At 39.8% G+C, this 122,357-nt stretch overlaps 1 protein-coding gene across 1 annotated transcript; it reads left to right on the plus strand.

The window, feature by feature from the left end:
* The first annotated feature begins 1,862 nt into the window (after positions 1-1,862).
* On the plus strand, positions 1,863-118,860 carry LOC132378334 (lysophosphatidylcholine acyltransferase 1-like). The gene is made up of 14 exons (XM_059945149.1): positions 1,863-2,076; positions 25,396-25,538; positions 50,067-50,281; positions 63,300-63,412; positions 66,685-66,745; positions 79,868-79,926; positions 83,094-83,128; positions 86,148-86,202; positions 87,192-87,274; positions 89,941-90,066; positions 95,308-95,461; positions 97,758-97,856; positions 104,349-104,487; positions 114,760-118,860. Exons 1-14 carry the CDS (start codon positions 1,951-1,953, stop codon positions 114,951-114,953), a joined length of 1,602 nt encoding a protein of 533 aa, XP_059801132.1. The 5' UTR covers positions 1,863-1,950; the 3' UTR covers positions 114,954-118,860.
* Positions 118,861-122,357: the final 3,497 nt, after the last annotated feature.

A 122,357-nucleotide genomic window follows, 5' to 3' on the forward strand; every position in this document is an offset into this window, starting at 1 on the left:
AACGAAAGCAAAATTCAAAAGGAAAGACAGATCATCTGTATTAACTGAAGAAGTAGCAGTATTCTTAAACCTAAAGAGAGGTCACAGGATTTGGCCAGATTATTAAAAGACTAGTAAGAGAGAAAAGTGAGACAAGCTGTCGGATGAATGGAACTGGCATTTTTGCATCATCTTTCTCACTAACAATACCCCCAAACTAGCTGTAAATCAGAAATGGGGGGGGGGGGACCAGAATGCTGTCTGTTGGAATATAAAAGTGGGAAGGTTATGTTTTATTTATATGGGAGGATGAGGAGAACTCATCTGGGGCACAATGTATTTAAGGAAAGATGCTGGTGCAATGGAAACAGTTTGGAAAAGGTTCATTAGACTGGAATCAGCAGATGGCTTCTGAAGTAATGTGGGAGAAACTGGATTAGTATCCACTGGAGTTCTGAAGAATGTAGAGACTGAATAGAAACATAAGACCCTGAGGCAGAGGTTCCCAACCTGGGGCACACTAACCCCTCGGCATAAAAAAGGTTGGGAACCCCTGCTCTAAGGGGGTCTTGACAAAATGGACTTAATAATGATCTAGAGCCAGGGCTCATTGTTTAAAAATAAAGTGCTGTGCAAATAAGACAGGGATGATATGATTTTTCTTTTTCTCTCTTCAAGCATCCTGAATCTTCAAAATTCTTCCTCAATGGGTGGGAGAAGCAAATAAAATATTTTAAAATCAAAACAAATTTTATTCATATTATCTATATATAGAATTAACAGTGTAAATCCTTTCTATTACTAGACGATACTTAAAGTCAGTTGTTATCTTACTTTTTTAAAAACCCATAACACCCTTGCCAATCATCTGCCCTCCTGGGCTGATACACAACTACAAAACTGAAACGGCTTGTCCCTGACCAGTATGGTAAGAACACTAAACTGTAAACGCTGAGCCCTTATGTTGGCTGTGTCTATTTTCAGTGTGCTCCTCACCATGTACTCTTGCAGCCTGGAATGCCCCTGCGGGACATCTCACTCTGCTGGAAGACCAACAAGTTTAGGACAGACCAAAGAGCTTCTTTCACCGAGTTGATGATCTTCCAGCAGCAGTTGATGCCCGTCTCTGTCACCCTCCGAACAGCCCGTGGATCAGCGGACCCTCCGTTACTTTGTAGCTCGGGACGAACATTGACAAGGAAACCTGCATCTATCTCCATAACCTCGTTTGCAAACCCACAACGACTCCCAGACACAGACGAGCAACCATCTCATCACCTGAGGGCAGATGTTTTCACCATCCAGTAAGGATGCGACTGGCAGGACCCTTTCTAATTACCAGCCAAGCGAAATACTGGTGCTAGTTAGCAAGTTTGGCGTTGAGGCATTGTACCAAATGGAGAGTCTACCCGGGCAACCACCCAACAAGGAAGAACTAAATGGATTCACGACACTCAAAGGCTGAAACATTACCGCGGGTTGAGGAGAATGCGGAGCCATGTTGGCAATCAGACCGACCGAGATCTTATTACCCAGTAGAGCAGACTCAAGGGGCCGAGTAGCCTCTTTCCCGCTTCCAGTTCGAATACCCCTCTGAATTCAGAGGGTACAGTGTTTCGCACGAAGTGAACGGGACGGCGGAAAACTAATGCCTAACAAAGATAACTCTTAAACCTCTCCTTCTGAAAGCCTGCAGGCAGGCATCCCTCGGGAAAGGTGGGACCGACTCTTGTCGGCACCCCAGAGGGGGCAGCTGCAGGCTTCGGCGCGCGCTCCCGACGCCGACGTGCGGGCGGGCGCGCGCGCGGGGCTCGCCCCCGGAGTCGGGAGGCGTTGCCAGGACAAGCGGCTGCGACGCGGTCGGGGCCCTGAGAGAGAGAGAGAGAGAGAGAGAGAGAGCACACAGGGAGGGAGGGGCTCCCGCATCGCGTTTTCCTGCAACCATCTCGGACCCGCGGCCTGTCGTTCGACATGAGGATGCCGAGGAGAGAGGGCTGCTCGGCGGCAGGAGGCGGCGGCGAGGGCTGCACTCGCCTGCCCCCGGTCAGGAATCCTTTTGTGCACGATATCCGCCTGTCGGCGCCGCAGAAGGCGAAGGTGAGGATAATCCAGACGCAGAACACCCACCACCCCCACCCTGCTTCTCCCCCAACTCATGCTTCTTCCTTCGCCACTCCCACCACCCTGGTATTTTCCCGTTGCTTTCCCCTCCCCAACCTCACTGGGGCTACAACACTTTACTTCCCACGCCCCTTCCTTTGACCCACATACCCTTCTATAACTACCCGAGTGTACCCGCACTTTCTGCCCTACTGCTTCCTCATCTTCCGCCCTACTGCTTCCTCATCTTCCTCTCTCCCCCACCCGTCCCCAGCCTTCCCCCCCGCACCATCCCCAGCCTTCCCCCCCACCATCCCCCCCACTATCCCCAGCCGTTCCTTTCACTCCACCCCCCCACCCGTTCCTTCCTCTCCACCCCCCACCCGTTCCTTCCTCTCCACCCTCCCTTCCCCACCCACCCCCCCACCCGTTCCTTGCACGCCCATCTCTACCCCGCACCACTACCACCAGCAGTGCTTTGCTTCCCCTTCCTGAACTACTGCAATGTAGCTTTTCTGGTCTTTCTTACCTATCCACCCCTTCCTCGCCCCCTGCCGAGTTTGCGGGCAATTTAGGCCCCGATTAACACTGACTCAGATGTAGCCCCTGACTGGAAGTCCGGTATAAATTCGCCTCCCCGGCTGATGCTCCGGTCTAGATACAAGCTGTTGATGTTTATTCGGGTTCTTCAATTGGATCTTCATGTTTCTGGCGTCTTTTTAATTCCCGTTTCATTGCGTCTACTCGAAGCTAGGGTGATAACAAAACGGGATTAACAGCGCTATTATTATGTAAATACTACGATTTGTATTTGCGTTTCTCGTGTTGCTTCGTGGTTATTACTCGTTTCCTGAAGGAAGCTATTAGCAGGGAATGCTGCATCTCTTGGGAAAACAGTGTTTAGTTTCCTCTCCTCTAATACTATATCACAGCGACGCCATTTGCCAATATACTGCAATGAGTTTGAAAACGCCACATTTTAAAATTGTTCCGTATTGGTATTTTATTGTGCATTGAACGCCAATACCAGACCTTGGAATAGAGAGCAAAATGTGTGCCTTTTGAGGTAGATAGGTACTCGACTAAATCGTTTGTAATACAGTATTGTACTTGCAGATTAAAAGTAATAAGATACCTGTAGATTGAGTTTCCTAGCTGCACTTATTAGCTTATGTTCCAGAAAGCTGACCTGGTAAAGGACAACATCATTAATCAAGCAATCAGTTAAGGTGTTTGTGTATGATCAATAGCTGTAAATTTTGATATTCTCAATGAATGCCACTCGATTCCATTTGTATGCCTGTTAATGTGTTTGTTACCCTGGATTTCCAGCACTTGCAGAGTCTCCTTGTGCTTAAGATTCTATTGAGTATGTGGTGGTTTTATAAACTACAATCTGGTGCTTCAGGACATATTTAGTAGAAGTTCAGGATGTCGCCTGAAGTCAAAATATTGCAAATAATATGAAATTAAAAGGAAACAAAAATCCTGTAGTCAGACAACACTGTGGAGAGAAACTTTTAACATTCCGAGTTGATGGTTTTCCAGTATTTTCTGTTGCAGCCGATCTTGGCAATTTGCTGATTCTTAAACTATCTTGCAGTCAGAGAGGCTGCAAGTGACTTCTCACTTGATTTTGTGTCAGTTTGTGATTTTCAGTTGTGAGAATGTTATATAACTTTTGGGGATGCCCTCAAGGGATTTTTTTTTGTCAGGAATTGTTTGCATGCCAAACTGTGAACATGTTTTAAGAATCTGTTCTGGTGATGTGGCCCAGAGTAACACGCATAAAATGCTGGAAGAACTCAGTAGGTCTGCAAATTGGATCAGCTGATGATACAAAGATTGGAGGTGTAGTGGACAGTAAGGAAGGTTTTCAAAGTTTGCAGAGCTAGAAAAAGTTTGGACCAGCTAGAAAAATGGGCTGACAAATGGCAGATGCAGTTTAATACAGACAAGTGTGAGGTATTGCACTTTGGAAGGACAAACCAAAGTAGAACATACAAGGTAAATGGTAGGACACTGAGGAGTGCAGTAGAACAGAGGGATCTGGGAATACAGATACATAATTCCCTAAAAGTGGCGTCACAGGTAGATAAGGTCGTAAAGAGAGCTTTTGGTACAATGGCCTTTATAAATCAAAGTATTGAGTATAAGATTTGGAATGTTCTGGTGAGGTTGTATAAGACATTGGTGAGGCCAAATTTGGAGTATTGTGAGCAGTTTTGGTCACCTAATTACAGGAAGGATATTAATAAGGATAGGTACATGGATAAGAGGGATATGGAGGAATATGGTCTAAGTGCAGGTCAGTGGAACTAGGCAGAAAATTGGTTCAGCACAGCCAAGAAGGGCCAAAGGGCCTGTTTCTGTGCTGTAACGTTCTATGGTCAGTCCTGATGAAGGACCTCACCCTTACACATCGACTGTTTGTTCCTTTCCATAAATGCGACCTGACCTGCTGAATTTCTCCAGCATCACTAATTCTTGTATTCTGTATATATAATGCAATATAATGGAGGGAAATGAAGAGCTCACTCAATGTGTGCCTGAAATGTTCTGCTTTGTAACCAAGTTAATGGTAACGTAGTTTTCTTTGCATAACCTGTTGATATACATTGTCTCTAAAACATTGATATCAGTAAATGTTTCTAAAAATGAAACCTGCTACATGTGTTCATTGTTTCATACATCAATTGCCTGAAAGCAGGTAAATATGTGCCAAGAAGTTTTCTCAACCCAAAATATAATTTATTGTAAAATGCTGTACATCGTAGCTGGTCAAGGACCACAAGGTAATTTTGTACAGAGCCAGCACTTTCCATAGGACTGTAATATATTGCTTTCAATCATGTTTCTGGTGTTTTGAGAGGAGTATAATTTATTCGAAAAGCAGAGAACTCCTCTTGATACAGAGAAACAATAAATTTTCATCAATGTAATGGATGAAAAAACTAAATTGAACTGGTGGCTTCATGCAAAGCAAAGTTAACTTTATGCTATGTCAACAAATGTAATTTAATCCTCCCATGAAGGGTGACAGATGCTGCACAGGCCTCCTATTTTTTTTGCTGGTATGTTTGTCAATCATTGGTGAACTCAAGACAATTTTTTTGCTGGGCGGTGGAAACTACTTTTTCATGTATGTAATCCATTTGAAAATTAGACTTGAATAATGCATTAAGTCTGTCAATAATGTATCCTCGTGCACTGTGGTTTATTCAGAGGCTTTTAAAATTTCTCACTGTAGTACTTCTCATTTTTTCCCAATCTCATTCTGAGAATATGAAACAATGTCCAAGTTCACTGTTATCAATGAATTGTCCCATTCACTCCTCACTGCAAGAAGAAATGCCTGATTCCCAACGAGTTGGTATTTCCATTTACAAGTATGAGTAACTCCTACTAATTTACCACATGTCTTGTTTTATTCTGGAAGGCATCTTGAGCAACCTCTCTAATGCTCTAATAGGCTCTCTGCTTGGAATACTCTCAAGTTATGGTCACCAGAGGACTGGGAATATACTAAATGCAATGAATTGCAAGAGTTATGAGTTATGTAGAAATACTGGAAGAAGCTGGGCTTTTCAACTTTGAAGGGTGTTTGAAAGTTGGTAAAATTAGTGCATGAATTGTGTGTATGTGGGAAGTGGAGAAGAAATTGAGTGCATTAAAGAATTAAAGTTTTATGTTAATACTAGAATAATTTGTATTTATAGTTCTTTAGGTGGGTGTCATGGGGATGAGCTTCTGGATAACATACTGAAAATTCTGTGGAGGAAATATTAGCTGTAGAGGAATTTATAACCTCTTTAGGAGTAGATGCATTGAAACAGTAGTTTAGGGTTATTCAAAGGCAATTAAAGAATACATTTGGATACAATAGGGTCTTTTAAGAGTTTCTTAGGTACAAGGAGCTTAGAAAAATAGAGGACTATGCGGTAGGGAAATTCTAGTCAGTTTCTAGAGTAGGTTACATGATTGGCACAACATTGTGGGCTAAGGGCCTGTAATATGCTCTAAATTTTCTACTTTTCTACATATAAATTATACAACCTCGAGATTTGTTTGCTTACAGGCAGTTGCAAAGCAAGGAGCCTGAAATAACCCAATTTTTAAAAAATAAGACTAACCCCCCCCCCCCCCCCGCACCAGTGCCCACAGAGAAAGAGCAAAAAACCAGAACAAATCATGCAAACAATAGAGGCAAGCAACAATAACAGCATTCCGAACCATATTGAGTCCTTGGATCCAAATCCCTGGAGTAGGCCCAAAGCCTCAACATTCAATTAATCATATTAGCAGGGGAAGTCGCCGTAATGTTTGCAGACACAGAGCACAGCAGCCGGGAGTAGTTTTGCAGCTTTAGTGTCGAGAGAGGAGCCCCCCAGACTACCTGGGCCAGCGATTAAATTATCCAAACCTTGCTCTCGGACCTGCTGCAGCAAATTTTTTTGGCTCTGCATTTTTTGCAGCCAGAGGAGGCATTCTCCACCTCTTCATATCGGCTCGACACCCAGAGCAATCCAACCTTGGTTATAATTTGCATTAGTTTTCTAAAATACAGTATTCTACTGAACTTTCAATGGGTGGACATTTAGGGAACAGTGACCATAAATTCTTTTAGGATAGCTATAGATAAGGGCTTTATCTATATGGACCTCATGGGAGAGTTTTAAATTGGAGTAATTATAAGGGTATTAAGCAGGAACTAAGAAATGTTAATTGGGAACATTTTTCGCTGGCAAGTTCACATCAGACATGTGGAAGGTGCTTAAAGATCGATTGCACAGAGTATAGGAAAACTGTGTTCCTGTTAGAAGGAAGGACGGGGGTGGCAAGATAAGAGAACTTTGGATGTCCAGAGATGATGAATTTAATCAAGAAGGAAAAGGACTAGTATGTAAACTTCAGAAGTTAGGATCAAACAAAGCATGAGGAGTAAAAAGAAACCAGAAAAGAACTAAAGGGAATTCGGAAAGCCAGGAAGGACCATGAGAAGTCCTTGGCAAGTAGGATTAAGGTGAATCCCAATACATTCTATAGCAACATCAAGAGCAAGAGGATAACTAGGGAGAGGGTGGGACCACTCAAGGGTAAAGGAGGGAACATTTGGTTGGATATGGAGAATGTGAGTGAGGTACCTTATGAGTATTTTGATTCAGTATTTACCAAGGAAAAGATGTGGAAGACCAGGAGATCATTGCTGAGTATGTCAATACGTTAGGGCATTTAAAGGTCAAGGAGGAGGAAGTGAGTACTCCTAATGAGTATTAAGATAGATAAGTCCCCAGGGCCTGTTGGGATTTACCCCAGGTTATTGAAAGAGGCAAGATATGTGACTGCTGGTCCCTTGACCAGTATCTTCATGTCCTATAGCCACAGGTGAGGTCCCGGAGGACTGTCAAGTGGCTAGTGTACCTCAGCTTAAGAAAAGGAACAGGGAAAATCCTGTGAACTATAGTCCAGCAAGTCTCACGCCAGTTACAGGGAAATTGCTTGAGAAAACTCTTGGGGATGGGATATACAAGCATTTGGAAACCCATGGTTTAATTAGGGAGAGCCAGCATGGCTTTGTGCATGCAGGCCATGCCTTACCAACTTGACTGAGATTTTTGACAAGGCAACGAGAAGGACTGATGAGGGTAGGGAAGTGGATGTTGTGTACATGGATTTTATTAAAGGGTTTAACAAAGTCCTTCATGGGAGGCTAATCCAAAAGGCTAAGGTGCATGGAATCCACAGTGAATTTGCTGCTTAGATTCAGAACATAGCAGACAGAGGGTAGTGGTTGAAGGGACTTATTCAAGCTGGTGGTCTGTAATTCGTGATGTTCTGCAGTGACCTGTACTGGGACCTCTGCTGTTTGTGATGTATATAAATGACCTGGATGAAAATGTAGATGTGTGGGTTAGTAAATTTGCAGATGATACCAAGATCAGTGGAGTTGTGGATAGTGCCGAAGATTGGCAAAGAATACAGTACAACGTAGGTCAGTTGCGGATATGGGCAGAGAAATGGCAGATGGAGTTTAACCCAGATGAATGTGAGGTGCTGCACCTTGGTAGGGTAAATGCAGGGAGACAATACACGGTTAAGGGCAAGATCCATAACAGTGTTGCTGAGCAGAAAGATCTTGGGATTCAAGTTCACAGCTCCTTGAAAGTGGCTACACAGATCAATAAGATGCTTATGGAATGCTTGCTTTTATTTGTCGAGGCATTGAGTTCAAAAGTCAAGAGGTTATGCTACAACTTTATAAAACTCCGGTTAGACCACATCTGGAGTAATGCATACATTTCAGGTCGCCCCAATCTAGGAAGGATGCTGAAGCTTTGAAGAGGGTGTAGGAGAGGTTTACCAAGATGCTGGATGGTTCCAAGGGCATGTGCTATCACAAGAGGCTAGATAAACTAAAATTGCTTTCTTCAGAGTGCCAGAGGCTAAGGGGAAAATTGGTAGAGGTTTACAAGATTGAGAGGCATAGGTAGAGTAGGCAGAGTATCTTGTTTCCCAGGGTCAAAATGTCTTAATACTAGAGAGCATGTATTCAAGGTGAGCAGGGATAGGTTCAAAGGGGATGCGAGGGGTAAGTTTTTTTTAGTCAGAATCTCGGATACCTGGAATGTGTGGCCTAGTATGGTGGTGCAGGCAAACACATTGGAGGTTTTTAAGAGACATTTGGATAGGCACTTGGATGTAAGGAAGATGGAGGGATATGGACATGGTGTAGGAAGGAGGGATTAGTGTTTTGGTGTTTTTTATTTGCTTTTTAGCTGGTTCGGCACAACATTGTGGGCTGAATGGCCTGTTGATGTACTGCACTGCTTTGTGTTCTATACCTGTGTTTGCAGTAGACTGGCATTAAGGAAAATACTTGTCACTTACTATTTAAGAATGACATTATTTCATATTCCCTATCCAATCTGAATAGTAGGTTGGATAAGGCTGACAGTTAGCTAGTAGATCTGTAGAGAATTAAGTGCAGTGCAAGTTGAGGAATGATAATTGGGTACTTGGCCAGTTGCTCTGCCTCTGAGCTCGCAGTGTGTCCAAGACCGTTGTGAAATCTAAAGCAAGGCACTGGAAGCATTTTTCAATCTGGCCCCTGAGTCTTATGCTAGCCATAGTTGGCATATTTCCATACAGTTAATTGAAGTCACTGACCATTAAAAGGCTAAGTGGGTTTTCTTTTAACTTTTTAAACTAATGTTAAATTAATATTAATTGGGTCAGGGGATTATTCTAACGTTTTAATTTTCATGCATTTGGTTTTGTTTCCAACTTGAATATATTGGATTGCAATTATTTCCCAAGCAGTAGAAAACAATGCAAGGAACACGAGGAGGGTGAGTCGTCAGGAAAGCCATCAAACAAGTCCATTGGCCGGTCCATACTTGGTTCAATCTCGGGCCTGGTTTTGCCTTCTGAACCATGTATTTTTGTAGAATAGCAGCTGTGGCTAGGCTTCAGTCATGGGAGCCATGCATCCTAGAACCAAGTGTGTCTGTGGTGGCCAGAAGATGTGCAGCTGGTTCAGCATGATCTTTCTTGCCCATTGTGTCTGATGTGGATACCTGGGTCAAACTTGTGTTGGCTATAAATGGCATTGCTGTGCTATTTCATTTTGAATTGCACACTCCACGATTAACTCCAGAGCAACTTACTGCCACGCAGATGTATTTGGAGTTTTTCCACAATTACTAATTCAGATGCAAGTAGCAGGTATATTGTGGAAACTCAAGGGTTAGTTCTTAAGACTTATGTTTTAGAAATTATTTTGCTTTAAATTTGCAGAAAATAGCACTTAGATTAATTGACCTAAAATGAATCAATTTTGATTACTGTTAGATAAATTAATCCCTTCACCTAATTGATGTTGTTTGATAGCAGAATCTTCTATTCAAAATGTAAAATTTTGATCTAGAAATGACATGTTGACAGAATCATTAATTTTTGATGTATTTTTAAATGAAATGATTTACATTTGTAAACTTGGATTTAATTTTTCAAGACCATTTTCTGAAGCATACTTTTTCTGAAAGCTGAGATTACTGATCATCACATCATTCACAGAATCTGGGCTTTGGTGTCATTTAAGGTTGACACTGTTCCATAAGACAGGAGCAGAATTAGGCCATTCAGCCCATTGAATCTGTTCCAGCATTCCACGAGGGGTGATTGATAAGTTCATGGCCTAAGGTAGAAGGAGTCAATTTCAGAAAACCTAGCACATCTATTTTTCACTCTCCCCTAGTGTTGCCACCATGTCCTCATGGACCTCCTTGGGTGATGAGACCAAAGTAGCAGATGACTGCACGAAGGCCGATGTTGTCCATTTTCTCAGACAGTGCTTACTTGCAATTTTCAATTATCTAGAATAGATAATAATGTGTACAGCACATTAAAGGCCCTTCAGCCCACAATGTTGTGCTGACCCTCAAACCCTGCCTCCCATATAACCCCCCACTTTAAATTCCTCCATATACCTGTCTAGTAGTCTCTTAAACTTGACTAGTGTATCTGCCTCCACCGCAGACTCAGGCAGTGCATTCCACGCATCAACCACTCTCAGAGTGAAAAACCTTCCTCTAATATCCCCCTTGAACTTCCCTCCCCTTACCTTAAAGCCATGTCCTCTTGTACTGAACAGTGGTGCCCTGGGGAAGAGGCGCTGGCCGTCCACTCTGTCTATTCCAAGTAATATCTTGCTCAACTCTATCATGTCTCCTCTCATCCTCCTTCTCTCCAAAGAGTAAAGCCCTAGCTCCCTTAATCTCTGATCATAATCCATACTCTCTAAACCAGGCAGCATCCTGGTAAATCTCCTCTGTATCCTTTCCAATGCTTCCACATCCTTCCTATAGTGAGGCAACCAGAACTGGACACAGTACTCTAGTGGCCTAACTAGAGTTTGATAGAGCTGCTCTAGTGACCTAACTGGAGTTTTATAGAGCTGCATCATTACATCAAGTCTCTTAAACTGTCCCTCGACTTATGAAAGCTAACACCCCATAAGCTTTCTTAACTACCCTATCTACCTGTGAGGCAACTTGCAGGGATCTATGGACAGGTACCCCCAGATCCCTCTGCTCTTCCACACTACCAAGTATCCTGCCATTTACTTTGTACTCTGCCTTGGAGTTTGTCCTTCCAAAGTGTACCACCTCACACTTCTCCGGGTTGAACTCCATCTGCCACTTCTCAGCCCACTTCTGCATCCTATCAATGTCTCTCTGCAATCTTCGACAATGCTCTACACTATCTACAACACCACCAACCTTTGTGTCATCTGCAAACTTGCCAACCCACCCTTCTACCCCCACATCCAGGTTGTTAATAAAAATCACAAAAAGTAGAGGTCCCAGAACAGATCCTTGTAGGACATCACTAGTCACAACCCTCCAATCTGAATGTACTCCCTCTACCATGACCCTCTGCCTTCTGCAGGCAAGCCAATTCTGAATCCACCTGGCCAAACATCCCTGGATCCCATGCCTTCTGACTTTCTGAATAAGCCTACCATGTGGAACCTTGTCAAATGCCTTACTAAAATCCATGTAGATCACATCCACTGCACTACCCTCATCTATATGCCTGGTCACCTCCTCAAAGAACTCTATCAGGCTTGTTAGGCACGATCTGCCCTTCATAAAGCCATGCTGACTGTCCCTGATCAGACCATGATTCTCGAAATGCCCATAGATCCTATCTCTAAGAATCTTTTCCAACAGCTTTCCCACCACAGATGTAAGGCTCACTGGTCTGTAATTACCTGGACTATCCCTACTAACTTTTTTGAACAAGGGGACAACATTCGCCTCCCTCCAATCCTCTGGTACCATTCCCGTGGACAACGAGGACATAAAGATCCTAGCCAGAGGTTCAGCAATCTCTTCCCTTGCCTCATGGAGCAGCCTGGGGAATATTCCATCAGGCCCTGGGGACTTATCTGTTCTAATGTATTTTAACATCTCCAACACCTCCTCTCCCTTAATATCAACATGCTCCAGAACATCAACCTCACTCATATTGTCTTCACCGTCATCAAGTTCCCCCTCAGTGGTGAATACCAAAGAGAAGTATTCATTGGGGACCTCGCTCACTTCCACAGCCTCCAGGCACATCTTCCCACTTTTATCTCTAATCGGTCCTACCTTCACTCCTGTCATCCTTTTGTTCTTCACATAATTGAAGAATGCCGTGGGGTTTTTCTTTACCCTACTTGCCAAGGCCTTCTCATGCCCCCTTCTTGCTCTTCTCAGCCCCTTCTTAAGTTCCTTTCTTGCTACCCTATATTCCTCAATAGATCCATCTGATCCTAGCTTCCTAAACCTCATGTATGCTGCCTTCTTCCATCTGACTAGATTTTCCAATTCACTTGTCACCCTACCATTCTTTATCTTCCTCACCAGGACAAATTTATCCGTAACATCCTGCATGAGATCCTTAAACATCGAACACGTGTCCATAGTACATTTCCCTGCAAAAACGTCATCCCAGTTCACACCAGCAAGTTCTAGCCTTGTAGCCTCATAATTTGCCCTTCCCCAATTAAAAATTTTCCTGTCCTCTCTGATTCTATCTTTTTCCATGATAATGCTAAAGGTCAGGGAGCGGTGATCACTGTCCCCCAGATGCTCACCCACTGACAGATCTGTGACCTGACCCGGTTCGTTATCTAATACTAGATCTAGTATGGCATTCCCCCTAGTCGGCCTGTCAACATACTGTGACAGGAATACATCCTGGACACACTTAACAAACTCTGCCCCATCTAAACCCTTGGAACTAATCAAGTGCCAATCAATATTAGGGAAGTTAAATTCACCCATGATAACAACCCTGTTATTTTTGCACCTTTCTAAAATCTGCCTCCCAATCTGCTCCTCGGTATCTCTGCTGCTACCAGGGGCCTATGGAATACCCCCAGTAGAGTAACTGCTCCCTTCCTGTTTCTGACTTCCACTCATACTGACTCAAAAGAGGATCCTGCTACATTACCCACCCTTTCTGCAGCTGTAATATCAGCTCTCCTCCCCTCCCCCCCCCCCCCCCCATCCTTTTTAAAGCACTGAAATCCAGGAATATTGAGAATCCATTCCTGCCCTGGTGCCAGCCAAGTCTCCGGCATGGCCACTACATCGTAATTCCATGTATGTATCCAAGCTCTCAGTTCATCACCTTTGTTCCTGATGCTTCTTGCATTGAAGTACACACACTTTAGCCCTTCTACTTTACTACCTTTATACCCTTTATTCTGCTGCTCTTTCCTCAAAGCCTCTCTATATGTTAGATCTGGCTTTACTCCATGCACTTCTTTCACTGCTCTATCGCTCCGGGTCCCATCCCCCTTGCAATCTGAAACAGAAATACCACAAAAGTTATTAACTTCAAACTCTCTGCATAATCACTCAAAGAGTTGAACTGCACATGCATGTAACAAGAGCTGTACAACTCATCTCCTTCTACCTTAGGCCACAAACTTATCAATCACCCCTCATATCATGGCTGATTTATTATCCCTTTCATCCCATTCTCCTGACTTCTCCCTGTAACCTCTGACACCCTGACTGATCAAGAACCTATCAACATCCATTATAGGAAACTTCCTCCTTATAATCAATCTATCCAGACCTTTTAATATTTGATAGGCCTCAATGAGATCTATCTCCCCCCCCCCCCCCCACATTCTTCTAAACTTGATTGAGTACAGGCCTTGAATCATCAAACGCTCCTCACATGCTAATCCTTTCATTCCTGGACTCATTTTTGTGATCCTCTTCTGGACCCTCTTCAATGCGAATAAATCTTTTCTTAGATAATGGGCTCAGAACTGCTCTCAATATTCCCAAGTGTGGTCTGACCAATGTCTTGTAAAGCCTCAGCTTTACATTCTTGCAGTTATATTCTAGTCCTCTCGAAATGAATGCTAACACTGCATTTGTCTTTCTTACTATGGACTCAACTTGCAAGTTAACCTTTAGAAAATGCTGCACAAGGTTTCCAAAGTCCCTTTGCCCCTCTAATTTTCCCCCAATTTAGGAAAGTCTATCACATTACTGTATAGGAGTGCCAGGTCTCCCCACTTCCCTATCCTTAACTACAGAAGTGTCGTAACAACTTAGCACCCACCAGTCCAAAGACAAGATTGTAGCAAAAGTTTTAGAGAACAGGGTGATGTTCCTCTGGATCAGCAGTACTCTTAACACGAGCCAGGAAGACACCAATGGTGAAGAACACCGGTACTCTCCACGGTAAATTCATTGTGTTGACGCTGGCTTGGAAGCAGTCAACACTTGCCATGACCAAGATGAGGATGGCTATCATTTCATGGACCTTTCCAGTTACACTGAGTTTGAACTTCACTAAAATAATTTGATGTTTGAGTGATACTTTGTCTATGAAGGGCACAGAAATTATTATCTTATCAGTATCTCAACAGTATTGTGAAGTGTACACCACAGAAATCTCTTTTGCAGGAAATACTTGCACATTGTGTAGTTTTGACCGAATTAATAATTGTTGGATGATGGAAGTTCTAATGTTGCTAAGAAGTTCCATTGTTGTTGCCGCTGTTCCTTTCTGCGCCTTGTGGCACACTGAGCAGCAACCTTGCTGTTTCTTTAGCATTAGTAGGTTTTTTTTATGAGGCCAAATTTCTAGCTGAATGCTCAACTCAGCATGGATATAAAGTGTGCAAGGAGCCAACTGGATTTAAATCTGGGGCCACTTACCTCAAAGTCTGGGGTGCTGATGCCACCACACCACAGGCTGGCTAAAAGGTTCTATTATTAGCTCGCGATTTATTTTACAGAGAAGGAAATATTCACAGTAAATATACATGTTATTGTGATCTTGTTATAGTTGTTTGCCAAAGTGGCTTTATTTGAATATACAGTAGCTAGTACTCTGCTGTGATGCAGATTTTCAACATGTAGTGAGTGGGTGAGTTCCTCTGCTAAGGATGATATAACACATCCACTGCATCTTATAACACAAGTCTCTTAGTTAAAACATTTTCTATTTGTGCTTTAAATTGAATAACAAGAACTAGTTGACACCACATTTTCTTGAATATATGCTTTGACTAATATTTGCCCATCGACTGCACATTTTTTTCCATTTGTCTGCATTAGGTTTGTATTGTATTCCTTGTCTGTTTTTAATGCATGTCTAAATATTTCCTAAACACATTAACCATATCTGGCACCAAGTTCATTTAAAAACATCCATCTCAAATCCCTTTCAAAGTCCCTGCATATCACTTTAAACATGTGCCTCTTGTAATTTTATATGCCTCTCAGATCGCCTCCGCCCTCTTTGGCAAAGGCGAGTAACTGTTGCCTCAAAACCATTCACTTTGGGCAGATGGGACTCGTCAGCCATGGATGATAGTTCATCTGGGATAAGGAAAACTCTGATCTCAAAGCTCCGCTGCCTTGTGGCTATAACCATTCATTGGGAAAGCTGCGGAACTAAATCCAGAGCTTGAGTCCCTAAGGCAGTCCGATGTTGAGTTCAATGCTGACTGACCACTCCCGCGATGCTGCTGGTGCCAAACTGCATTGGTCTTAGCCGTTCCTTTAGGTTCATCAGATGCGCGGAGAGTGGGAGCTTGCTCTGCCCTGGAATGCATATCTGGACAGCTGGGATGCACAATCTATGGTCAGCACTAAACAACAGGTGCCTCAGGACACCCCACAATCCCCTGCACGCTGGGGAAAACAAGCCCTGTCTTTCCAGTCTTTCCTCATAACTAAATCCTCCAATCCAGGCAACATCCTAAGGAATGTCTTCTGCACACTCTCCAGCTCAACCACATTGTTCCTGTCGTGTGTCAACCAGAATGGCACACATTACTTCCAAGTATGGTTTCATCAGTGTTTTGTGAAGTTGTGACATAATGTCCTGTTAAGACAAGTATGCCATATATTGCTTTCAACGCCCTATCTTTCTGTGTTGCAAATTGCAGGGAATTAAGGATTGAGCATCTGTTCATGAACGTTCATTAGTAAATGGTAGAACACTGTCAATATCCTGCCCCAGTGTAACACTTTATGCTGTTGGGATTAAATTCTATATGCTTCTGCTACACTTAACTTTCCACCTGATCTATATCCTGCCTTGGACAATGTTATCCACAACACCAACTTTTATGTTATCTGCAAGCTTAGTAATCAAACACCTGAATTCGCATCCAAGTACAGGTTTACCAGAACCAAAGTAAATTTATTATCAAATTATGTACATGCCACCATATACTAGCCTGTGATTCATTTTCCTGCGGGCATTTGCTTTAGATAAAAAGAAACACAGTAGAATCAAGGAAAAATCATACACAAAATTGGGCAAGCAACCAATGTGCAAAAGGCAGGAAACTGCACAAATAAAGTAATAAATAATATTGAGAACATGAATTGTAAAGTCCTTGAAAGTGAGTCCATACATTGTGGAATCAGTTCGGTATTGAAGTAAGTGAAGTTATCTTTGCTGGTTCAGCAGCCTGATGGTTGAAGAGGTATAACTGTTACTGAACCTGGTGGTGTTGGAACTAAGGCTCCCTGCAGTATACCACAGGTCACAATTTTCAGTAACAAGGCATTCTTCCACCATCATTTCTTCCTCCTATCACTGTCAATTTTGGGTCTATTGAGTCTCACATTCGGGTAGTCTTATCATACAGGACTTTATCAACTGAGTTTAACAATATGATGGGCCCATTAAGAAAATCAGTCTTTGTACTGGTTTCATTTTTTTGCTTTAAAACTTTGCGAATTTCTCTCACCTTTGCATGTTGCATTGTTGTTGGATCAATTTTGCATAGTTTTGACTATGAACTGCATTGCATAGTTCTCAATTTGTAATAAAAGATCTTTAGGACTCATTTATTGTGTTTGCATCACATGACGGTACAATCATAAAGCCGAGGTCCTGATATCATAGCTAAGTTTGGTTTGTTAGCTTCAAGGATTTTGCTTGGATATGTTTCACATTAGCTGTTAGTTGGCTTGAATGAAAATTTTATTTGCATAGGCTTTATTATTGGACAGCAGAGTCCTAATAACAAATGTTCTTTGCTTTTTTGACTTGATTTGTAGTTTTTATCCCTAAAGTACTTGGCAATTTTGTGAAAACTGAGCTGGTTTTAGATGCATTGAGTATACATACTAGGTAAAGGTGGATCAGTGTACATATTTGCAGCTGGTAATGAATGGAGTATAATCTATATCTGGGGATTGGGCATGTGTGCACATGCTTTGAAGGCTGATAGCCATGCTAAATTTCAGGCAGGTTGGTTCAAGATATTTTGATATTTCTGATGCTCTTTCTGATATTCTGGAATTTGCTGCCCAAGTGAGTTCACTAGCAAACAGAAACTCAAATACACTCTCAGGGCACCTTTATTTTAAAGTAATCTTTTAGTGTTGTCCATCCGCCCTAAATCTGATCATAAGTGATTTCAAGATTTATCAAAAATTACCAGAGACACAAGGATTTGTAAAGGAGTGACCATGTAAGAATACAATTTTGTTGGAGACCAGATATAATAAGGAAGAGACATAATTTCTACACCTTCAGTCTCTCCCTCTGTCATGGAGTTGTTTGATTGCTTCTGTAAGTTTGTACAGTTGGCCCTCCTTATCCACAGGGGATTGGTTCCAGGACCCCCCACGGATACCAAAATTCGCAGGTGCTCAAGTCCCTTATTTAGCATGTATCAGTGCAGTGGACTTTAGGACCCAGCGGAACCCCGGACTTTATTTAACATGTAGACATTAGGACCTGGCGGTGCAGCTCTGGATTTGCAGTGTTTCTGTTCATGAAAATCAGGATCGCGATTGAAAATAAGGTGGAAGTAATCAAGCAATTGGAAAGAGGTGAAACACCATTGGTCATTGGAAAAGCGTTAGGCTACAGTCGGTCAACGATGGGAACAATTTTAATGGAGAATGTGAAAGGCCCTGCCCCGATGAAAGCTACAATTATTACTAAGCAACACAGTGGTTAAGTTATAGAAATACGTATGTTTCTTAAGTGTTTTATATGCATAGAAAGGTAAAATATGTACTATACACTATGAAAAACATTTGACTAACTGATGTTGAATAATACTGGATGTACCTGTTCTGACTTCAAATCCGACTTAAAGATGGACTCAGGAATGGAACTCATTCATAACCCGGGGACTGCCTGTACTTTTAAATCATCTCTAGATTACTTATAATACCTAATACAATGTAAATGCTATGTAAATAGTTGTTATACTCTATTGTTTAGGGAGTAATGACAAAAAAATAGCGTGTACATGCTCAAGCAACGAGTGCTGGAGAGAGAACTTACGGGTTTTCCCGATCTGCAGTTGGTTGAAACCGCGCATACGGAATCCACGGATAAGGAAGGCTGACTGAACATCTAAATGCAAAGGATTTTCCAAGGACCACGTAACTTTCTGCCCATTATGCCACTGGTGGGTAGGGCAGCATTGAAGGTCCACCGTCCTTGGTGGTGGTTAGGGCTTCCTTCATCATGTCAGTAGCTCATCTTGGTTTTCCCTGTTGTCAGTCATGCAAGTCCTGGGTAGAGACTCAGGAATACATCACATTCAGATGTAGAAGAATTCTTCGTTGCTGTTACTGTAACAGTTTTGTTTTACTAGTCAGGGTTCTTAGCCCTAAGCTGAAACCCTTGAGCCTGGGGGGACCAGTGGACCACTCTTAGTCAGGCATCTACCCTTTGACCTGTTTGGCATGCGAGACCCTACCTAGAGCTAAAGCCCTGACCCCAGCCAGCTTAATTTGCTGGGTCATTGAGGAACGCAAGCCTTCAAGTGTATTGGCAAGCTTGTGGTGATTTTGCTGAAAAGATCACATAAACTGGGTGCCAAATGCTTCTGAGAGGTCAGCAAGAGCACAAATGTTTACATTGGAAAGTTGGCATTTTTTTGGTAGTTATCTGATTACCTCATTGAAGCTATTCCTGTTCTTCTTTGAATAACACAGTGATAAATCATTTACGATGCCAAATAAATTTTCAGCTGCTCTCGTCCCATTTTAAGCTGGTGTTCAGTGGAAAAAATTTGATTTTATTATTTGGTTTTAAAATATGTTTAACAGCTTCTCATTCTACAGATAAAGACTGACTTGCATTTTCTGTTACTGCTAAAATTACAGCTTTTGCTGTGTTTAGTTCAGTTTAAAATGTATAAGACACCAGTGTTTATAACAGATGGATGACATCCGTTAGTCTTGCAAGACCATGGATCTGCGCCTGGAAAGTCTTGCTTCAGCCTCTCCAGGGTGCAGGTTGTATGGAAGACCAGCAGTTGCCCAAGCAGCAGGTCTCCCCTCTCCACGCCACCGATGTCATCCAAGGGAAGGGCAAGGGTCGATACAGTTTGGCACCAGTGACGTCACAGGAGTTGCCAGAACGAGGTTGAAAACAACGTCGGAGTGCCTCAGGGTCTTCAGCTCCGGGTTTGTCCTCAGGGTTTACTCCTGAAGCCTTTCCCGTGAGTGGGTATGGCTGCAAGGCAGCGGAGGTTTGAAATCGGAGTTTTGCCTCTGTTGGATGGACTGCCTTCCCAGGCTGACCAGCTCCATCTACCCAACTTTATAACAGAACACTATTATAAAAACAATCTAGTTGAACTAAATCTCTATAAATTACATGTTAGACCTCAGGTCAAGAATTGTTCAATTCTGTATAACAATTTTAGGAAGGAAGGCTGAAACTTGAAGTTGTAAAAGAAATTTACCAAAGTTATATGGGGAGTCTAAAATAATTGGGGAATTCTGTTTTTGAGCAGTTTAAGGGTGTTCATTGTTGGAGTTCAGCTGTTTCTAATGGTAGGATTAGTCACTGTTGTAACTAAGATTTAAGAAAAGTTGTGAAAAAGAGTTGGAAGTATTAAGAGTATTAATGCAAAAAGCTATGGTAGAAGGAGATGAAATAATTTTCAAAAATGAAATAGGTATACACTTTAAAAGCTTTGTACAGTAAACCAAAATCAGAGATTGAGTTTGTTCCTATTATAGAGCCAGCACAAGCTGAATGAAAGAAAAATTCAGAAGCAATTTTTTATTTAAAAAATTGAAATCGTCTGAGTGTAAGGAATCAATTAGAAATATTAAAGGAGCAGATCTGTCTTTTAGAAGGTAAGATAATCACTTCAGATGAGAAAGGGGTTGCATAACAGTCATGTGGGCAATGTGAAAGGAATCACCAGCTCGTAAAGAGCAACATAAAATGAATGTCAGCTAGTAACACTGCCTCAATGGTTGTGATGGAGAATAGTTAGAAAGTGGTTGGTTTGGGGTGGGGAGGGGGTTTGCTGCTGCTTAGGACTAGTAATTAAAGTGGTCTCAGCTGGCCGGTGGAGTAGTGGCATCCGCACTGGACTTCAAGGCAACTTGTCCCAGCTTCAAATCTAGTCAGCAGCTTGCATGCTTTCCATCTGTGCTGGATTGAGCAACGAACAGACAAAAATGCTAAAGGAACGATAAGGTTGCCATCCAATGTGCCACAGGGGTGCGGAAAGGAACTGAAAAAAAGGGTAATCTCAGTTGCCTGGGAGGGAGACTTGAAGGTAGTAGATTGAGGGGTGGAAGCAAAACTGAATGGAGATGGATCGAAAGGAGGGAAGAAGGCTCGAGAAATGATGAGGAAAATACTAAAAATATAATTGAACAACTTAGCATCAAAATATACAGGCACTGTCTGACAGTAATACAACTGTACTGACGAAGGGTCTCGGCCCGAAATGTCGACTGTACTTCTTCCTATAGATGCTGCCCGGCCTGCTGCGTTCCACCAGCATTTTGTGTAGTTTAATATTTAGCTTGCTTTAATGAAACCTGAATTCACTCTCACTTAATAAATGGAAGAATTGACAATTCTATTTAATTATTTAACAGTCCAAATGAAGGATCTTGTCCTGAAATATCCACGGTCCCTTTCCTTCCACAGTTGTTGCCTGACTCAGAGTTTATCCAGCTTTTTATGTGTTGCAGTGTTTCCCTCATTGGCCTCATTAGTAACTTCCAAACTAGAATGAAAATAAATTGTTCTTGATCACAAGGAAGTGTGGATCAAAGCCATTAATGTTTCCTTTTACCTTTAAAAACTTATTTTTACTTTTCTCCCTTTTTTAGAAGTAATTTTATTTCAGATTTTAAAAAGCGGCTCAACTTTTGTCAAGAAGTCAAAGCTTTTTTCTTTTTAAAATGCTTAAGTTTGTAGTTTAAAGAAAAGTAACTTCCCCATCTGCTATGTCATTTTAAAGAACAGAAAGTCTTTTCCATTGCCCATGTGCATAAATAAATAGAACCATGCAGAAAGCAAAAAAAAACAGCAATGGACTCCATTGTAGCAAAATGAGCTAGTTTAATAATGGGAAGATGTGAAACTATTTGTATAATGACTTTGGTTTACTGCATAAATAAAGCTATCAGACTTCAAAATTAATGAATTTAGTAGTTTGGGCATTTTTTTGCCCTTCATTCCATGCATTGACTTTGGTCAGCTACTTGAAAAATCCTAGCAAATTTGGCATGATCTTCAGCTGCAACAGTACTTAGTAGTCTGTTAACAGTGTAACGTCTTGTACTACCTTTTTCTTTTGGTATTAGAGGAGTATGGATTTGGAATTTGCTGCTATTTAAGGTAGCCTCATCCATTGCATACAACAATGACTTTTATTCCCAAGGAAGTAAAATTTCCTGTTGGTGCTGAGTAGGGGAATTCCAATGATCTTGTCAACGCGTGCACGAATATCAAGTCAGAGGGTAATGGCATATTCTCAATTTAAATAATGAAACTCTAATAGTACAGTCGGCCCTCCTTATCCGCGGGTTCCGCATGCGCGGATTCAACCAACCGCGAATCGAGAAAACCCGGAAGTTCTCCAGCATTTGTTGTTTAAGTATGTACAGACTTTTTTCTTGTTATTATTCCTTAAACAATACAGTATAACAACTATTTACATAGCATTTACATTGTATTAGGTATTATAAGTAATCTAGAGATGATTTTAAAGTACAAGGAGTCCCCGGGTTATGAACGAGTACCTTTCCTGAATTCTGAATTCGTCTTTAAGTCGGATTTGAAGTCGTAGCAGGTACACCCGGTATTATTTAGTATCAGTTAGTCAAATGTTTGTCTAATTATATAGTATATATTTACCTTTCTATGCATATAAAACACTGAAGAAATGTATGTATTTCAATAATTAAACCACTGTGTTGCTTAATAATAATTGTAGCTTTCATCGGGGCAGGGCCTTTCACATGCTCCATTAAAATTGCTCCGATCGTTGACCGACTGTAGCTTAACACTTTTCCAATGATCAATGCCGTTTCACCTCTTTCCGATCTCTTTATTACTTCCACTTTATTTTCAATTGTGATCATGATTATTTTCCTGAACAGAAACACTGCAGATACAGAGCTGCGTTGGGTCCTAAAGTCCACCGTACTGAGACAGGTTAAATAAGGTCCGGGCCTGAAGACCTCCACACTGAGACAGGTTTAAATAAGGAACTTGAGCATCCACGTTTTTTTGTATCTGCGGGGGGTCCCGGAACTAATCCACCGCGGATAAGGAGAGCCAACTGTACTCAAGAATTTGAGCATCATTTGGAGTATGGGAATATTGGTACAAATAGGGTTGGGGGCATTGAAATGCTGAAAGTCCAAACTAAAACCATTTAATAGCATAACAAGAACAAGTAAAGATAAATGGGTTTTGAATTTCTAATCATTAGAAACAAGCTTGCAAGAGGACCAAGATTTAGGACTAGATACAGGGAATTGCAGTTAATTGGGACACATTGGGACCAGTATGTTTGGGCCCAATTAAGTGGCTGCCTCAATTAACTGAACTTTCATGAAACTAGTTAAAGTATTAAAAAAAAGATTGCTGTTCAACTGAGAAACAAATTCTGTATTTAAATGAAATTTCAAGATAAATTAGAACACTACCAATACTGTAGTATTATAAAAGTATATTAGTTCCTAATGATCACTGACGAGCAATTCATCCAGTGTACGCTGGCATGTTCTTTTGATTAACTGTAAATGAACAAAATCAGCGCAGGCACTTAGTGTACATAATGAGCTGCCTTCCTGTGTGATGTAGTGTCATAATCCAACAATAAATAAGTGGTGTTAGGCAGATGGCTTTCAATCTGGTCCAGTAGGATCATTTTTTCGGCTCCTGTCAGATCTTTTCATGGCGTCTTAGCAAGGTTCTGAAATTTTTTTATGTTAAAATGTAAAACAATCACAGCTATTATCTTGATTAGTTTTTATGTTTTTTCCAGAGGTGTTCCAATTAAAGCGGCTGCAATAATTAACCGATGCCCAAATGACTAGAATCTACTGTATTTCTGTCTGTGGATTGCTTCTTTAAAAATAGGAAGAACTGGCCTTTATAAGTCAAAGTATTGAGAATACGAGTTGGAATGTTATGGTGAGGTTGTGTAGGGCATTGGTGGAGCCGAATTTGGAGTATTGTGTGCAGTTTTGGTCACCAAATTACAGGAAGGATATTAATAAGGTTGAAAGAGTGCAGAGAAGGTTTACAAGGATATTGCCGGGACTTGAGAAACTGAGTTACAGAGAAAGGTTGAATAAGTTAGGACTTTATTCCCTGGAGCATAGAAGAATGAGGGGAGATTTGATAGAGGTGTATAAAATTATAATGAGTATAGATAAGAGTGAATGCAAGCAGGCTTTTTCCACTGAGGCTAGGGGAGAAAAAAACCAGAGGACATGGGTTAAGGGTGAAGTGGGAAAAGTTTAAAAGGAACATTGGGGAGCTTCTTCACACAGAAAGTGGTGGGAGTGTGGAATGAGCTGTCAGATGAAGTGGTAAATGCAGGCTCACTTTTAACATTTAAGGAAAACTTGGACAGGTACATGGATGAGAGGGGTATAGAGGGATATGGTCCAGGTGCAGGTCAGTGGGACTACGCAGAAAAATGGTTCAGCACAGCCAAGAAGGGCCAAAAGGCCTGCTTCTCTGCTGTAATGTTCTATGGTTCTAATTGAAAGTTGTTAGGCCTAATTTAAAATGTAACCTAAGGTCAGAAGTCTGGAATGATCCAGGATTAGAATAAGACGAGAAACAGTTTATAGGCTTAACAGTCGCATCACCACTGGACAATATATTAATCCAGAAATAATGAGGCTGCAGCAAAGGTACTATAATAATCTTGTGGGGATTTTTTTATTTTCATAAATTCTACAGATCGAGCTGCCTTGAAATCAAGTTACCAAGTTTAGTCTCTGACTAGTTCAGAGTCTGTTTGGTGCAACATTGTGTATTTGAATCAAAAAAGGACCAGGTATTTTTTTTAAATCTTGTCAATGTAAAAGAACAGTCAATTGTCAACCTTAATTACTTCAGGCGAACAGATTTTAATTTGATACTATTTTACATCTAGTTTGATAATGTAATTCTTATAGTTAATTTACGTGCAATGTTGAAATATAAAGAACTGAAGTAGAAATATTCTTAGTAAAATACTTTAAAACATGAATAGATATGTCAAAGCTGGGCTCAAAAAAGATTAAACAAAATGGAGCAGCATTTGAAGAATAAAGCAGTGGTAAACAATACATTCAGATTTGCAGAGTAGCCTGCCTGGATGTTTTTATGAGGTGCTTCAAAATCACGCCTGCAGGTTTGTCTCTGAAACATCAATATTTGTGTTTTCTGCAAAGTCAGCTATCAAGATCTGTTTATTTCATTCTGTTTGCTTTATTTTGCTTCCAAAGAGAATTGAAAGAGCTTTTCATGTTTTTTTTCCTGCTTACTTGCCTGACAGGATTCTTCAAATGTCTTCCTTTGAACCGTTTAAAATGCACAATTTAATGTATGTCTTCTGATGCATTACTGGACCATTAAACTCATTTTATTGAGAATAAAAGTAATCACTCCCAGTACTGCAGTAACGTCTATGCTTTTTCTAGCTACTTGATTCGTCACTAATTCTTTGCTTTTTTTGAACGTTCTATCAGAATTGCAAGATCTGCACTAAGCTTGATGCAGTGATGCAACTTCTGCAACCTTTTTCCTGTGTAGATATTGGCATCAGGTTTCAGCTGTAACACCCAGAATAAAAAATGGCTGATTTCAAAGCAGTATTGATATTTTTGCTCATCTGTGGTTACAAGTGTGTGCTGCAATAATCCCACCCACAAGGTCTTCATACAAAGTAGGTAAAATTGGTTTTAGATTTAATATATAATACAACATGTAAGTAAAGGCTCAGTAATACTCTTCCATCATTCTGTATTTTAAATTCTACAGATAGCTGTTATGACGGTAACACTATTCCCAATTCGTCTCCTGCTGGCTGCTTTCATGATGCTTCTAGCTTGGCCATTTGCATTCCTTGCTGTATGGGGCCGTATTGAAAAGGAACCCGACAAACCAAATACTATGTGGAAAAAGTGAGTAAATGGATTTTTTCTTTTCTACATTTTGACAACTAGCAGAGATTTGTGTGACATTTCAGTTAAGGAATGAAAACATTAAAGTTGGTGTATATATTTTTTCCACGAAGATGCTTGTTTTAATGTAATATGTATTTGGATTTCCTATTTGCGCTTTAATTTTCACTACTAACTATCGTAGTATAGAAGTTAGCACAACACTAATACAGCTCAGGATGTTAAGCAGTTCAGAGTTCGATTCCAGCACTGTTGGTAAGGTGTTTGTACCATCTCATGAACTGCGTGGGTTTCCTCAATGTGCTCTGGTTTCCTCTCACAGTCCAAAAGATGTGCTGGTTAGTGGATAAATTGATAATTATAAGTTGTCCTGTAAATAGGTGGGTTGCTAGGTGGTGCAGCTTATTGGACCAGAAGGGCATTGTTAAAATTAAATAATAAGATCATTGATTTCATGTTTGTGCATTTGCTTACATTGTCACATGATGTACTAATTTAAAGCCACATTTTAATATTATAGCATCCTTTGTTACATACAAGGATATATATACTCAAGGTCAGCAAGCAGAGGCTTGCAGGCTTCTCCTTGTAGGAAAAGCTTCAAAACACTGGACTAGGTATTACTGGAGGCACTAATGGATCAGGCAACATCTGTGGAAGCAACAAGATGGTCAGTTTATACTCTGTACCAGTCCTGAAGCAAAATGTCAACCATCCCTTTGCCTTCACGGGTGCTGCTGAACATGAGTTCGATGAAACCCTTGCTCACAGCTTCCCCTCTGTGATTCTGGCATTCTTCCCTCTTCCAGTCCTGAAGAAGGGCCTCAGCCTGAAATGTCGACCTTTCATTCATTTTCATAGATGCTTCCTGACCTAATTTCCTCAGGCATTTTGTGTGCGTTGCTTTGGGTTTCTGCATCTCCAGACTTTTGTCATGTTTGATTTGCTGCTTGATCTGGTGGGTTCCTCCAGCAATTTGTTATTATTTTTCTCCAGATTCTAGTGACTTCAGTTGCATGACTGGTCTACGTATTGTTGACAGATGCTTACTGTCCCAAATGGAATTGACAGTGGATTCTATTTTAGCAACCAGCCCCATGTACTGTTAAATGCAGGAGTCCTAGACTTACTGTCAGATTTCAAACACTAGGTCCTTCACAATTGTTCTACCACTAGGTTCTCCATTGATTTCCTTGAGCATTTTAGTGGTACAAATTAGGGGGGGGAAGAGTCCCTCTTTTTGAAAATATAATGCTTATAGTTTAAGTGGTTTTAGTTCAATTTAGTTAAATTCAAAGTTTAATGTAAATTTTTTTATGAAATTTCATATACAACCCTGAGATTCATTTTTTATGGGCATACTCAATAAGTCATGCTCTTTAGTAGAAAAAAATGAAGGGATAGACTATTTCTAAATGGAGAGAAAATACAAAAAAATGAGGTGCAAAGGGACTGAGGAGTCCTTGTGCAGGATTCCCTAAAGGTTAATTTGTGAGTGAAGTCTGTGTTGAGGAAGGCAAATGCAATGTTGGCATTCTTTTAGAGGGCTAGTATATAAAAGCAAGGATATAATGTTGAGATTTTATAAAGCACTGTTGAGGGCTGAGGGCTCACAGAGTGTTGTGAGCAGGTTTGGGCTCATTATCTTAGAAAGGACGTGTTGAAACTGGAGAGGGTTCAAAGGAGGTTCTTGAAAATGATTCCAGGATTGAAGGGCTTGACACATGAAGAGCCTTTGACTCTGGGCCTGTATTCACCAGAACTGGGAAGAATGAGGGGTGACCTCATTGAAATCTATCAAATGGCCTTAATAAAGTGGAGATAGAAAGGAGGTTCCCTGTGGTGGTAGATTCTAAGATCAGAATAGAGGGGCATCCTTTTAGAAAGGCAATGAGGTGGAATTTCTTTAGCCAGAGTATGGTACATGTCTGGAATTTTTCACCACAGGCATCTGTGGAGGCCAAGACATTATGTGTATTTAAGGCAGAGGTGGATAGATTCTTGATTGATCAGGGTATGAAGGGATATGGGGAGAAGGCAGGAGATTGGAGTTGCGAGGAAAATTGGATCAGCTATGATGAAGTGGTGGAACACACTTGATGTGCCAAATGACCTAATTCTGCTCCTATATCTTTTAGTCTTGTGGTTTATAAATCTATAGAAATAACCATAACAGTATCAATGAAATACCACCTAACAGGGTGTTCAACGAGAGTGCAGAAGACAGCCAACTGTGTAAATACAAAAAGAAATAATAATAAATAAACACACAGTAAATATCAAGAACATGAGATGAAGATTGCTTGAAAGTGAGTTCATTGGTTGTGGGAACATTTCAATGATGGAACAAGTGAAGTTATTCCCTTTTGTTCAAGAGCCTGTTGTTAAGGGGTAGTAGCTGTTTCTGAACCTGGGGGTGTGAGTTCTGAGGCTGTGCTACCTTTTTCCTGATGGTAGAAATGAGAAAAGAGTATGTACAGTATGTGCGGTGGGAGTCCCTGATGGTGGATGCTGCTTTCCTGCAACGGCATTCCATGTAGATGTGCTCAATGTTTAAGAGCACTTTACCCATGATGGACTGGTCAGTATTAACTACTTTTGTAGGATTTTCCATTCAAGGGTATTGGTGTTTCCATACCAGACTGTGATGTAGTCAGTCAACATAACAAAATTAAAATTCAAATAAATTTAATAGCTATTAAAACAGAGGTAATCTTTCTAGTATCTCAGTGCAAGTACTGTTTTAAGAAATATATATTAACTTATCCTCAGTTGTTGCAGATGGTAAAGCTAGAACTAGACTTTTACCGTATATAATTGCTTTCAGGGATTGAACTTGCTCAGTTTTCAGCAGGTCTGCCATTCACACTGAGTTCCTGGAATTCAGCGTGTCTCAGTCTGATAAGATAACTGAGAACTGGAAAATGGGGAAATCAGGGACAGCAATTCCAGGTAGGTGGGTCAAGTTAGTGAAATTTGGACAAAAATGCTGGTCATGCGTGGGGAGATGGTGTTGAAGGAGTTTGTTGCTTAGCTTAGTTTGGACTTTTCCGTTCTGAACTCGTGACTCTTCACAAAGTACAACTGAATCTATGACATAATGCAAAACTCTTTTGATTAACATCCAACCTGTGTAAATTGGATCTGCTTTATTGCTATTTGAAATTTTAAAGTTTTTCCTGCCTTAATCATCAGTGAATCTATAAAAGGTAAAATGGAGTTTTGAAGATATGAATGATTATATATTGGTGGAAACAAAAATTTCTTATTTGAATTTCTAGTTAACTCTGTTCCTCAAACTCTACTGGGCCTAATCATTTTATCCTGGTTTTCTCAATGAATTTGAAAGCAGAGAAGGCTCCAAACTGCACAATTTGAGATTTTCCAATTTACCACAATTTCGCAGTGTATTTAATATGATGTATTTGTTTTCAACTTTAGAATTTACTTGTAATCCTTATTTTGAGTTGTGGTATCAAAAAAAAGAAAACTACGACTGATTAATTAAACATGCCCTCGTCTTGGATAACCACTTCTTCCACCTACTGTATCCCCTTGCAGTGGTGTGGTTTATTTCTAAAAAAACAAAATGTGCTTTTGGTTGAGCATTAGTTTATAAGAACAGCTATTACATTTAGGAGAAGGAAAAGTCTGACCTTTAATCTCCGCTGGCTTTACCACTCATGGGGAAGGCTTCTAGAGTAAACCCCCGGAGCTAGAGTCCCTAAGGCAGATCTACATTGAATTCCAGTGCTGCCGCTGGTGCTAACCTGTAACAGTTTCTGTCATTCCTTTGGCGTCATCAGCTGCATGCTGCAAGGCCAACAGCCTGCTCTTCATATAGTACTGCCCTGGCTGGCGCATCAACTTCGATGCAAACAGTTAGGACACAATGTCCTTGGTCGGCCCCGACCAACAGGTGATCTTATTAGAATGTTACATTTGAATTTTCAAATAATCTTTTTTACATTAATTCTAAATGAAATGCAACAGCTAAGTACGTCTATGAACCAACATTCAAATTTACACAAATTCAGCTGTTGCAGCCTGTGTCAAAAGAAGAATAGAACAGAAAACCTACAGCACAATACAGGCCCTTCGGCCCACAAAGCTGTGCCAAATGTGTCCTTACCTTAGAAATTACCTAGGGTTACCCATAGCCCTCTATTTTTCTAAGCTCCATGTACCTGTCCAGAAATCTCTTAGAAGACCCTGTCATATTCACCTCCGCCGCCATCGCCAGCAGCCCATTCCACACACTCACCATTCTCTGCATTTTTAAAAAAATACTTGCCCCTGACATCTCCTACTTCCAGACACCTTAAAACTGTGCCATCTCGTGCTACCCATTTCAGCCCTGAGAAAAAGCCTCTGACTATCCACATGATAGTCAGATCCACAAAGATGCTTCTCATCATCTTATACACCTCTATCAGGTCACCTCTCATCCTCCATTGCTTCAAGGAGAAAAGGCTGAGTTCACTCAACCTGTTCTCATAAGGCATGCTCCCCAATCCAGGCAACATCCTTGTCAATCTCCTCTGCACCCTTTCAATGCTTTCCATATCCTTCCTGTAGTGAGGTGACCAGAACTGAGCACAATACTCCAAGTGGGGTCCGACCCCAAGATCCTCTGATCCTACACACAGCTAAGAGTCTTACCATTAATACTATATTCTACCATCATATTTGACCTACCAAAATGAACCACTTCACACTTATCTGGGTTGAACTCCATCTGCCATTTCTCAGATGTCCTGCTGTGACCTCTGACAGCCCTCTACACTATCCACAGCACCCCCAACCATTGTGTCATCAGCAGACTTACTATCCCATCCCTCCACTTCCTCATCCAGGTCATTTATAAAAATCACTAAGAGTAGGGGTCCCAGAACAGATCCCTGAGGCACTCACACCATTGGTCACCGACCTCCATGCAGAATATGACCCATCTACAAACATTCTTTGCCTTCTGTGGGCGCCAGTTATGGATCCAGAAAACAAGGTCCCCTTGGATCCCATGTCTCCTTACTTTCTCAATTAACCTTACCTGGGGTACCTTATCAACTGCCTTGCTGAAATCCATATATACTACATCTGTTGCTCTACTTACATCAATGTGTTGAGTCACATCCTCACAAAATTCAATCAGGCTCATAAGGCATGACCTGCCTTTGACAAAGCCATGCTGACTACTTCTAATCATATTATGCCTCTCCAAATGTTCATAAATCCTGCTTCTCAGGACCTTCTCCATCAGCTTGCCAACTACTGAGGTAAGACTCACTGATCTATAATTTCCTGGGCTATCTCTACTCCTTTTCTTGAATAAAGGAACAACATCTGCAACCCTCCAATCCTCTGGAACCTCTCCCGTCCCCATTGAAGAGGCAAAGATCATCACCAGAGGCTCAGCAATCTCCTCGCTCGCCTCCGACAGTATCCTGGGGTACATCTCGTCCGGTCCGGGTGACTTATCCAACTTGATGCTTTCCATAAGCTCCAGCACATCCTCTTCCTTAATGTCTACATGCTCAAGCTTTTCAGTCCGCTGTAAGTCATCCCTACAATTGCCAAGATCCTTTTCTGTAGTGAATTCTGAAACAAAGTATTCATTAAGTACCTCTGCAATCTCCTCCGGTTGCAAACACGCTTTCCCACTGTCACACTTGATAGGTCCTATTCTTTCACGTCTTATCCTCTTCACATACTTGTAGAATGCCTTGGGATTTTCCTTAATCCTCTCCACCAAAGCCTTCTCACTCTCCTAATTTCATTCTTAATCATCTTCCTGCTATCCTTACAATCTTCTAGATTTCTATCATTACCTAGTTTTTTTGAATCTTTCTTAAGCTTTTCTTTTTGACTAGATTTACAAACCCCTTTGTACACCACGGTTCCTGTACCCTACCATCCTTTCCCTGTCTCATTAGAACACACCTAAGCAGAATGCCACCCAAATATCCCCTGAACATTTGCCACATTTCCCACGATCTTCCATACATTTCCCTGAGAACATCTGTTTCCAATTTATGCTTTCAAGTTTCTGCCTGAGAGCCTCATATTTCCCCTTATTCCAGTTAAACGCTTTCATAACTTGTCTGTTCCTATCCCTCTCCTATGCTATGGTAAAGGAGATAGAATTGTGATCACTAATACTTTATTGTCACCAAGCAATTAATAATAGAGCGTACAATCATCACAGTGATATTTGTTTCTGCGCTTCGCGCTCCCTGAAGTACAAATCAAAGTAAATATAATAAAAATTTAAATTATAAGTCATAATTAGAAAATAGAAAAGGGAAAGTAAGGTAATGCAAGTCAGTTCCAGATATTTGGAAGGTACGGCCCAGATCCAAAATGTTCAAAAACTATCTCCAAAATGTTCTCCCACTGAGAGATCTGACACCTGACCAGGTTCATTTCCCAAAACCAGATCAAGTACAGCCTCTCCTCTTGTAGGCTTATCTAAATATTGTGTCAAGAAACCTTCCTGAACACACCCAACAAACTCCACCCCATCTAAGCCCCTTGCTCTAGGGCAGGCATGGGCAAACTGCAGCCCGTTAAGCTTTTTAATCCAGCCCGCAGAACTTCATGAAATTATATTAATAAACTTTGTTAACGTTTTTTCCCCGCAATTCTGGCATTTTCCCAATAGATGATGCACTCTATATACATTGACCTTTGTTGAGGTGCAGCGTATTACTCCACATTTGCGCTTTACTCTTTGTTCGGCTCGACCTATTTGTGTGAACAGGCGTTCAGCGTCATGAACATCAACAAAGCCTGCCACAGATCCAAGTTAACTGACCAACACCTCAGATCCATCCTGAGAATCGCCACAACAAAACTAAATCCAGACTTTGATGCGCTGGCTAAAAAGGGAGACCAACAACACTGTTCCCACTGAAATTAAAAATAAGTTTCTTCGTTGTGTTATGTAAAAAAATGCATTTGAAAATATTTTTTTCAATAAGCCTTACATGTTACATGTCATTTCTGTTAAGTGATGGACATGAGTAGTGCGCAGGTGCACGTACGTTCTCAAAATAAAAAATGCGCTCCAGATCAAATAACGCGCTCCGCATACTAGCGCGCTGTCACTGTTCTGTCTTTGTACTGGTCATTGTTGAGTTTTGGCACAGGGGACAATTGAATAAGGAGCAGGACAGGTAGACCTGCATCTCCTACCGTTTTTGAAATAAAGACAGTCAGGAGGAGAGTGATTATGATAATATCTTGAAGGATAACAGAATTTTCAGTGCTTTAAAATAATAACTGTTACTATTAAAAAAAGCTGTATTTTATTCATTTAATTTTCAGTGTTTTAAAAGTCATTTCAATAAATAGCTAAATACCATGGGGCTTCAAAGACAGATATTTTGTTGTAATGCATTTGTTCATTTTCAATTGAAATTAAAGCACATGTTTTCTACATATCCCATGATATTTTATTTTCTCTTATGAGGTGTATTACCAAAACACACCTGCTCCTGGTCCAGCCCCCCTATCAAATTTTAGAACCCTTTGTGGCCCACAAGTCAAAAAGTTTACCCACCCCTGCTCTAGGGAATTGCCAGTCGATATTTGGGGAATTAATATCTCCCACCTCGACAATCCTGTTTTTATTACGACAACCTGATACATGCATATTAGTGAAATGTTTAAAGTTTTTTCACTGCATGATTAATTTGGTTCATAACAACAGTAAATTGAAGATCAGCTCAAATTACAATATATTTTCAAGATGAGGGCAACTGAAAATTTTTTAAAACTAAAGGAATATTGCTGGTTTCCAAGTTTTGTTTTGTCTCATCAATGTGAAATGCCTTGCTTTTTAGTTCTCCATTGGTTACTTATTTGCAGTCATAGTCATTGAGCAATAAATCACAGATACAGGCTCTTTGAGCCAATTGACCCATGCCAACCACAGTGCCAAAAAAAACCAGTCATACCTTTTTTAGAATAGGTTCCCAAGTACTATATTGCAGAGTTGCTCAGGATGTAAGCTAGAGAGAGGGAGTCGATTCCGTGCTTAGATTTCTCTGGGTGTAGCACACTTTAGAATTTGTGAAAATTATTAAACACTTCACTGAGCACTATATAAATGTTAATTGACATTAATGCCAAGGTAAAAGCTGCAATTAAGTGTTAGGAAAATAATTCTAAACCTTGTTTCATTTATATCTTGTGTAGTCTTAATCCCATGTTGAATTCTAGTTTCATTGCAATATGTATTCATTGTGTTACTGGAACTTATTCTCGTATTAAATTACACTGTCACAGATTGAATGCCGTTCTGTAATTATTTTGCACATAGCCAAGATATTAAATTTGCTTAAAGATATTTGTTGTTTTCAGTAAATGTAGCCAATGAAAGAAAGCACTGAGCTTATCCGGAAATAACCATCCAAAAGTTCCAGCATTGTTTTAAAGTTTGTCCTTTGTTTTATTCAAAGTTCAAAGTAAATTTATTATAATTGTGTATATTTGTCATTATATGCAATGCTGAGATTCATTTTCTTGCAGGCATACTCAAATCCGATAATCGTAATAGAATCAATGAAAGACTGCATTAAACAGGGCAGACCACCAGTGTACAAAAGACAACAAACATTGCAAAGACAAAAGAAGTAAGAAAGAATAAATAAGCAATAAATTTCGAGCATGAGATGAAGGATCCTTAAAAGTGAGTCCATAGGTTGTGCAAACAGTTCAGTGATTGGATGAGTGAAGTTGAATAATATTACCCTCCAGTGAAGCTATTCTCCAATGCTCACAATCTATAGAGAAGTCCATAGAAATCTGAGAAATGTACAGGCATCAGAACACCTGGCACATGGCTTCCGAACGTATAGGTGAGATTATTGATTATCGAGTGTTGTTGCTTAGAATTTGGCCCCATGGGGGGATGGTGGAATTTACACTGAAGTACTATTCCCATGTATAGACTCAGCATTGACTGAGCTGAATGTTGCTCCATTGTCATGCTTTGAAACTTGGGCACTTTGAAGTTAAAATCAACATGATAACCCTGAATGAATTATAATGCACAAGAGATGGCCAGTTTAAAAAGCTATCCAGCAGGGGTATTTTTTTCTAAAGAAGCAAACCAGAAGAGGAATGACATCTGTATGGACTGTGCTTTACCAACAAAAATGAGCTATTCTAATGTCTAAATGACTGTCCTTCCTAATGACTCTGGTTCATGCTGACCTGGAAACCAGCCTGTTTTAGTCAGTCTATTTGCCCAATCCCTCAAATCCATGGATGAGTTCAAAGAGTTTAATAGAATCCTAGTCTGGTTCAGAGTGGGTGGTACCATGATTGGCATGGACTCAAGCCAAAGGGGCTGTATCAGTGCTATATTGCTCCCTATGACTGAATGCAGAATATAGTGTTACAGTTACATAGCAAATGCTGTGTGTGTAGACTGAGTATTGGGAGAGAGCACCATGATGAATGACCCACTGCTGGACTGCTTAGCTTCCAGCACTTCCACTGATAGATTTTGGGATATTTCTGTATTGGTTTACCCCACCATATCCAAGAACATCTGAAAAGACCCTGTCTGCAACACCCAGAGTAAGATACTATACTTTCATAAGCAGGGATACCACAATACTTAAGACGATGTCACGCTCCTGCCATATGTAGTTGCAGTAAGAGCTGCTGGAATAAATCAGGTTTAAGGTTAATGCCTGAGGGTGAAAGTGTGAGTCCATGTGTAAACAAAAAAGGTGGAGATCACACATAATTTGGGCAGGTTATAGAATGACACTGGTGGCTCCAGTTTCAGAGCTGTGATGGGATGGTGTGATGACAGTCCTGCCACAATCAGTATAAACTGCCTTTACACCATCCCATCACACACTCCCAAGGCCAGACACAGATGAAGATCCCTCTACATCACGGGTTTCCAAACTTTTTTTATGCCATAGAGCAATACCATTAAACAAGAGATCTGTGGACCCAAGGTTGGGAACCCCATCACACATGCTCGGGATCAGACGCAGAGCGAAGCTCTCTCCACTCCGATCCATCAGACACTGCACCCTCTACACTTTAAACCAGAGGGTGATGAATCTGTGGGATTTATTGCCACAGATGACTGTGGTAGCCATGTCATTGGGTATAGTGAAAGCGCAGGGTGATAGGTTCTTGATTAGTAAGGGTGTCATTGTTGAACGGAGGGGGTAATAAATCAGCTATGATGGAATGGTGGAGCAGACTTCATGGGCCAAATGGTCTAATTCTGGTCCTATGTCTTATAGTCTTATGGGAGACGAGCATTAGTTGTATATTAAAGGCAGGGATGGAGAAGATTTAAAAGAACAAACTAACAAAGAGGCACCAAAATGTAAAGTCACCTACTAAGAAACGAAATTGGACTATTTGATTACTTATAATGTTACTGATGTAATGTTGGCACGTAGCCAAGTGGTTAAGGTGTTTGTCTAATGATCTGAAGGTCGTTAGTTCGAGCCTTGCCTGAGGCTGCGTGCGTGTCCTTGAGCAAAGTTCGAGCCTTGGCTAAGGCTGTGTGCGTGTCCTTGAGCAAGGCACTTAACCACATATTGCTCTGTGATGACACCAATGCCAAGCTGTATGGGTCATAATGCCCTTCCCTTGGACAACATCGGTGGTGTGGAGAGGGGAGACTAGCAGCATAGGCAACTGCCAGTATTCCATACAACCTTGCCCAGGCTTGCGCCCTGGAAACTTTCCAAGGCACAAATCCATGGTCTCACGCGACCAACGGAGGCCTACATACAATGATGTAATTAAATGTGTTCAAGCATGAAAATCTATATAATTTATTACAATAGCTATGATGTTTCAAGAGATAAAACCAAGAATACAATTCCATGAAGAATGTCTATCAGAATAAAAACCAGAAAAAGCTAAAGTTCAGAATCCATTTTTTAAAAAATCTAAAAATATTAACAGTACAGTCGGCCCTCCTTATCCACAGATCCTACACACGCAAATTCAACCAACCACGAATCGCAAAAACCTGGAAGTGCTCTTCCAGCACTTGTTGTTTAAGTATGTACAGACTTTTTTTTCTTGTCATTATTCCCTAAACAATGCAGTATAGCAACCATTTTACATAGCATTTACATTGTATTAGGTATTATAAGTAATCTAGAGATGATTTAAAATATACAGGAGGATGTGCGTGGGTTACGGTGCATCAGGATCGAAAAAAATCGGAAGTTCTCTTAGTAAGTTGGAACAAGTACATCCGGTATTATTTAGCGTCAGTTAGTCAAACGTTTGTCTTAATATATAGTATGTATTTTTCCTTTCTATGCATATAAAACACTTAAGAACGTATGTTTCAGCGCCGGGCTCGGGAACGGAATTGTCCGAGTTTGATCCAGAGACAGTATTACAGTTGAACAAAGGGAACTATGGAGCTATGAGGGAGGAGCTGGCCAAAGTTCAATGGACCAATACCCTTGCAGGGAAGACAGTGGAACAACAATGGCAGGTATTTCTGGGGATAATGCAGGAGGTGCAGGATCGGTTCATTCCAAAGAGGAAGAAAGATCCTAAGGGGAGTAAGGGGTAGCCGTGGCTGATGAGGGAAGTAAAGGGCAATATAAAAGTAAAGGAGAAGAAGTATAACATAGCAAAGGTGAGCGGGAAACCAGACGACTGGGAAGCTTTTAAAGAGCAACAGGAGATAACAAAAAAGGCAATGCGCCAAGAAAAAATGAGGTACAAAGGTAAACTAGCCAAGAATATAAAGGAGGATAGTAAAAGCTTCTTTAGGTATGTGAATAGCAAAAAAATAGTTAAGACCAAAATTGGGCCATTGAAGACAGAAACGGGTGAATTTATTATGGGGAACAGTTATTATGGGGAACAATGGCAGACGAGTTGAACAGGTACTTTGGATCTGTCTTCACTAGGATGACACAAACAATCTCCCAGATGTAATAGTGGCCAAAGGAACTAGGGTGAAGGATGAACTGAAGGAAATTTATATTAGGCAAGAAACGGTGTTGGATAGACTGTTGAGTCTGAAGGCTGATAAGTCCCCGGGACCTGATGGTCTGCATCCCAGGGTACTTAAAGAGGTGGCTCTAGAAATCGTGGATGTTCTATAGATTCAGGAACAGTTCCTGCTGATTGGAGGGTGATTGAATGTTGTCCCACTTTTCAAGAAAGGAGGGAGAGAGAAAACAGGGAATTATAGACCAGTTAGCCTGACGTCAGTGGTGGGAAAGATGCTGGAGTCAATTATAAAAGAGGAAATTACGACACATTTGGATAGCAGCAGCAGGATCAGTCCAAGTCAGCATGGATTTATGAAGGGAAGATCATGCTTGACTAATCTTCTGGAGTTTTTGAGGATGTAACTATGAAAATGGACAAGGGAGAGCCAGTGGATGTAGTGTACCTGGACTTCCAGAAAGCTTTTGATAAAGTCCCACATAGGAGATTAGTGGGCAAAATTAGGGCACATGGTATTGCGGGCAAAGTACTGACATGGATTGAAAATTGGCTGGCTGACAGGAAACAAAGAGTAGTGATTAATGGGTCCCTTTCGGAATGGCAGGCTGTGACCAGTGGGGTACCGCAAGGTTCAGTGCTGGGACCGCAGCTGTTTACAATATACATTAATGATTTAGATGAAGGAATTAAAAGTAACATTAGCAAATTTACTAATGACACAAAGCTGGATGGCAGTGCGAAATGTCAGGAGGATGTTATGAGAATGCAGGGTGACTTGGACAGGTTGAGTGAGTGGGCAAATGTATGGCAGATGCAGTTTAATGTGGATAAATGTGAGGTTATCCACTTTGGTGGCAAGAACAGGAAGGCAGATTACTATCTAAATGGAGTCAAGTTACGGAAAGGGGAAGTACAACAAGATCTAGGTGTTCTTGTACATCAGTCAATGAAAGCAAGCATGCAGGGACAGCAGGCAGTGAAAAAAGCTAATGGCATACTGGCCTTTATAACAAGAGGAATTGAGTATAGGAGTAAAGAGGTCCTTCTGCAGCTGTACAGGGCCCTGGTGAGACCCCACCTGGAGTATTGTGTGCTGTTTTGGTCTCCAAATTTGAGGAAGGACATTCTTGCTATTGAGGGAGTGCAGCGTAGGTTCACAAAGTTAATTCCCGGAATGGCGGGACTATCATATGTTGAAATATTGGAGCAACTGGGCTTGTATACACTGAAATTTAGAAGGATGAGAGGAGATCGGATTTAAACATATAAAATTATTAAGGGATTGGGCACGCTGCAGGCAGGAAGCACTTTCCCGCTGATGGGTGAGTCCAGAACTAGAGGACACAGTTTAAGAATAAGGGGTAGGCCATTTAGAACAGAGATGTGGAAAAACTTTTTCACCCAGAGAGTGGTGGATATGTGGAATGCCCTGCCCCAGAAGGCAGTGGAGGCCAAGTCTCTGGATGCATTCGAGAGAGTTAGATAGAGTTCTTATAGATAGTGGGGTCAAGGGATATGGGGAGAGGGCAGGAACGGGGTACTGATTGTGTATGATCAGCCATGATCACAGTGAATGGCGGTGCTGGCTAGAAGGGCCAAATGGCCTACTCCTGCACCTACTGTTTATTGCCTATGCTGAGCACGCTTTTTACTGTACCGGGTTGATGTGGAGGATCCAAAACCCAAAATCCAATAATTAAACCACTGCGTTGCTTAGTAATAATTGTAGCTTTCAACAGGGTAGGGCCTTTCTCACTTTATCCTTTAAAATTGTTCCGATCGTTGACCGACATACCCTAACACTTTTCCAATGACTGATGGAGTTTCACCTCTTTCTGATTGCTTTATCATTTCCACTTTATTTTCAATCATGATTATTTTTGTGTACAGAAACACTGCGGATTCAGAGCTCTGGCGCCGTTTCCTAATATCCACCGCACTGAGACAGGTTAAATAAAGTCTGGGGTTCCGCTAGGTCCTACTGTCCACTGCATTGAGACAAGTTGAATAAGGGACTTGAGCATCCACGAATTTTGGTATCTGCAAGGGGTGAACCAATCCCCTGCGGATAAGAAGGGCGAACTGTACCAAAAAATGTAATTCTGAAACTTGAAATTTGAATCCGTTGGATTCCGGTTAATCGGGGCATATCGTGACCAGTGTATTTGGCCCAATTAAGTGGCTGCCCCAATTAGTCAAAGTTTCTTGGAAATAGTTAAAAAGGTATTTAGAAGAAAACTGCCATTTAACTGAGTAACAAATTATGTATTTAAATGAAATGCAGAATAAATAAGAACACTATCAATGTCACAACAGTACTATCAAACTCTATTCGTTTCTAATAGCTATCAATGGAGGAATTCATACAGTGTTTTTTTGATTATTAATGAACAAAGTCAGCGTAGACATCTATTATTGCACGTTGGACTGGCTTCTAACAATGCTTTTGAAGATTGCTTCCTCCAAATCTTCACTTTATTTGTAACATTGAAGATTACTGTTGATACCTTGAAGTAGTGAAATCGTTTCATTTTCATTTCCAGTCTAACCCTGAATGCTTGAAACCACAGTGAGCAAAACCATTCAGAGTTGCAGCTTATTTCTCACCAACTGTCAATGCCAGTCAGCACTTTTTTGAACACAAACACGCACAATTGATGCTATTTAAAAACTGTCAACTGTAAGCACGATATGGTGTCTAGCAGCCACGTTGAACTGACATTAGTTAAAAACTATTCAGCGATGGTCTCCAGTCACAATTAAGCGGTATAGCATCCCAAATAAATGAAAGGAATCCTGGCTATTTTCCTGACGAAGGGTCTCGGCCCGAAACATTGACAATGCTTCTCCCTATAGATGCTGCCTGGCCTGCTGCGTTCTACCAGAATTTTGTGTGTGTTGTTTGAATTTCCAGCATCTACAGATTTCCTCGAGTTTGCTGGCTATTCTCTTGATTAATTTTTGTTCTTTAAGATTTAACCCGGCTTCCTTGATTAACTGATGGCCCAATTAACTGGAATCCACTGTACTTCAATCTCAAAGATTCTGTCATATGGTCTTTTTCCTGGAGCTATATTCCTCCTTTTACCAATAAGTATAACATAGAACCTCATTCCTGCCCTTCTTAGTTCAAAATGGTAATATTTATTAGATTGCTCCAAATAGGCAGCAAGCACCCATGTGTTGTCTTCAAATTTGGTGGACCCATCAACTACTGCTCATTCACACTGTAGACAAGAGTATCCTTTGCAATTCAGAGCCTTGCCATTGACTCCTTAAAAGCTGTAAAACCTGCTTGGGAAGCTTTTCATAAAATTTCTAAAAGCTGATGGTGATTTGATATGAGACTATTTTACAGATAAGCATCTACATGAGATGTCTAACATTCTTGCAGACCCACATCTCCACGAGATTTATTCACCTTGGTTCTAGTAAGAACAATGTTTATCACAAGATGAATGTTTGATTTTAAGAATAAAGCAATAATATAATCTTATTAAGATGGAGAAGACCTTTAAGCAAACTACTGCATTGATGTCATTCCTATAATTAGGTTCTGTATTGCCCATTTTGGGCTGGCCGGTGGCATCAGGACTTCGGGATGAATGGTCCTGAGTTCAAATCCAGATGGGTCCCAACCTGGGCAGCAGCAGTTTCTGTGCAGAAGAAAGGTCCGGCGATCTACTTCCATTTCTTGCCTTAAAAACCCTATGGACAACCACACTATCCATAGAGTTGCTGTGAGTCGACAATGATTCGCCGGCACTCAACGAGAACCATTCCTCATTTGGGGGAATTGCTAAACCTTTTGTCTGAGAGTATAAAGTTCCATTGTTAGTATAATTGGGGAAGAAAAAGTGTTCTTTAATTTGCATTTTTAACATATTATCTAATTTAAAATATTTTGAGTACTCATTTAAAGAGTAATAAAAATAAGCAATAAAATGTCTCAATGTCCAATTCTCGAGTTGGGTTAAGCAGAACACTGGAGAGGTTTTTATCCTACTCCTTGACCCCAAACTCCTGTTGAGCAACTGCCCTATGGGTCAATGTTCGGTTAAAAATGTTTTCCAAAAGTGTCTTGGCTGATTTTTTAAAACTAGTTCACCTCCATTTTGAACACTTTTTTTTTGGAAATAGTAGAAATGAAATGTTTGTTCTAAAAGGCCACAGGAACTTGTCATTTTATTGTTATTCATTTGTCTTGGACAAGAATTTTTTGACATGCCCTTCTGAGAATCACTCACAAGAGCAGGGTCACATGCAAAGACTAAGCTGGTACAATATGTATTGCCTTTTCCTCGGTAAAAACTGCATCTTTTCATAGGGAGGGTGATTGAAAAATGACAGACTGGACCCAGCCCTATTATGAAGTTGCCCTGCTTAACCCTCCTCATGAAGTGAGTCCAGTCTTAGTCATTTTCAGTAAAAGTCATTTGGAATGTCGAATATATTAAAATATTAAGAATTTTATTTGGAATATAGATCTGAGTTGAGATTGATAAAATAGGTGTCATTCCAAATCCTGCCCAAAGCCTCGAGGAACTCAGCAGGTCAGGCAGCATCTAGGGATGCCAGAATTCTGGCTTCTGCCTCCTTTTTCCAGTCTTAATGAAAGGTCTCCGCCTGAAGCATTGACTGCTGATTCACCCTATACACGCTGCATATCCTGCTGAGCTCCTCCAGCATTTTGTGTGTGTGTTGTTGAAGATCTCCAGCATCTGCAGACTCTCCTGTGTCTATGAAATTAGTAATAAGATCTTTCTGATTCCTTTTGGCCCCTATTATTTAAGATGGCAATATTCTGGTTACAACTATGTTTTTAGTAAAAATGCTTGTCTGTTTTGGACACATCTTGGACATGCGTGAACATATCAGAGTTCTGCACATATGCTTATGTTGTGCTTCAGTGCACTAAAATCAGAAGAGAGATTGTTGACTGATTTTTCTTCTTTCTTTCCCCTGTAGATTTCAAAGGTTTAAATGCATCCATTTGCAGAAGTATCATATGCAAAGAAAACATTTCTTAGAGACTTTCAACTTTAAATTTACTGGAGCATTGCTTCCTTTCTGACAAGAAAGCAGAAAATGTCCTGATTTTCCAAGATTTGTTTTCAACACTTAATACAGAATTCAATGAGTTGTGAGGGTGTATTGTCCAGAAATCTTCTGCATAACAAATCTCGTTCTCAATATAATGTAACTGTAATTTTTCTCCCATTCCCTTCTGGAGTTATTTTGTGTCATCTTTTAAAGTAAGAACTGACTTGGCACTTGCATGCGCAAATCAGATTGTATCTCTGACGTAGTTTCCTTGTCCTGGGGGAATAAGATGAATTTTAATAGGTGTGCTGTTCTTTGTGTATATAAATGATTTGGATGAAAATGTAGTGGGGTTGGTAGTAAATTTGCAGATAACTCAAATATTGGTGCTGTTGTGAATTACATATCCTCCAGGATGGCACTGGCGATTATGCGGCGATGTTTTGTGAGCAGCTCTCAAAATTATTAGATATCCTACTAGCCCTCAACCATCAGGCTCTGGAACCAGAGGGAATAACTTCAGTCATATCATCTTTGAAATGTTCCTGCAACCTATGGTTTCACTTTCAAGGACCCTTCATCTCATGCTCTCTATTTATTGCTCACTTATTATTATTATTTCATTTTTTTCCTTTTTGTTTTTGGACAATTGTCTTTTGCACAATGGTTGCTGATCCATCCTGCTGGCTGCAGTATTTTATTAATTCTATTGGTTTTTTTTGTATTTACTCTAAATGCCAGCACATATGATGTATGTACTTTAAAAAAGGATATTGAGCTTTCCCGGCAGGTATGATAAATAAACTCTTCTTGGGCTTCCAGCTAGGTACAGTTAATTGGTTATAACTTGTTTTGATATCTGCACCTGGCTGGAAGTCCACAAAGAGTTTATTTGATGTATGTACTTTGATAATAAATTTATCTTGAACTTTGGAACTAAGTTGGCAATCCACAGCCTGTAATTTCCCTTTAAGAAATTTGAGCTGTCTATAAACAAATTAGTGATTTTATGATATCCCGAAGGACTCTGTGAACATGACTCTCAAGAATGCAGGTACAACTCCTTGAAGCGTTGAAGGTCAGCCATCGCCAGAAGAGATGGCTGTGGTGGACTTCAAGCCACGTTAGGACATCGAGGCCCAACGTGGCTTATGAACTGGTGTACAGCCCAGAACTCTGTGCAAGTTAAGGTCCCTCACCTGAGCTGTGTTTGATCCATTTCCCTTTCTTCTCACTCCTGCCACCAGACAGGAGATGTAAGAGTCCTGGGACCCTTGCCTATAGGTTCAGGAGCAGTTGTTCTCCTTGTAGTCATTAGGTTCCAATTTTCTCCATATTATTTGTTTACTTTTAAAAAAAATATTTACTCAATTTTTCCTCTTTCTCACATTGGATGTTTATCAGTTTTTGTTATGTGAGTTTTCATGGATTCTGTTGTATTTCTTTGTTTTCCTGTGGGTACAAGAAATTGAATCTTAAGATTGTATATGTTATACTGTACATATTTTGATAACTTATTTTGAAAGGATACAATTGCAGATCTGAGTGGGAAAATAGCAGGGCAAAGTATGAAGTGCCGCACTTTGCAAGATCCAACATAAGGGGAGTGCTCATGGTGAATGGCAGTGTCGATCAACAGCAGGATCTTGGGGTCCAGGTACAAGGCTCCCTAAGGTGGCCCCGCAGGTTGATAGAGTGATTTAAAAAAAGGGCATTGCATGTTTGCCTTTTACTTAGGCATTGAATTCAAGAGCCAGCAAATTGTGTTGCTAATCATAAACATGAGAAATTCTGCAGATGCTGGAAATCCAAAGCAGCACACACAAGATGCTGGAGGAACTGGCCAGGTACATCTATGGAAATTAATAAATGGTCAATGTTTCTGGCCAAGATCCTTCTTCAGGACTGAAAAGAAGGGGAGAAGATACCAGAATAAAATGGTCAGATGAGGGGAAGGAGGATAGTTAGCGATGTAAAACTCTGGTTAGGCTGTATTTAGTGTTGCGTTCAACTCTTGTTGCTTCACTACAAGAAGAATGTGTAAGTTTTGTAGAGGGTGCAAAGAAGGTTTACCTAGGTGCTACTGAGTTTAGAGGACATGTGGTATGACAAAACTTTGAACAGGCTGGGCTGGGGGAGTGTTTCTCTGGAGCACTGAAAAGAGATTTGATACAAGTTTTTAAAACATGAGACACAGATAGACAACCAATATCACTTTCGAAATATGAATGCTAGCGGGCATGTGTTTCAGGTGAAGGGGGAAAGGTACAAAAGGGACTTGTGAAGAAAACTGTTTTATACAGATTGAGTGAGGCTAAGGGTGGTGATAGAGCCCAATTTCATAGGTGTGTTTCTGAGTCTGGGATAAGAACATGAATATGCAGGGAAGGGAGGGATATGGGCATTGTGTGTGGAAGAGTCAGTAGATTAATTAGGAGTCTTGCTTTAATTAGTTCAGAATTGCATTGTGGGCCAAAGGGCCTGTCCTCTGCTGTACTGCTTTACGTATAATCCCCTGAGCAGCCGGTCCGAGGATTCAATCCCCGTGTCAAGATATCTTTCAAAAGTGAATGGTCTAATGAAATCTAGCTCACTTCTGTACAGTTGTGCTCTCTGAAGTATTATTTGGAGGGGGCAGTGGCAGAGAAGGAGGTGTTTTGAGACATGTCCTAGGAACAAATATTGGAGTTTCTTGGACAGGGTCACCAGCTTTCATGGTCACAGCCCATTCTCTCATTGCTTTGCTGACCTGCCATCCATAATATTTCCACTGACGCTGCTCGTCCTGATTCGTACAACAATTCTTCCAACTGCTGGTCTGTTTTACCTTTGGTCTTGATATTCAGGTCACTTTGCAACATTCATTTTGCCTGCCCTAATGCCTGCTAAATCAGCTTGTATACAAGAATCCTTTTGAGCATCAGCATTTCCTAATCTCTCACTCTATTTAACAATAGAATTTGGCCTGTTCATTATACAAATAAAGCACCTATCTTAAAATTTATTGGACATGCAGTCTGGTTAGATTGTTTCATTGTAATTTTCTACTACCCTTCCTCTTATTTCTTGGCCTTATTGAAGAATTAGCCATGTGCATGTATGTGAGATCTGGTTTATCAGCTGCACTTTTGTTTTAGGGATTAATTTGCTTGTTTGAACAATAGAAGATGTGTTTTTGTAGCTTCTACAGAATGTACTATGCTACTCTATGCTTCTTAAAACTAAGAGTTCATGGAATGAGAATAGGATTAAGTCGTTCACTTCTGCAATTCAATGAGTACCCCAGTTGTCACAGATGCTGCCCAATCTGCTGAGTTCCTCCAGCAGCTTGTTTTGTTTTGCTCCAGATTTTAGCATCTGTACACTCTTACATCTGAAGACCACAGCTGATCTGAATGTAACCTCACATCCTACATTCCTATAGATGATATTAAATTTTAGCTCTCTTGTTTATCCAATGTGTACTGTGCTTTAAAAAAATAGCCAGACTTTTCACTGAGATTTATTAAATTTAACAATCTGTGTAAGTTGATGCCATGAAACTCATGCCAATTGTGCAGATCCTTTTATTTTTGTCCTGCCTATGTCATTGATACCTGCATTTGGTACTTGTTTGACATACCATTCACACAGATCTATTCATTACAACAGTACATTGAAGTAGTACAAGGTAAAACAATAACAGTGCAGAATAATGGGTTACTGTTTTATAGAAAGTACAGTGCAGATAGACAATAAGGTGCAAGGTCTTAACAAGGTAGACTGTAAGGTCAAGTGTTCATCTTATTGAGGAAATGGTCAATAGTCTTATTACGGAGGGATAGAAGCTGTCCTTGAGCCTGGTGGAATGTGCTTTCAGACTTCTGTCTCTTCTGCCTGATAGGAGGTGGGAAAAGAGAGATTCTCTCAGTTGGTGGGGTGTTTGATTATGCCAGAACTATACTGACTTCATGGAGAAAGTCTCGTTTCCTGAAGCCCTCAGTTGTGTCGATCACTCTGCAGTTTCTGTGATCACGAGCAGTTGCCATACATACCAAAACCATGATGCATCAGATAAGATCCTTTCTTAGTCTGATTTGGTACATTGATAAAAATTGGTGAGGGTCAAAGTGGACATGCCAAATTTCTTTAACTTCCTGATGAAGTAAAGGTGCTAATGACCTTTTTTGGCCAAAGTGTCAACATGGTTGGACCAAACCATGTTAGTGATGTGCATTCCTGAGAACTTGAAGTTCTCAACACTCTCAAACTCAAACACCATTGATGTAAATAAGGAGCATCTGCACCACCTTCCTCCTTGAAGACAATGTCCAGCTCTTTTTTTTTGCTGACGTTGAGAGAGATGTGTCATGACAACATGTCACTAAACTCAATCTCCTTCCATAACAAATCTTCTCCCTACTATTAAGTTCCACTCTTAAGTATTTTGCTACTCTAAAACTATTATTTTATTTAATCTGCGCACTGCTAAGTGTGATTTATAAATGTTGCTACTGTAACAAAAGAATTTCCCACTCAGGATCAATGAAGTACTTATTATTGTTAAAACTTTATTGCATCAATTCCATTGACTTCAATCTTGCACGGAAAAGCAGCAGTTGTGCTTGTATCTACATTGCACTGTGGGTTGAAGCTTGGGTTGAAGTCTAGCCTGCTGTTTTAGTTGAGTGTGAGACCCAGGATACCTATGCTGAGATTTTGACTGCTGGTGTGCAGTAGAACAGTATTGACTTCCTCAGATTTCCCAGTCCTTTGGCTAAAAAAAATCTCAGTGGAATAGATCAGTGGCCTTAATGAAATCACTGGGAAAGAATGGCAGCTTTTTGTCTATTTTAATTCAGTTCATTTGAAATATAACCATATAACAATTACAGCACGGAAACAGGCCATCTTGGCCCTTCTAGTCTGTGCCGAACGCTTACTCTCACCTAGTCCCACCGACCTGCAGTCAGTCCATAACCCTCCATTCCTGTCCATATACCTATCCAATTTTTTTTTTAAATGACGATATCAAACCTGCCTCTACCACTTCTACTGGAAGCTCATTCCACACAGCCACCACTCTCTGAGTAAAGAAGTTGCCCCTTGTGTTACCCCCAAACTTTTGCCCCCTAACTCTCAGCTCATGTCCTCTTGTTTGAATCTCCCCCACTCTCAATGGAAAAAGCCTATCCACGTCAACCCTATCTATCCCCCTCATAATTTTAAATGCCTCCATCAAGTCCCTCTCAACCTTCTACGCTCCAAAGAATAAAGACCTAACTTATTGAACCTTTCTCTTTAACTTATGTGCTGAAACCTAGAAATGTGTTTAATATTTTTCAAACAAGTTTAAGCATTTTTAATTGGGATAATTTATATTATTTTTATTTCATAAAGCTTGAATATCATTCAAGCTTTAACTCTTATTCAACTCTCATTAACTCTCATTCAATCTCAGTGAGAGCTGCTGGACATTGGGACTGAGCCTCATCAGCATTTTAGGCCATTTTGAAGATGGAACACTGGATCTTGTTGATCACCTGGATGTCTTCCAAAAGGAGATTATGTCCAGGGCCATATTGGAAGAAACAGCATGGTCCAAGGCATGCACACACCTAATGAATTCTAGCACTTTGCTAGTCATTTGAGGATCTAATGTTTGCTCCAGATTTTTTTTACATGATTGTTGTAAACTCCATATTTTATGGGCCAGCTAATTCTGCAGTACAAGTAAATATGTACCTGACTGACAGGCAATATAGAGTATGCATGGCTCCCTCAAGGGAAAATCTTGCCTGACAAATCTGTTAGAATTCTTTGAAGAAAGAACCAGCAGGATAGATAGGAGGGTCAGTTGATGTTGTATACTTGGATTTTCAGAAGACTTTCGACAAGGTGCCAGACATGAGGCTACTTAACAAGCATTGAGACCAAGGTATTACAGGAAAGATACTAGCATGGATAAAGCAGAGGCTGATTAGCAGGAGGCAAAGAGTGGGAATAAAGGAAGGCTTTTCTGGTTGCTGCCAGTGCTCTGTTCCACAGAGGTCTGTGTTGGGAACGATTATTTTTACATTATGTGTTAATAATTTGGATGATGGAATTGATAGCTTTGTTGCAAAATTTGCAGACAATATGAAGATAGGTGGAAGGGCAGGTAGTTCTGAGGAAGTAGAGAGGCTGCAGAAGAACTTGGATTAAGAGAATGGGTAAAGAGGTGGCTAATTGAATACAGTATCAGGAAGTGTATGGTCATGCACTTTGGTAGAAGAAATGGAAGGGTTAACTATTTTCTCAATGGAGAGAAAATACAAAAAACTGAGGTGCAAAGGGACTTGAAAGTCCTTGTGCAGGATTCCCTAAAGGTTAGTTCGCAGGTTGAGTCTGTGGTGAGGAAGACAAATGCAATGTTAGCATTCATTTCAAGAGGACTAGAATATAAAAGCAATGATGTAATGTTGAGACTTCATAAAGCACTATTGAGGCCTCACTTATAGTATTGTGAGCAGTTTTGGGCTCCTTATCTTAGAAAGGATGTGCTAATATTCACAAAAATGTTTATAAGTTTGAATGGTTTGTTGTATGAAGGGTGTTTGATGACTCAAACTATTCACTAGAATTCAGACAAATGAACGGTGACCTTGTCGAAACCTATCAAATGGTGAAAGAACTTTATAATGTGGATTTAGAGAGGGTGTTTCCTCTGGTGGGAGAGTCTAGTACCAGTGGACGCAGTCTCAGAATAGAGGGGTGTCCTTTTAGAACGGAGATGAGGAGTAATTTCTTTAGCCAGAGAGTGGTGAATCTGTAAAATTCTTTGTCATAGGCAGCTGTGGAGACCAAGTATTTATGTATATTTAAGGCAGGGGTCAATAGATCCCTGAGAGCATGAATGGATACCAGAAGAAGGCAGGAGATTGGGGCTGAGAGGAAATTTGAATCAGCCATGATGAAGTTGTGGAGCAACTCAAAGGGCCAAATGGCCTAATTCTGCACTGATATCTTATGAGCCTATGGAAATTTCAACATTGGAGTATTTTGGGATCTGCACTGTGATTATGGCATTGTGGGCTGATGTGAGGAAAATGTTAGTAGAAGTTGTTTGTTGAATATCACTAGTTAACTCGTTCTTTGGCCTTGTCACAGATTCAGTATTACTATATGCAGTATGCTCTTGATGCCCTGGAAATCGCCATAAATCAATATGTGAAGTGTTCAGGGAAGGCCATTGTTCCTTAAGCAGTTGAGTATGTCTGACCGATCTGAACTTATAAACGTATTAATGGAATTTAAATGTTGCTACGTTAGATTGATCTTGAAGTAGGTTAAAAAGCTGGCATAACCTAGAGAGAACGGCCTGTACTGTGCTGTACTGTTGTATGTTCCAGATGAAGGAGAAGAATGGCACTTGTTAATTTTATTTTTAAAAGTGAGCTATGCGGTAATTGAACTTGATAATGACAATGTGCAAGTTCTTGCAGCTGTTGCATTTTAAATTGTAGTCTTTGACATTTCTACTTTGTATTTTTTTAGGACATTGGATTTTCTACTGAAGGTGATAATGAGAGCTATGTGGTTTGCGGGTGGCTTTCATTGGATGAGTATAAAGGGACGCCGTGCATTGCCAACAGAAGCACCAATAATGACATTAGCACCACATTCTTCATATTTTGATGCGATTCCAGTCACCATGACCATGGCTTCCATTGTAATGAAAGCTGAAAGCAAAGACATCCCTATATGGGGAAGTAAGTAATTTCCTACTGAACTTTTAATAGATGGAGTATGCATTATGGACATGACTGAATTACTGAAATCACTTTACCAGACCACAGTTGGCCTGTATTGACATTCATTTATTCCATGTCCAGTGGCTTAGATCTTGAAACGTTTGTACAGTTTGACATGATATGATTAGTAACCACCCTGCAATATAAATTTCTGATTTAATAACCAAACTGGAAGTTATTTTCAGTTGTGCCACTGCCAATCTCTCCCTCTCTCTCCCTCCCCCTCCACCCTCAACCTCCCCCCCTCCCTTTCTCCCCCTCCCTTTCTCCCCCTCCCTTTCTCCCCCTCCCTTTCTCCCCCTCCCTTTCTCCCCCTCCCTTTCTCCCCCTCCCCTTTCTCCCCCTCCCCTCTCTCCCCCTCCCCTCTCTCCCCCTCCCCTCTCTCCCCCTCCCCTCTCTCCCCCTCCCCTCTCTCCCCCTCCCCTCTCTCCCCCTCCCCTCTCTCCCCCTCCCCTCTCTCCCCCTCCCCTCTCTCCCCCCCTCTCTCCCCCTCCCCTCTCTCCCCCTCCCCTCTCTCCCCCTCCCCTCTCTCCCCCTCCCCTCTCTCCCCCTCCCCTCTCTCCCCCTCCCCTCTCTCCCCCTCCCCTCTCTCCCCCTCCCCTCTCTCCCCCTCCCCTCTCTCCCCCTCCCCTCTCTCCCCCTCCCCTCTCTCCCCCTCCCCTCTCTCCCCCTCCCCTCTCTCCCCCTCCCCTCTCTCCCCCTCCCCTCTCTCCCCCTCCCCTCTCTCCCCCTCCCCTCTCTCCCCCTCCCCTCTCTCCCCCTCCCCTCTCTCCCCCTCCCCTCTCTCCCCCTCCCCTCTCTCCCCCTCCCCTCTCTCCCCCTCCCCTCTCTCCCCCTCCCCTCTCTCTCCCTCCCTCTCCCCCCCCCTCTCACCCCCTAATAAGAGAGAAGGAGTGGTCTCTGTTTTTCCCAGCAAGCAGGGAGACATAACAAACAACTTGCTGGTTTACAATGTTAAAAGTCTGTTGCTGGTTTACAATGTTAAAAGTCTGAGCTTTTTCTGAGCTCTGTTCCCAAAGATCCTGGGTCTTTGGGCACACAGTAGATTTTCCGACACCCTGATGACACACACCCTGCCGTGACACCGACCCTCGATCCGCCCATCTCCAGAGCCCCAAGATCTTAGGGTTCCAAATCCGAGCCAGACTCTCAGGCCAAACCCTTGGTGTGCCAAACAGCAGCCAGTTCTGAAATCCCGAGAATGGGTCTCATTCCTACAAAGAACCAGTGCCAACATGTAACTCCAGGTTAGGGTCTTCAAAAGAACCCTGAAAGGGAAAAATAAAGGTACTAAAGATGGAAATAGAGCTGTTTCCAAAGATCCAAGCAAAGGAGTCGCCATTTAGCACCATCTTAGCTTCGCTCCGCCTCCAGCAGTTAAATAGACTCAACATATATATGAATAACTAAAATAGTACCACAAACTTTAAAATCAGGTATTTCTATATCCTGTCTTTTGCCTATAGATGCCCTTTCTTTTTGTGAAATGGATATAATTTTAAACTTGGCACACAAAATGTTAGAAAATGCTGTAACTATTTCAATTGGCCTTTATCACATGTTGACCATTGAACAATTTACTATTCTTCTCTTGAAAAAATAATTTAGATCTATTTTGCAGGATATTTGAAAGGCAGTACTCATCTTAAGGTTTAGTTAATGATGAGTTTTCAGGTTTATGATTGTGACATTTCAAGCTGTTTAATAACACTACTGTTTAATTGTTCACAGATACCCAGTCTAGCTATTACTATTCAAATATCTTGTTTCGTAATATGAAGACTCTGACATATTACAGTTTTCAGGACTAACCATTAATTTCTCCAGAAATAATAAGCAAGCCACTAAATTACATCTTTTATGCCTTCAGGATATGTGGAAATTGGATCAGTTAAACATTATATTCTGCTTCTGTCTTTTAAAACATCTACAATAGCTTTCTGTTTAATCAACCTGCCAATGGATTTCAGCCTCAGGCCACTAAGCTCTGAAAGGTTCAGTAAGTGGAATCACATTGGATAACTTGCAACAGGTGTCATTTTTTTTTTACTTTTCTTGGTATCTCAATGCCTTGTCTTTTTTTTCTTTTCTCTAAACTATTGTTGAGATATTAGGGCCCCTAATGCCAATTGTGAGATATGTATATTTTGTACACCATTTTTTTTCAAGTGCACATCCTGTGATTTCTTCTGTCAACTGCATCATTTATCACTCATTGTGTTCCTGAAACTCGTCTGACGCATTTTGCGTGTGCGTCATTTTGTAATTATGGCATTTTGATTGTACAGTAGAATCAGAGGGATCTTGGAAATGCATGTTAAAAGCAGTTAGGTACCCCAGAAAGAAAGACCTGGTAGTGCTGTTGCCCTTTATTCGCTGACTAGTGTTCACCAATATCACTACCAAATTCCAGTTCTCTTGAGGGAACTTGAGATCCTCAAATTTCATGGACAGTTGTTGTTCAGATGTTTGCCTTTCCTCTCCTGTCTTTTCGGTCCTGTAAGTCAAACGAGCCTTTGATGGAATAGTTAACCACTTAACAGCGCCATCAGCTCTTGTATCGCCAATACCCCTCTCTATGATCAAACCCATTGCTACTTGCCATAACCTTGGCTGAAAATGTTATTTATTTACTTATATAGAGATAATGTGTGGAACAGGCCCTTCTGGCCCAGCAACCCACCTATTTCACAAGAGCCTAATCACAGAACAGTGACCAATTAACCGACTAACCGGTATGTCTTTGGACTCTGTGAAGAAACTGGAGCACCTGGAGGAAACCCATGCTGCCACAGAGAGAATGTACAAAATCCTGATAGACAGTGCCAAAATTGAACTCTGACCTCCAGAACATCCTGAGCTGTAATAGCGTCACGCTAACCATGTGCTACCATGGTGCCCTAATAAACTACCATAGACTAAAACAACAAACATTTACATGAATATTATAACTTTATCCTTCTGCAGCGTCTCCATGCCATTGATCTTCATAAATTACTGATGTTTGTTACGAAATTCCCGTAACTGGATCACTTACCAGCAAAGATAGAGGTCCGTTGAAGTCTGATGGTACTATTTTTAAAAGTCTTTATTTATAAAGGGGCACAAAAATAAGATTAGTACAGACATTCAGATAATATACATCATCAATACTCAATCTAAAAATGTGGGTATATTAATAAGCATCAATTAAGCAATAGCTCTATCGTTTGTCTAGGGCAGGGGTCAGCAACCTTTACCACTGAAAGAGCCACTTGAACCCGTTTCCCACAGAAAAGAAAACACTGGGAGCCGCAAAACCCGTTTGACATTTAAAATGAAATAACACTGCATACAACGTTTTGTTTTGCCTTTATGCTATGTATAAACAAACTATAATGTGTTGCATTTATGAAATTGATGAACTCCTGCAGAGAAAACGAAATTACATTTCTGCATGCAACAAAAACATTTTGAACTCCGAAAAAAAGACGTTGTGTTGAAGGTTACTTTTAAGTAAAATACTCAACGTCTATTTGAGTCCTTCTTGTATTTATGAAAAACCCCAAACTTAAATTTGCCGCCAGCAGCAAACCAAAAATAACGTCAGCTAGCTATCAACCTGAAAAATGAAAGGACTATTTCACTGAACAATGAAAACATATGAATATACGTAAAATAATAGGCAATTAAAATATTTATCATACTTGTTCAGGTTGACTCACACCTGACAATGCAGTCGTATTCAGTAGGGATGGATCGATGCTTAGGGGAGTGATCGGGAAGGATAAAGTGTTTTTTTCCTCTCTGAACTCACAGAAGCGTTTCCCAAACGATGTTTGCATTGCGATGATTGCAGAATGTAAATACTCCGAATTTATCATGTCATGACCTTGTTTGAACTCTCTCAAATTGGGGAAGTGAGACAATGTGCCTTTCTGTAAATCTCTGGCAAGCAACGTCAACTTGCGCTCGAATGCCAAAATATCCTCCAACATGTGCAGGGCTGTACGTCCTTACCCCTGAAGAGCTGTGTTCAGCGTGTTCAGGTGCGCTGTCATGTCTACCATGAAGTGTAGCTTTTCCAGCCACTCTGGCTGTTCCAGCTCAGGAAAGGTGGGCCCTTTGCTGCCCAGGAAAGTTTTCACTTCTTCCAGACACGCGACAAAGCGTTTCAGCACCTCCCCTCTGGACAGCCAGCGATAAAAACACGTTGTAGCGGTGTGCTACACGCAGTCAGTAAACTGCAGTCAAAGATAGCTTTATTCGAACTAAACAGCCTTGCTTTTAAGCCTCCCTCAACCCGCCCCCCATGGGCGCGGATGCTGCAAAAGACACGTACTCACAAACCCCCGTAGGCTATCTCCCTTAGCCTGAACGCTGGCTAATTGTGAGCCGGTTCGGATGTGTCAGGAAATGGGTCGCCACAATGTCTTATTTAGATTGTACAAGATCACCATAATCTTCAAATTTAGAATTACATTTCAAAAACTAACAAACTAACATAAAATACATTTTAATTAAATACTGACCATGTAGCGGTGTTCTACACGCAGCGCTAAAATTACGACACGGAGACAGTAACTGCAGTCGAAGGAAAAAACTTTATTCGAAATCTTCAGCCTCACTTTTAAGCCTCCCTCAACCTGCCCCCCGTGGCGCAGAGGCTCCAAAGCTCTGTGCTCGCAAACCCCCGTAGGCTATCTAATTGTGAGTCGGTTCGGATGTGCCAGGAAAAGGGTCGCCACAACCAATTATTTCCCAAAGCAACAGGGAGCCGCAGCACAGACGTAAAAGAGCCACATTTGGCTCCGGAGCCGCGGGTTGCCGACCCCCGGTCTAGGGGATATTGTGTGGTCCGATGGAAAGATAAAAGTCACTGTCCTTTCAAGCTGCAGCTCTTTGGGTTGAAGAGAGAGACGGTTTGAAACTTGCCCGGGTCTTTTATGAGGCCAATCTGTTGAGTCGGGGGAGTTGGTTCCCCGTTGTTAGTTCCAAGTCGTTTTCCGTGGTACCAGCCACCAGCCTCCAGGCAAGGGAACCGAACGCACGTGGCTTCCTTCAAATGGCTTCCCGTTATTACGGGATCGCTAGCGTTTCTTCTGGTGCGTCTGAGGGGCTGTCCCTACAGCCCCCCTTTTATCTTAACTCGCCGGGTAGTAGATGTCAATCAGGTTGGGGTGATGCAATCTCTCTCAACCAGCCCACTTTGCCCGAGGGCTTGCACGTAGCATAGTCCCCAATCCACAAATGTTGTCTCCAGGAGACAATGGCCATGTCTCTCTCTCATTTCCTGGGTCCTCTGACCCAACCCAATAATGCTTTGCGATTCTCACAAAGGAGGGGGCTACCCTGCACCCTTCGGCCCCTCAGAGCTGTGGTACATTCATAACATGTTGAAATCTGAAAATAAGATCCTTGAGAAAGTTGATGCTTTTATATTAATTCTTGGGTATAGATTTTGTCACCAAGGCTGAAATCTATTGCTTGTACCTTGAGAAAGTAAATTACCTTCAGTCTCTTCAGAACCATGCCAAAAGTGATAAATCAATATGATTAGGAAGTTCTTAGATTCTGCACTAGCAACAATACTAGGATAGATTTAAGTGGACATGCAACAATTACATATGATCTGAGGTTGATTTTACTATTGTTAACTTCCTTATTCTTGTCTTCTGTTGGTTTGTTGACAGTACCTCCTCAGTTGTAGTGTGCCAGTGCTAAGGATATAGGTACTTATGCTAATTGCTGAGTTGCTGCTGAAGCGAATTGCTTAGATTTGGATAGTGTCAGCTGCTTGTGGTTTAGGAGCTGCATTTGGTCAGACGAGGAGAGTGTGCGATTGGACTCTAAATTTCTGTCATAGATGATGGTTCGTTCTTTACTGCCTTTAAGTCGTTGCCTGACATTTGTGAAATGAATATTGCTGGCAGCCAGCTTAACAGTTGGAAGAAGTTAGTTGGTTAGACCACACCTAGAGTGGAAAATGGACAGTCATCATTTTGGGTCAATAATCTGGACTCGTGCAGCATGTAAGATTTGCTGAATGTGCATATGGACTTCCTTGTAATCTGAGAAAGTTAATAAAAAACTGAAGACTAAAATGAACAGCCAGTTTGCTGACCTTATTAAAAAGGTATGCAGTTATCTTCAGCTGCTCTGCACATGACTAATGCCTTGAGGAAAGTTGCAGTAGCACCCAGAGTCATAATTACTCTCCATCAACTGCAAACATTTCCGTCAAGGCAGAAATTACCATAACTATTTTAATACCAGTTTTCCCCTGTCAGTGTCTTTAGCTGGAGTGTGAATTCAAATAACTAAAATTTCTCATTTGCAGATTTGGGAACAGTGCCCTACATTGCAAAATCCAAGTAGTTAAAAATAGCTCCAGTCAGTGGTATCACAGCATTCACAACTTTTTAATCACTCACTTGTTATATGCAAAATATCCATGAGTATGTCAGGAAGATGCCCCCTACGAGAATATCTCGGACAGCAGGCAGCAGACATGGAAATGGAAGCGGGTGAAGAAGAGCCAGTAGACTAGAAGCCATGGCTACTGGCTTATATATTGCTTAAGTTAGAGAGGGAAAACTCCGATTTCAAACCTCCGCTGCCTAGCAGCCATACCCACTCATGGGAAAGACTTCAGCAGTAAACCCTGAGGTCAAATCCAGAACTGGAGTCTGCAAGCAGTCCGACGTTGCCTTCAACCTCGCTCTGGCAACTCCTGCGACGACACTGGTGCCAAGCTGTATCGGCCCTTGCCCTTCCCTTGGACAACATCGGTGTCATGGAGAGGAGAGTCTTACTGCATGGTCAACTGCTGGTCTTCCATACAACCTTGTCCTGGCTTGCGCCCTGGAAACTATTCCGGGCGCAGATCCGTGGTCTCACGAGATTAATGGATGCCACTGTAAGTTACTGCGGGCAATGCAGCTGGCATTTGAGGCAGCGATGAAGGTCTGCCATCTCTGGTGGTGTTCAGAGCTTCCTTCATTGTATCAGTGGCTTCTTCTCTGTTTTCACTACTGTCAGTCATACAAGTCCCGGGTGGAGACTCAGGAATACTGACATTCTCAGATGTAGAAGGATTCTTCATTTCTGTTTCCATAACAGTTTTGTTTTTTCAGTCAGGGTTGTTAGTCCTGAGCCAAACACCCAAACCTAGAGGACCAGTGGACCACTCTTAGTCTGGCCACTACCCTTTGACCTCTTTGGCATGGGCTACCAAGAGCCAAATCAAAAAGGACTGACTCTAGCTAGCGTAGCCCTCTGGCTCATTGAGGCATGCAAGCCTCCAAGCCATGACATGGTTGTGTTATTATAATCTATGTTAATGCCTTTTTCTTTGTGTCCCTGAATAGTTCTTTGCCAGATGCCCTGCCATCTGTTTCCAATGTAGCTTTGCTTCCTATTGATTCTACTCTCAGGTTACCACCTTCCTCCCAGCACTAGCATTATACCCTAAGCCCCCACCATCTCCAAACCAGGATATTGGTTGTCTTCCTGTATGGCCAACTTGGCCAGAAACTATTTTAGTTTCCTTATGCACTTAAAGCATTCCCTCCTGTAACCACTCATCAGCTTTTCAACCTCTTTCCCATCTCTTAACTCTGCAGAAATTCTCCATTCTTTGTATGTAGCAATTTTCTCTCTTGCTATTCATTGATGGGTAGTTAAAACCGAACTTCCTACATATTTGATTTTCCATTTCTTCTGTACCTCCCCTTTTAATATTGGAGCAATAGTAATATATCATTACAGATTGTTTCCAACCTATCGCTTATGACTTTTTTTACTATTGCCTGCTATCGCCATTTGGTAAAAATGCCCTAGACCCATTTCTTCCTTTCATGTTCTTTCTGATTTAAAAGTGCTGTACTTACTTGGTAGCCCTGCTCTTTATACATCCATGTTTGTTATTTTTGCGTCCTTTGTGGGACAAAATTGTGTTTCTTTTTGCATGCAGGACCAGAATTGGTTATGTTAAGTTTTAATACTAATCCAATAACAACAGAGTGGCACAGCAAGTAGAACTGCTGCCCTACAGATCCTGCAACCTAGGTTCAATTCCACTCTCCAGTGCTGTTGGTGTGGAGTTTGCATGCTCTCCTTGTGACCACATGGATTTCCTCCCATATCCCAAAAATGTGTCGGTTGATAGGCTAATTGGTGACAGTAGGTTCATCTAATATATAAATGAGCAGTAGAATCTAAAGGTTGGGGGGGGGGGTGTGGAGTTGATGGGAATGAGGGGAAAATAAAATGGATTGGAGTAAGATTAGTTTAAAAATGGTTGCTCGATGGTGGACCAAGGATGGTGGTATCTCAGACATTCTGACCAACTTTCAAAAGAATGTAATATCGCTACAGGAGTAATTCCATTTTTTTTTATGTATTGAGGCAAAGCTAAGTAACCACATGCTAATTGGATTAGACAATAAATGTTTGGAGTATTAATTCATTAGGTGAAAAGTCCTCTTGCTGTAAATATTTTAATTAATATTGCATAGGCAGCTCAGTCAAGGCTTCTGTTCTCTGTGTGTAGCACATTGCTGAATACAATTTGATTCAGACCCTCTGATCTGGTTTTACAGAAAGTCACTATTGTGCAGTAACAAAAGAAATGCTGGAATGTAGTTTTGACTTTAATTTATTTGCTGGAACAACAGACCTATGTTGAACTAAGCTGGTTAATCTTGACAACTGATTATTGAAATACACTGTATAATTGGCAAGTTTATTTAGACTTAGTAAACTATAGAAAATATCTGGGGGGAGAAAAAGTAGGTTAAAATTTCGGCTCTGATGTCTGATTGTTTGCTATGCATCTTGTGTTGCTGTCATTGGACAGAAAAAAAAATACATGTATATGCCATCATCTGAATCAAAAGTACTAGAGAACTCAGCAAGTTGGATAGCATCTGTGGAGGCATAAGGTGGTTTGACTTTTTGTGTCAAACCAAAGGTTTTCCAAAGGTCCCTTTTAAATCTTTCCCTCACCCTAAATCAATGTCTCCTAGTTTTGGAACCCTATTCCCTGGGGAAAAGACTAATCTATGCCTCTCAGAATATGAAAGTTTCTTTAAGATCACTCTTCATTTTTCTATGTATCAAGAAATAAAGACTGTCTTGGCCAGCAGCTCAGGCCCTCTAGTCCTAGCAACATCCTTGTGAATCTTTTCCGCTTCTTTCTAGTTTAACTTCATCTGTCCTGTAACAGAGTAACCTAAATTGAACAGAGTCCTTCCTCCAAGTGCTGCTTCCCAACAATTCGCACATCTGAACATAATGTTCTGACTCCTACACTCATTGCTCTGACCAATGAAGGCTGATGTGCTAAACACGTTTTTAACCACCCTGTCAGCTTGTGACACCCTTTTCAATGAACCATGCACATCTACTCCTCAGTATCTCTGTTCTATTACCCATCCTAGTGTCATACCATCTCCTAATTTCATGACATCTGTAAACTTACTGATCAAGCTTTGTGCACTCTCATCCAAATCGTTTATACATTATAAGAGTCCCAGCACCAACCCTAGTGTCGTACCACTAGGTACTGGCTTGCATTTTGCAAAAAAACCTTCAACCACCACCCGCTGAATCTACCTAATTAACTTTTCCTGAGTTCCCAAGAAACCTAACCTTTCAGATCTGTATACCATGAAGAACCTTGTCAGAGGCCTTACGGAAGTCCAAATAGACAACATCTGTTGCCCTATTCTACTGTCATGGTTCCCACTGCAAAAAAGCTCAGCAGCTTGATAAGCACAACTTCTCTCTCACAAAGCCATGCTGGCTCAGTTGATGCATTGATCTGGAACATCAATTGTTTTTCACAGATGTTTGATATGCTGGATATTTTCAACATTTCCTTTCATTATTTCTGATTCCTTCAAATCTCAATAACTGGACTGAAAATCTGGTCCAGTCATGCCTGACAGATTTCAAACAAGGTATTGAATCCATACAAGAGGTTTACTAAGTAGTAAGAAACAGCAGTAGAGCTGAGGGTTGGGAGCATCTGAGAAGTCTAGGAAGAAAGATCAAAAATTTGTTTACTAAATTGAAAAAGTAATGAAAGTCAGCTAGTGAAAAACACAAAACAGAATACAAGAGCTCTTCTAGATTGCTAAAAGGGAAAGACTATAGTACCTTGGTAAAGTATTCAGTCCCAGCCCTTTGTTCACATAAATATTACAATGAGGATTGTTGATCAATTTATCTGAGAATTTTTATTTGTGAATTACATGCTCCTTTCTTTCCCCCACAGTAGAGCCCCAGAAAAACAGGAAAAAATGTAAGGCATAGAAAACTAAAGATTCAAAAACTAAAATGTCAGCAGTTCAAACTTTCTCGTCTCCCTTTCCTCAGTACTTAATCAAACAACCTTTCGCAACCATTACAGCTAGTAGTCTTTTTGGATAAGTCGCTTTCAGCTGTGGACAATGTGATGAAGCAAGGTTTACTCATTCCTCCTTTCAGAATTGTTCAAGTTGTGCCAGGTTAATTCAGGAGGAGCAGTGGTGGACAGCAATATAGTCCAGAAAGTTCCACTTTAGTTTCACCTGACCACAAAATCATCATCCACATCTTTACAGTATTTCCGAAGTGATGCTTTGCAAAGTCTTTATGGGCAAGAATATGCATTTTTTTTTAGCCAGACCTTCCTCCTTGCCGTCCTTCCATAAACACCCTTTTTTTTGCAATCCTTAGAACTTCATTTCCAGTTGCAGCCACTGACTTCCGCAGCTCACTCAGAGTGACTGCTGGCATCACAGTTGCCTCTCTTACAAGAGCCGTTCTTCTCTGGTGACTAGGTTTAGAGGGGAGGCCTGACCTAGGCACTATGTAAGGCTGTGGTTTCATATTTTTTCCATTTTCTTACGATGGACTGCATTGAGCCCTGGGGGATGTTCAGTGCCTTTGAGGTGGTCATGTATCCTCCTCCTGATTTGTGCTTATCTATTATTTTCCTGCCTTGTCTTAAATGCCCTTTCACCTTCATTTTGGTTTGGTGTGCTGAAAGTCTACCATAGTGTTGGACTTTCAAAGGTACATCAAAGGACGTATATACCATATACGTCCTGAAATGCTTTTTCTTCACAACCATACATGAAAACACAGGAGTGCCCCCAAAGAATGAATAACAGTTAAATGTTAGAGCCCTAAAGTCCCCCACTGTGTCCCTCCCTCCAACACATAAGTGGCAGCAAGCAACTATCCCCCCCTTTCTCCTCCTCCCCACTAGCAAAAAAAAACATCAGCAGACAGAGGTGGTATTTATTCAGGTTATAATGCTGCAGCTTTATAAGGCATTGGTTAGACTGTGCTTGGGCAGTTTTGGGTCCTTTAAGAAAAGATGTGCTGACATTGAAAGAGCATCCAAAGGTTCATGAGAATGATTCCAGAAATGAAAGAGTTAATACATGAGCAGCGTTTGATGGCTCTGGGCCTGTACTCACTGGAATTTAGAAAATTAAGGGTTAAGTCATTGAAACTTTTTGAATATTACAAGGCTTAAGTAGAGTGGATGTGGAGAGGATGTTTTCTAAGGTGGGTGAGACTAGGACCAGGGGGTACAGCCTCAGAATTGAATATCCATTTAGAACAAAGATGAGGAATTTCTTTAGCCAGAGGGTGGTGAACCTGTGGAATTCATTGCCACAGGCAGCTGTGGAAGTCAAATGATTGTGTATATTTAAGACGGAGGCTAATAGGTTCTTGATTTGTCAGGGTGTTAAAGGTTATGGGGAGAAGGCAGGAGAATTGGGTTGAGATAATAAATCAGCTAAGATGGAATAACAGAGCAGGCTTGAAGGGCCAAATTCTGCTCCTTTGTCTTATGGTCTTAATAATAAAACCCCCTGAGTATAACAGGATTGAGCACAGTCAGCATGGATTTACAGGAGGAAATTTATGTTTGATTAATCTGCCGGAGTAGTTAAATCACCAGACGTAATTGTAAGACTAAACCCAGAGACGAGTTCACATTCCTAATCTGATTGCAGTGGAATTTAAATTTGATTCCTCATCTGGCATATGAGAACCTAGGTTGAGGGAAATGATTACTCTCAGTCATGATCGTAAAACAACCGGGTTGTCATAAAAATACACTTGATTCTAATGTCTTTAAGGGAGGAACACTGCCACTCTTAGCTGGCAAGGCCTATATGTGATTTCTCCAATGTAGTTATTTGGGCAAACAGCCCAGTGATCCCTTTATTGCTGCATTGGAACAAGGAGAATAAAACCAGATGGACTTCCTCCATCAATATGGGCAACAAGTTCAGACATCCAGGTTATTCCCAGCCCTTAAATTTACAAATTGAATATGAAGGGATTGATGTCTAAGTTGGAAGGGTTGTCTCAGAATTAGTCAAGGACCAGTCTGTTGTGGTTTTTTGAGTAGAATCATGCCTTTTAGATGCAGTGGCTGTTCTTTAACTAATTTCTGAACAATCCACCAAACGTATATACCAATCCCCCGATGTTCGTTCTGCCAGAGTAAATATTTTACCATGCAAGGCTGTCAACTTTGTAGACATGACTGTGTCATTAGAACAGAGAATGAAAGAATTCAAATAAGGGAAAAATGTGCTCATGTGACTGGCCAGAGTGCAAAATGAAACAAATTCAAAATTTGTCACTTTTCAAAACTTAGTTTGAAGCCTTGTAATTGAAATGCCTTCCAAAAAGTGGCTCCCATTTGTTCTACATTTCTTGCCCGGAAAATTGCTTCAATTTCAAGAAATGTAAATGGCTTTCAGGAGTTGTAATTCAACAGATTAGGTTTCCATCTGAAGGATCTGGGCCAAACAAATTATTTTGAAAGAAATATATACTTGTCAAGTGTAGTATACGTATTTATCATCCCTGATTATAATTCTCTCAAAATACAAACTTGAAATGGTACAGGCTGTCTATTTTCAAGAAAGATCACTATTCGTTTGTCTAATTTAACTTCGTTGTCTTTTTTTTCCACTAGCTTTGATAAAGTATATTCAGCCAGTCTTAGTGTCTCGATCAGACCAGCATTCGCGCCGAAAAACAGTGGAGGAGATAAAGCAAAGAGCTCTATCTAATGGCAGATGGCCTCAGGTGACTTTTTCTTTGCCCAGTTGATACTAACATTTTGTCATTTTGTTAAGTGATCTGACTGTCGGTGTGATGTAAATAAGGAACAAAATGGAAATGCACACTGGGGTGATCAGGATGTTAAAAGGCATAGTTAGTTGAAAATCAAAAATAACCTGCAAATGCTGGACATGTAAAGTAAAGGAACAAGTGTTGCAGTGTAAAACCAGCTGAACATTGTTCAGACCTTCCTGATGGAATTTGTCTCACTGAGTTGTTTTAATACCACACACAAATTATCTCCAGTGCAGCTTCCAACTAGTCTTTAAGCACGCCCTTGGGTACATTTTCAAGCTAATCTTCCTTCATTTTTTACTGTCAAAGGGAGGCTAATGAAGACTACCTTTACAAAACGTTAATTTCTTAAACATGTCTAAAAATTAACAATTGCGTATTTAGTATTGATCTTCTCCAAAATGTAATGGAAACTGAATTATTGTACCGGTAGATGCTTTTAAATTATAGAATTTTCTATATATTCACCAGAAATGTTTCTTCGGTCTGACATTACAATTCTGGGTATAATGACGGCCAAGACTAAACCCAGAGCCAAGGAAAATGTGGTATTATCCACAAATCAGTTAACTAATTAACCTCATCATCTTATGATATAATCAGTTTATTGGTTAGACAGGACAATTGTTATTGCATTCTAGCCCATTCAATACATTGTATAATCTCACTTCATCCTGGTATTTAGAAAAAATGGTAGGCATTTTGTCAGTCTGTACTTGAATTAAAGATTACCAAAAATAATTTAAAAAGAAAGACGAGTGGACAGAATAATGGAATGCTAAATTAGATATGATTCAAGCATACTACCATATTCCCACCTTGGAATATGGAAAATAACCAAGTTGTATGATTTGAATAGCCAAATTGATGTGATGAATGATACCTATTCACCCTCAGACATAAACCTACCAATGATTGTCTGGGGCATCAAACAAACAATTGGAGCCCTACAGTTCAGTCTTAAAAACAACAAAGTCAATTTAAATATTTCAAACTCTAAATACAAATCCATATTATAGTGGATATTGTAGAGTCCATAATATTAAAAGAAGGTGTGTTATTTGTGGCTAAATCATTTTTCTTAATTTCCTTTCTTTGAAATATAAATATAGTGGTTAAATATAAGTCATCATCTTTACACCTCTAATCAAAGTCAGTTTAATATTACTAATATTACCAACAAATGTTGTGAAATTTGTTGGTTTGCAGCAGCAGTACTTTGTAATACATAGTAATAAAAATCATAAAATTGCAATAAGAAATATCAATTTGTATGTATGTGAGTCTGTGTGAATAGGTCTCTGGGCTCTGCAATTTTTCACCATTCCTCATTAGAAAACTGTTCAAGCTCTGTCAGATTGCATGGGGAACATGAGTGAACAGCCATTTCAAGTCCAGCCACAAATTCTCAATTGGACTGTGGTCTGGACTAATGTGACTTCTAAAACCAATTGGCTGCACTAGTGATGACTTAGTGTCTCATATTCAAGGGGGTGAATACTAATGCAATCAATTATTTTGTGCTTTATATTTGTCATTAATTTAGACCACTTTGTAGAGGTCTGTTTTCACTTTGAGACGAAAGAGTTTTTTTTTCTGTTGATCAGTGTCAATAAAAGTCAAATTAAATCCATTGTGATTCAGTGTTGTAAAACAATAAAACCAAAATTGAGTAGCTGAAAAGTTTTCATCTCCTTTGTAATCACTGCTCTAACTTTCCTTGGGTGTAATATTGTACATGACCTTGCCAACTCACCCAATTTGTTGATGTAGAAAATTGGAGGATCACCCATTTTCAATGATTTCATTAGAATAAATGCCCCCTCCGTCTCTGAAGTCCAACAGTATGGTAGATTTTCAACAGGCCAAACTGAAATGAAGACAAAAGAGCATTTAAGACAAGTCTGGGTAATGATAATAGAGATGCACAAATTTGGGGAAGGGTACAAGACCATATCAAAGGCACTGAACATATCTCAGAATGCAATCTGTTATGGAAAAAGTCAAAAAAAAAACATGAAACCGCAGCCATACTGCCTAGGACTGTCTGCTCCTCTAAACTCAGTCGCCAGTGAAGTGTGGCTGTAGTAAGAGTGACCACTGTGATGCCAGCAGTCACTCTGAGTGAGCTGAAGAAGCCAATGGCTACAACTGGAGATGAAGTTCATGGCACCACAATTTCTAAGGACTTGCAAACAAAAAAAAGGCGTTTTTGGAAGATTGGCAAGAAAGAAACCTGGGGTGTGGGGGGGGGGGGCGGTGGAAACATATCCTTGCATGTTAAGACTTCACAGATCATCATTGTAAAGATGTGGAAGATCTTGTGGTCAGATGAGACTAAAGTGAAACTTTATGGCCTCACAACTATGTAGCTTAAAGCTAAGACTGCATATCAGCCTGGTATCACCATCCCCACTGTAAAGTGTGCTGGAAATAGCATCATGCTGTGGGATGATTTTCAGCAGCTGGGACTAGAAATCTGACCAGGATTGATTGGAAGATAAAGGCTACTAAATACAGAGAGATCCTGGATAAAAACCTGTTAGCCTCTGCCAGAAAGCTTAAACTGGGGAGGAAGTTCCTTTCAGCAGAGCAACTGTGATATGGCCTCAAATGAAAAAAATCAATGTCCTTGAGTGGCCTAGAGTCCTGAACTTAACCCAATCGAACTTGTCTGGCAAGACCTCAAGATTGTTGTCTACCACCACACTCCTACTAACCTGGCACAGCTTAAGCACTTTTGCAAGGATGAATGAGCAAATCTTGTTCCACCACTTTGTGCAAAGCTCAGAGACTTATTCCAAAAGATTGCTCGCTGTAATAGCTGAAAAAAGTGGTTCAGCTAAGTACTGAGCAAAGGAAGATGAATACTTTTTGTTGCTGACATTTTTAGTTCTTCATGCTTTACAATTTTCCCTGTAGTTTTTGGGATTACTGTGAAAAAAGGAGCATGTGATTTATATATAAAAATTCTCAGTTAAAATGATTACAAGTCCTTAGTTGTAATACTTATGTGAACAAAGGGTTGGGGCTGAATACTTTTACAAAGCAAGGTGCGTAAATTCATCCTGATTGTAGGGATTTGACCCAGAATATTGATCCTTACGCTTGTAATTTGCACAGATGTTTAACATTCACCATTTTGCAAATTTGTGAATTCATTTAAAATGCTTGTAATAAACATTCTTATTTTGTTGACTGTTTCATGATCCTAATTCTAGGTAATGATATTCCCGGAGGGTACATGTACCAACAGATCATGTCTGATCACCTTCAAGCCTGGTAAGATTGTAATTTGACACTAAATTTTAAAATAGTGCAGACATATTAAGCCATCTAGTAGCTTAACATTGTCATGTTTTAGTTTTTATTTGTTTCACACATTGCCTCAATCTTGATCTTGTGCCAGTTTGTCCATTTTATAGCTTGTCATGTGCAATGTTTTTGGGGTCTACTGGCAAGGCTGTTAAACAGTTTTGTATTGCTGTCAAAAACTGAGCACTTATAAATATTTTATGACAGATTTTAAATGATAGTAGAAGTTTTAGAGTTGCAAAATTAGTTTTCCATTTCACTACTGTTGGAAAAACAGCTGGGATGGAAAGGTTACATGTATGAATTTAAACAGTGGTCAAATGTGAAATTCCACAGTTTACTGAAAAATAACTTTTCCCTTAGAATATTAGAATAGTTTGTCTTTTCTATTATTCACCTGATTGCCTTTCTGTTTCTTAAACTAATATATTCATCCTTAGTTCCATATTATTTAACATCCAACTTAAACAAAGGTTTATCAGACTCAGTTTATCAACAACCTAGATTTCTGAAGCCCGCCACTGGTTGAGGTTGACCGTAGATGTTGAATACCGGCTATCATACACAAGCCAGGGCAATAAGATATGAGGAGCAAGCTGTTGCACATATAACAAGCTCATTCTGTCAATGTGGCTGATGAATCCAAAGCAATAACAAAGACAGGTACATTTTTTTGCAGGAGTTGCAAGTCAGTGTTGAACTCAACCTAGGATTGTTTTAGGGACTTCAGCTCCAGCTTTTTTTTTGGAGTTTATTTCAGAAGCCTTTCCCCATGAATGGGTATAACCGTTAGGCAGTGGAGATATGAGATCAGCTTTTTCCTTCCCGATGAGCTGCCAACTACGGCTGATGAGCCTCGTCCTTTCAAAGCAATTGGTTTTAAGGCGCGAGTAACCTGCCTTTGCCCTTACTCCTGTCATTTCATCCAGGCTTTGTAGCTAAACCACATGTGGAGGGCAGGAGCTGGACTTGTTTGTCAGAGGTTACTTGAGGCACATGCTATTGGGAGCATCTAATCGGTATTGGAAGCTTATCTCCACAGCAACCCTCCCCCCACCCCACCCCAGCTATGATAACTATAAGGAACCAATCTAGACGTATTTGCTTTCTTAGCATGAATACTCTAGATTTTCCCTGCAATGTGCTCAAACAAGAGCATTTCCTGATATTGCCCGAGGATGACTTGACTGTTTCTTTTAAAATCACGGCCTCATACACTTGAGGGAAGAGTTTCTCTATCTATCCAGTATGTTTTGTGAATTGACATTTGTAGCTCAATTAAATATAGGAATTCAGGCTAAATCAATGCTGCCTCAGTATAATCCATTTCACTTTGTCTAACTGTACTACACCCACTGAAAGGTCATTGTGTCCTTCAGGGGCAGTGCACAGTCCAGATGTGTTTAACAGAAACATATACAGGTGGACCCTGTTTTTCGAATGTTTGCTTTACGACAGCTCGCTGTTACGAAAGACCTACATTAGTACCTGTTTTCACTAACCAAAGAGAATTTTCGCTTTTACGAGAAAAATACGTCCACTTTATACGTGTGTTTACCTGGAGAAAGACTACCATGACCGTGAAGCCTTGTGCAGGCAATTGTACGCGCATGCGTGTACATGCGTAAGTGTGTATGTGCCAGCATTTTTTTTCCTCCAAATCGATTTTGGCTCACTCTCTTCCCCATTTTTGATAAGTGAAACTACACTGTACATACAATATTTCTACTTTATATAGGCTGTATATTTATCATATCATTCCTGCTTTTACTATATGTTCGTGTTATTTTAGGTTTTATGTGTTATTTGGTTTGATTTGATAGGTTATTTTTTGGGTCTGGGAGCACTCAAAAGTTTTCCTATATAAATTAATGGTAATTACTTCTCCGCTTTATGCCATTTCGGCTTACAAACGGTTTCATAGGAACGTCTTACTTTCGGATAGCGGGGTAAGCCTGTATGCCTTTATATGATTTTTACCCAACTTCTTTGAAATGAGTCCTTTTAAAGGCTAATTGTCCACGTTTTTGATAATTTCTGTACAGTTTCTTCTACAAGTTGTATAATATGCTCAGATAATTTTTTTATGGATTCAAATTAATGTATCTTGAAATTAGATTTGATAAATTTAATCTAACTGCTTTTTGTACACTCACACGGTCATTCAATGTCCCTTTATAACATTCTACTCCCATTTGTAAACATAAAGTTAGAAAAGTTGATATATAGCTTTTTATTAAATTAGTGAAATAGAGAAACAAGGATAAAGTGTACAGATCTATCAAATGCAAAATCATCTTGCTTATCTGCATGAAAACATTTACTGTTGTAATTGTTCATAAAACACAGTTACCTCTAAGAATAGCTGTGTCTGCTGAAGAAGTGGCATAATTGCAGTGTGTTATAATTGTCATTTCTTCAGTGATAAATAATTATACCATAGTAAATTTTGACCAAATTTGCTGCAGATTATGAATAATCTGATGGTTGTGTATACACCACTGTGTCTCCTTATAAATCAGTCAATACATGTGTTTATACACCTCCAGATGTTTAATCAAAATTGGCCACAAATGTCTTGAATCAAACAGTGCTTAATGTTTTGTTTTGCCTCAAATTGTGAAAAAATTTATAATGCATGTACAGGCCTTGAGTACCAAAGTTCTGCTACAATTGAAGTATATGCCAGGGTTAGTTTGGGCTCAGTGTTGCCTGGATTATGGGTCTGATTCTTTCTTATTGCATATAGGTTTCTTAAGTTCTTATTCTACAGTTGATTTCCCCATGTACATCATATTCCAAGATCTGCAATGATAGAAGACAGCATGCAAAAGGTTTTGTACCTGGAAACCCCTTTTTACCAGGCATTTCTAGAGATGTGGCTCATTAGCCCCTTGCTAACAGCCACCAGACTCAGTGGTGAGAAAACCCCCTTACCCAGACTCCGTATGTCTAGGGTCAATATGACTTCAATCCCACCAAAACCAGGAAGTTACGATGTCCCGCCCACCTGAATCCCGGTTTGTGTTGCCCGTCGGCAAGAAATAACAGATGTATGTTGCATACAATTATGAAGAAAGTATATTTATGAATGTTAACTTAACCAAACTGTTATCAAAGAATAAAGGGGAAAAAAGAACAAAAGGGCCTATCATAATTAAAACAGTCAAATGTATACATGGTTGGAGTTCAGATCTTCCAAAAGCTGATGTGTCTGGTGTGCAACTCCTATTCACCAGTGACTGGTTGGATTTCCCCTATTGGACTCCATCAAATTGTGTATTCCCATTGGTTCGACTCAAGCTGCTTCTCTTTCTGTCCCGCTGAAAAGACCTCGTCCCACCCCAGTGTCCATCACAAAAAGCTCTCCACCCAGTGTTGTCTAGAACCTTCTCCCAATTCCACCATCCTGCTTGGATGACACAACGTTCCTAAGCATGAACATCACAACCCTGTGTCTTTATTGGTGACCCAAACACTACCAGCAGAACACACTGCTGCAGAAAGCCATTAACTGAAATACCCTACGACATTAGCAGTAAAATCTTAGCCAGGGCATTACATACAAATATTGTCTTGCAATATTAAGCTTTTTTGTCTGGGAGCCTTGCAGAAAACAGTGTCTTTTCTTGCCCTCCTTCACCCTCTGCCCCCTGCACAATATAGAGCAGCTTTGTTACCTTGTGTGGCATATTAATTTTACAAGGGATTTTTCTGCACTGTGTTTGTGAAACTGCAGTTAATGCTGTACCTTTAGGTATGAACATTTGTTCATCTGTTTAAATTAATTTGACTGATTACATTGCACTAAGTAAATAATGTCGCGTGCACGTGAACTTGTACTGAGTTGCTTCAGATCAAAATTCAACTTCCTTTTCATTAATGGGAATTGGTATTGTGAAATATACTCCAATGTATTAAAAATGCTTTTGGGGAACAATTTTATCTGTGATGTTTAGTTTCTGATAACCCTTACAAGGTTATGTTGACACTGGTTATTAAAACACCAAATGGAAATGTATTAGCTGTTCGTGGATTTATTGACTTAATTCTGTGATTCCATGTGTTAGGAATAGATAGATTTTAACAATAGACATCTGTCTTCTTTTGACGTTTTAGGCAAATTAGATAAATCAAGTATGTTTGACAAATTTTACTTAGTTTATGCCATGGTTCCTTTTGATATGCATTGATTTTGCTTATCAGATATGCCAAAAATGTGCTGTGAGGTTTATTTTGTGATAACCTTTTTCAGAGATAAGAATTTGTTGGCTTTTGCTAAAGCTGCACAATGTGCTTATATTTAAGTAACTTGTGAAAACTGGCTCTGAAACAAATATGCAAATTAGGAATTTTATCTTTCAAGTAGCCACGATCTATTGACTGTACTGGCATCGACAATATTCAGTAAAGTTATAGATTCCACAGCTGGGATGTTATCAAAATGCTGAACTTAATTTAGAAAATGTATTCTCCAAGAATAAATGATTTAAGATTGAAACTTTTGTCAATCATCACAAAACACACATCCTTGGAAATCAGTTCTCTTCAGATCTACTGTGGTCACTTCTGATTTCACTTTTTTTTTGGACGTTTTCCAAAATAATTTAGTACTTGAATAAATATCAAGTTGAAATATGAAAATATAACTTTGAAGCCTACAACATCTTTCCTTGAAAGGGTTACTGAAAATTTTCAAATGCCACGCAGTTGAATAAGCATCGTGTACTATGTGGGTAAATGTTCAGCATTCCAGCACAGGAAAGTAATTAAACTCAGGAACCACTGGACATTAGACTGAATGCTTATGATGGAAGTTTTTTTTTGAGAAAGAAATTGATTAAATTATGATTTAGACAAATTATTTAAAAGATGCAAATCAGAATGATTTTATTGTCCAAAAGAAATTCTGTCATGTTGCATCATTTAAGTTCTACAAAGTACTGGGTATGTTTGCCATACATGTGGAGTTTAAGGGTTTTGATAAGGAGCAGAGTGAATGCCAGACTGGATGAAGAACAAAGCAGAAAGCAGAATATGGTAGTAGAGACACAGTATTCATAATTAGTGCAAGAGGTATCCAGATTTATTTTCCTAAATTCAGAGGTACTCAACAAACGTTCACATCTTGTGCAGATTACTGCCTATCAAGACACAAACCAATCACCTTTGGTTGGATTTGCATTCCTTTTTTTTTCTTCTCAGTCCCAGACTGGGTGTGTCTCATTGTGGGCATGGGTTCTAAAGTGTCTGTAATCCCATGTCTTGATGTGTTCCAGGATGTGATAATGCGAAGGAGTTAAATTTATGTATCCAAGACCAAATCTCCCTCCAATTCCTTCTATTTTCCAATGAGTTGCTACCTCATTAATTATCCAATCTAGATTGACTCATTCTATCCATTGTTCTGCAACAGCTGGACAATTGGTTATCACACGATCACCTATATTTCCCACTTTAGTAATAACATTCCACCTATTGGTACCAAGTCAATCAGGTATTCAGGAATATGAAATTAATTGTTTCTGAGAATTAACACAAGGCTCTCACTCTACATGTGGATTTGATACCCAAACTCTATTATAAAAATATTTACTTAACTTGGGCTTTGAGTTATCTCACATTACTATAGTAACTGTCTTCATGTTGTTAAGTATCTAACTGCAACTGGAGACGTTTTAAAGTAGATCCATTGTCTCTTATTTCACTATAACTGGTTGCTACTTTCTTCCAATTTGTTAGGCTTTTGAGACCTTGGGGCTGGTAAGTTGAGCTAACTTTCCAATTCATTACTGCATCATAATGAAGCTGAGGGAATAGTACATTGCATTATCATCCCTTAACTTTTGCTGGTCTGAGTCCAGCAAATAGTTATGTTAACTTGGTCTTTATTGTCACCATGGCTATTTCAGAATCCTGTGATCAGTCAGTCCTTGAGATTCATTCCTCTTTTGATTGACTCTGTACTTGCACTCTTAATATTCTTGAACTCCAGAAACCATTTACCCCTTCTCTTTGTTGCAACTTCCAAATGTTGATTCAGATCGAAAACATTTGTCCATTTCTGTTCATTTGTGGCTGTGTTGAACTTTCTGACTGTTCCATTCCTCATCTTCATATCTCTTTTTTTCTTCCTCTTTTGAATGTAGTCACTAACAGGACCTTCACAGCCCGCTAAGAATCCCAATCCCTCTTTCACCAATCACTCTTTGTTTGTTTTGATTAGCTATGGAGGTGAAACAATGGCCCCAAATTTTGATTGATTAGCAGAGGAAACGTCTTACTCATATCTACCCTGTTCTGCTCAATAATTTTCTTTCATTGAGGTAACCTCTCATTCTTCTGAAATTCAGAGGCCTAATCTATTGGATTTCTCCTCATATGACAGACCTGCTATTCAGGAACCAATCTGGTGACTTTTCGATACACACCCTCTATAACAAGTCTTCCATTTGTTAGTTAAAGAGATCAAAATCATATAAATATTCCAGATATGATCTCAGAAAACCCTACATAATTGTAGTAAGGCATCTTTACTCATGTCCTCAAATCCTCCTGTATTAAAGGCCAATGCATTATTTCCCTCAGTTGCCATGTACCTGCATGTTGACTTTTAGTGACCTAGGACTTCATTTACAAATTGTTTTTAACATCTTTTTTTCCTCTACTGAAGTGAAGAGCCTCACTTTTTTCCAGATTGCATTCCAACTATCATGTTGTCGCTCACTCTCTTAGCTTGGCTGTATCCCATTGAAGCTTCTTTGCATCCTTCTCTGCCATTTCCTGATTCTAAATTACAAGTTCTCCCATCTGTCCACGTAACCTGCATTTCCTCATAGTAATCTTCTTTTTTCCACACCAGTAGAAGCTAATTGGTCTGTCTATTTCCCTTTTACAATTTTATGATCGTCCTTCTAATTCTAAAATGCTTACAGCCCTCAATCTTACTGGATTTAGTATTACTTTTAATTATCTTTGTAATTGATTTGGCCACTTTCCTTGTTGTTTTTAATGCCTTATACATTTGTTGCAAATCATGTAATTATTACTTTAAGTGTTGCCCATTGTTTCTCTACTGTTAAAACTTTTAAATTAGTTTCAGACCTGCACAGTTTCCTTTATTTACATTGAAAACCACGGCTTCAGGTTCAACTACTAGTTATGAACTTAATGTAAAATTACTTGGTATTCTAGTCATTCCTTCCTGAGGACTTATTCACAACGGGGTTATTAATTTAACCATTTTTGCACAGTGCTGGATCTAAAATAGTTTGCCTCCCTCAAATTCTATTACATCTCTACTGATTTGATTTACCCTTTCTATGTCTAGATTAAAGCTCTCCATGATTACTGTATTTTCCATGTTTTATGAAATCTAGCTTTATTAGTGATTATTCAGGGGTCTTTAATCAATGACCAGGAATGTTTTCTGACCCTATTTCTGTCTCCTTTCACACCAGTTTATCTTAATTATGTAGTGCAATCTGCTGAGTCAGGGTCCTTTCTAACAGTACAGAACTATTACAAACTCCTAATAATAGCATTAGCCTAGCTTCTTTCTATGAAATTTAAACTTTCAAGGGAAAACTGCAGGTGTGAGAAATCTGAAACACAAGCAGAAAATGCTGGAAATGAACCATAGCTACAACAGTATCTGTGAAAAGAGAAATTGAGTTAGTTTCTGGTCAAAGATACTTCATCACCCTCTCACTTCCTTTAGTCTATAAGAGTCATAGAGAAAAGCACAGAAACAGTACTTTAGCCCATCTAGTCCATGCCAAAATTATTTAACTACCTATTCCCAACAATCTGCAACAAGATCATAGCCCTCCATAACCCTACTATCCATGTATCTATCCAGATTTCTCTTAAATGTTACAATCGAGCTTGTATGCACCACTTGTGCTGACATTCCACACTCTCCCAACTCTGAGTGAAGAAGTTTCCCCTCATGTTCCACTTAAACTTTTCACTTTTCACACTTAACCCATGACTTCTGGTTGTAGTCCCACTCAACCTCAGTGAAAAAAGCCTGTTTGCATTTACCCTATGTATACCCCTCATAATTTTGTGTACCTCTATTAAATTTCCTCTCAATATTCTCTCTTCTAAAGAATACAATCCCAACTTATTTAATCTTTACTGATAACTGAGATCCTCCAGACCTAGCAACATCCTTGTAAATTTTGTCTGTAGGCTTTCTGCCTTTCCTAAATATCAAATGTATTCACTTAATTTTATTTAAAGGAACTAAAAGGAATTAAAGAAAGCCAGAAGGGGCCATGAAAAATCTTTGGCAAGTAGGTGAATACTAAGGTATTCTATACATGCATCAAGAGCAAGAGGGAACTAGGGAGAGGGTAGGACCACTCAAGGATAAACAAGGAACATTTGCTTGGATGCGGAGAATTTGAATGAGGTACTTAATGAGTACTTTGCTTCAGTATTTACCAAGGAAAGGGATATGATGGACCAGGGGATCATTGCTGAGTGTATAAATGCATTAGGGATGTTTAGAGGTCGAGGAGGAAGTGTTGGGCCCCCTAATGAGTATTAAGGTGATCAAGTCCCCGGGGCCTGATGGGTTTTACACCAAGTTATTTAAGGAGGCAAGAGATGAGATTGCTGAGCCCTTGGCCAGTATCTTTATGTCCCCTCTTGCCACGGGTGAGGTCCCAGAGGACTGGTAAATGGATAATGTTGTACCTCTACTTAAGAAGGGAACAAGGGAAAATCTTGAACTATGGAATGGGGAGTTTCATGTCAGTTGCAGGGAAATTGTGGAAAAAAACTCTTGGTGATAGGATAGATGAACATTTGGAAACCCGTGGCCTAAATAGGGAGAGCCACCATGTCTTTATGCATGCCAGGTTGTGCCTTGCCAACTTGATCGAGGTTTTTGACAAAGTGACAAGAGAGATTGATGAGGGTAGAGCAGTGGATGTTGTCCACATGGATTTTAGTAAGGCTTTTGACAAAGTCCCTCATAGGAGGCTAACCCAGAAGATCGTGGTCTGCGGCAAATTGGCTGCTTGGATTCAGAACTGGCTTGCATACAGAAGACAGAGGGTAGTGGTTGAAGGGACTTATTCAAGCTGGAGGTTTGTAATTAGTGGTGTTCCCCACGGATCTGTGCTGGGACTCCTGCTATTTGTGATATATATAAATGGCCTAGATGAGAATGTAGATGGGTGTAGTAAGTTTGCAGATGATACCAAAATTGGTGGGATTTGTTTTCTTACAGGCAGGCATAGTAAATCCAAGAACTATAATAGAAGCAATGGAAGACTGCAGACAAACAACTAATGTGCAAAAGAAAGTAAGAAATAAGAATAACAAATAAATAAACAATAAATACCGACAGACATACTTTATTGATCCCGAGGGAAATTGGGTTTCGTTACAGTTGCACCGACCAAGAATAGAGTAGAAATATAGCAAAATAAAACCAGAAATAATTAAATAATAGTGAGTAAATTATGCCAAATGGAAATAAGTCCAGGACCAGCCTATTGGCTCAGGGTGTCTGACCCTCCGAGGGAGGAGTTGTAAAGTTTGATGGCCACAGGCAAGAATGACTTCCTATGACGCTCAGTGTTGCATCTCGGTGGAATGAGTCTCTGGCTGAATGTACTCCTGTGCCACATTATGCAGTGGATGGGAGACATTGTCCAGACATTGGACAAAGATATGAGATTAAAGTCCTTGAAAGTGAGTCCATAGATTGTGGGAAGTTCAGTGATGGGATAGGTGAAGTTGAATGAAATTATTCCCTTTGGTTCATGAGTTTGATGGTTCAGGAGTAATAACTGTTCCTGAATAACTCTTCCTTAGGCAGCAGTGAGAAGAAAGCATGTCCTTGGTGGTGGGAATCCCTGATGATGAAAGCTGCTTTCCTCAGACAATGTTTCATGTAGATGTGCTCAGTGGTAGTGAGGACTTTACCTGTGATGGACTGGACCATATCCACTACTTTTTGTAGGAATTCTATTGGAGGTCATTTATTTCTATACCAGGCTGTGATGCAACCAGTCAATATACTCTCCACCATATACCTATAGAAATCTGTAAAAGTTTTAGATCTTGTGTCAAATCTTCGCAAACATCTGAGGAATAGACCCAATGACATACTTTCATTGTAATTTCACTGGCATGCTCAGCCCAGGACTGGTCTTCTGAAATGATGATGACACTGAGGAACTTAAAGTTGCCTACTGACCCACCCCCACCTCTGATTCCCCCGATAAGGACTGGCTCAAGGATCTCCGGTTCCCTCCTGCTGAAGTCAATATTCAGCTCCTTGGTCTTGCTGACATTGAATGAGAGGTGGTTGTTGTGGCACCACTCAACCGTATTTTCTATCTCCCTCCAATTTGCTGATTTGTCACCACCTTTGATTTGGCCAGCAACATGGTGTCTTCAGTAAATATGGGCATTGGAGTTGTGCTTAGTGACACAGTTGTAAGTGTAAAGTGAGTAGAGCAGGGGGCTAAGCACACAGCCTTGTGGTGCACCAACGTTGATGCTGATTGTGGAGGAGATGCCAATTTGAACTGTGATTTTAAGTGAGGAAATCGAGAATCCATTTGCACAGGAGGTATTGAAGCCAAGGTCTTGATGCTTATTGATAACTTATGATGGGATATTAGTATTGAATGCTGAGCTGTAGTCAATAAGGAGCATCCTGAAGTATGCATCTTTGCTGTCCATAAATTCCACAGTTCAGTGAAGAGTCAATGAAATCATATCTGCTCTGGACTTGTGGTGCTAGGCAAAATGAGTCGATCCAAGTCACTTCTCAGGCAGAAGTTGGTGTTTCATCACCGTGGATGATAGTGCAACTGGACGATAGTCGTTGATTACCATGTGCTTCTTAAGGTGGCACTGGTATAAATGAAGCTTGCTTGAAGCAGGTGAGTACTTCAGAATGCCAAAGTGAGAGGTTAAAGATCTGAGTGAACATTCCAGCCAGTTAGTCAGTACAGGTCATCAGTATTTGGTCAGGTACCCCAACTGGCCAGATTCTTTCCATCCTTGAGATACTTCCTGAAGGGTATTCTCACGTCAGCCTCAGAGACTGAAATCACAGACTTGTGGGCTGTGGGAGTTCATGAAGGATGCTCCATGTTTTGACTGTCAAAGTGAGCATAGAAGGCATTGAGCTCATTTGGGAGTAAAGCCCTATTCTCACTTAAATCACTTGATTTCACTTTGTAAAAGGTGATAGCATTCAAGCCCTAGCACATCTGTCGATCGTCCTTCATTGATTCAAGTTCAGTCCAGGATTGCCACTTTGCCCATGAGATGGCTTTCCAGAGATCGTACGTGGACCTCTTGTTTCTTACTTGGTTGCCAGGCCTGAATATCTTCCATCTGGCCCTCAGCAGATTGCAGATTATACAGTTCATCCAGAGCTTCTGGTTGGGGAAAACTCTGAATGATTTTGTGGTGACACACTGGTCAATGACTGTTTTTTATAATCAAAACATTGCAAAATACTGAGGTCATGCATTTTAACCTGTTTGCTAACTGAAAAAAAATTCACTTACAGGACATCATCCATCCATATAATGTCATTTATTCCAATATGAGTCACAGCTCTGGTTCTTCCCTCCCTCTTCACGTTGCCCTGCGACCATACATAATGTTATAATTTAGCAAAGAAGGTCATAACAAACTTAAGTCTTTTGTATTAAAAAAAAAGTAACAAAAATCTCACCATTATACTTTGCATTATAACAGAGCAAGGAAAGCTTTTAGAATATTTGGTTATTATACCACCAAATTGTGGCCAATTCTGAAAGGATATCACATTCTTTAGAGCACAGGGGAATGTACTTGAGTAATTTCCAAATTGAATGACCAAGGTTGGCGATTCTTTGGAAAGCCTAGCGAATCTGGAATTGTCAACGGAAATATTTAACAGTTAAATATGATGCAGTTAAATATAAATTTGATTAGGTATAACAGATAAATAGGGAACTTGAGAGTTTAAAAATAATGATGCAGTATCTGTGAAACATCAAACTGCAAGAGCGCAATTTTAAGTTGCTCATTATAGCCATTTTATTCCCTACAATGGAGATGGAGTGATCTGAAATTCACTGCTCGACAGTGCTAGAAGCATTTTCAATAAAACTTTCAAAACAGAATTTTATAAACAGTTGGAGGGCATGCTTACTAGTTTCTGAAATATAATGCAAAAGCATTTTAGCTGTTATCACTGGCATCGTTGCACTGTATCATTCTGCAAATGCAAGAGTTTTATTGTTCTCACTGCTATCCCTTTGATCAGTATGATTCATGTTTTGGTGCAAAGCCGCTGTGGCTTCAATCCCGTTACTCGTTAGAAACTGCTAGCGGTCCCTGACCAATCTATTAGCATTTTTCTTAGTGTCATTTTGTAGAGAATTTCCAGGCTCAAGACTTCTGGGTTTCCTAGTCAGAGTACTCTTCAAGTTCAGCAGCAGAAAGCAAATTCACAGGAATGTGATAGGATAGACCTGCCACAGGAACAGAAACCATCTTCATTTCATTGAAGAAAAACAGTTGTGCAGAATAAGAAATAAGATTGCATCTTATTGGAATGAATGAAGTTTCCTTATAGTATGCGTTGAAATGTCTGTTTCTAAATGTCAGAGACATTGAGTCTCAATAGTTTGACAGTAGTCTTGGCCAGATGGCATGGCATTCTGAATGAGGCTTACCCGTATGATGTTACTTAGATTTCACACTGATACTACCCAAGACACTGTCATTAACTGTCTGGAATGATACAGCAGCACGTTAACTTTGCGTGCCCGCTAACCATTCAGGGCAGGGGTGAGTATAGGTGGCTTTCTGCACGCAGGAAGCTCTGCCCCAAAATGATTGTTCGCTTGATCTTACCTCAGGTTGAAAAATGGCAGATAAGCAATTGGAGCTTTTAATAATTTCACTTGCAAGAAGTGATCACCTTTTTTTTCCCCATAAAGAGAAGAGATAAAAATATTGACAAAGAATAAAAGAAGAAAATGAGAACTTCTTTAAAAAAAATTGCTTTGGATTTCCGGCATCTGCAGACTTGCTCATGTTTATGTTTTTCTTTAGGGGCATTTATTCCTGGAGTTCCTGTGCAGCCTGTGATCCTACGTTATCCCAACAAAACGGTGAGTGTATTTTTGTTTTCAGTGGAAAAATTTTAATCCAGTGTTAGTTATCGTGATGGGGAGCACTTGGTAAACACACTCCTTATACATGCACATTCACACGCAAACATTGCCATGTCATTCTCCTGTTGTTGTGGTGAGTGTACATACTGCATTGGCTTCCCCATATATGCTCATAATTGACCCACTGTTTTCCCCCACATTGCGGCATACATTGGGAGTTTAGTTTAATTTCATTCTTTATTTGTACTCACTGTAAGTGTGCAGTTGTGCTGAGCATTCTGCCGTTTCATGCTGTCGCCCCCCCCCCCCCCCCCCCCGGCAACTCCATGGTGTTTACTGGGTCCTAAAAAGAGTAAATGCACTCAGGTTGGCTTTATGGTGCCTCTCCCACCCTCCATGGCAGGATACTCTGTTTCTTTCATAATGGGGATATGTAAATGTGTATATTTTGTGGGGATATGAAAATGTATATGTTATATGTTGTTTGTATACTATATTTACTGTAGATGCTTCTGGTTATTTTGTATTAAGATTGAAACTACGTTGTGCACTGCATCATATTCTAATTCGTGTCAAGCTAACTTATTGGTGAATAAAAATGGTATGTCCTAGTGCCTATAAAAGGAGCTCATCACACTCCGTATGAGACAGGGCTGCCAGGAGGCCACTGGACAAGAATAAGTATGGATGGAGCAATTATTGTGTTTTCTTGTAGATATCTTTTTGTAAATCTTGGCATTTTTTTTTCACAATTTTCACTAATAATAATCTTTATTGATCCCAACTGGGAAATTACTTTGTTACAGCAGCAACATCTAAAATCACACTTAGCAATAATAATAATAATTATAATAATCTTTGTAAGTTTGACTTTTGATGTACCTAACAAACACCCTTGCACTAAAGTGCTGGGTGGCTCCAGCCATTGTTCTTTGGTAAAATTAAAGGTCATAATGCATGTTTTTTTAACAGTTATACTTGTTACTTCTCCAGAGAAAGTTGTTATAGATCACTTTTTTAAAATATGCTTTGAATAAGGTTCTAATTAGGGGGGAAACGGTCTGTCTTAGAACTTCGCAGACTCCCTGCAGAACATTCATTATCAGCTCCAGCACAGGGTATGGGAATTTAATCTACCAGCCATGTTCAACACCTAAAATTATATTTCAAAATTTGCATGCTGAACATGTTTTCCTCCTCCTCTGTTCCCAGAATGTATGTGGTGATGTATTTATAATTTAAGAATAATAATTGCAAGGGCAGATTGCAAAGACATGGTTTGTATTTTTGGCTATTTAGGCTTGATTGAGGTTTCTGAGACTTTAAGAGGAATTTACTTATTAAAAATAATTTGTTAAATGTGCCCAGGAAAATCTCAAACAACCCATGATGGAGGAGGCAGCATACAACTTGGGATGAAGCTTGGCTTGTGATTGAATTGTTAGTGAGGGATTCTGTTAGTTTTTAAATAGTTATGGAAAATGGTAGGACTGTCCACAAATTTAATCCCAAATTGAAGCTAGGCAGAATCTGAGGGCAGTATCTAGGAATTTCCAAAGGTTGATTGGTAGAAGTTGTTTATACTCAACTGTCATGACTACTTAAATACTGCAGCTACAGAAGCAGTTTAGAAGGTTTCCTGTGGTGAGTGGTTCAGCTTCTAACATCCTGACCACGCTTCCACCATCTACAAGGCACAAGTCTGGCACGATGGAGTGTTTTCCACTTGCCTGGATGAGTGCCATTCTAACAACTCTCAATTCAAAATCTTGACACCTTCTACAGCAAAGCAGCTTGCAGGATTGACATGCCATGGGCTGCCCAAAAGATTATTTCCTCCTCCACCACCAGGGCACAGTGGCACAGTGCGGTTTCCTTTTTAGGTTACTCTACCAGCATCTTCTGAACATGTGAATGATAATGGCTATGGGGTAAGGGCAACAGGTGCAAGGAGACACCACAACCTACTATTTCCCTCAAATTACACATCATTGTGACTTGAAAATAAAAACATCAAAAGAGGGATAGGCCATTCAATCCCCCAAGTCTGTACCACCATTCAATAAGATCATTGCTAATCTAACATGCTGTATTGCAGGCTGTTTTACCTTGAATCCTTGAACGCCCTCCACAACAGCAGTTAAATTGCACCAGAAAGACTGCAGCTATATTAAGAAAGTGGCCCATATCCATCTTATGAGCAATTATGGATGGGCAATAAATCTGTTTTTGCCAGTGACACAAAGAAACAAGTGCAGTTTTCATGTCTGATCTCCATAGAATTTGATTCCCCTTTTGCCTAAAAATCAATTGAAGTCTTGAGCCAACTAAATAAATTGGCACCTGTAAATCTCTAGGCAGACAATTCCAGATTTGCACCACCCTCTCAGAGACAATTCATCCTTGTGACTGTCTTAAATTGATTCTTGGACTCGCACGTCAGTGGAAACTCCCTCTCAGATTACACCTGCCAACTCCCTTCAGAACATCATACTTTTTCAGCTTTCGGTGAGCATTCAACCGTTCTCGATCTTTCTCATCATAGTCCGGCAAATCAGTCTAGTGAATCATTAAGGCTCCTCCCTGGAAAAGACATGAACCCAACACTGTAGAGAGTACTCCAGGTTTGTCAGACAAATTTCCTGTCGATTTGCTCAGGCGTTTCTATTTCTTGCAATCAGTTTACTTTCCAATTGAGACCAGCATTCCATTTACTGATTTCCTTGCTTCCTGTATCTGAACTCTACTCCTCCTTATCCAGTCTGTCAGTCGGACAAGTCGGACAAGTCTGACTCCACTAATGTCAGCACTGCCTTAAACCACCTCAACTCTCCACTCTGGGTATTCTTCTCTTGTGCCATTACTATTTTCCCCCGTCGTGCTTTTCTGTGAGGGCCTTCTTAAATCTTAGCATTTTTTAGTGATTTGCAATCTGAGTAAAACTTCTTCAGAATTAACAGGGCAATACTTCCGATGGCTTTCTAAACTTGCACTTTTAACAGTTGATTATATTCCAGTGCACGAAATTTCCATGGTTCCACCAAATGCACAATACCTTTCAGGAATTTAGCTGTAAATCTCAAGCCAGTTTGAATACTTCTGTCTGTAATACCAGCTGCAAACGAATGCTCATTTTGAATCGAATTTTCAACTTTTAATTCCAGGATACAATCACTTGGACCTGGCAAGGACCTGGAGCGTAGGTTGATTTAATTTTCCTTTTTTCTCATGTTACTAAATTGGCAATTTCACACACATTGCTTTTCTAAGGGTTTAAATGAAAGAAGACAAAAATAAGATGGGACTTACTGAATTTAAAAAGATTATTCTGCTTAGCCAACTGTGCTGTGCATTTTTTCTTTGATTCTTGCATGTATACAACAGTAAAGATTTATATGTTGGAAAGGATTGGTGGTGAGTTGGGAACTTCTGGAGTAAAGGGTGAAGGTGTGGGCATTATTAGAAGAGGACCTCGTTGAATAATAATTCATTTAACTGTAGGAATGGTCGAGTTGCCTCTTATGATCTTTGTTCAGTTTTAGCGCTTTTAATAACCAGAATGCACAATCATTTAACATAGGCTTGGCAATGATAATGGGCCAAAAGAACCATCATAGTGACAAAGTAACTTTCAATTTGCTAATGTGATTGGCTTTGTTCAAAAACATTCCAAATACAAGTTTTGCCTGATTTTTCTCAAGCATTTTCAAAAATAAAATTTAAATCTGCATGAAGCAGTCCAAAAACAACCAATTAAGTTCAGTTTTTCTTGTATTACCAATGTTCGACTTGAGGAAAAAACCTTTTAACAGTCAGAGTGTGCTTGAGCAGGCTAGACAGTATAGGTGGGTATAAATGTGTGAGTATTTGAAAATGGTCTGAAAAATGTTTATAAGCAACTGCTTATAAGTGAGGTTGAGAGAAATACGGGCACTTTGGTGAAGTTAGGATCTGAGGGAATTGAAAAATAGAGATAGAGTTTGCAGTAGTTCATGCAGTGCCAAAATTAAGCATGGATAGATTTAAAAAATATGATACTGAGACTGCAATGGTGAGCCTCTCAAACGATTCAAGTTTGTTTATTATTCTTCTGTACACGTATAAAGAAGAACAAAACGTTTGTTGCTCTGGATCTGATTCAACATTAAAAAAACACGAACTTTTAAAGAACACAATTTTAAAAAAATAAGAAATATATAATATATATATTTAAAAAAGCAATTCTGTGAGTAGCTTACAACTGATTGCATGTACATAGTGATGCCAGGTGATGTGTATATAATGGTGGTGGTGAGGTGGGTTAATGGGTGGAAGTGTTGATCAGCCTGATGACTTGGTGGAAGTAACTCTACTTTAGTCCAGTGGTCATGTTGTGGGTGCTGTGTAGTCTCTTCCCTGTATTATGAAAGCGAAAGAACTGCGGAAATAGAAAGTGCTAAAATTAGTTTGATGAAATTACATCAAAATCTGTGAAAGCTGGTGTTACATTATCAGAAACAAAGTAATGCTTAGGATAGTGCTGTGGGTTTCTAAGCAAAGGAATGCATATTTTGTTGTAATTGCATGTCTTAGAAAGAGAGAGGAACTGTAAGAAGCTTTTGATAGGAGAAGGAGATTGTGTGTAGGTTCTTGCTCAAGAAATAAGGAAAGTGTGGGCCTTTTGAGGAGCGGAACCCTAGTGCAGAAAAGAAGTGTGTCCTGTGAGGGGGGCAAATAGCAAATGGAAGCAAGAGACAGGGCATTGTTTGGGGAAAGAAATGGAGAAACTAAAATGTTAAGGAAAGGAGGCAGAACACAACAGGATTAAGTAGTAAAATAGGAGCAGGGAAACAAGGTTGCAGTACGTACAAATACTTTCAGATACAGCTCTACTGCTTCAATAACTTGCAGTAATTTCTCCCCTCCCCTTTCTTCTTCTTCCATTTCACAGGCCGGCTCCCCTCTTACCTCTTCTCACTTGCCTATCGCCTCCCCCAGTGCCCTACCCTTTCCTTTCTCCCATGGTTCACTCTCCTTTCCTATCAAGATTCCTTCTCCAGCCCTTTCCCTTTTCCACCTATCACCTCTCAGCTTCTCAGTTCATCCCCCTTCCCCACCCACCTGCCCATCTATCACATTCTAGCTTGTACTCCTCCTTTCACCCACCTTCTGGCTTTCTCCCTTCCCCTCCCCTTCGAGTCCTGATGAAGGGTCTCGGTCTGAACCATCCATCGACTAATTATTCCTTTCCATAGATGCTGCCTGACTTGTCTCCAGCATTTTGTGTCTTGTTATTCTGGATTTTCAGCATCTGCAAAATCTCTCATATTACAGCATAGCATAGTCTTGGAGAAATCAGATTGCCCATTTAATCACTCAAGTGACTTATATTGTGAACATGCATCCTAAAGACGAGATTATTTCTCTTCTCTCTTCTCCCAGCTCCTGATTAGGGACAATAACAAACAGGGTCCCAGAACAGATGACTTTGGTACACCGGTAGTGAAGGCTTCCAATTGCAGAGAGAACCTTGTACCATAACCCTCTACCTCTAAATAATAAGTCAATTTGCCAATTTGACTTGAATCCCATGGGTTTTGAATCAGTTTGAAATTTTGAATCACACACAAGAACCTTTAAATAGCCTTACATAGACCTCATCAATTGAATTGTCCTCATTGACAATGCATTTTGTCAACCCTGCAAGAAATGCAATCAAATTAGACAGTATCTCCAAGTAACAAAGCCTTGCTGACTAACTTTGATCAATCCCTGTGCTCTCAAGCATAGATTATCCTGTTCCTGAATGTTTCCAATAATTTACCTTTCACTAGCATTGACTTATTTGATAATGTCCTTAATTCTTTTCTTTGCTGTCTTGAATATATGAAATGACTGTACTTGGAGATAAAAACTTTGTTTGATGGATGTAACAAATAAAGTATAGCAAAATAGATACCAAATGACCATTGCCTCAGTGCTTATATTCACTCGGAGAAGACCTTGAGTAATTTCAGCATAACCCAAAGGAGAGGTCCCCCTTTCAGAAAGGAATATCTTGGTGACGGTGTTTCAGAGACATTCACATTACTATTTCTATTTAACTTATTAAGATTTGTTAGATTGTGCTGAATCTATAAATCTTTCATAAATTGCATGATTTAATATCTTCTGATAAAATTACAAGATGAGCTAATGACACATTTTGTGGAAAATATATTGACAATTTTATTTCTCAGGTTAAAAATCCTATGGCTCACCTTGTGCCAGCTACATAATAACGTGGAAATGGAGGTTAGTTTTTAGTTACTACTTTGAGATTTAGAATGTTGAGTGAATTGTGTGTTGGGCTAAGATTATATGTTTTTAATATCCTTAATCAATAACATATTAAAAGTATTCAGTTATATTAATCTTCTGTATTTGTATGGGCCCCTTTAATATTGACCTGAAGTTTGCAAGTTGAAAATAACAATATATTCATGTCATAAGAATAGTGATCTTCCCTATACTTTGTGCAGAAAAATTCCAGCCACGACACCATCTATAGTTTTATTTCCATATGTTACTTTCCAATTCGGAGTATTTGTATTCCATGAGGAAGAAAAACAAAACAAAATCAACAATCAATTAGCAATTCAGTGTAAATTTTGAGAAGTTACATATCTTTGTCATACGTTAGTAAGTGCATTCAAATTAGAAGTTATTTGTCCTTGTCAACCGAAATATGAATTGAAATGTCGCTGAAGATAAGATGGACTTAATGCTCTGTGATTTTTAGGATGTACATAGTTGTACTTTAGCCATCTTGCACTGAGTTTACAGGTCATTTCAAAGTAACTTTTGTTGCTGCTTTCCTTCAGAAAATTAATTTGGAAAAGTATTGTATACAACCTGTAATGAAGACCACACATCGTGCTCAATTTTAAGAAATGGAGCTTAGTATTGCAGGAATGTATGCACACAAAACTCCTGGATTGACAATATCACTTCAGGAATGTCAGTAGCTTTTTTTTTTCCAACTGGTTTAATCTGCCACAGAATGCCAGAGATGTTCTTTTTAAATTTTCTCTGTTATCAGGTTTGCAGTTCTTTTTTCTCAGACAAGATCACTTCACTAACATCTGAAATGAATGTACAAGTTTTAATAGCTAACTTTGATTTATAGCTTAATAAATTGTACAGAGAACATTGTTAAAGGATTATTGCATCAAACCATAAATAGTACAAATATTTGGGTGTGTTTTGGCACTTAGACTTCTCTTGTTTTCTGTTTTGAATAGTTTCTGCCAGTTTATACACCCTCAGAGGAAGAAAGGAAAAATCCGATTTTATATGCAAATAATGTCAGAAAGGTAATGGCAAAGTAAGTATGATACTAATTAGATTTGAAACTCAATATATAATTACTCAGTTAAGTCCTCCAACAAATGTTTAGTAATCACTCAGATTTTTTCCCCACTTTGTTGTGATCACTGAGTACTTGTCATAGGTAATAGATACTTACCTTTAGATATAGACACTTGTCTTTAAATGAGCCAGACCACATAAGATTTAGACCATTCTCAGTCCTCACTGATATTGGACGGCACCACATGGTACTAGAAATATTGCTGTCTTCAATTTTTCACTGCATATAACTGAGTGATGATACCCCTGAACTCAGTGACTATTTTGAATATGCCAGAAATCACTTAAAGACTTCCCAAATTCATCAGTCTGTATTGTAATTTTAATAGAAGAACACTGCCATTTATTCTGATCTTTTATAGAACTGTACAGCACAGAAAAAGAGACACCATGACCCATTCTAAGTATGGCAGCAATCAAGTGCCCACCTGTACAAATCTCATTTACTAAAACTAATCCATAGTCACAAACACAGTTGATCTAATCCTTTCTAACAGTCATGACCCTTCTCTGCAGAGGCAACTAAAACTGTATACAGTATTCCAGATGTGGTCTCAACAATGTTTTGTATTTTACTAAAGCCTAGTACTCTCTCTGACACCTGTATCAAACTATCTACCAGTGCAGCCATCTTCAGGCATTTTTTTTGTAATTCAAATTTTTGTTATTATTTATTCTTATTTTACAAAGCAGCGCAGCATATCATAGAGCAGATACAGTATAGCATATTTATACAGCCATCCCTTGACAGGAAAATATATAAAAATAAGAAACAGAAAAAAAACTTCTAACTTAAGTTCAAATTAACATACAACCAAAATTGATCCCACACGTCTTGCACTTGTCCCTCACTGTTAATTCATCCCAACATGTGTTCATATGATGAAATCTGAACCATTTCCTCAGTCCATTCCCACACAGTGGGACATCGGGTTTTTTCCAGTTTTACAATATAATTCCTGCAGCTGTGATGAGACCCACCTTTAAAATAGTAAATTTGTCATTGTTTACATTAGGTATCATTGTCCTGTCACCCAGGAGACAAAGCTGTGGGCACAAAGGCAGTGTAGGACCCGACCAATTCCCCAACAAATCAAGAACTTTACATCAAAATGGACGAACCAAGGAACACTCCCAAATCGTGAAAATATGTGCCCACTTCAGTTTTACATTTCCAGCATAAATGATTATCAACAATCCCCATTTTGTAGAGTCTAGTTGGTGTCCAATAATATCTGTGTACTATCTTATACTGATTAAATTTCCCTCTCGCTTCCCTAATATGTCTACCCACATTTGATAAAACATTTGACCACTCATTATCTTCAATATCACTTCCAAGATCCTTCTGCCATACTGCTTTGACATTGTTACCCAGTTCACCCACAGAGTGCTTGAACATTTTATAAAACGCTGATGCTTTATGAACTTCCTGTGGTAGTGTAAAGTATTCAGTTAAATGGTTACTTTGTGGGCCACCATTCTTGAATATGCTACTAATGCAATGTTTTATTTGTAAATACTTCCAGAAATTCCCTTTATATACAAAGTTATATTTTGTCTGCAAACCCACATAAGACATAAATATCCCATTCTCATAGAGATCACCTCCTGTATTTACACCTTTTATCTTCCATTCTTTCCAGTACACCATTCTTTTCTCTTCAGGCATTATTGAATTTCTACCTCATAATGCCTCTTCCTCAGCACTCCAAATATATTCCTGTGTTCTCTCACAGTCATAAGAGTGCTTCTGACTTGTAGCCTAAAATGTGTAATAATTATTCATCAGTGAGAACTGATGCACACTTTTGAATTTCAAAGGGATTTTTCCCCCAAGAAAAATTAAATACATTGTTAATATTATAAACCAGCTGCTTACTTTATAAAGTAGGAGAGGTGTGTCAATGGGTATGAGGGAAGAACAATCCAGGAACAGAAAAAGTGGCTGGAAAAAAAAAATCAGACTGCTGTTCCACACCACCAAGTTTGTCAATGCTGTCAAAAATAACAAGTGTTTCTGAATATCTGTAAAATCAAAACTATTGGAAAAATATAAGAAACAGATCAAAATATTTTCTAAGACGTGATACTCAGCATGTTTTAAACATGCTGGCACTTCTATGTATTACTACTGGCATATATACAGCAAAATGTCAGCTCTTTAGTCATCTGTGGGGATTCACTTAAAGCTCAATTTTTGTGTTCTGGATTAAACTTGTGGCATTAGAATAAATTCATAAAATTAGATGTTTGTGTGTTACTTTGTTATCAGTCATGAGGCTTAGAGTTAGAGCAATTGTAACCCAATCTCTAAGAAACCAATTAACATTCTTCATGGCATGGCCGAAGAACTCCAGCAACAAAACCTAATTTTCTCGTATTGCTGAGTTTAGGTTCTCTAATCTGTTGATGCACTGGCTGATAAAAATATGTAGCATTTTTTAAAATGCTGTGTTTCAATTACCCATAACTTTAGTGCTACTTGATGGATGGAATCAAGGAATAAAGTTACTAACATAATTGATTTATTCTAGTTGTGTATTTACAAAGTGTTCCTTATTCAAGCCCAACATTTTGTAACATGCATTTCTCTTTTGCTTTTAAATCTGTTCCTTTTAGAGCTCTTGGTGTTCCTGTGACTGACTATACATTTGAAGACTGTCAGATTGTAATGTCCGATAGCCAGTTGAAGCTTCCTCTGGATACTTGTCTTCTAGAATTTGCAAAGCTGGTCAGAAAACTCAAGTAGGTTATTTTGAAAAGCAAGGCAAAGTACTTCACCCCCCACCCACCCCCACCCCCATATTTTTATGTTACATTTTTAGCTGCTTTCTTTCTGCCTTGTAATGACAACTATTCTAAAAGAGGGAAATAAGGAAAAAATAAAAGTTTTTTCTTTGGCCATATTTTTTGTCTTAAATTAGTACATTAATTATTAGTTCACTGATGCAAACTATGTAGTACATCATTGAGTACTTGTATTAAAATGCCATCTGTGATAATGTAGCAATTAATGTTTTATTGGAATGTATCAGGCATGTATTATACTTTATGATAGATTTAAAATCATACTTAATAGCCTCTGAATAATTAAACACTTGGGAATGAATACAAGGTTTGGTAGAAGGTTGAAAATTAGGAATTTACAAAGATATTGTTATAAAGTAGTTTTCAGTACTTTGCTTCATTCATCCTCTATGACGTGAATGTTGCTGTCAAGACTATTACTATTACTGATGACCCTCAAGGTAGATTCAAGATTTAGATCTACTAACAGCAAAGGAATGGTATATATATTTTCCAGTCAGAATGGTGTGTGACTTGAAGAGGAAATTGCAAGTGCTGGTGTTCACTGTGCCTGGTGCGTTTGTTGCCTTTGTGATAGAGATCACAGGCAAGTTGAGTGGGTGATACCTGGCTGAGTAACTGCGGTATGATTTGTAGATCCATAGCCAGTGTGCTTGTGATGGAGGTAATGTGTTGGGTGATGAACGGTGCTGATTTAGTCTCTTTTATCCAAATCATCAAGCTTTCTGAGAATGTTTAGATCTGTACTCATCTGGGCAAGTAGAAAGTATTATAGTTTCCTCCTGACATGCAGCTTGTTGATGGTGGAAAGGCTTTGGGGTGTCAGGAGGATAGCCACTACTATAAGCCTCTGAGTTCCTGGTGAAGCCACAATACAGTGTGGAGGAACAGAGATCTTGGGGTTCAAGTGCATTGATCCCTCAAAATTGCCGCACAGATTGATAGGTGATTAAGAAGGCATATGGTGTGTTGGTTGAAGGTTTGAGTTCCAGAGCTGTGAAGTAATACTCAGTAAAACTCTAGTTAGACCGCACTTGGAGTATTCATTTTAGGAAGGTCATGTACAGAGGAGATTTATCAGGACTTTACTTTGTGAAGGAGATTGAGAGCTGACTTGATTGAGATGCTTAAGAAAAGGGAAATAGATTGAGTAGGCGGACTGATCTTTTTCCCCAGGGTAACAATGGCTAATATGGGAGGCGATGATTTTAAGGTGAATGGAGAAGAGTTTAAGGGAGATGTCAAAGGTAGGGTTTTTACATAGAGTGGCAAGTGCATGGAACATACTGCTTGGGTGGTCGAGGCAAATACATGAGGGGCATTTAGGAGGATCTTGGGAACATGGATGAAAGAAAAATGGAGGGCTATGTGGGAGGGAAGGGTTAGATAGAGTAGGTTACAAGGTCAGCACAACATCATGGGCCAATGGGCCTGTACTGTTCTATGTTTTAATGTATGTATGGCCAGTCAGTTTAATTTCTAATCACATCCTCCTCAAAAGATTTTGATAGGGGATTTGATGTGGTAATATTATTGAATGTCAAGTGTGGATGATTTGCTGGAGGCAGTTATTACCTGGCTCTTTGTGGTACGAATGCTATTGCTATTTGTTGTGTCTGTGCACAACTACATGTATATTAAATAAAAGCATGCATGCGGTAGATGTCTCTAATTGGTGTATTCGCATTGCAGTGAGAGAGAACAATGTGCATGCGTAGACAACACATCAATGCATAGTGCTGGGTGGGGTCATTACTCTAAAAGAAATAGATCCACACATAACACTTCCTTCCCCTTTAGATTAATGCAACTTAAAATGGTATATGTACAAAATAGTCAACTTCCCTTTCATAAATCCAGATTCCAAATAAACATGCTTTCACAATAACAGTCCATAAGTAACAGTTTTAAAGGCTCAGTCATTGGGTGGCTCTCTGTTTCTTTAAAGTTCTTTCTGGACCTGTAGAGTGGCATCAGGTTTGTCAGGTGTCTTGTGAATGATAACATTATCGTCAAGCCTCCGGACCTGTGGAGTGGCATCAGGTTTGGTAGATGTCTAAGACAGAGTTCTCAGTTTTTGGCGTCACGTTGCTGTCAGTGACATGATCATCACTGAGAGCTAAGTCTAGTGACTTGAATGTGTCCATCTTGTTGGATGCAGCGGACTCAGGTGTGTTCTTCAGTTGAGTATCAAGTATCTGATCCATATGATGTCTTCATGTTTGTTCACCAACATCCACTGTGTGCATCAGTGGTCCAGTTCTTGTAGCTATCCTACCAAATGTCCACTTCTTGGTAATTGTGTACAAGGATTTCCTGTCCAATCTTGATGCTCCTTGCTGCTTCACTTGGCAACTGGCTGAACTGTTCACTTCCCTCCGTAGATCTGGCTTCAGGAGGTCTATGTGAGATCTCAGATTCCTGTTCATGAACAGCGTTGCAGGTGTTTGATTTGTCGTCACATGAACAGAGTTCTGATGCACCTAAAGGAAGTTGTCCACCGTGTGCTGCAGAGAAATGACCTCCTTGTCTGTTGGCTTCATTGTTATAACCTTTGGCCACTTCAAATGAGCATCCACAGCAATCAGGCACATGGAGTTTATAAATGGTCCAGCAAAGTCAATATGTACTCTTTGCCATGGTGACGATGTCCACTCCCATGGTTGTAACGGTGCCTGTAGGGGTGCATTTTGAACTTCTTGGTATCCCGAACAGCCTTTGCCCATGTCTTTAATCTATTTGTTTATTGCTGGCCACCACACGAAGCTCCGGGCAAGACTCTTCATCTTGACTGTACCCTGGTGTCCGCTGTGCAAGTTTCCTAACACTCTGGTGCACAGTTTAGCGGGCTCATAACAAAAGATCCGTGCATCAGCATTCTTTTACATACTGACAGTTGGTCCAGCCTCACTGAGAACTCTAGAAACCTATGATGACCATGAGCTGGCCATCCTTGCATCGTGATTTCAAAGACCTTCAACAATGTCGGGTCATCCCATGCTTCCTTTGGTATTTCAGAATTTGTTACTGGCAGCTGGTCCACCAGTGCGGTGGACAACACTTCTGCTGGGTCACTTTTCTTCTTCAGTTGTCAACAGTAGAAGACTTGACAAGCCATCAGCATTGCTGTTTTTTTGGTACCCTTGAACTCAATATCATTAGAGAGGGCTCCCAGCAATAGTGGCCAACAGGGTAACCAGGCAGCCGTCTTCACTGGAATTCCCATTCTGGGATTGAAGATGGACACAAGGGGCTGGTGATCTGCTATTTACATAAACTTTTGTCCATAGAGCTACTTTATTCCCCATACTAGGCTAAGGGCATCTCGGTCGCTCTGTGCATAGTTACATTCTGCACTCGTCAGTGATCTTAATGCAAACGCAATCTGCCATTCAGATTCATCTTTCATAATGTGTGACAAAACGGGATGCATCACATGCCAGTTTAATGGGTAGCGATGGGGTTATAATGGGTGAGCAGTTCATCTGATGTTATTAGTTGCTTTGTTTCCTTGAATGGTTTTTCCATATCTTTCTGACCATCCCCACTTTGTTCCTGTCCGTAACAGTGCGTTCAATGGATGCAGCACTGCAGAGTATTTTAGAGAAACTGGTGGTGATGGTAGATTACAAGGCCCACGTATCACCTGAGATGTGACGCATTTTCTGGTTTGGGTCCCTGTAGCACTGCTTCAGTCTTCTCTTGTGACTTAGCAAGCCCAGCTTATCAATGACATGTCCACAATTTGAGATTTCATTCTTGAAAACCTCACATTTTGCTCTCTGTCTGCGTGCAGACTATACTCACTCAGTCTGGTAAGCACTTTATTAAGATTCTGGAGGTACTCTTCATCAGTCACGCTGATGCCATCAAAGTAACGTTGTGTTCCTGGGATATCGTGGACCCCTTGGTCCATTACTCTTTGCCAAATTGCTCTAACTGTAAGTGACTAGAATAATCATTCCATTTTCAGTGATATGTCCCTTCAAGTTGGTTCACCTCTTGACTTGAAATAAACCATTCCTGTGTCTAAATCCTGGAACTGTGAACCCAACAATTTTGTTGGAGTGTGTTTGCCAGCAATTAAAGATAATGGATCCCCTCCTTAAGGGCAATTGTAGAGAATAATAAACACAGTCCTCGTCAATAACCACCCACATCCACAAAAGTGATGAAATATCTAATTTTGTCTTTTATGAAGATTGATTTAAGAACCAAGTGAATTAGAGCAAAGCTTCAAAACTGAAAGATCAAGACTCAAATCTCCGAAATATTATTCTCTTTATCTTCAACTTCCATAGCAACATCAGTTTTGCTGACCAGTCTGACTAAAATGGGCAGAGCTGATTATTTCAGTCATTTACTACAAACAGCCTTTGTTAGTAATATGATCAGCTCCAAATTATGAAACACCACACACAGATATGCCAAGTCATATCTTTTGCTTCATTGTCTGCATTAGCACAGGGAACACACAGTCCTTACCCTTTGTAATAACCAGAGAAGCCCGCACAAAGTGCTGGTGGAACTCAGCAGGTCAAGCAGCATATAGAAAAATGAATAAACAATCAAGTTTTTCTGCCAGGTTCACCTGAAGTTACACCTATCACCTTCTAGCGTGTCCTCCTTGCCCTCCCCCACATTTTTATTCTGGCATCATCTCCCTTCCTTTCCAATCCTGATGCAGGGTTTTGGCTTGAAACATGGATTGTTTATTCGTTTTCATAGATGCTGCCTAATTTGGTGAGTTCCTCCAACATTTTGTGTGTGTGTGTGTGTGTGTGTGTGTGTGTGTGTGTGATTTCAACATCTGCAGAATCTCGTCTTTTTGAAATTTCTTCTTTTGAAATTTCAGTATTGAATTCATGAATACAAATTACTCATTGCTTCACATCGGTACACATGATAGGAGACATTTAATGAATACTCAATACAGAGAATGTACCTTCATGGACACTTTTTTACTTCAGAAACATGAAATTCTGTATTGTTTTACACACAAGAGATACACAAACTAAAACACACACATGATTTGGCCACACCAGTGTATTTATAGGTTGATTGATTTCCAATTACTTAAGCAGCAAATACTAGCATCTTAAATAGTTACTGCATTTCGTCTTATAATTCTGGGATTAACACTGGTGACTGATTTGTATCTGTGTACATTTTGTCCAGTTTAAAGCCGAGTCAAGTTGAAAAGGAACTGGATGAACTTGCAGAAAGTGCCAAAAAAGAGAGAGGAAAACATATAACTCTGAAGATATTTGCTGATTATTTGAAGCTGCCAATTAATGATGCATTAACAGATGTCTTTGCACTTTTTGACGAGGTAAATTACTGTCAGTCAGTGTGGCATTATGAAGCTTGTTATATTTATGAGCTAATATTACTGTTTGAGGCTGATTGTATATTTCAATGCTACTGCATTTCAGTGCAAAATTTATAACTTATTCGTATGAACTACACATACCTGTCCATGGTGAGATAAGCAGAAGGCATATTAAACAAATCATTATAACTTGCCTTGTTATCCAGTTTTTGACTTAAATGCTCTTTGCAAACATTCCATTTGAAGAACTCATTGCACTGGTGAAGAGCGGCAGTAAGAAACAGCAGTAGTTGAGCTCATGCTAAAGCATTGTAGCATTGGCTTCATAACTGCTCCCTTGTTTTATTTTCCTCTGAAATGCAATTTCATGTGCATCTTGTAACTCATAGCTGTGTTTTTGACACTTGAAAATGTACCAAACTAATGGCAAGAAAATGAGGAAGGGATTCTGATCTGACATTAATATCCCTACCATGTAATGGCCTATCTTTTTAACCGAAAGAATACCCATGCATCTTCAACTCCTCTTTTTACATCTGCCTTCTCTGCAAACATCCCACTATAAAGAAGCAGAAATAAGCATGTGAAAATTGTTCATGTTTGGAGAAGTTTCAGTAATGTCACTTACATTGTCCTAAAGGCAGCTGAACCTGTGGATTTCATACTACAGTGGAATCCCATTTATGACTTGTAGGCTTTGGCCCCAATTAGGCTAAGTTTAATGGAAACTGTTTTAAAAAAAAGTATAAAGTCAAACTACCACTTAACTGAGTAACAACTTAAAATATTTAAATGAAATACAGACAAATTAGAACACTACCAATACTACCGCAGTAGCATAAAATTGTGTATTAGTTCCAAATGGTTCTTAATAGTTATCAATGGAGGAATTTATCCAGTGTACGCTGCTGTGTCCTTGTGTAGATAATGGACTGCCTTCATTGCCCTCCTGCATGAAATGATGTCATAATCTATTTGGCAAGGGCCTCAAATTTTTTTAAAGTCAAAATAGAAACACAAAATGATCAAAAACCACTGCTTTTTCAATTGGTATCCGTCAGTCTAAATGGATAACATAACACAAGCACGCTCAGCTAACTGTTCACTCAAGTGCCACACAAGTGCATGTGAGTGGCACCAGTAAGAAACTGCCCAAATCTCCTAATCCCAATTAAGTGGCATAATGTCACAAATAAATGAAAGGAATCACAGCTATTTACTCAATTAGTTTTTGTTCTTTAAGAGTTGTCCCAAATAAGTGGCTGTCCCAATTAACCAAAATCCACTTGATTTGGATTTTATTGTTTGAGAGAGGTCCTTTATTTGAATTTTTAGCAACACTCATAAAATATTTGAGGAACTAAGAAAGTCTGGAAGCATCTATGGAAGGGAATAAACAGTTGATATTCCTGACTGAGACCCTTCATCAGAACTGAAAAGGAAGGGGGAAGAAGGAAGAATAAGGAGGTGAGGGGAGTGGAAGTAGGAGGTTAGAGAATGCACAGCACATTGAACCTTGAAGTGGATGGGCTACAGCAGCAAAAGGCTATGAACATGCATGCAGTGACCACTAAATTAAGTACAGGTACTTAATAAAGTGGCCACTGAGTGCATGTTCTACCCAAAGTTTTGAGTGCATTTTAATACTTGCTTGAACACTAGATACTTTTTTTTGCCCCTGTACATTTGTACTCTAAGCCGTCCTCTTGCATTTCCTGGATGAGGTTTACAGATTGTTTAAATTTCTCTCGAGCTGTGTCATAGCCTACTCCTCTGAACTCTGGTATTGCCATACCATTATGAAATTGTTTAATGAGTACGGAGATGGACCGTTATTTACATTCCAGAAGTGGTCAGTAAATACAGAGATTAGAAACTACTTGAATACACTGGCCACAAGCTGATTATATATTTTTAAAAAAGACTACGGATATCAGATATTTTAACTAGGCATGTTAGAGCCTTGTTAAAATAAAACAAGTTATAGATGTTAGTGTTCAATGTATTAAAGTATTTTTAATGAATATTGGCAATTATGTTGTTTCTGGGTGTGTCTGTGATGACTCTTTGTAAGCTACGAGTTTGTATGGCGCAGCCTCTACCTCCATTTATTGTTAAATACCTTCATAGTTCATTATTTCTTCAGAAGAAAAAATACCTTTGATTTTTAAATAACGTAACAATGGAATGAAGTACATTATATTTGTCATTCTCTCCCCACACCCACCCCCCCCCCAGATATCGCTGATTTTTTTTTCATGTTGCAGATTACTAATTGGTTATTTATTTTTTCCAGAGTAAAGATGGAACAATTGATTTCAGAGAGTATGTGATTGCCTTGTCTGTAGTATCAAGACCATCTAACACTCTTGAAACTATTAAGCTGGCATTTAAGGTAAATACTAATTATGTCGTGAGCATTCAGTAATCACATTTGTATTGTATAAATGGAAAAACAACCACCAGATTCCTTTTAGATGTACCTGGAACATGATTTAACGAAGTTGACTAAAACTGCAGCTCTTTCTTTCAGTCCACTTTGGGGGAATTTTGTATCTTGTGAAATGCTGGAATGAAATTGTGAATTATTCTATTGATTACCTTTCACAATTGACCTGTCTGTGGCTGCAACAGAGGATGAGGCATCATGTTGAACTTTGGCTTCCCTGTGTTTCTCCTTGAAACATTCACTCTCATTCAGAGTCAAAGCTAACTTATATTTTGTTGAGTCACATTAACTACCTTTGGTGATACATGTTTACATGTTAGAAATATTTCCTTTAAAACTACCTTTCCCATCAGTCTGAGAAACTGGCTCATCATCCTTCACTATTAGCTAACTGGGGATGGGGCTTTAAATAACCAGTAGTAGCCAAGGCCTTTCATTTCATGTTTTTTTGGGTTTTCTTCCCCCCCCCCACCCCCAATACAGAAGAACCCTGACTACGTACTTATAAAAATACTCCTGCAAGTTTCATTCACTGGAAGTGTTATGATCATTTGTATTTCTTTCAAATGTTGCTGTTTTCATGTCTAATTCAACAATTTATAATAACCTGATTTTCTGTGACTTTCTGTATAAGCACTGGCTTGATCAACAAACACATGGGGAATGTATTTACAGTTGCAAGGAAAAATTTGTGAACCCTTTTCCTACAGACCTGGTTTTCTGCATTAATTATTCAAAGTGTAGTCTGATCTTCATCTAAGTCACAATAATAGACAAACGCAATCTAAACGCCTAAACTAATAACACACAAACAAGTGTACTGCTTCTTGTCATCACTGAGTACACCATTTAGATAATCACAGTCTAAGGTTCAAAAAAGCTGTTTGGAGTCAGATGTTCCAGTCAATGAATTGAGATTGGAGGTGTGGGTTCTAGAGGTGCCTGGCCCTATATATTAAGAAAAAAGACACACAAAGTCAGGTTACTGACGGAGCTTGCACTTCTCAAGAAAGATCTGTTTATGTGCACCAAGCCTCAATCAAAACAACTTTCAGAGGACCTTAGAAGAAGAATTGTAGAGATGCATGAAGCTGGAAAAGGCCACAAAAGTATTTCTAAAGACCTGAGTGTTCATCAGTCTACAGTAAGAGAAATTGTCTCCAAATTCTCCCTACTGTTGGTACTCTCCCTTGGAGTGAGTGTCCTGCAAAGATCACACCAAGAACACAATGTGCAATGGTGAATGAGGTGAAAAAGAACGAAGGGTAACAGCAAAAGACCTGCAAAAATCTCCAGAACTTGCTGAAGTCTCCGTTCATGTGTCCACTATATGAAAAGCACTGAACAAGAATGGTGTTCATGGAAGGACACCATGGATGAAACCACTGCTCTCCAAAAAATCATTGCTGCGCATCTCAGGTTTATAAAGACCACCTGGATGTTCTACAATATTCTGTGGACAGGTAACACAAAAGTTGATCTTTTTGGCAGAAATGAACAGTGCTATCTTTAGAGGAAAAAGGCCACTGCACACCAACAACAAAGCCTCATAAAAACTGAAGCATAGTGGAAAGAGCATCATGGTTTGGAGCTGCTTTGCTGCCCTAGGGCCTGGTCAGCTTTCAATCGCTGAGGGAACAATAAATTCAAAATTGTATCAAGACATTTTCAGAAGAATATCAGAGTTGCGGTCCGTCACCTGAAGCTTAAAAGAAGTTGGATGACGCAACAAGATAATGTTGAGATTAGCTCAAAAGTAAATCAGCAACAGTGGTTTAAGAAGAAGAAAATTCATGTTTGGAAATTACCAAGTCAGAGCCCAGATCTTAACCCAATTGAAATATTGTGGCATGACCTGAAGAGGGTTGTTCATGAAAGGTACCCAGAAATATTGAAACAGTTTTACTTGGAAGAATGGTCTAAAATTCTTCCAAACTGATGTGCAGAATGGATCAACAGTTACCAGTAAAGTTTGGTTGAGTTATTGCTGTACAGGTGGGGGGGGGGGGGGAATGTGGAGAGGAGGGGGTCACACCAGTTACTGAAAGCAAAGGTTCATATACTTTTCCAACAAATCTATGTAATCTTGGATCATTTTTTATCTCAATAAATAAATGAACAAGTATAATGTTTTTTTTTGCTGTTATTTATTTAATTTTGTTCTCTTTTATCTAGCTTTGGTGCCTGCGTGAAAATCTGATTGCATTTTAGGTCATATTTATGCAGAAATAGAGAAAATTCTAGAGTTCACAAGCTTTCTAGCACCACTGTAAATTACTACCCTAAGGAGACTATTTATAATATGCCTAGCTTGAGCCAATTGTAATTCCAGTCTGTAGAAATTTTTAATTAAGTAGTCATTATACTTCGGGCTTGTATCCAATGGTTATGAACTTCCTTCAACTGTTTAGTCTTGCTTCCTGTTTTGAATAACTTTTCCTCAGTGAATTTGTATGTGTTTTCTTATCTCACTTTAACCTGTAGGAAATAGTTTTATGTGATAGAACCTGTCTGTGTTGGATGTTTTTGATTAAATTGCTTTGGCTTTGCCTTTGAATATCTTGTCTTCAATTGATAGAACATTTCTGTTTGATATTTTCCTTGCATTGCTGTATGTAAAATTTGCCATCAGAACAGTTGAAAATATTTTCATTGGATTCCTGTTGATTCATTGTTTCTTCAATTCTGCAACTTTTAAGTGCTGGCCTTTTTTGACAGAAATACAGGTATGAAACCCATTTCCATCATTATGAAGGAAATTGAGGAGGAAATGATACAAATGCCTGACAGAGAATGATACAAGTGTGGAACGTACCATTAATTGTGGCCTTTGATTAAGACCATAATACATAGGACCAGAAACTGGGCCATTTAGCCCATCAAGTGTGTGCCGCCATTCGATCATGGTTGATTTATTAGTCCTCTGAATCCTATTCTCCTGCCTTCTTCCCACAAATTTTGACACCCTTATTAATCAAGAACCTATCAACCTCTGCTTTAAAATACCCAACGACTTGACTTCCACAAGGAATTAACTATTTCTAACTATAAAATAAATACTGATGAAGAAAGCTGTTTAGTTCTTTTAATATGTTTAAACTGATTAACCATCACAGAACTGAGTTATTTCTTAAATGATTTCTGGGGTTTCAACTTAACTAGTCATTTTGAGAATTCTTAAGTATTAAATTCATAAGTTACTAACTTCAGTCTGCAATTTTTTATCTAATTTTAATTTTGATTGAAATATATCAGAATCAGGTTTATTATCACCGGCATGTGATGTGAAATTTGTTAACTTAGCAGCAGTTCCATGCAATACATAATCTAGCAGAGGTAATAATAAATAAATAAAAACAATTGATTTACTTGTTTGTTTATTATTATATAGTATAGATTACCAAAAAAGTGCAAAAACAGAAATACTATTTTTTTTTAAATGAAGTAGTATCCAAAGAATCGGATGGCAGAGGGGAAGAAGCTGTTTCTGAATCACTGAGTGTGTGCTTTCAGGTTTCTGTATCTCCTACCTGATGGTAACAGTGAGAAAAGGGCATGCCCTGGGTGTTGGAGGTTCTTAATAATGGACAATGTCTTTCTGAGACACCGCTTCCTGAAGATATCCTGGGTACTTTGTAGGCTAGTACCCAAGATGGAGCTGACTAGATTTACAACCTTCTGCAGCTTCTTTCAGTCCTGTGCATTAGCCCCTCTATACCAGACAGTGATGCAGCCTGTCAGAAAGCTCTCCACAGTACAACAAAAGTTTTTGAGATGTATTTGTTGACATGCCAAATCTCTTCAAACTCCTAATATAGTATAGCTTGCTGTCTTGCCTTCTTTATAACTACATCGATATGTTAGGACCTTAGAGATCTTGACACCCAGGAACTTGAAGCTGCTCACTCTCTCCACTTCTGATCCCTCTGAGGATATGTTCCTTCGCCTTACCCTTCCTGAAGTCCCCAATCAGCTCTTTCAACTTACTGACGTTGAGTGCCAGGTTGTTGCTGGAGCACCGCTCCACTAGTTGGCATTTCTCACTCCTGTACTCCCTCTCATCACCACCTGAGATTCTACCAACAATGGTTGTATCGTCAGGAAATTTATAGATAGTATTTGAGCTATACCTAGCCACATAGTTGTGTATATAGAGAGTATAGTCATGTCTCATTTGCCTCCTTTCAAAGCTGAAACCAGCTACTGGTATCTACTGAAAATTTTCATGTGGTTCACTGCTACCAGAATGCTTTAGAAGTGTTTAAAGCAGCAAGAGTTAGCATAGTCTGAGGAGGCCAAGTTTTCGGAGCAAATCTCAAAGCTAAGGGTTAGATGACTGTGTGAGTACCACTAAAGGTAGGGCAAAAAAAAGGGGGTTGAAGTTAGAGAAATGCAAAGGTCTTGGGTGAGGGATTGAATGATATTGATCAAGAATGTTGGATGGATAGGAAGGAAGAAGGTAAGGGCATGTTCAGCACATCTTTGTGGGCCGAAGGGCCTGTATTGTGTTGTAGGTTTTCTTTGTGTCTGTGAAGAATGTGGAATAATTTGAATTGCAAGGCTTGGGCCTTTCAGTGCAAGACATGGATGTGCTAAAATGTTGAATGAATAGAGGCGGAGGATTTGAGCAGCAAAATTTTGAATGAGTTCAGGTTTATGAAGGATGGAAGATGTGAAGCTAACTTTCATTTTGGTTGTTCTGACATTAAAAATTAGTGTTACTGTTATTATGGTTTCCACTTATAAATAATTTATTTCTGTGAATGAGACTGAGGTCAGTATTCAAGTTGTAGGTTGAGCAGAAGACAGTGTGGTTTGAGCACCTCTGTCTGCCCTCCATTGCTTTGTCCAAGGTGCATTTCAGAACTACACTGAGCAACTCAGCCCTAAGGTGGCAACACTCACAGACACTCCCCTCTCTGCAGCTTACAATGTTTTCTTGCCTTTCCAGTTCTGATGAAGGGTCACAACTGTGTACATTGTGTGCATTAGTTTACTTTGTATATGTGATCTTTTCCTCCCCACCATCCTCTTGAGGAACAATTTCCAGTCACACCAAAGTGTTACTCCTATCCCCTCTAAATTTTTTACTCAATATCTTCAACTTAGCACAAAAGTTATTGACTTATTTGCTGACAGAAATAAATGCTTCATATCACCTGCAGTATACTTTTAAAATTTAGACACTTAAGTTGTCAATATTTTCTTAGCATCAACCACCTCCCTAGATAAAAATTAATATAAGGTAGTCAGCCCTGATCACATATGTACTGATTTAAAAACTGGAAGTGCTCAGCAAGTTGGGCAAAATGTCTCAAAATTTACACCCTTCATTAGAACAAAAGAATTGCTTTTTTTTTTCATTTTCCTTCTCATGTCATCTGTCCTTAGGTCATTTTAAATTAATACCTTGTGCTGACCTTTGGAAATTTTCCAGTTATTTCCGTACTACTGACACATAATTATTAGGTTAATCTGTTTTATTACCTTCCATTTCAACAAAATAATATGTGGAGCATTCCATCCTCTATAACAAGGAGGGGGATTGAGTAAGTAGTTAGGCTCTCACACTCATGCTCTCAATAGCCAAGGTTACACTTTATCCAAGCCAATAGTCCATGAGAATGATAGCACTTGCCATCTATGAAATTTGCTTACAAAGATCTGGCACTGTTTAATGTGCACTCTACATTCTATAAGTGAAAAAGATCCCACAATCAGCCATTGTGGTTTTATCTCTAACAAGCAAGAAACAGGGACTTTAATTTTAGCTAATATTTAATAGTGCGCTAATGAGCAACTGGAATACACAGTTTGTGGTAAATGAAATATAAACTTTTAAATGAAACATTTATTGAGGTATTTATAAAATCAGTGCAGGGACTTAGTGTTATTCTGCTGCTTAGCAAACGAAAATTGTTTAAACTTCATGCATCTTTAGGTATTTTGCATTGAGAATAGTTTTAAAAAGAACTTCAAAAGTTCTCACGTTTATTGATGACTCTTGGGGCACCCACAAACAGTGCACCTTTGACAGTCGCTGACAGTATTTTCAGGGTTTGTTTACTGCATGTGTTTACTCCAGTAGTTATTTTCTTAACACACTGACAAACGTAAAATCCTGAGTCATCACCAGATGCATTTTCCTGCATCCTATTTTGATAAGTGGTCAATATTGTTATGGTGGTCAGTAAATTATATCTGTATGTGATGTTTATGTCAAATGTGTGGATGCAAGGACAATCCAATTTGTGCTAGGTCTTCAGAAGTGACAATGTCCACAACATTACTCCCTAAAGCTTTGCTAAATTTGCCTTGGAATACTTGTCTATTCATATAAGTGTGAATGGTAAAGAACAAGTCAATTTTTCTCTTGTATACAAATTTTCAATTTACTGCACTTGATTAAAATGGAGATATTTTATATTTTGTTAACAGATGTATGAGTCAGACGAACAAACTATAGATGATAAAGATCTGACCTGCATTCTGAAGACTGCATTGGGAGTACATAAACTTGATGTATCAAGTTTATTTGAAGCTATTGATGTTACTCAGAAGGGAAAGATCAGTTACAGTAAGTGTAATATTCAGTTGTTTGGACTGTTGAATTGCACATCATATAAATAGTGATTATAAAACCTGATTCCAGTTGTAATTAGTTAATATTCATATTGTAATTAGATTTTCAAGGGTTCCTCATGCCCTTGTCTCCAAGTTCCCTTTGTTGACCAACATTTCCTAATTGTAGGGTTTTTTTGCCCAACACACAGTAAGCTTTTTTTTACTGTTTCTAACTTTTCAACAAATAGAAATTTAGTTTGAATTTGTATTTTACATGATTCTCATCTGAAAATGGAATAAAGATATAATTCTCAAAATTTTGCATGTAAAATAAGAATCGTTTAATTCCTAAAAAGGAAAGCAACTCCTCAAAGGATAAGGCCCTCCCCAGAGCCTATGATTTTGCCAGCTTTTTTTTAATCTAATCCCTAATAAGATATAGATACAGAAACAGGCTATTTAGTCCAGTCGGTCCATGAGGTAAAGTTGTGCAAGAGTTTCTTCTCCACTTGGTGCCTTTTACTGTCTTCCCCTCAACTCTTAAACAGTGTAAGCCTCTGTTCCCTTTCCCTATAACCTCATCTAGCTGCTGAAAGGATTATGCCCTCACAGACTGTGCAGGGTGAATGAGGAGCAGGAGTGGACAGACCATAGGGGCAACTAACCAAGAACCCAACAGCAGGAAGAGCGGGTTGACTGGAAGTGTCAGATATATTCTGCAGTTGCCGGAAACCTTGTGCAACACACACAAAATGCTGGGGAACACAGCAGGTCTGGCAGCATCTTAGAACCATAGAACACTACAGCACAGTACAGGCCCTTCAGCCCTCCATGTTGTGCTGACCCATATAATCCTTTTTTTAAAAAAAAGTACTAAACCCACACTACCCCATAACCTTCCATTTTTCTTTCATCCATGTGCCTGTCCAAGAGGCTCTTAAATACCCGTAATGTTTTAGCCTCCACTACCATCCCTGGCAAGTTATTCCAAGCACTCACAACCCTCTGTGTGTAAAAAAAAACAGCAACTTACCCCTGATGTCTCCCCTAAACTTCCCTCTCTTAATTTTGTACATATGCCCTCTGGTGTTTGCTACTGGTACCCGGGGAATCCTGACTATCCACCCTATCTATGTCTCTCATAGTCTTGTAGACCTCTATCAAGTCCCCTCTCATTCTTCTATGCTCCAAAGAGAAAAGTCCCAGCTCTGCTAACCTTGCTTCATATGACTTGTTCTTCAAAACTGGCAACATCCTAGTAAGTCTCCTCTGCACCCTCTCCATAGCTTCCACATCCTTCCTATAATGAGGTGACCAGAATTGAACACAGTACTCTAAGTGCGGTCTCACCAGAGATTTGTAGAGTTGCAACATGAGCTCTCTACTCTTGAACTCAATCCCCCTATTAATGAAGCCTAGCATCCCATAGGCCTTCTTAACTACCCTGTCAACCTGCGCAGCGACCTTGAGGGATGTATGGATTTGAACTCCAAGGTCCCTTTGTTCATCCACACTCTTAAGTAACTGACCATTAATCCTGTACTCAGTCTTCTGGTTTGTCCTTCCAAAATGCATCACCTCACACTTGTCCGGATTGAACTCCATCTGCCATTTTTCTGCCCAACTCTGCAGCCTGTCTATATCCTCTTGTAACCTTCAACAACCTGCAGCTCCATCCACAACTCCTCCAATCTTTGTGTCATCCGTAAACTTACTCACCCATCCTTCCGCCTCTACATCCAGGTCATTTATAAAAATCACAAATAGCAGGGGTCCCAGGACAGATCCCTGCGGCACTCCACTAGTCACCGACCTCCAGGTAGAATACTTTCCTTCCACAACTACCCTCTGCTTTCTTCCTTTAAGCCAATTTTTAATCCAAACAGCCAAGGTTCCACTTATCCCATGCCTCATGACTTTCTGGATGAGTCTCTCATGAGGGACCTTGTCAAATGCTTTGCCAAAGTCCATGTAGACCACATCCACTGTCCTACCCTCATCAATTTCTTTTGTAACCTCTTCAAAAAACTCAATCAGACTCGTGAGGCATGATCTTCCCTTCACAAAGCCATGTTGACTATCCATGAGTAGACTGTACTTCTCCAAATGCTCGTAGATCCTATCCTTGAGAATCCTTTCCAGTAGTTTGCATACCACCGACGTAAGACTCACCAGTTTATAGTTCCCAGGTTTCTCCCTATAACCTTTTTTAAACAAGGGAATTATTTTTGCCATTCTCCAGTCCTTCAGCACTTCCCCTGCAGCCAAAGAGGATTCAGAGATCATAGCTAATGCTCCTGTGATCTCTTCTCTCAATTCTCACAACAACCTGGGGTGTATCATATCCGGCACTGGGGATTTATCAATCTTAATGTTTTTAAGCAGATCCTGCACTTCCTCCTTAATCTCCACATTGTCCAGCACACAGGCCCGCTCTACTTCAACCTCATCCTGATAAAAATCCTTTTCACTTGTGAATACTGAAGCAAAGTATTCGTTTAGGAACCTCCCCAACCTCCTCCACTTCCAGGCATATGTTGCCCTCTTTATCCTTTAGCTGTACCACCTTTGTTCTTGTCATCCTCCTATTCTTCAGATACACATAGAACGCCTTGGGGTTCGCCTTAATCCTACATGCCAAGGCCTTCTCATGCCCCCTTTGAGCTCTCCTAAGTCCTTTCTTTAGCTCCTTTGTGGCTACCCTATATTTCTCATAAGCCCCTCCTACTATCTAACATATGCTTCCTTTTTCCTCTTGACGAGTCGCTTCACATGTATTGTCAGCCACGGTTCCCTTTTCCTACCATTTTTTCCTTGCCTCGGTGGGACAAACCTATCCTGAACCCAGCTCAAGTGGTCCCTAAACTTCTCCCACATTACTTCTGTGCTTTCCTCTTTGAACATCTGTTTCCAATTTACTCTCACTAGTTCCTGCCTCATCCCTTCAAAGTTAGCCCTTCCCCAGTTAAGCACTTTACCATCTTGTCTGATTTTATCTCTTTCCATAGCTATGCTGAAGCTAAGGGAGTTGTGGTCACTCTCACCAAAATGCTCCCCCACCAAGAGGTCTGTCACCTGACCAGGTTCATTACCCAGAACTAGATCCAGTATAGCCTTTCCTCTCGTCGGCCAGTCCACGTACTATTGTCAGGAATCCTTCTTGAACACACCTGTAAAATTCAGCCCCATCTATTCCCCTTGCACTCAGGAGGTGCCAGTCAATATGAGGGAAGTTGAAATCACCCGTAACTTCTAACCTGTATTTCCTGCACCATTCTAAAATCTTCCTGCTTATCTGCTCCTCGGTGTCCCGAGGGCTATTTGGGGGCCTATAGACTACTCCCAGCACAGTGATTGATCCCTTCCTATTTCTGACTTACACCCAGACTGACTCTGTGGACACTCCTTCTGCAGCGTCCTCCCTTTCTATAGCTGTGATACTATCCCTGACCAGCAATTCCACTCTTCTCTCCCCCCCCACCGCTACCTCCCATCCTATTCCTTTTAAAACACCTGAACCCCAGGACATGCATCATCCAATCCTGCCCTTCCTCCAACCAAGTTTCAGTAATGGCCACAACATCATAGTTTCACGTACTAATCCATGCCCTAAGTTCATCCTCCATGTTCCTAATACTCCTAGCATTGAAATAAGACACATTTCAACCCCTTTAACTGGCTGCAATTATGTTTTGTCCCCTGCCTGTCCTTCCTCATCGACTCAGAACTCTTAGCATCCCCCTTGTCCTTCTACCATAATCCCTGCACTCACATTCTGATTCCCACCCCCCTGTCAAACTAGTTTAAACCCTCCCCAACAGCTCTACCAAACCTGCCCGCCAGGATATTGGTCCTCTTGGGATTCAAGTGCAACCCGTCCTTTTTGTACAGGTCACACCTGCCCCAAAAGAGATCCCAATGATCCAGAAATCTGAATCCTTGCCCCCTGCTCCAATCCCTCAGCCACACATTTATCCTCCACCTCATTCTATTCCTATTCTCACTGTCGCATGGCACAGGCAGTAATCCCGAGATCACTACCTTTGAGGTCCTGCTTTTCAACTTCCTATCTAACTCCCTGTAGTCTTCTTTCAGGACCTCTTTCCTTTTCCAACCTATGTCATTGGTACCAATATGTACCACGACCTCTGGCTGTTCTCCCTCCCACCGCAGGACATCTTGGATGCGATCAGAAACATCCCAGACCCTGGCACCTGGGAAGCAAACTACCATCCGAGTTTCTTTCCTGCGTCTACAGAATCGCCTGTCTGACCCCCTGACTATAGAGTCCCCTATCACTGCTGCCTTCCTCTTCCTTTCCCTACCCTTCTGAGCCACAGGGCCAGACTCTGTGCCAGAGGCACGGTCACTCTCGCTTCCCCCAGGTAGGCTGTACTCAAACAGGAGTACTTATTGTCAAGGGGTACAGCCACAGGGGTACTCTCTAGTACCAGACTCTTCCCCTTCCCCCTCCTGACTGTGACCCACTTGTCTCTGTGGCCCCGGTGTGACCACCTGCCTGTAACTCCTCTCTATCACCTCCTCATTCTCCCTGGCCAGACAAAGATAATCGAGCTGCAGCTCCAGTTCCCTAACACAGTCCCTTAGGAGTTGCATCTCGATGCACCAGATGCAGATGCGGCCGTCCGGAACTCCAGGACCTCCCACATCTGACACCTACCACAGAAAACTGGCCTCACACACATACTACCTCCTTTTGCAATCAACAACTGCCTCACCTCGCCCTGTTACCACCGAAGCCCGTGGAGCCAAAGCCCTTTCACTCTGCTGCCTCTCACTCCGCTGCCCACTCCCAGTGCTTTCCTTCCAATCTTTGAAGGGAGAATTATGAAGCAATTTATGTTTCAAGCCGAGACTTCTCAGCATTTTTTGTATGATTAGAAGATGCAGAGTGAGGAGCCAGAGCATTGGGTAAGATGAAGCATAAGCAATCTAAGGAAATGGAGTGAAGTGAGGGTTAATCATGTACAGGATATGGAGGTAGGGAGAAGTGCAGAGGTGGATCTGGCAAACAGACTGTGGACCAGACAGCGGGAAGCTCGAGCAAACCTGAGAGAAAGGTGCAGGTAAATAGTTTCACTGTGGATAAGGTAGTATAGGACAAATAGATCTCAAAGTCTCATTTCTGTGGTGTATAACTCCCTGACTCTGTTCTAATTACATTGATATATTTAACCTCGCCCCATTCTTGTAAATCTCTTTGTTAGATGATTGTCTCGTTCCAGAAATTGAATATATCTTCATTGTATTACTGATAGAAATAATCTGTGGTTGAGAAAACAATTGCCTAGATTTCCAAGTGTTGTGGTGAAAAAGATCAGTGTTCTTTAGTCAAGTAGATGTGAATTTATTTCATATGTTCTCCCTATTGTACTGAGTATATAATTTTTATGCACAATCGGGGGTATGTACAAACTCCGTATCATCACAGGAAGTCAAGTGAAAATGGTCTTGTGTTTGTTGGCCCTGCCTCCACCAGGTCCTATATCACAAGAATGGGATGTGTTGTTTACTTTGGAGTAAACCAACTGTCTCTGCGTCTGTATTCCTCACAAAGGGAAACTAATGGTCTCTGCTTCATTTTTTGTAAACATGGGAGTCCTGTCCAATCTCAATCCTGATTACTCATTATCATACTCATTCATTATCATCCAGCTGTCCCAAAAGCTTTCCCTACAAGTAGCAGTGAGGTTATGCTTCAATCATATAAGACATGATAGAGACATAGAGAAGTACAGCACAGAAACAGGCCTTTTGGCCCATCTAGTCTATGCCAAACTATTTAAACTGCCTAGTCACATCAATCTGAACTGGGATCATAGCCCTCCATACCCCTACCATCATGTACCTACCCAGAACTTCTCTTAAGTGTTAAAATCAAAATTGTAGACACTACTTGCATTTGCAGCTTGTTTCATACTCTTACGACCTTCTTGAGTGATGGAGCTTTCCCTCGTGTTCCCCTTAAACTTTTCACCCCTAACCCATGACCTCTAGTTTGTAGTTCCAACTTTCCCTATAACTCAGGTACTCCAGACCCGGTAGCATCCTTGTAAATTTTCTCTGTACTCTTTTGACCTTCTTTACATCTTTCCTATAGGGGACCCAGACTGCACACAATGCTCCAGCTTAGGCCTTTCCAATGTCTTAATGCAACTTCAACGTGACATCCCATCTCTTGCACTTGATCCTTAGATTGACAAAGGTCAATGTGCTAAGACTTTATTTACGAGCCTATATACCTGTGCCACCTCTTTCGGTAGCCCATTGTTGTTTGTTCTACTGCACTCCTTAATGCACTGTAAGACCTACCCTAATGACTCCACATTTGGAGTTTTTTTATGGAGTTGCTCTTAAGTTGTTGCACCACAAGCAGTATACAGGTTAACCTGAACAATGCCTTGTCTAATGAGAACAAGATATCTTGAGAGGAGGGCTCAGGGTTGTATCTGTCAGAGGTTAGAAGAGTGATGAGAACTTGATTGAAGAATATAACAATGAAAGAGTCTAACAATGGGGACATTTTCTCCAGTGGAACTATCTGGAAATGGAATAGACAGGTTAAAAATCATAGGTCATTGATTTAAGACAGATGAAGCTGAATGTTCACTCTGAGTCAAGAGTCTTAGGAACTTTTTTTTTCAAATGTGTGGAGGAAACAATGGATCAAGGGGTATAAGATTATTTATTTATATTATTACAGGGTTTCCCCCACAATCCGAAGGTAAAGCGTTCCTATGAAACAGTTTATAAACCGAAATGTCGTAAAGCGAAGAAGCAATTACCATTAATTTATATAGGAAAAATTTTTGAGTGTTCCCAGACCTAAAAAAAATAACCTACCAAATCATACCAATTAGCACATAAAACCTAAAATAACACTAAAATATAGTAAAAGCAGGAATGATATGATAAATACACAGCCTATACAGGCAGTCCCCGGGTTTCGTACGTTCAGTTCCTGAGTCCATCCTTAAGTCGGATTTGTACGTAAGTCGGAACAAGTACATCCAGTATTCTTTAGCGTTAGTTCGTCAAAGATTTGTCTTTGTATATATTTTTCCTTTCTGTGCATATAAAACACTTAATAAACATATGTATTCCAATAATTAAACCACTGCGTTGCTTAGTAATAATTGTAGCTTTCATCGGGGTAGGGCATTTCACATGCTCCATTATTCTCACTTTATCCGTTATCCTTTAAAATTGTTTCGATCGTTGACCAACTGTAGCCTAATGCTTTTCCAGTGTCCGATGGCACAGTTTCCTAACACTTTATTATTTCCACTTTACTTTCAATCGCAATCACTTCCCATCAATGGGACAGAAACACTGTGGGCGGCGGGTCCCGAGCTGCGCCAGCTCCTGAGGTCCGCTGGGTCCTAAGGACCACCGTACTGAATTTCCCTGGGTCCGAAAGTCCACCGCACTGAGACAGGTTAAACGGGACAAGTGGGGGCTGTGCTGGGTTTGGGTATTTGATCCTCCACAATATTCCACGTGGGAATTTAAACTGGAGATGGCAGTGTTTTTTAACGAGGTCGAGTTGCGAGCTCAACATCAACCCGGCACAGATGGTATGGGAGTCACTGGATCGACATCAACCCAGCACGGGAGCGGTATGTCACTAAATCCAACTCAGAAACCTCCATTCTCGAGCCCAGCACTGATCTCACTGTGCCACCAGCCAACCAGAATGGGGTGGGGGGGTGTGAGTAGTCAAGGTGAATCTTACTAAGAAAAATTTAAGCCAAGTACAAAGTTAAACACTCAACGCAGTGTCAATGGCAACGACTTAAAATGGCGGATGGCATCGCGATCTGACTTAAAATAGCGGACGACGTTCTCCATCCTAGGTTTGTAAGCACGAGTAGTCCGTAAGTCGGACGTTCGTAACTTGGGGACTACTTGTATAAAGTAGAAATATTGTATGTATGGTGTAGTTTCACTTATCAAAACCGGGAAGACAGCGAGCCAAAGTCGATTTGGAGGGAAAAAAATCAGCACATACACACATACATACGCACGTGTATACGCACGTACACGCATGCGCAAACAACTGCCCGCCCAAGGTTTCACGGTCATTGTAGTCTTTCTCAGGGTGTAAACATGTATAAAGCAGGCGTCTTTTTTTCGTAAAAGCGAAAATCCTCTTTGGTTAGCGTAAACAGGTACTAATGTAGGTCTTTTGTAACAGCAAGTTGTCATAAAGCAAACATTCGAAAAACAGGGGACACCTATATTGAGATATAGCACGGAATAGACCCTTCTGGCCCCTTGAGCCAGGCCACCCAACAACCCCTGATTTAACCCTACCCTAATCACGGGACAATTTACAATGTTCAATCAACGCACCAACCAGTGTGTCATCAGATTGTGAGAGGAAACCAGAGCACCCAGAAGAAACTCAGAGGGAGAACTTACAAAAACCTTACAGACAGGGCAGGAATGAACCCAGGTTGCTGGTACCGTAAAGCGCTGTAATAACCACCACGCTACCGGGGATGGTGGCCATGTGGAGCTGTGATGAACTGTGATCAAGAAGCCAACTGCCTTATCCTGCTCCTAATTTGTAAGTCAACTGTGGTATAAGTGCAGCAACCCCCTTTTCATTTGCATTTTCTTTGAGAAAGCTGCATGCACTGTATACCACTTTTGTATTTGCCTTTTAATTTGTCACTGGTGCATACAACCCCTCTGGTTCCATTCAATGGGTTTGTCACCAAGTTTGACCAATGTGCTAGAAGGGATGGTTACAATCACGTGACCTTCTCATCCGCTTCCTCCATACTCTGTGCTGGTAATTGGCTCAGAGCCTGTTATGAACTAACGCCACTAAACTTGGTCAGTTATTTCCTGCATGGTGCAACATGCAGCCACAGCTGCAAGGTGAATGATGACTGCACGTATATTTATTTACCTGTGCCTATTCATTGGACAAGGCCTGGATTCCCCACTCAGAGTGTTATGGACCTTAAGCAGTTACAGGACCTAGGACTATGATGCTGAAACTCTGTTTCAAAACATCTAGTTGGCTTTTTGATGGTTTCTGATAGAGGTGTTTAATAACAATCCAAATATATTATGCCTATAAAAAGTATTCATACCCCCTGGAGGTTTTCATATTTTATTGATTTAAAACATTGAATCACAGTGGATTTAATTTAGCTTTTTTGACACTTTTTTACCTCCTTCAGCACTGCACGTTGTGCTCTTAGTATGATCTTTGCAGGATGCCCACTCCTGGGGAAAGCAGCTACAGCACTGAGTTTCCTCCATTTGTAGACAATTTCTCTTTATCATGGACTGATGAACACTCAAGTCTTTAGAAATGCTTTTATAGCCTTTATCAGTGTTGGGCATCTCTACAATTCTCCTCATTTTGAATGAGACATGGTGCACATAAACAGATCTTTCTTGAGAAGAGCAGGCTCTGTCAGTAACCTGACTTTGTGTCTTTTTTATAGGGCAGGGCACCTCTACAACCCACACCTCCAATTTCAACTCATTGACTGGAACACCTTACTCCAAATAGCTTTTGTAGAAGGCATTACCCCAGAGGTTCACATACTTTTTCCAAAAAATACATGTAATATTGGTTCATTTTCTCAATAAATATTCTTGTGTTATTTAATAATTGGGTTCTCTTTATCTAGGTTTAGGATCTGATCACATTTTATGCAGAAATAGAGAAAATTCTACAAGGTTCACAAACTTTCTAGTACCACTGTATATTTATTTAGGGTGGTGGTGCAAGTTGCTTGCCAGGCTCGGTGAGCACTGCAACGTCAATTATTTATTTATACCATAAACAGGGTGAAAACACAGCAAAAGCAGATCACTTGCATGCCCATAATTTTTAAACAGTTGGCAACCTTATTTCTATATTTATGTGCATCCAGTTTGTATAATGAATCCCCTGGTAAACCAGGGGTCGAGTGTAGTTAGTTCTGTACAGAATTAGTAGCCAAAGGTAAGTGCGACTCAACTCTTCAACACAAACCCTTGAATTGTTTAGTTACAAACTTAATTAACATTATCAAAGACCCTAGGCCTCTTGGATGATATCTACTGTATATTGGGGAGAAATTAGATGCAAGAAGGTCCCTATCCCAATTGATAATTGAATGTCTAATCTATTCACTCCAAAATGTGTTCTTTCAACACTGGAATTTTAAGATTTGTTTAAACGAAAAAAAAGCAGAAAGAACCTGACACAAGTAAAGAATTACATACTTACTTCCATGTTTTTTTTTAACTTTAGTGGACTTCTCCAAGTTTTCATGTTTGAATCCTGATTATGCTGAGGATTATCTTTACCCAAACCAGAAGATGGATTTCATAGACAGCATGAAAAACAAATTTGCCCCCACTATTAATGGATTTTGCACTGACTTCTCGCCTGAGGACCAAGAAGGGGAGAAAGAAGAAAGTATCTTAAATAAAAAGCTTAACTAACTCTTTAGTGATAGACCTTCTCCTGGTGAGAAGGTAGACCTATTGGGGGACCCCTATGTTACTTCTATTAACTTGACTAAATGTCTTTTTCCTATATGAGCCTACTGCCATTTTTCTGTATTTATCATCTCTCCAATGTAATATTTGTTGAACTTGGAGATGGTGAGTTTGAAAGAAAATTTAACATTATCAGAATCATGATTGTGAAGATGCTTAGTATTTGTACCTGTGTACTTGAAGGAAACCAAGCACTTATTCAGTTCAATTTCTACGTCTATGGTATGTGTTATGGTGACTATGCATGTTTCTAACTTGTAGTTACAGTTGTGATAGCTCATTTTGGTTTTTTTATTATCCATTTATTGTCTATTTTGTCTATGCTTAATTTTATTACAAATAGCTTTTGGGGGAAAAATGTTTGCGGAGGTTGGGGTAATGGTGTTTTCTATCAGTGTTACAATATAACAAATCTTTTTTGGTGTGGTGCATTCCATTCTGTAATGTGCTAGCTTGGGATATTGTTAAATATTAAGTATCATCACTTTGTTCCCTGCTCTTGCGATCATAATGAGAGGAAAAATGTTCTACTGTGATTGAAGTAAAAAGAACACAGAACTGTAAGGAAATCTATTCTTATCCAGATTAACAATGGAAGAGTTTTCTGGATACAAGTTTGGTACCCACAGGTTAATTCCTTTACAGTTGCATAGGAATTTTATTGAAGGTATTGTTACAAATTCTTTAATATGCCAGAATGATGGAATATACATGAGGGATATTGTCCCTAATATTTAATTTGTTTGACTGTTTTGAGCAGGGAATCTTGTTGGTTTTGTTGATCAGGTAACAAAGCATGTTGTCTAATGTGTGTAAATAGCAGAAAAGAACAAGAATATGTGTTACAGTGGACCAATAAGGACATGGCCGTACATTATAAACTAGATGTTAATATTCTGAATGTAGACTTAAACATTTGTACATTGTATGTGACAGTAGCCAAGGGGTAGGCAAAGATATTCCTCTGGTTCTAAAACACAATGCAATAATCTGATCAGAACCATGGATTCACAGCATTTTATAGTGCGCTCACGTAGTTTCTTGACTGCTTATAATCAAGGTAACTCTATTCTTAAAATTTACATCTTGAGAATAAATGGAAGACAATGAGAAATTATACATCTGGTGACTTTATCGCAAAGCAGTATGATTTCAAAGCTACCGATTCAAAATTGAAGTTTAAAATAGACTGCCAACTTAAGGGCATGAAATGTGTAATGAGGTGCTGAAAATATGCATTCTGATCAGTGCGGCTTCATTCTGTAGATGAAAGATGCTGCCTTTTTTGAAATTTAGACCAAAAACAACACTGGAAGAACTGAGCAGGTCTTTTCAGCATCAGTGGAGGCAATAAACATTTTACACCCTGCAGGAGTTCTGAAACATTGACTTGTTTCCACAAATGCAGCTTTGACCCTTGGAGTTCCTACATCACTGCAGCTTAGTTGTAAGTTCTTTAGTTTCTAAGGAAATGTACTGCAGTGTTTTCTTGCTCTTGTGATGTCTATAAGTGTTAATACTGTAAATTTTGGAGAGAATTTAAACTATTAAGGAAGACTATATTCAAGCTACAAGTTGCAGTTAAAAACTGATGATGTCACAGGCAGGTTGGATTTCTTTAAGATAAATTTAGTTCACAAGATTTCATTGCATGGGTTATTGGTGTGTTTTGAGGACTGGTGCGAGTGGAATAGTTATCTTAACAAAGATGTGGAACAAATGATTTGCATCTGATGTGAAATCGTTCTCAGGAAAGCAACTAGCTGATGCAGCTAAATACAGTAAGCAGGGTCTATATTGTTCGAAAGCACAATCTTAGTCCTCAGAACTGTGGTAGTGAACCCTTGCTACAAGCAGTGAAACTGTTACTACAAGTTAAACCAGTTTTTGTTTTACCTTAAGGAGATGGAAAAAGTAGGGAGAAGATTTTTTTGTAGATAAATTATTTCTAACAAAGGGAGAAACTGAACTTTTCCCATTTTAGGGATATTTTTGTCTCATGTTTGTCAAATATTTGATTCCAAGTTTAAGGTTGCATTGAAAATCAACATTAAAATAAAGTTTTGTTTATGGTGAAAGTTCAGGCATTTTGCTCCATATGGGATGAATTTTAATCATCTGCTCCCATTATGTTCAGCACGAAACAAATGCCTATAAACTCTCCCACCCTTTTCTAAACTCCCAGTGCAATGGACATGGATTTTATTCAAGGGGATCATTACAAATGAGCTCTTCTACTACATTGTGTTTTGGGATAAGTTTAGATCTGTTGACCTCGAGTATTATAATTTCTATCCCATCTGGCTGAATGATTATGTATAATCACAAAAGTTGAATGGGTCATCATCTATTGCACAGAATGAAATAATCAAATGATGGTTTTTAAAATGTTGACAGATGTATGCTCCAATCTAATTATGCTAGTACATTATTCACTCCAATTTCCTATAATTCAATATAAAATAGATTGGTACTGTGTAAGATCAGATACTGAGAAAATGCTGAAGTATATTGAGAGGTTATAGATTTTCATCCCTGGATAAGGAATGAGAGTTAGTCGTATCACTCTTTTGCCAGTTAATACTGCAGTACATAGTTTCATTAATTTAAGGAGGATGAGAGGAAGCATTTATTGTTGAGCATCATGCAGTATTAATGCAAGTTTTGTCAGATACAGGAAAATAACTGATGAAAAAGGTTGGAGGAGCCAATCACTTGTACTATGATTAAAATTAATGTAAAATCCTGCTGAAAATATATACTGGCACTGCAACATTAGCAAATTGTGATTTCAGAATTATTTAATGATTTTTAATGTTATATACAGGTGAATCCTTTGGTGAAGCAAATCAGCATTTTTGAACGGTACTGTATATATTTGATGTTGAACTGCGATTCCTTTCACAGTCAGGTTTGACATTTTGAAAACGTACAATCTAGATCTATATGTAATGAGCCTCAGTGAGGATTGGAAAGGGTCTTGATTAGTTATAAAATAGACAACTTCAGATGAACTATGAATTTACAAATAATATTATGCTTTGAAGGGTAATGTACTTTTTCTGAGGATTTTTCAATGTTATTTTGTATATATCCAACGAAATTTTCAATTTCCCGTATAAAGACTTCTGTGAAGGTTGATGATCACATGATTTTAAACCTGAGAACTGTACGGTTTCTCTGCGGTGAGAATGATTGTTAATAATGTTAAGAGGTGAAGTTCAAAAAAAAATCCTGTGAAGATTAAACATTACTTATTGGCATGAGAAAATAGGATTTATAGTCAACAGCCTTTCATGATTTAAATTGGTGATCATAAGTTTGTGGAAGGTAATTTAATTTTTTTTTAAATGACTGCTAACATAATTGTGAATCGTGTAACAATTTCTGGTCGCTGCATCTTAATTATGTATCAGGCAATTGCATTCTCTGAAATAATGCAGTGTGAGAAGTTACATTTAATCATGTAACTCCATTATCAGACATGGTTGATAGAGTTTTGCAATCTTAAATGTGTATTTTCTTTAAGAAAAATACCTCAGTTGGCATGCTGTCCTGTGTTCTTGGTTGTCTTTGAAAGGATCCATGAAATTGTGCAGAAGGGCTGCTTATTTTTTTAACTACCTGTTTACTGCTGTATTTTGTATTGATCTTGAACAAAATTTGACTTATTACTTTGTTAATGCTTCATATTGGATTATATATGGAAATCTGTTGCAATAACTGACATTTTTTTCCCTCAGTTTAACTTGTACATAAAGGGAATACTGCTTAAACTTGTACTGGATTTTGTGTTTAACAGTGAAATTATTTGGTTTGTCTCAGTCCAGAATAAATGGATCGAAAAGTGTCCTGGTTGTTGTTTCTGCTTTTGAGTTCAGGAGCACAGAAGAATTGTTTTTAACATGTTGACAGATGTATGTTCCCATCTAATGCCTCTACACTATCCACTCCGAAAGCACGGAAAACAAATTAGCTAGTCCTATGAAGTTTGTCCGGAGGAGTGCAAACATTCATCAGGCATATTTATTTAATTCTTGCCTAAGATGAAGCAATTAATATTTTTGGCATCACTATTTAGAAGCAAGACTGAAGCCGTTCAAATTTCCCTTGTGATAGTAGAGCAACATGCATGATCTGTATGTCCTGCTATCCAAATCCACAGATGTTGGGTGTCTCCCAACTCATCAGATGTGAAGGAAATGTGCAAAACAGAATAAAGTTAACAACTATAAATTGTTTCAGATTTGGAAATCATTATTTTTGCAAAGCTGCCCAAAGAATCCTTTTGATTTTGAAATGATTTTTCTTTGAAGCATGGATGTTGGGAAAACAAAGTCATTGTGGTTTTAAGATAAATTTTGTTTATCAGAAGTGGGGAAAAAAACTTCTATCCTAGATGCCGTATTTACAGTTTGAATATATACTTTTTTATTTATTCGGTAGGTTTTTCTGGTGCCAGAAATGGCATGGCAGCAATATTACAGTGGGTTGTTAAAACATCTGTATGCAACAAAAACCACCTGACCCGCTGATCCAACTCTGAACTGGCCATGTCCTTTACACTCCAATGGGGCCAGATGGAGGAATCCGTGAGGTCAGAGAAGGAATGTTACAAGCTGTATGCAGATAAAAAGGGGGAGGGGGGATAGAAAAGATTACAGTAATGAGGGTACACAGTAAAACATTACCAGAAGACTGAAGGTCTTCTTCCTCAAAACCGCATCACAATGGAAGGCAAAGGAGTGGATTAAATGAAGATCTGATGCAATAAAATGCTACTGTAGTAGCCCATAATTTGTATTGCAGAGATAACCTCCCTTCCTGCCAAATGACTAGTGATTGTAAATTGCAAATTTGGATGGGGTTGGGTTTAGGAGTAAAAACAATTCCCTGCGATAACGTGACTGGTGTGCGTTATAAATGGCACTGATTGAAGAGAGGAGGTGGGGAGGGGGCCAGAATGGGCCTCTGTCTTACAAGATACAAAGGCTACACTATTTGAATATTTAAGCAGACAATATTCCCATTGACCACAATATCCTCATTGACCACAATATCCTTTTGACCTACCTGCACCACAAATATTTATAGCACTGACAGAAGTCTAGTCTGAGTACAAAAGAAGAATTCAACAGTTCGTTCTCTCCCACACTGCCCTGTAAATCGGATTTTATCCTCCGTAAACATTGCGATTGAATCTGCCTTCACTACTCACTCTGCAATGCATTCCACAGACTTATCAGTTACTACTGTAAAAAAAAATGTCACTTATTTGTAAGTTACCTTGTGTAAGGTGACAACAGTAGCTATGGGCATCTTTCACTGAATGAGGAAGGACCCCAAATTGTACTTGTCTTGAGAGGTGATTAGGAATTTTTTTCAATGTGTTCCAAATTACACATCTCTTTTAAATGGAAGGATACCATTGTATTGTCTTAACATACAGTGTCACAAACTACAGCAGATAATTGCCAGAACAATTGGAAACTACAGAAGACACCCGAGACTAAAAAGAAAGCAACATCAAACATTACAAACTTAAAAAGAACCAGACACCCAAGATTACTGTTGTGCGAGCTTACTCTCTGGTTACACAAATATCCCAATTATTTAATTTTTTGAAGAAGTTACGAGGAATGTTGACGAGGGTAAGGCAGTGGATGTAGTCTATATGGACTTCAGCAAAGCCTTTGACAAAGTTCCACATGGAAGGTTAGTTAAGAAGGTTCAGTCATTAGCTATTAATGCTGGAGTAATAAAATGGATTCAACAGTGGCTAGATGGGAGATGCCAGAGAGTAGTACTGGATAATTGTTTATCGGGATGGAGGCCGGTGACTAGCGGGGTGCCTCAGGGATCTGTTTTGGGCCCAATGTTGTTTGTAATATACGTAAATGATCTGGATGATGGGGTGGTAAATTGGATTAGTAAGTATGCCGATGATACTAAGGTAGGAGGTGTTGTGGATAATGAGGTGGATTTTCAAAGCTTGCAGGGAGATTTATGCCGGTTAGAAGAATGGGCTGAACGTTGGCAGATGGAGTTTAATGCTGAGAAGTGTGAGGTTCTACATTTTGGCAGGAATAATCCAAATAGAACATACAGAGTAAATGGTAGGGCATTGAGGAATGCAGAGGAACAGAGAGATCTAGGAATAACTGTGCATAGTTCCCTGAAAGTGGAGTCTCATGTAGATAGGGTGGTGAAGAGGGCTTTTGGAAAGCTGGCCTTTATAAATCAAAGCATTGAGTACAGAAGTTGGGATGTAATGCTAAAGTTGTACAAGGCATTGGTAAGGCCAAGTTTGGAATATTGTGTGCAGTTCTGGTCACCGAATTATAGGAAAGATATCAATAAATTAGAGAGAGTGCAGAGACGATTTACTAGGATGTTACCTGGGTTTCAGCAATTAAGTTACAGAGAAAGGTTGAACAAGTTAGGTCTCTATTCATTGGAGCGTAGAAGGTTGAGGGGGGATTTGATCGAGGTATTTAAAATTTTGAGAGGGATAGATAGAGTTGACGTGAACAGGCTGTTTCCGTTGAGAGTAGGGGAGATTCAAACTAGAGGACATGATTTGAGAGTTAGGGGGCAGAAGTTTAAGGGAAACACGAGGGGGTATTTCTTTACTCAAAGAGTGATAGCTGTGTGGAATGAGCTTCCTGTAGAAGTAGTAGAGGCCAGTTCAGTTGTGTCATTTAAGGTAAAATTGGATAGGTATATGGACAGGAAAGGAGTGGAGGGTTATGGGCTGAGTGCAGGTAGGTGGGACTAGGTGAGATTAAGGGCTCGGCACGGACTAGGAGGGCCAAGATGGCCTGTTTCCGTGCTGTGATTGTTATATGGTTATATGGTTATTGATAGAACAAATACACCTATGACTGTGCTTGAGTTGTTAAGTGATAAAATTTAGTTTGATCTGGTATTCCTCCTTGATCTCTGGAAGAAGAGTGCAAAATTACATAACTATAGGTGTCTTGTTTAGTGCAGAACAGTGTAGGCCTGGTGTCTTATGTTTGGCTGATGCATTGAGGCTCATTACATATAGAGCTTGAAAAGAAACAAGGAAATTTGCATTTGGGTCAGCTATGATCTCAACAAATAAGGAAATAAAACACCTGAATGTGAATGGGCTATACCTATTCTGTTTTGAAATAACTTTATACTGTAATGTATCTACATATTTGCATGTAGTAAATACAATTTAAGTTTAGAACAATCATTTAAATTACTTTGTTAAATTAATATAGAAAAGTGATGTTACATTAGTCAATTTTTCTGAACCAATTACCAATTAACCATAAGGCTAATACACAGTTCATTCTAAGTAGAATTTTCTTTTTT

This window comes from Hypanus sabinus, chromosome 20 (genome assembly GCF_030144855.1).
Source record: "Hypanus sabinus isolate sHypSab1 chromosome 20, sHypSab1.hap1, whole genome shotgun sequence".
Classification (NCBI taxonomy): Eukaryota; Metazoa; Chordata; class Chondrichthyes; order Myliobatiformes; family Dasyatidae; genus Hypanus; species Hypanus sabinus.

Bases quoted from the DNA above. Each gene is read 5' to 3' on its own strand.
- LOC132378334 (XM_059945149.1), top strand. From the start codon at position 1,951: ATGAGGATGCCGAGGAGAGAGGGCTGCTCGGCGGCAGGAGGCGGCGGC. The intron at 79,927-83,093 runs GTGAGTGTATTT...TTTTAATTCCAG, and splicing joins TACGTTATCCCAACAAAACG to GATACAATCACTTGGACCTG. The intron at 86,203-87,191 runs GTTAGTTTTTAG...TGTTTTGAATAG, and splicing joins ATAATAACGTGGAAATGGAG to TTTCTGCCAGTTTATACACC.